Source organism: Ovis canadensis, chromosome 1 (assembly GCF_042477335.2).
Source record: "Ovis canadensis isolate MfBH-ARS-UI-01 breed Bighorn chromosome 1, ARS-UI_OviCan_v2, whole genome shotgun sequence".
Lineage (NCBI taxonomy): Eukaryota > Metazoa > Chordata > Mammalia > Artiodactyla > Bovidae > Ovis > Ovis canadensis.
The window spans coordinates 163476204-163620382 of NC_091245.1; positions in this window are offsets into that span (position 1 = coordinate 163476204).

A 144179-nucleotide genomic window follows, 5' to 3' on the forward strand; every position below is an offset into this window, starting at 1 on the left:
TATGGAAAGACAAAGGGACTGCCACACACAGACCAATATTGAAAAATAAAAGAGAGAACTCTTACTATCTTATTATACAGGAGAACTCTACCTGATTTTGAAGTGTAAATAAAGCTACAGTAATCAAGAGAATGTGATGTTCATGTAAAGGTGGACAGAGAGATCAGGAGAAAAGATTAGAAAGTCAAGAAATAGATTTATAGACTTTGTCTTAGTTCATTCAGACTGCTGCAATAGGATAGACTGGATGACTTTAAACAACAGAAGTGCTTTTTATCATAGTTCTGCTGGCTGGGGAATCGAAGATCAAAGTGCCAGCAGATTCAATGTCTAGTGAGAGCTCAGTTCCTGGTAAGTAGATACCCTGTGTCTTATATGGGAAGGGGAAGGGAGTCCCTGGGATCTCTTTTATAATGTCTGTAATTAAATTCATGAGGGGTCTGCTCTCAAGACCTAGTCACCTACCAAGGGCCACACCACTTCATGCTATCTCATTTGGAATTAGATTTTCCACTACTGTATAATTTGCCATCATTAGAAACCATCATGGAGAAGGAAATGGCAACATACTCCCTGGAGAATCTCAGGGATAGAGGAGCCCGGTGGGCTGCCGTCTATGGGGTCGCACAGAGACAGACATGACTGAAGTGACTTAGCAGCAGCAGTAGCAGCAGCAGAAATCATCATGGAGAAAGAAATGGCAACACACTCCAGTATTCTTGCCTGGAGAATCCCAGGGACAGAAGACCCTGGTGGGCTGCCATCTATGGGGTCGCACAGAGTTAGACATGACTGAAGTGACTTAGCAGCAGCAGCAGCAGCAGAAACCATCAAAATTGCAAGGCTTTGTTATTCTATAGTTATTAAGAGAATTCCATGTAGCATACAAAAGCAGGTAAAAAAAAAACAGTATGAGAGTCCAAGCCCAATAAATGAATTATATGAAAATGTAGGTATGTGCTAAAAATTCCAAAATATGTTCCAAAATGTTAACCTCGGTTATTTTATAGTTATGAAACTTTAAATGATCTTTGTACTCTTATTTATACTTTTCTTTTTGAATTTTTAAAAAGTGGTAATGTATTATATTTAAACAAGGTTTAAATAAAAGGTTTATATAAAGACAAGGTTTCTGAACTGGACATTTTCATATTAAACACTCTATTACCTAGATTTGTACAGAAAAAAATTTCTTAGACATATAGAATAGCCTCATAGCAAGGAATTTTTAATATTTAAGATGCTCTCTAAAGTCATAGTAATTGCTACATACCACATATTTCAAAATCACCATCTTCATAATATTAGAATTATATTCTCAAATTGAAGTTCGATAGACTTATGACCTGATTCATTTAGCAAAATATTCATACCTATGAAATGTGAATCTTTCTGGTGGAAGCTTTAGGAACCAGAGAGGAGTCACCATGCTTTCTCATTCTCTGCAATGATTCAAATCTTGGGTATCCCATTAATCCACATAATGGAGATGGGCGACCACAGATTGAACCTGCTAACCAAACCACAAAGGATATGTAGAGTGAGGAACTTTCCGTTTGTGTTTTTAGCATTTCATCTCCTTCCTCCTACACCAAATATAAATGGATACTCCCTAAAGAGATTTGCATATTTCTACTCAATACCTGTGATTCAGTAGATCACTTTATTATGAACTGTAGGAGTCACTAGAAAAGAATATCCATACTAACCTTCAAACAACTTTGAAAATTTAGTTTGGAATACTTCAATTTCAAGAGGTTTTTATTATGTTGTTGTTTGTTTTTTGGTCAGGCCTTGCAGAATGCGGGACTGATGAGGGATGGAAGCCATGCTCCCTGAAGTGAAAGCTTGGAGGCTTAACCAGTGAACTTCAGAGAAAGTCCTCTTGAAGAGGTTTTTTTTTTTTTTTTAAGAATGAACACACCCTGGAGAAGGAAATGTCAATCCACTCCAATATTACTGCTTGGAAAATCCCATGGACAGAGGAGCCTGGTAGGCTACAGTCCATGGGGTCGCAAAAATTTAAAAATATTAAAAAAAAAGGAAAAAGAATGAACACAGCATTAATATATATATATATATATATATAGTTTTCATGATTTAAATAGCTTATTTTGTTGTTATTTTTGTAATATAATGTGAAAACTTGAAAAATGAATCAAAGAAAAAGATATTGAGACTATGTGGGATATGAAAGAATTTTCTAGCAGTAACTGGAATTATATAGTATGTATCAACAAAGGAAATGAAAGAGTTTCCAGAATTTACATTAAGGAGATGATACAAAAATTGTTTTAAAAAAAGTATGAATAAGTGAACCGTGAACTTCCTGATGTTCAAGCTGGTTTTAGAAAAGGCAGAGGAACCAGAGATCAAATTGCCAACATCTGCTGGATCATGGGAAAAGCAAGAGAGTTCCAGAAAAACATCCACTTCTGCTTTATTGACTATGCCACACCCTTTGACTGTGTGGATCATAATAAACTTTGGAAAATTCTGAGAGAGATGCAAATACCAGGCCACCTGACCTGCCTCTTGAGAAATCTGTATGCAGGTCAGGAAGCAACAGTTAGAACTGGACATGGAACAACAGACTGGTTTCAAATAGGAAAAGGAGTGCGTCAAGGCTGTATATTGTCACCCTGCTTATTCAACTTATATGCAGAGTACATCATGAAAAACGCTGGACTGGAAGAAACACAAGCTGGAATCAAGATTGCCAGGAGAAATATCAATAACCTCAAATATGCAGTTGATACCACCCTTACGGCAGAACTAAAAAGCCTCTTAATGAAAGTGAAAGAGATGAGTGAAAAAGTAGGCTTGAAGCTCAACTTTCAGAAAATGATCATGGCATCTTGTTCCATCACTTCATGGGAAATAGATAGGGAAACAGTGGAAACAGTGTCAGATTTTATTTTTGGGGGGCTCCAAAATCCCTGCAGATGGTGACTGCAGCCATGAAATTAAAAGACACTCCTTGGAAGAAAAGTTATGACCAACCTAGACAGGATATTCAAAAGCAGACACATTACTTTGCCGACTAAGGTCCATCTAGTCAAGTCTATGGTTTTTCAGTAGTCATGTATGGATGTGAGAGTTGGACTGTGAAGAAGGCTGGTCACCAAAGAATTGATGCTTTTTAACTGTGGTGTTGGAGAAGACTTGAGAGTCCCTTGGACTGCAAGGAGTTCCAACCAGTCCATTCTGAAGATCAACCCTGGGATTTCTTTGGAAAGAATGATGCTAAAGCTAAAGCTCCAGTGCTTTGGACACCTCATGCGAAGAGTTGACTCATTGGAAAAGATACTGATGCCGGGACGGATTGAGGGCAGGAGGAGAAGGGCACGACAGAGGATGAGATGGCTAGATGGCATCACTGACTCGATGGACGTGAGTCTGAGTGAACTCCGGGAGTTGGTGATGGCAGGGAGGCCTGGTGTGCTGAGATTCATGGGGTCCCAAAGAGTTGGACACGACTGAGAGACTGAACTGAAATGACTGATGAAGAGAATGGGTTTACCTAGTGGCTCAGTTGGAGAAGGAAATGGCAACGCACTTCAGTGTTCTTACCTGTAGAATCCCAGGGATGGCGGAACCTGGTGGGCTGCCATCTCTGGGTCGCACAGGGTCGGACACGTCTGAAGCGACTTAGCAGCAGCAGCAGCAGTGACTCAGTAGTAAAGAATCGGCCTGCCAAGCAAGTGATGCAAATTTGACTCTTGGGTCAAGAAGATTCCCTGGAGAAGGAAATGGCAACTCACTTCAGTATTCTAGACTGGGGAATATCATGGACAGAAGAACCTAGTGCTCTATAGTCTGTGGAGTTGCAAAAGTCAGAGGTGACTAAACAACAATACAAAGAGAAACAGCTGTGTTAATGAACTTGAAGAAAAAGTTCTTCCTCAAAAGTAGCCAAGGAAAAAATAACATGTTTAGAAAGGGGAGTTTGAGAAGATGTTATTAAAATAAAAAAAATACAAATAAGCAAATGATTTTTGATTTTAATGAAAAGGAATTACCCAAAAAAGTTAGTAGGTGCAATCAAATCTTAAGTGAAGATATAACTGTTGTCTGTTTTTCATTTTTGTCTCCCTGAGATTGTCATCTTTAGCTTCTCTTGTCCCGTTTCCTTCTTCATTATAATCAGATATATTGTATTTGGACATTCCTTACTAGGCAAAACCTTGAAATGTTAAAATCTGCTGTTTCTATTACTGTTTTAGGTTCTTTAATTATCAGTATTCTCCATTATAAATCATTAGAGACTTTTTTTTTCATTTTTTTGTGGATGGTAGCTCTGTATATTTGAGAAAAATATACAATACATAATTTTTTTTACATCCTAATAACCACTTTATTTTTAAACTTTGTAAGGGAAATTGCTTTATTATTCTTTAGCTTTCTAACTATTCTTCTTTTACTTGTTTTTCCCTCATATGCTGCCTCCTTTTCTTCTTCTCTCGTTTTGGAAATAAAAGAGGTGAAAAATGAAAGAGAAGAAAATGATATGATCCAAAGTAATATAAAATTCAAAAAATGTAGGAATACATTACCAAGTTGATTAAAAGTGCAGGAAAAAATCATTAAAAATTTTACATAGGATAATTAAAAATTTCATTATATGCTCAGTCAAAATAATCCCCTAAGCAACTATGAGAATATAGAAAAACATATTATTGTAAATATTGTGACAGCTTTTTGCTTTGCATTCATCTTGGTCCACTGAGTAATCATTATTCTTTTCATCTAAGAGCTGTAAGACCTTGATGAGTTTGGATCAAATCAAAAGACTGCAAGGATTACAACTTAAACTCTGCAGAAGAATGCTTGCAACAATATGCTGGGCTGTCAAAACACACACACACAGTCGATTATGCCATTGGATAATAGATCTTTTGTGTTCAGGTAACTAAATAAGCTATTCATTTAAAATATTTATTAAGCCCCTTTGTTTTCATTCACATTCAAGGATTTCAAAGAAAATGACAATGTTAATGCTTTTTCTAAATTATCTTCTTCTTTATGAGTTATTATAAAGCTCTGTTTTACTCATCTGCTTATGATAATCATAATGCTGGTTTCTCTGAGGGTAGTAAAAGGAAATTATATGAGACTTACTCTCATTCCCTTGTGATAATTCTTTTCTCTAGTCTGCAACATTCAGCCTGAGGAAATGAAACCCAGTGCTTATTTTTATGCTGTGACTACTATCATAGTAATTTTAATGTAAACACATTATTTACCATCTGTTCTTTGTTTAGCCAAAATTGATTTTATATATACTTCATTTGGACATTTGAGACAAATAAGCTATTTATTTGTGTCAGTTTAATGTCTTAGTTACTAGAGTTTTAGAAAGAAAATATTTTTCAAAAACCAGTATGTTTCAAATACTCTCTATTGCAATATATTTTTGAATTAGCACATTTGGTTTTATAGCTTCTTAAAAGGGGTATTATGTGTGTGCTTTATTATTTTTAAGAACTTATAATAAAAATGGCAATTCATTGATTTAAAATAAACGTTTTGGTTTTTTTTAGGGCAAATTAAAAATAGACAATTATTCTATGCAGCTCATTTCTAATGGCTGGAATCTGACTGACATCACATGAGCTTTCCCCAAGTGGTTAATTCTGTTGCTATTATTGTTTTTGTTGTTATTCAGTCACTCAGTCATGTCTGGCTCTTTGTGACTCCATGGACTGCAGTACTCCAGGTTTCCCTGTCCTTCACCTTCTCTTGGAGCTTACTCAAACTCATTTCAGTTGAGCCGGTGATGCCATCCAACCATCTTGTCCTCTGTCATCTCCTTCTCCTCCTGCCTTCAATCTTTCCCAGCATCAGTATCTTTTCAAATGAGTCAGCTCTTCGTATCAGGTGGCTGAAGTATTGGAAATTCAGCCTCAGCGTCAGTCCCTCCAATGAATATTCAGGGATGATTTCCATTAGGATTGACTGGTTTGACCTCTTTGCTGTCCAAGGCACTCTCAAGAGTCTTCTCAAACACCACATTTCAAAAGCATTAATTCTTTGGCACTAAGCCTTCTTTATGGTCCAACTCTCATACCCATACATGACTGCTGGAAAAACCATAGCTTTGACTATACAGACCTTTGGCAGCAAAATAATGTCTCTGTTTTTTAATGAATTTTGTCGTTACATAACACTAATTTGAGAAAAGCATAAAATTTACTTAATTATTTTTAAATTGGCCTAAGTTTGATACAGCATAATGCACAATAAATTATTTATCAGTGCTGTACTGCTTGGCTAAAGATCACTAGGAACACATGTTTAACAAAACACAGTTGGGTTTATTACTTTCCACAACAAAAAGGAAGGTGTTCACATTATGGAGAACAGGGAGAAATCTCTGTGAGACAGCATTTCATGCTGCTCTATAAAGGAATTAAACCTGTGGTATGAGATTTTGAAGACAGTTCAAGAAAGAGGTGATTTTTTCTGGAATTGAGTGTTTTTAACAGGTAAGAATAATTATATAATCAAGTATCTTAATTTAACTTAGCAGCTGGGAGAAATGAATGAGTTAAAGCTGTAACTAGTAAAGAAATAACAATCAAGTCAACTAGATAAATAAGTTGTTTGGTCACCTCTGTAATTCACAAAACCTTCTTGTTTTTGTGTGTGAGCAGACATACTTATAGAATAACCTTGTGTTCTCATCTGTTGCTCCATGAAATTTCTATGCTCAACCCCATGTTCTAGTTGTTAGTGCCAGATCAACTGGCAGCTTTCAGAGTTGACCACTCTTCACTTTCTTATCTGTATGTTACAGTACTGATTGTTGTAGACAAAATGTTTACATCTCTCCAAATTCATATGTTGAAACCCTAACTCCCAGTGTAATAGTATAAGAAGGTGGGGCCCTTGGAAGGTAATTAGGTTTAGAGGAAGTTACAAGGGTAGATTCCTTCCTCTCTCTACACCATGTGGAGACACAACAAGAAGGAGGCCATTTATCAGCCAGTAAGACTGTAAACCTGCTGACATCTTGATCCTCCCAGACTCCATACCTGTGAAAAATAAGTGTCTGTTGTTTAAGCCACCCATTCTATGACATTTTGTTATAGCAAGCTGAGCTAATACAATAATCAAATGTTTCTTACATTTTGAATTATTATAAAAATATATAACCTATGTATGATATTATGATTTTTTGTTGACCTTTTCCATAATATGTTTGATGTAATTAATGACACCATCAACAAGTTGCCTGTCTGGGACATTTTGTGGTATCATATGAACATCAAAATGGAGTAGCAAGTGGGGAATCAATTTTTAACCTGTAATCAACATATAACTCTTCTAGCCAAAGAATATTTAAAAAATCACTCCCAGATCCTACAAGACATGGGAGAATATAGGTATAGAAGATAACAGAGAATAAAGAACACACAAGAATAAAGTCTACAGGTTAAGAGGACACAGCTACAGAATCACATTCATTTTGATTAAACAGTGGACCAAATTTCAAAATACCACAAAGAAAAATAGATTCTATAAATATCAGTAAATACTAAGTAATTTAATAGAGTAATTAAATATTAAATAATTTACTATTGTTCTGAGTAAGTATTTAAGCTAAACACAGCATAATTTAGATTAAGAGCCTCAAATAATGAATAAATGGCATACTTCTGATGATGAGGGCAAAAATGAATCAGGCAACTGTGCTTACAGATTATCACTAGGCTTCTTCCAAGAGAAACAGAGGTTTATATCTGAATTCAATATATATTTATAATTACATAAAATGTAATTTATCACTGTATGGATGTTTTCAGTCTTTTTCAACAGTTCCTTTAGGGATAGAAACAAATCCCAAGATCAAAAGCCCTTTGAGTGACAATTCATTATATCCACTAGCCCAAGAGGGCCATATATTCTAGCAAAGATTTCAGTACACAGGAAGGAGATAAGTTGAAGCAAGAGTCTTTACATAAATTATCAATTTAACTTGTTTCAGCCTATTTATGCTACAGATTATGAAAGTGCCACCCATAATTAAATACCAACATGGATAAAATACATTGTGTATGTGTGTGCTTAACATGAAGAGAATGCAGTTATCAGTCAACAGGGAGGAAAATTGGTGGCGTTTTGGTCTATTTGATAGTTACATTTGCTATTATAAGTACAATCACTGGTATTCTAGTTTCTGGAGTCTCTCATAAGTTTGATTTGTGCAAAGCCATTTCCATTTCTCTGTCTGGCTTATTTCATTTAGCATAATACCTCAGGGTTCATCCATATTGTTGAAAATGGCTGAAGTATTTTCTTTTTATGGATAAATAATATTATATTTCACTGTTTTATATGTGTGTGTGTGTGTGTGTGTGTGTACCACATCTTCTTTATCCATTTATCTATCTGTGGACACTTAGGTTGTTTCCAAGTCTTGGCTATTCTGAATAATTATGCAGTGAAAAAGGGATGGAGATGTCTTTTCAATCTAGTAATTTCATTTTCTTCAGACATATATCCAGAAAAGTGAAATTGCTGGATATTTTAGTTTGATTTTTAATATTTTTTTTGAGAGAGCTATGTACTATTTTCCATAGTTAAAACAAAGCCAAACAATATAAACAAACAAGAACACAAGGTCTATTTCACTACCTACACTTAAAAATTAACACTATGTACATAACACAAAGATAATACATTAGCTCTACTTGCATTCACTCATGTTTAGACAATGTTTTAATCCTTACTTCGCAGCACAGTAAGTAACATAATCTTGAAATAGCACTGGTTTGAGCAGTTGGTGACAAAACCCTTGGGTATTTGAAGAACTTTCATTTCTTGATCACAGAAATGGACAATGTTACCACGAATATAAGCACAAATGATTTTCAAGAAAATAAACAAAATATTCCTAGAGTTTTAAAAATTTCTTTCTTGATAAAATGAGTGAGAAAAGTGTCAGTTATAATTCTAGCTTTTAAAATTTTATACAACATGAATATCTTTTAAATTTACCTCTGAGCTCTTCAAAGATAAATCTTTAGAAATTATATCTCTTCTTGTTGATTTCCTTATAAATGAAACATATTGGTATTGTGTCCCTTTAGGATCTTTTCATTATTTCAATATTAATGGTGCTTGAATACTTTTTGAATAAAATTGTTTTCAATGATTAGCTCAAATTGATAGCAATAATAGCATAATTATATTAATGTTAAGAGTTCTGAAGCTAAAAGTATTGGTTATATATCACTCATTCAAATGAATTTTGTAGTTGTTCAATGCAATCTTACTGAAATGGTCCTAGATATAATTTTTAAACCTCTTAAACTTGACATTCAGAATATATTGATTAGTTTCAAAACATGGAGTTGTGTGTGTGTGTCTGCATATTTTTTCTTTTGTTTCTCCATATGCTTATTTTAATATGGTTGTTATCTAATTCACTATTAGATTTTGAAAACATATTCTTCAAGGTAAAAACTTACAGCAAAAGAATAACAAGTATTAGTTTATACCACTTAAAATCTTGGAAATATTAAAATTGAATAATACACAGTCTTATTCAGGGGGATTCTTTCATTACTCTCATGGTATAAATGGATGTTGTAGTCTGATATTTATATAAAGTTAAATATCACATTACTCAGGGCACTGATATACTTATTTCATTTTAGAAATCAGACACACTATTGATAATTCAGTCCCCCAAAAGGAAAACACTTGGTAACAGGGTCATGGAATGATCAAATAAAAGAGTCTACCATATCTATCTATATGTGAAAATCCCTCCAATGCTGTAAAACATAACTATAGTCAGTGGATAGAAGGTGAATTCTTATTTTTCTGTCTGTGTCTTATCGTGGCTCAGAGGATAAAGCATCTGCCGGCAAAGCAGGAGATTTGGGTTCGATCCTTGGGTTGGGAAGATCCCCTGGAGAAGGAAATGGCAACCCACTCCAGTATTCTTGCCTGGAGGATCTCATGGACAGAGGAGTCTGGCGGGTTACAGTCCATAGGGTCGCAAAGAGTCGGACACAACTGAGCGACTTCACTCACTTTCACTATCTTGAGAAAGTGACAAAATATTTAAGTGTCATGCTTCTGTTTTAAAAATAAAAGAGTATGATTATATTATTCTAAGCTTCCCTGGAGGCTTAAAAATTAGTCATAAATATAAAAACAGAAGTTCTGATATGACCACATACATATATATTTTAATAATATTGTGAAAATATTTAAATTCATTCTCAAAGTGGAAAATATCCCACTAAACATTATCTAGAGATTTGAACACAAGGAAGAGCATTTTAGACAATTTTCAGGCCAAAATATTTATCAGACAAGATATAACCAAAAAAAGCAAAGACAATACTTTGCCAACAAAGGTCCATCTAGTCAAATCTATGGTTTTTCTAGTAGTTACATATGTTTGTGAAAGCTGGACTATTAAGAAAGCTGAGCACTGAAGAACTGATGCTTTTGAAATGTGGTGTTGGAGAAAACTCTTGAGAGTCCCTTGGACTGCAAGGAGATCCAACCAGTCCATCCTAAAGGAAATCAGTCCTGAATATTCATTGGAAAGACTGATGCTGAAGCTGAAATTTCAATACTTTGGCCACCTGATGCAAAGAACTAACTCACTGGAAAAGACCCTGATGCTGGGCAAGATTGAAGGCATCAGGAGAAGGGGATGGCAGAGGATGAGATGGTTGAATGACATCACGGACTTGATGGACATGAATTTGAGAAAGCTTCAGAATTAGTAATGGACAGGGAATCCTGACATGCTGCAGAACATGGGGTCACAAAGAGTTGAACACAACTGAGCAACAGAACTGAACTGAGTCATTAAACCAATGAAAATATTTTCCGTAGAATTATTTATTCTACTGTATGATTACCTGGCCTCATGATCCATCTGCATCATTAAAAAAGTATCCTAAAGAGCTCATGTCAGTCACTTCTTATAAATATTTCATGGCATTTAATTAGCTCAACCTGTCTTTGTTGGGCCATCCAATTTCTCTCTCACCCTGCCTAGTCACCTATATTGTGACAAATACGTTCAGTTCAGTTCAGTAGCTCAGTCATGTCTGTCAATTTGTGACCCCATGAACCACAGCACGCCAGGCCTCCCTGTCCATCATCAACTCCTGGAGTCTACCCAAACCCATGTCCATTGAGTCGGTGATGCCATCCAACCATCTCATCATCTGTCATCCCCTTCTCCTGCCCTCAGTCTTTCCCAGCATCATGGTCTTTTCAAATGAGTCAGCTCTTCGTATCGCTTGGCCAAAGTTTCAGAGTTTCAGCTTCAACATCAGTCCTTTCAATGAACACCCAAGACTGATCTCCTTTAGGATGGACTGGTTGAATATCCTTGCAGTCCAAGGGACTCTCAAGAGTCTTCTCCAACACCACAGTTCAAAAGCATCAATTCTTTGGCACTCAGCTTTCTTTATAGTAACACATGATAAAGCAACTAAGAAGATAACAAAGAAACTGTTGTGTTTAAAATCTGTTTAGATGTTTTATTAGTGTAATAAAAAGAAACAAGTTATGTGATATTTTAGAGAAATTTCAAATTTGTCCAATGGTTATTCACTTGCAAAAGTAAAATAATAATTCCTGTTCTTAGTTACAGAGCATAGAGCACCATGAACAGGTAAAAAGTAATAATTATCCGAAGTAGTTTTTTGTAATAAGAAAGCAAGTATGTAGAACATAAATTAAAAATAGAAAATAAACATCTACATTTGGAAATTCATAGAGAAACTTCACTTTCACTTTTCACTTTCATGCATTGGAGAAGGAAATGGCAGCCCACTCCAGTGTTCTTCCCTGGAGAATCCCAGGGACAGGGTAGCCTGGTGAGCTGCTATCTATGGGGTCTCATAGAGTCAGACATGACTGACGTGACTTAGTAGCAGCAGCAACAGCAGTATACCCTATATGAAGATTTGTAAAATATTGTTTGTACGATAAGACAGAGGTTTTTTCCCCCTCAATATGTATGTGTGTGTACAAAATGTATTATGTGTGTGTACAAAGTTAATATTAAAATGTTATAACTTAATGAATGAATCTATTAATAAGCTTTTAAGAAAATATATTTAGCAATCTAAAGACTTTATGTGGTCCTATTAAATTACCCATGAAATTTTCCACAGAACTAGAATAAATGATACTAAAATTCATATGGAATCATGAAAGACCCAAAATTGCCAAAGCAATCCTAAGGTAAAAGAACAAAGCTGGAGGCATGACACTCCTAGACTTCAGACAATACTATGAACCTGTTGGCAACCCACTCCAGTACTTTTGCCTCAAAAATTCCATGGATGGAAGAGCCTGGTGGGCTACAGTCAATGGGGTCCCAAAGAGTCAGACATGACTAAGTGACTTCACTTCCTCTCTTGCTAACAGAAGAGTGAAAAGTCTGGCTTAACACTCACATGAAGTTATAGTAATGAAAACAGCTTGGTACTGGCACAAGAGAGTTCCAGAAAAACATCTACTTCTGCTTTATTGACTATGCCAAAGACTTTAGTGTGTGGATCACAATAAACTGTGGAAAATTCTGAGAGAGATGGGAATACCAGACCACCTGACCTGCCTCGTGAGAAACCACTATGCAGGTCAGGAAGGAACAGTTAGAACTGGACATGGAACAACAGACTGGTTCCAAATAGGAAAAGGAGTGTGTCAAGGCTGTCTATGTCACCCTGCTATTTAACTTCTATGCAGATTACATCATAAGAAATGCTGGGCTGGAAGAAGCACAGGCTGGCATCAAGATTTTGGGGAGAAATATCAATAACCTCACATACACAGAAGACATTACGCTTATGGCAGAAAGTGAAGAGGAACTAAAAAGCCTCTTGATGAGAGTGAAAGAGGAGAGTGAAAGAGTTGGCTTAAAGCTCAACATTCAGAAAATGAAGATCATGGCATCTGGTTCCATCACTTCATAGGAAATAGATGGGGAAACAGTGGAAAGTGTCAGACTTTATTTTTTTGGGCTCAAGAATTACTGCAGATAGTGACTGCAGCCATGAAATTAAAAGATGCTTAGTCCTTGGAAGGAAAGTTATGACCAAACTAGATAGCATATTCAAAAGCAGAGACACTACTTTGCCAACAAAGGTCCGTCTAGTCAAGGCTATGGTTTTTCCAGTGGTCATGCATGGATGTGAGAGCTGGACTGTGAAGAAAGCTGAGCGCTGAAGAATTGGTGCTTTTGAATTGTGGTGTTGGAGAAGCTCTTGAGAGGCCCTTGGACTGCAAGGAGATCCAACCAGTCCATTCTGAAGGAGATCAGCCCTGGGATTTCTTTGGAAGGAATGATGCTAAAGCTGACACTCCAGTACTTTTGCCACCTCATGCGACGAGTTGACTCATTGGAAAAAGCTCTGATGCTGGGAAGGATTGGGGGCAAGAGGAGAAGGGGACGACAGAGGATTAGCTGGCTGGATGGCATCACTGCCTCAATGAATCTGAGTCTGAGTGAACTCAGGGAGTTGGTGATTTACAGGGAGGCCTGGCCTGCTGCGATTCATGGGGTCACAAAAAGTCAGACACGACTGAGCGACTGAACTGAACTGAATTGAAGTGAACTGAACCATGATGGTGTGATCACTCATCTAGAGCCAGAAATTCTGGAATGTGAAGGCCAGAGGGCATCACTACGAACTTTACTGGAGGTGATTGAATACTAGTGGAGCTATTTCCAGGCCTACGAGAGGATGCTCTTAAAGTGATGAATTAAATACGCAATCAAATTTGGAAAAATAAGGACTGGAAAAATTCAGTTTTTATTCTAATACCAAAGAAGGGCAATGCCAAAGAATGTTCAAACTACTAAGTAAGCGTACTTAATTCACATTTTAGCAAAGTAATACTTGAAATTATTCAAGCTAGGCTTCATCAGTATGTAAATTGAGAACTTCCAGATGTACAAGATAGATTTAGAAAAGGCAGAGGATCCAGAGACCATATTGCCAACACCTGTTGGCCAACATCCGTCGGATCATAGAAAAAGCAAGATACTTCCAGAAAAAACATCTACTTATGCTTCATTGACTATGCTAAAGCCTTTGACTGTGGGGATCACAACATACTGTGGAAAATTCTTAATGAGATAGGAATACCTGACTACCATACCTCCCTCCTGAGAAACCTGTATGCAGGTCAAGAAGCAACAGTTAGAACCGGATATGGAACAACAGACTGGTTCTAAATTGGAAAAGGAGTATGTCACAGCTGTATATTGTCACCTGCTTCACTTCAATTCAGTTCAGTTGCTCAGTTGTGTTCAACTCTTTGCGACCCCATGGACTGCAGCACGCCAGGCTTCCCTGTCCATCACCAACTCCTGGAGCTTACTCAAACTCATGCCCATTGAGTCGATGATGCCGTCCAACCATCTCATCCTCTGTCATCCCCTTCTCCTCTCACCTTCAATCTTTGCCAGCATCAGGGTCTTTTCAAATGACTCATTTCTTGGCGTCAGGTGGCCAAACAATCGGTGTTTCAGTTTCATCATCAGTCCTTCCAATGAATATTCAGGACTGATTTCCTTTAGGATGAACTTGTTGGATCTCCTTATTCTCCAAGGGACTGTCAAGAATCTTCTCCAACACCACAGCTTAAAAGCATCAATTCTTCAGCATTCAACTTTCTTTATAGTCCAACTCTCACATCCATACACGACTACTGGAAAAACCATAGCTTTGACTAGAGAGAACTTTGTTGGCAAAGTAAGGGCTCTGCATTTTAACGTGCTGTCTAGGTCATAACTTTTCTTCAAAGGAGCAAGAGTCTTTTAATTTCATGGCTACAGGCACTATATGCAGTGATTTTGGAGCCCCTCAAAATAAAGCCCCTCACTGTTTCCATTGTCCCATCTATTTGCCATGAAATGATGGGACCAGATGCCATAATTCGTTTTCTGAATATTGAGTTTTAAGCCAACATTTTCACTCTCTTCTTTCACTTTCAAGAGGTGCTTTAGTTATTCTTCACTTTCTGCCATAAGGGTGATGTTATCTGCATATCTGAGGTTATTGGTATTTCTCCCGGCAATCTTGATTCCAGCTTGTGCTTCCTCCAGTCCCACATTTCTCATGATGTACTTTGCATATAAGTTAAATGAGCAGGGTGACAAAATACAACCTTGACAAAATGCCGGGCTCAGTGAAGTACAAGCATTAATCAAGATTTCTGTGAGAAATATCAACAACCTCAGATATGCAGATGACACCACCCTTATATGCCAGAAAGTGAAGAAGAACTAAAGAGCCTCTTGATGAAATTGAAAGAAGAGACTGAAAAAACTGGCTTAAAATTCAACATTCAGAAAACTAATATCATGGCATCTGGTCCCAGCACTTCATGGCATATAGATGGGGAAATGGAAAGAGCAACAGATTTTATTCTCTTTGGCTCTAAAATCAATGCAGATGATGACTGAAGCCTTGAAATGAAAAGACACTTGCTCCTTGGAAGAAAAGCTATGACAAGGCACAAAGACAGAAATATAGATCAATGGAACAAAATAGAAAGCCCAGAGATAAATCCACACACTTATGGACACCTTATCTTTGACAAAGGAGGCAAGAATATACAATGGAGTAAAGACAATCTCTTTCACAAGTGGTGCAGGGAAAACTGGTCAACCACTTGTAAAAGAATGAAACTAGATCACTTTCTAACACCACACATGAAAATAAACTCAAAATGGATTAAAGATCTAAATGTAAGACCAGAAACTATAAAACTCCTAGAGGAGAACATAGGCAAAACACTCTCAGACATAAATCACAGCAGGATCCTCTATGATCCACCTCCCAGAATTCTGGAAATAAAAGCAAAAATAAACAAATGGGATCTAATTAAAATTAAAAGCTTCTGCACAACAAAGGAAAATATAAGCAAGGTGAAAAGACAGCCTTCTGGATGGGAGAAAATAATAGCAAATGAAGCAACTGACAAACAACTAATCTCAAAAATATACAAGCAACTTATGCAGCTCAATTCCAGAAAAATAAACGACCCAATCAAAAAATGGGCCAAAGAACTAAATAGACATTTCTCCAAAGAAGACATACGGATGGCTAACAAACACATGAGAAGATGCTCAACATCACTCATTATTAGAGAAATGCAAATCAAAACCACAATGAGGTACCACTTCACACCAGTCAGAATGGCTGTGATCCAAAAATCTGCAAGCAATAAATGCTGGAGAGGGTGTGGAGAAAAGGGAACCCTCCTACACTGTTGGTGGAAATGCAAACTAGTACAACCACTGTGGAGAACAGTGTGGAGATTCCTTAAAAAGTTGCAAATAGAACTGCCATATGACCCAGCAATCCCACTGCTGGGCATACACACCGAGGAAACCAGAATTGAAAGAGACACATGTACCCCAATGTTCATCGCAGCACTGTTTATAATAGCCAGAACATGGAAACAACCTAGATGTCCATCAGCAGATGAATGGATACGAAAGCTGTGGTACATATACACTATGGAGTATTACTCAGCCATTAAAAAGAATTCATTTGAATCAGTTCTGATGAGATGGATGAAACTGGAGCCGATTATACAGAGTGAAGTAAGCCAGAAAGAAAAACACCAATACAGTATACTAACATATATATATGGAATTTAGAAAGATGGCAATGATGACCCTGTATGCAAGACAGCAAAAAAGACACAGATGTATATAGCGGACTTTTGGACTCAGAGGAAGAGGGAGAGGGTGGGATGATTTGGGAGAATGGCATTGAAACATGTATACTATCATGTAAGAATCGAATCACCAGTCTATGTCCGATGCAGGATACAGCATGCTTGGGGCTGGTGCACGGGGATGACCCAGAGGGATGTTGTGGGGAGGGAGGTGGGAGGGGGGTTCATGTTTGGGATCGCATGTATACCCGTGGTGGATTCATGTCAATGTATGGAAAAACCAATACAGTATTATAAAGTAAAATAAACTAAAAATAAAAAGTTAAAATAAAAGAGAAAGAAAAGCTATGACAAGCCTGAACAGCATATTCAATAACAGAGACATCACTTTGTCAACAAAGCCTGTGCAGTCAAAGCTATGGTTTTTCCAGTAATCATGTATGGATGTGAGTGTTGGACCATAAAGAAGGCCAAGCACTGAAGAATTGATGCTTTTGAATTGAGGTGTTGGAGAAGCCTCTTGAGAGTTCCTTGGACAGCAAGGAGATCCAACCAGTTAATCCTAAAGGAAATCAGTCCCGAATATTCATTGGAATGACCATTGGTGAAGCTGAAACTCCAATACTTTGGCCAGCTGATAGAAAGTGGTGATTCATTGGAAAAAACCCTGAGGCTGGGAGAGATTGAAGACAAGAGGAGAAGGGAGTGACAGAGGATGAGATGGTTGGGTGGATCTACCGAATTAAAGGATATGAGTTTGAGCCATTTCTGGGAAATGGTGGACAGGAATGCCAGCCATGTTGCTGTCCATGGGGGGACAAAAATCGGACATGACTGAACAACAACAAAGCCTTATAAAGCTATTTCTTTAGCTTCATAGATCCTACCCAGAGCATGCATTCCTGTTTTACTGACCTCGTTACAAGTTCCAACATTATGATGCCACATACCACTGCCTCTTATTAAATTGGCTTGGTCTCATCATTCATCATCCATGGGACTCTCTACCACTCTCTTTATCTGACTTACTTCATCCATCCTTTGAAGCAACCTTCTTTTTCTCAACTTTCCATATATTCTTTAAATCCTGCCTTAAATCTATAATTTGACATTGATGTCACCTTTCTTTATTCCCATCATACTGTGCAAATACCTCAATCAGAGCAGTTAAGAACTTAAAATTTAACATACTAAACATATTCTCCTCTTTCTGTATTAGTGGGTCAACTCCTGACAGGAACTTTGCATTTCAAGTCACTATTTTAAGCTAATTAGTTTATTTTAATTCGAAGATAATTAATTTACAATATTTTGATGGTTTTTGCCATACATCAACATGAATTGATCATATGCATACATGTGTTCCCCCATCCTGAAGCCGCCTCCCACCTGCCTCCTCATCCTATCTGTCTGCTGCTAAGTCGCTTCAGTCGTGTCCAACTCTGTGTGACCCTACCGAAGGCAATCCATCAGGCTCCCTTGTCCCTGGGATTCTCCAGGAAAGAACATTGAAGTGGGTTGCCATTTCCTTCTCCAATGCATGAAAGTAAAAAAAGAAAGTGAAGTCACTCAGTCGTGTCCAACTCTTCACGACCCCATGGCCTGCAGCCTACCAGGCTCCTCTGTCCATGGGATTTTCCAGGCAAGAGTACTGGAGTGGGGTACCATTGCATCCTATCCATCTAGGTTGTCCCAAAGCTCTGGTTTTGGGTGCCCTGCTTGATGCATTGAACTTACACTGGTCATCTATTTTACATGTGGTAATGCATATATTTCAATGCTGTTCTCCCAAATCATTCCACCCTTGCCTTCTCCCACTGAGTCCAAAAGCGTGTTCTTTACATCTGTGTCTCCCTTGCTGCCCTGCATTTAGGATCCTCAGTACCATCAGTCTTAATTCCATATATATACATTAATATGCAGTATTTGTCTTTCTCTTCCTGACTTACTTCACTCTGTATAATAGACTCCAGTTTCTTTCCCAGATGGTGCCAGTAGTAAGGGATCTGCCTGCCAAGGCTGGAGACCTGAGATTCGGGTTTGATCCCTGGATCAGGAAGATTCCCTGGAGTAGAGAATGGCAACCCACTACAGTGGAGTAAGGGATGACAACCCACCCAATATTCTTGCCTGGAGAATCCCATGGACAGAAGGGCTACATTCTGGTGGGCTACAGTCCATGGGGCTTCAAATAGTTGGACGTTGGACACGACTGAGAGACTGATACAGTATCTGACTATTAAAGTGCTCTACAACTATCTTTTGAATGATAAGCAAATGAATAAATAGCTTCTATGTAATATGATATCTCAATTACTATTATTTTTCTTATAGTTAGTACATAAATGTAAATGAGTCACCGATTTCTTACATAGAAGATATAGTGGAGTTAAGGATTAGAATAGCACAGCAAATGAGAAAAAAAAAAGCGAAGAAAACATGAAAAGCACTCTAAGCAAAGTCTTCTTGGTTTGTCTTCTACTCCATCAGCACTTTTATAAATATATATTTTGTAAATATATATTTTCTAAGTGCAAATTTTCTAAAAGATAGTAAGAATAATTATTTACAAACTCAGATTCACTTTTCAATCATACACACCGAGGAAACCAGAATTGAAAGAGACACATGTACCCCAATGTTCATCGCAGCACTGTTTATAATAGCCAGGACATGGAAACAACCTAGATGTCCATCAGCAGATGAATGGATAAGAAAGCTGTGGTACATATACACAATGGAGTATTACTCAGCCGTTAAAAAGAATTCATTTGAATCAGTTCTGATGAGATGGATGAAACTGGAGCCGATTATACAGAGTGAAGTAAGCCAGAAAGACAAACACCAATACAGTATACTAACACATATATATGGAATTTAGGAAGATGGCAATGACGACCCTGTATGCAAGACAGGGAAAGAGACACAGATGTGTATAACGGACTTTTGGACTCAGAGGGAGAGGGAGAGGGTGGGATGATTTGGGAGAATGACATTCTAACATGTATACTATCATGTGAATTGAATCGCCAGTCTATGTCTGACGCAGGATGCAGCATGCTTGGGGCTGGTGCATGGGGATGACCCAGAAAGATGTTCTGGGGAGGGAGGTGGGAGGGGGGTTCATGTTTGGGAATGCATGTAAGAATTAAAGATTTTAAAATTTAAAAAAAAAATAAAATAAAAAAGAAAATTTAAAAAAAAATAAAAAATAAATAAAAATAAAGCTATGAGGTCTTGCTCACCAAAAAAAAAAAAAAAAAAAAGATTCATCCTGTTTAAACCTATATGTAACTCTGTCACAGGCAAACTCTAACATGACAAAGTGACCAACATGCAACATTTTTTGGAGGGAAGGTGCTATATTTGAATTAATGCATTATTCTGATATGTACTATTTAATGCTGTCAAATGAGACAAACTTTTGTCTTTCTTCACACCTCCTGTCTCTTCTTTATGCAGAGCCTTCAGTGCACTTACCCAGGATAAGGAAACTAGAAGAAATACTCAGTAAATACATTTCATAAATAAATTTTGTAAAATAAATATTTTTAAAACCTGGAATTGCTTTAATGTAAAATCTGCTGTGCACAGGAACTTCATATTTTTAATGAAAGCATGTAAAAGAGATAAGAAATGCAATGCTAATGTGAATATAACTCTTTTCCACATCTTGTAATGAAGGTCTTTTGTTAGCTCAAAATGTATTCATTCAAATAAAAATAATTAGTCCCATCATTCAAATATTAAACACTTTTATATTAGCCTAAAATGACCCTTTCAATACTGAGCTCATGTTCTCAAGTAAAACGTTAACAAGTAACAACCAAGCATTAAATAGACATTAGTGTAAAGGGCATAAATGAACGGTTGATTTATGCAAATTCAGAGGTAATTATTTGGTCTTATTTAACTAGCCATTAGAATGACTTATACTTTTAGTCAAAATGAAACAAAGTACTGTTTTTGGTTTATATCCCTCATGAGCTCAGAGATGTATGACTTGCTTTTTTATTGAAGTATTTTGCAAATGCTAAATAGAGCCCTGGATATTTTACATTTTTCTTCAAATAATTTGAAAATAGCTTTTTCCACAAACAAGCTTTTTTCTATTAGCAACTCTTTTCTAGAAAATTCAAATGGAAAAAAGTAATTATTGTAATCTCTAATATTTCCCTGATCAAATATAAAAATACTTTTCATTATTCATTATAGCTATATTAGGGTCACAAAAGTGAAAGGCAAATATTACTTATTGCTCAAAGTATAGAACTAAAACACACTACACAAGTATCAACTACTCTTTTGGGACACAAATACGTTAGCACTTCTTCACTTTTGTCACTTAATCTGTATAGATATCTTACACACGTTGAGAGTTAAAGGCTAATGTAGATCTATGTCCATGAATCTGTGCTTAGTTTCACAAAATTTGGGTTAACATTAAAATTGAGACCAAGTTGTGTTACACAGAAAGTCCAAATTTTAAAAGAAAGTATGAGTCTGATATATCAATATATGTTAAATGTGTCATATTTCCTTCTAAAATTCCTGGAAAGTCCTTTACTCTTAATATTCCATGAAGATAGTCTGGAGTGAAGCCATCACATATGATTCTGTGAATGGTATCTCTTGGAGTTACATCAGCTGCTAGGCTGTAGTTGGCAGCCCTTGTCTGAAAGCATTTATACTCTTTATTACCATTTATTAGGACCTTCACAATAGGATAAGGGCTAGATTTCATATTTTTAAATGTTTCTTGAATATTGCAAAATATATATGGCCATGAAATATCCTAAGTAGCCTTTGGAACATTTTAAAAGTGAGATGACAATTCAGGGTATTTTGTTAAGTGATAGCTTAAACTTTATTTCATTAAGAACTAGAAATTGCTTATATTAACCAAAAGACAAACATCAGAACTTTCCCTTTTTGAGTGTGTGTGTGTATCTATCTATCTATCTATCTATCTATATACATACATACATACATATACATAGATATGTAAAATTTTAATAACTGCAATTTTTAGATCTAAGAATTGTTATAGTAAGATAGTTTGGAAGATAAAATAGCATGTTAATAAATAACAAAACTCAAAAATAGTTGAGTTTTGAGTTAATAAATAACAAAACTCAAAACTCAAAAACTCAAAAACTCAAAAAAAACCCTCATGGGTTTTTTACAACATGCTGCTAATAATACTCTTTAAGATTCCATGAGTTAGACTGTCTCCATATTCTTTTTTAACTGATTTATGAAACATGTCTATAAGGAATGGATTCCCAATACTGACAGTAATCATTAAGGGCAACTGCAATTATTGCCCATTATTAAATTTCTTAGAAAACAAAATAAGCATAATAAGTATGCTTATAAAGTAATACTTTATACTAGTAAAGTAATGCTCAAAATTCTCCAAGCCAGGCTTCAGCAATATGTGAACCATGAACTTCCAGATGTTCAAGCCAGTTTTAGAAAAGGCAGAGGAACCAGAAATCAAATTGCCAGCATCCGCTGGATCATAGAAAAAGCAAGAGAGTTCCAGAAAAACATCTATTTCTACTTTATTGACTATGCCAAAGCCTATGACTGTGTGGATCACAATAAACTGTGGAAAATTCTGAAGGAGGTGGGAATACCAGACCACATGACCTGCCCCTTGAAAAATCTGTATGCAGGTCAGGAAGCAACAGTTAGAACTGGACATGGAACAACAGACTGGTTCCAAATAGGAAAAGGAGTATGTCAGGGCTGTATATTGTCACCCAGCTTATTTAACTTATATGCAGAGTACATCATGAGAAACACTGGGCTGCAGGAAGCACAAGCTGGAATCAAGATTGCTGGGAGAAATATCAATAACCTCAGGTATGCAGATGATACCACGCTTATGGCAGAAAGTGAAGAATTAAAAAGCCTCTTGATGAAAGTAAAAGAGGAGAGTGAAAAAGTTGGCTTAAAGTTCAACATTCAGAAAATGAAGATCATGGCATTCGGTCCCATTACTTCATGGCAAATAGATGGGGAAACAATGGAAACAGTGGCTGACTTTATTTTTCTGGGCTCCAAAATCATTGCAGATGGTAATTGCAGCCATGAAATTAAAAGACGCTTGCTCCTTGGAAGGAAAGTTATGACCAACCTAGACAGCATATTAAAAAGCAGAGACATTACTTTATCAACAATGGTCCATCTAGTCAAGGCTACGGTTTTTTCAGTAGTCATGTATGGATGTGAGGGTTGGGCTCTAAAGAAGGCTGAGCACCGAAGAATTGATGCTTTTGAACTGTGGTGTTGGAGAAGACTCTTGAGAGTCCCTTGGACTGCAAGGAGATCCAACCAGTCTATCCTAAAGAAGATCAGTCCTGGGTGTTCATTGTAAGGACTGATGTTGAAGCTGAAACTCCAATACTTTGGCCACCTGATGTGAAGTGCTGAATCATTTTAAAAGTCCCTGATGCTGGGAAAGATTGAGGGCAGGAGGAGAAGGGGACGACAGAGGATGAGATGGTAGCATGGCATCACCGACTCAATGGACATGGGTTTGGGTGGAATCCAGGAGTTGGTGATGGGCAGGGAGGCCTGGCATGCTGCGGTTCATGGGGTTGCAAAGAGTTGGACACGACTGAGCAACTGAACTGAACTGAAGTTTTACCTATTTGTCACAACAAAGAGTACCTTAGTGAGGCTCATATTTCTACTCTGTATCTGACCGTCTTATAGCCTTTCCTTTTCATCTCTTGCATACATTATTTCAATATTTTCCTAATTCTTTTTCTGCTACTGTTGTGTATGCTTTCCTTTTTCCAATAATTATTTGAACTTTCATAATATATATGTTTATATTCTCTTATACAGTTTATATTAGATTATACTGTAGCCCTTTTTCTTTAGAGTATAAGATTCCTATAAATATATATTTATGTCTGACTGCTTGGGACCCCATGGACTGAGTCCACTGGGCTCTGTCTTTGGGATTTTCCAAGAAAGAATACTGGAGCAGTTTGCCATTCCCTTCTTCAAGGATTTATATATACAGTGTTTGGACTGTAGTAAAGAGAGTCACGCAGTCTAGTATTTTAAAGCTTAGGCTCTGGAATTTGAATAGAAAGTTCTTTCTCCTGTCCTCACCTATAACTGTGAGCAACACATTTAGCTTTTATAATGTTGTCATTTCATCAAATGCTAAATGCATTCTCCATTTTAGTATGTGATACAGAAAGTTTTTTCTGAAGAATAAATGAAATCACAAATTTATTACCTAGGTTCCCAATATGAAATGGTTACTCAATAACTGTTGGTCATATTATTTTTAGTTCTTGACTAATTAATGTTTGAAGGTCTCTTAGTATTAATAATTTGGAGAAATACTTATAAATTCAGATGTTTAAAATATGTAAGTCGCATAGAACAGATCGCAACCTGGAAATAATAGAAAGTTTTATCAGCTACATCTAAGAACACCTCTTGCTCTTTACAGGATAAAGAAACAGAGAAGAAAGCTATTGCTCATTTTCTTGGGTCAACATCTTTGCTTTCATTAAAACTGGCTAACACCTTTAGAACTTAGATTTATGGAGTTCATGCCATTTATATGTGAAGGGGATAGGTCCATCTGGCATAAATCAATTCAGTCAGTCACCTTTGCTGATTGACTTATTATAAATATCACCACAAGTCAAAGGTACATGACAGAGAATAAATGAAAAGCATTTATGAAAGCAGGCATGGAATAAAGAAACTGATTCAAAAAGCTGAAGAGTGCTATATTCCTAAATGTTTATAAATGCATCTAAAAGTGTGATCAGAAAATGTCACATGTAATGTAATGCTTTACATTATAGATTTTCATTAAGGGATAAGGGTCTCCAGCCAATGAATGATAAAAATTCTCTTTTGGGCTATAAATTCCATCTTTATTGTGAATCACCCACTTCATAAATAATTAATACTGAGGTATAGCAAAAAATATACTAACTTCCACAAATGTAAAACCTTTTCCAGTCACCTACTGGTGCAAGTTTTTAACCCTTCATTTAAAGTCCAGATAGTAAGATAGCTTATAAACAGACATACATGAATGTTTCATTTTAAAATCAGAATCCTAGTACATGCAGAGTACAGTACAATTTTTATTAAAATTAACTGAGGTAATGAGACTTAGGTTTTGATGCAGGTCTCTCCATTAAAAGCTTGCATAAACTAAAAGAAGTCACTAGTTCATTATACACATCTATTTGATGCCTAAAACGTATCATGTTTTGCACCACACATAGTGATTAAAAAATAAAAGTGCAGTCTCTCATAAGGACATAAACGTCAATGAACAAATACAATATATTTTAATAAGTACTGCTGCTGCTGCTGCTAAGTCACTTCAGCCGTGTCCAACTCTGTGTGACCCCATAGATGGCAGCCCACCAGGTTTCCCCGTCTCTGGGATTCTCCAGGCAAGAACACTGGAGTGATTTGCCATTTCCTTCTCCAATGCATGAAAGTAAAAATTGAAAATGAAGTTACTCAGTCATGTCCAACTCTTAGCGACCACATAGACTCAGCTTACCAGGCTCCTCTGTCCATGAGATTTTCCAGACAAGAGTATTGGAGTGGGGAGCCATTGCCTTCTCCATAATAAGTACTAGGAAGAAGCATACTCATGATATAACACTGCAGCCTAAGCACTTCTGCATTTCCACACATCCCCCTCTCTATCTGCGTTGCTACTACCTGTTAACTATGTTTTAAGATACATCTCAAGATCCATTCTCTCCATAACTCTTGTGATTTTTCAAGATATAACTAAATGCTCCACTCTTTATGAACTTACTGTTATCTCTAGAACCATCAGTCAGGGGGTGAGTATGCATGCTAAGTTGCTTCAGTCATGTCTGACTCCTTGTAACATTATGAACTGTAACCTGCTAGGCTCCATGGGATTCTCCAGGCAAGAATACTGGCGTGGGTTGCCTGTGCCTTCTTCCAGGGGCTCTTCCCAACCCAGGAATAGAAGCTGCATCACATATATCTCTTGCATTGGCAGGTGGGTTCTTTACCACCAAGCCACCTGGAAAGCCCCTCTCTAACACTATATTGCAATTAACTCTTTATAGATATAATGTCCACAATACATTAAACCTATGAGTATGAGGAATTTTATTTCTTTATCTCCTACATAAGACATGTCTGAAAGTAATTTATCCTTATTGGATAAAAAAAAATAAATGAATGAATGATGTCTAACCCAGTCTGATCATAAAGGACAAACAACTATACTTTAAAGTCAACAGCTATCTGAGTATTGAATATTATGGTTGGATATAAAACTTAGCATAAAAAAAAACTAAGGTAATGGCAGCTGTCATTCAGCTCAGTTCAGTCGCTCAGTCATGTCTGACTCTTTGTGACCCCATGAATCACAGCACACCAAGCCTCCCTGTCCATCACCAACTCCCGGAGTTCACTCAGACTCACGTCCATCGAGTCAGTGATGCCATCTAGCCATCTCATCTCTGTCGTTCCCTTTTCCTCCTGCTCCCAATCCCTCCCAGCATCAGAGTCTTTTCCAGTGAGTCAACACTTCGCATGAGCTGGCCAAAGTACTGGAGTTTCAGCTGTAGCATCATTCCTTCCAAAGAATACCCAGGGCTGATCTCCTTCAGAATGGACTGGATGGATCTCCTTGCAGTCCAAGGAACTCTCAAGAGTCTTCTCCAACACCACAGTTCAAAAGCATCAATTCTTTGGTGCTCAGCTTTCTTCACAGTCCAACTCTCACATCCATACATGGTCACTGGAAAAACCATAGCCTTGAATAGATGGACCTTTTTTGGAAAGCAATGTCTCTGCTTTAAATATGTTATCTAGGTTGGTCATAACACCTGTCATTACTTCATGGCAAATAGAAGGGGGAAAATGGAAGCGTGGCAGATTTTATTTTCTTGGGCTCCAAAGTCACTGCATGACTGCAGCCATGAAATAGAAAGATGTGCTCTCCTTGGAAGGAAAGCTATGACAAAGCCAGACAGCATATTAAAAATCAGAGACATTACTTTGCTGACAAAAGTCTGTATAGTCAAAGCTATACTTTTTCCAGTAGTCATGTATGGATGTGAGAGTTGCACCATTTAGAAGGCTGCACACTTAAACCTCAACATTCAGAAAACTAAGATCATGGCATTTGGTCCGATCACTTCATGGAAAATAGATGGGGAAACAGTGGAAACAGTGTCAGACTTTATTTTGGGGGGGCTCCAAAATCACTGCAGATGGTGATTGCAGCCATGAAATTAAAAGACACTTACTCCTTCAAAGGAAAGTTATGACCAACCTAGATAGAATATTCAAAAGCAGAGACATTACTTTGGCAACAAAGGTCCGTCTAGTCAAGGCTATGGTTTTTCCAGTGGTCATGTATGGATGTGAAAGCTGGACTGTGAAGAAAGCAGAGCGCTGAAGAATTGATGCTTTTGAAATGTGGTGTTGGAGAAGACTCTTCAGAGTCGCTTGGACTACAAGGAGATCCAACCAGTCCATTCTAAATGAGATCAGCCCTGGGTGTTCTTTGGAAGGAATGATGCTAAAGCTGAAACTCCAGTACTTTGGCCACCTCATGCGAAGAGTTGACTCATTGGAAAAGACTCTGATTCTTGGAGGGATTGGGGGCAAGAGGGAAAGGAGATGACAGAGGATGAGATGGCTGGATGGCATCACCAACTCGATGGACAAGAGTTTGGGTGAACTCCGGGAGTTGGTGATGGACAGGGAGGCCTGGTGTGCTGCAGTTCATGGGGTAGCAGAGTCGGAAATGACTGTGCAACTGTACTGAACTGAACACTGAAGAATTGCTTTTTAACTGTTGTGCTGGTGAAGCCTCTCTAGAGTCACTTCTACTGCAAGGAGATCGAATGAATCAATCCTAATGGAAATCAACCCTGAATATTCTTTGGAAGGACTGATGCTAAAGCTGAAGTGCCAATATTTTGGCCACCTAATGTGAAGAACCGACTCAATGGAAAAGACCTTGATGATAGGAAAGATTGAAGACAAAAGGAGAAGGTGGCAGCAGAGGATGAAATGGTTGGATAGCATCACTGAGTCAATGGATATGAGTTTGAGCAAACTCTCGGAGATAATGAGGAACATGGGAGACTGGTGTGCTGCAGTCCACGGGGTAGCAAAGAGTCCGATATGGCTAGTGAATGAATAGCAACAACATATGATCCTAGAAATCAGAAGAGATGCTTGTGCTTAGCATTAGCAAATAGCTCATTTTTGAAACCTTGAAATCAAATGAATTTGATTTGAGAAGGATAAGAAGAGACTGTGAAGCAGTCAAAAGAGTATGGAAATGTAAGATTAAGAAGTGAAAATTATATTTCATAAAGAAGTTGAGGACTTGGGAATTTGTTAATAATATAGATGGATGTGGTGGTGGCAGAGAGCATAATGGAAGCACAGTTAGAAGATGGCCTTATTGAAAGGACTGTCTTTGTTTAACAGAAGCAATAGAAATGTCAGTGGGTGATTTCTTTTAAGCAAAGACAATATAGAGACAATCAAGGATACAGACATAAAGAGAGTCTTCTTTAGGGCATTAATCAAGATGTCAGAGATGGAAAGTCTGGTGAGATTAGATTTTACTAGGCTAGACATTTAATCACTTTGGGATGCTCTAGGTGGAAATAACCTAAATTATTTTAAAATATTTAGAGTCAACTGAATAGTGTCTAGAGACATTCTTTGTTGTATGATGCCCAGAAAATTCTCAAGAGAAAACTTGAATTCTGATAACTGTTGGAGATAAGCTATACTCTGGCATGCCTAGAGAACTGTCTCAACACTCTTTATTCAAGCTATCCATCTGCCTGCCACTAAGGTACAGGAATTCTGTTTGAAGAAAGAAATGTGATGAATAAAATTCCTCCCTCCACCAATCTCTTGTTGCCTCCTACAGTCACTCCTTACTTCTAAACTATCAGGACACCAGAAGAGGAAAATACGTTCCTATGAGCCAGTGAGAGAGACAAGCAGAAAACCCTAACAATTGTAGAAATATCCAGTGAGGAATTTGTTGAAGAGATGATATGCATTATTAATTTAACTGCTGAAGGCAGACATATGCTACCATGTTAGTGATCTACCCTAGAGATGGACAGGAAATAGCAAAAGAGCTAAAGCAGAAAGAAGCCTGAGTAGCAAAATTTGTTTGAAATTTTTTTCTGACCTATGCTTTTTAGAGAACTCCTAGGAGAGTGGTTCTCAAAAACAACACCCATAGCCAGAAACTCTAAGCTTGCTAAAAATTCATATTCCTCCTGAGTTTCTGATTCAGTACATACAGCATGAAGCCTAGATATTTACTTTTTATTGCAAAATGGTAAGTCTGGCCCAGGCTCTTAGCTGACTATTTTTAGAGAAACATTGTTATAAAATGTTGGGTAAAAACTGTCTTCAAAGTAGTTCTTTGCCCTTTTAACCATGTTGATATTTGCCTTATGAGGCATGAACAATGGTGAGTTAATTAATGGTACCTTGGGACAAATCAAAGTTTGGACACTAGAAATGCTTAGTAGTCACTGTAGATTTTAATATCGTAATTTCAAAGTTAAAACAAAAGAAAAAACTTGAGTATCTTTTATGAAGTAGCAAAACCATTCATTTTATTAAGTATTAACCTGAGTAACCTATTTTTAACACTATTTGAAAAAACAAGAAATAAAACTAAAACACTTCTATTGTATTACAAAATGTTTGTCTAGAGTAAAAAGAACTTGTTTGGTGATTTATGTTCCCTACTGAACTAGTCTTTTTTCTTTTTTTTTTTTTTCAATAAAATACTATTTACACTTGAAACAATGAGTGATAAGCAAGCAAAATTTTAGCCTCATATTGTACAGATAGTTTTTCTGGAAAAATGACTAAGATAAAACTGTTGTTTTTAAAAATATGACAGCATTTGCTGTCAGTGATAAACTTGGACCTTTCAGATGAAAATTAGATATTTGGAAAACTTCTATCTATCAACATTAGATTGAAAATCATACTTAAAAGCTTTTTTATAAAGTTATTTTTGATAGTTTTTAAAATATGATTTTTATATCATATCATGAATATGTAATATGTGGCAGATCTATATAATTCTATGAATCAGTGTTTTCTGAAAGACCTTTGCATAATATTACAAAATAATGCATGGTAAATAATCCACTTGAAGTTATAGAGACCAATATATTTTAATGTAGCAATGTAGGAAGATTTTATTCATGTAGCTTCAGATTAGCTTTTGTAACTAACCTTCAAAAAACTGCCATTATTATTATTATTTTTTTAATGTTTTCTGTAGTATCAAAGAATTCTAACAGCCAGGTGAAAATATTCAAATACAACACTCTTTCCCAACTATATATCTGCATGAATTGGATTTTCTCCTTATATTTAACCAATTAATATATCAAAATAAATTGAGTGCAGAAGGAAATGAAATAAAATTATTTGCAACCATAGTCTGAATAAAGGGATCATACCAAAGTATATATTAAAACTCATACAGCTCAATAGCAAAAAAATAAAAATAAAAAATCCTAACAATTAGATTTAAAATGAGTGGAAGATCTGGATAGACATTTTTCTAATGCAGACATACAGATAGTCAGTAAGTACATGAAAATATGCTCAATATCACTAACTTTCAGAGAAAGGCAAGTCAAAATGACAACAAGATGTCCCCTTCATTAGAATGGTTATAATCAAAGGGACAAGAAATACCAAGAATTCAAGAGAATGAGGAGCAAAGGGAATACTGTGCACTGTTGTTCAGTTCAGTTGCTCAGTTTTGTCTGCTTCTTTGCAACCCCATGGATTCCAGCACATCAAGCTTCCCTGTGCGTTACCAGCTCCTGAAGCTTGCTCAAACTCATGTCCATCAAATCAGCGATACGATCTCATTCTTTGTCATTCCCTTCTCTTCCTGCCTTCAATCTTACCCAGCATCAGGGTCTTTTCTAATGAGTCAGTTCACATCAGGTGACCATAGCACTGGAGTTTCAGCTTCAGCATCAGTCCTTTCAATGAACATGCAGGACTGATTTCCCTTAGGACTGACTGGTTGGATCGCCTTGCAGTCCAAGGGACTCTCAAGAGTCTTTTCCAACACCACAGTTTAAAAGCATCAATTCTTTGGTCCTCAGCTTTCTTTATAGTCCCACTCTCACATCCATACATGACCACTGGAAAAACCATAGCTTTGACTGAACGGACCTTTGGCACAAAGCAATGTCTCTGCTTTTTAATATGGTATCTAGGTTGGTCATAATTTTATTTCCAAGGAGCAAGTGTCTTTTCATTTTCAGGGCTGCAGTCACCACCCGCAATGATTTTGGAGCCCAAGAAAATAAAGTCTGTCACTGTTTCCATTGTTTCCCCATCTATTTCCCATAAAGTGATGGGACCAGATGCCATGATCTCAGTTTCCTGAATGTTGAGTTTTAAGCCAACTTTTTCACTCTCCTCTTTCATTTTCAATGAGCTCTTTAGTTCTTCCTCAATTTCTGCCATGTGTGGTGTCATCTGAATATCTAAGGTTATTGATATTTCTCCTGGCAATTTTGATTCCAGCTTGTGCTTCATCCAGCCTGGCATTTCTCATGATGTACTTTGCATATAAGTTAAAGAAGCAGGGTGACATACTTAAATAAGGTAAATAAATGAGTTAAATAAGAGGGTGATGTACTCCTTTCCCAATTTGGAACCAGTCTGTTGTTCCATGTTGTTCCATGTTCCATGTTCTAACTGTTCCTTCTTGACCTGCATACAGACTTCTCAGGAGGCAGGTCAGGTGGCCTGGTATTCCCATCTCTTTAAGAATTTTCCACAGTTTGTTGTGATCCACAGAGTCATAGGCTTTGCACTGTTGATGAAATGTAAATTGGTTCAGTCACCACAGAAAACAGTACGGAGATTTCACAAATAATTAAAATTGAAGCTACCATAAGATCCAAAAATTCCACTTCCATGTATTTACCCAAGCACTAAACCAAAAACATATATGCACAGCCATGTTTATTAAAGCATTATTTATAATATCTAAGAAATAAAAACAACCTTAAATTGACCATCAGTCAGTGATGAATAAATGGATAAAGAAAATATATGTGTGAGTGTTTGTGTGAGGATTTCCAGCTCTTTGTGTTGGATTGCAGACTGCCAAGCTCCTCTCTCCATGGGATTCTCCAGGCAAGAATTATGGAATGGGTTGCCATTTCCTCCAACAGCGTTTCTTCCCAACCCAGGGATTAAACCCATGTCTCTTATGTGTCCTGCACTAGTAGCTGGATTCTTTACCACTGTGCCAGCTGGGAAGGCCAGTGGAATAAATACATGAATTAAAAACAGATATACGTATGGGTTTACCAGATGGTGCAGGGGTAAAGAAGCTGCCTGCCAATGCAGGAGAAGTAAGAGACGTGGTTTAATCCCTGGATCGGGAAGAGCTGCTGGAGAAGGAAATGGCAATCTACTCAGTATTATTGCCAGGAGAATCCCATGAACAGAGGAGCTTGGAGGGCTATAGTCCATGGGGTCACAAAAAGTTGGACACAACTGAGTGACTGAGCACACATTTATTCCATATTAAAATCAATCATAATTTAAAGCCATAACATTTTTAAACGGTAAAGGATTATTTATGTCACAGCTGCATTAATAAAATAGACGTTGGTCTAAAGTGCAACACTTAATGTATTCTCTGTCCCATGGTGGAATAAATGCATATATATATATATGTATATATATATGCATATGCATTTATACATATATGTGTGTACATTTCAGTCATATATAAAGAATAAAATATTTCCATTGCCACTTGTGACATGTTTGAAACTTGAAGGTGTTGTGCTAAATGAAAGAAACTTATAGATACAGAAAAAAGATTGGTGAATACTAGAGGAAGAAAGGTGGATGTGATGGGTAAAGGTCATAAGGTACAATCTTCGAGTTGTAAAATAAATAAGTCGTGGGGATGTAATGAACAGCATGATGAACGCGGTTAATATTGTATCAAATATTCGAAAGTTTCTGAGAGTAAATCTTAAAAGTTCTCATTATGAGAAAAACTTTTTGTTACTATATATGGTGATGGATGTTAACTAGACTCACCGTGATAATTATTGCACAATATATACAAATACTGAATCAATATGTTGTACCCCAAATTAATAAATGCTATATGTCCAAATATTATATATTAAATATTATATTAATATGTCAGTTCAGTTCATTCACTCAGTTGTGTCCGACTCTTTGTGACCCCATGAATCGCAGCACGCCAGGGCTCCCTGTCCATCACCAACTCCCTGAGTTCACTCAGACTCACGTGCATTGAGTCGGTGATTCCATCCAGCCATCTTATCCTCGGTCGTCCCCTTCTTCTTCTGCCCCCAATCCCTCCTAGCATCAGAGTCTTTTCCAATGAGTCAACTCGTCACATGAGGGGGCCAAAGTACTGGAGTTTCAGCTTTAGCATCATTCCTTCCAAAGAAATCCAAGGGCTGATCTCCTTCAGAATGGACTGGCTGGATCTCCTTGCAGTCCAAGGGACTCTCAAGAGTCTTCTCCAACACCACAGTTCAAAAGCATCAATGCTTCAGCACTCAGCCCTCTTCACAGTCCAACTCTCACATCCATACATGACCACAGGAAAAACCATAGCCTTGACTAGACTGCCCTTAGTCAGCAAAGTAATGTCTCTGTTTTTGAATATGCTATCTAGGTTGGTCATAACTTTTCTTCCAAGGAGTAAGCGTCTTTTAATTTTATGGCTGCAATCACCATCTGCAGTGATTTTGGAGTCCAAAAAAATAAAGTCTGACACTGTTTCCACTGTTTCCCCATCTATTTCCCATGAAGTGATGGGACCAGATGCCATGGTCTTCATTTTCTGAATGTTGAGCTTTGAGCCAACTTTTTCACTCTCCACTTTCACTTTCAAGAGGCTTTTTAGTTCCTCTTCACTTTCTGCCATAGTGTATATTAATAATATAATTATATATTATAATATGTAATATAATTATATTATATATGTATATAATAATTATAATATATAATAATATATAATATAATTATATTCAATTTTAATTATAAATATATAATATATACAACATTTAGTGTCTATTAATAATATAATTATATTATTAATAAATGCTAAATATTAATATAATATTTAATATATAATATTTGAATATGTAGCATTATATTAGTTTTAGGTACAACATATTGATTCAGTATTTGTATATATTGTGCAATAATTATCACAGTAAGTCTAGTTAACATCCATCACCATATATAGAAATAAAAAGTTTTTCTCATAATGAGAACTTTTAAGATTTACTCTCAGAAACTTTCAAATATTTGATACAATATTAACCGCTTTCATCATGCTGTTCATTACATCCTCATGACTTATTTATTTTACAACTCAAAGATTGTACCTTGTTATATTAATATAATATACTATATATTAAAACATGTCTTAAATATAAAGCAACATATATTATATATTCCTGGTATAAAATCACAGAATTTATTAAACATTTGTATTGTAATGACAAATAGAAGCCACCATTACTATTCCTTCCCTTCTTGCTCAATGTGTGTAAGCTAGCTTCTTAAAATGTATTAGAATGGAGAAACCTATAGAATACTTCACAGAATTTCCTGCTCTTGCTTGGATTTCGTGAATGGGATTCCATTACAAAGTCTTTGCAAGTTTTCTTTCCTTATCTGAAATAGTCTTCTCATAACTAAACATATGACCCCCTTGCTCCCCTTAAGCTTTTGGCTCAAATAGTACATCAGTAAGAACTTTCCTATCACATTTAAAATAGCTACCAATCCTTCCCATACCTGAATCCAACCTCCTTCTCTGCTTTAGTTTTTTTCCATTCTATTCATCACAGTTCCACATACTTTCTATTTTATTTATTTATGTTGCTACTGTCTTTCTAACTCTGCTACAACTTAAATTCTATGAGGGGTAGAATTCTTGTTCCATTTACTCACTGCAGTATTCCAATAAGTACAGTATTTGGCATATCAAAGTTTTAAATAAATACTTGTTGAAGCTTTCCAAAGACAGTCATATATCAAGAAAAGAAAGAAAAATGAAAAGAGGTTGCATGGTTCTTTGCTCACCTTGACTCTGCAGGTAATTCATTCCATCTCTTTGGAAAAGCTAAGGTGGCCAGGCAAAATCCCAAAATGTTTAGAGAAAATCCCTCTTCACAGAAGCCAGTTGAGTTTGAAGAAGCATTCCTTTTACATTCTCCAAGTCTTTATTTTCTTAACCCATTAAGCTTAGTGATTAATATCTTAGACAACCTGGGATTTTCACCCTCAGAATCTGGTGAAAAATTAAACTGTAGAATAACAACTTATATATGAAACTCAGATTTCCAGCAAATCCTCTAACTGAAATAGAGATGTAAACCTACTTTTTAATTTCCTCAAATATTCAAAATGTATCACTAATTACATCCTACAAGAATCGCTTTTTCAAAAGTGAGACCCGACCTCACAATGTCATTTATAGCTGATAACTTTATATGACTATGGTAAAAACATTGATGCATTTTCCCAATCCAGAGAAAATTAGAAGCAGAACAGTTGAAGGAGTAAGAATAGCTAGTACAGATCAATAAACACATTAAACTTAACAATAAATTGCTCCTTCCTTTGTGTTTCTATACTGTACCTTGAAATTATTTCTCTTACAACAGTTATCATATTTGCTACATAGTTGTTCTCTGCATTAGACTGCGAGTTCCTTCAGTGCAAAGATGTATCTTAAACATCTGGCCATAGTATTTCTAGTGTTTAGCTAGGTGCCTGTCAAATGGTGTGTAATATATATCATTAAGTAAATTTTAAGTCAATTGAGCACCTGTAAACTGTTCGTTGATAATTGCCTCTGCACAAAGACAATCTGATTTACCTGACCTAGAAAGTGAAGAAGAACTAAAAAGCCTCTTGATGAAAGTGAAAGAGGAGAGTGAAAAAGTTGGCTTAAAGTTCAACATTCAGAAAACGAAGATCATGGCATCCGGTCCCATCAGTTCATGGGAAATAGATGGGGAAACAGTGGAAACAGTGGCTGACTTTATTTTTTTGGGCTCCAAAATCACTGCAGATGGTGACTGTAGCCATGAAATTAAAAGACGCTTACTCCTTGGAAGAAAAGTTATGACCAACCTAGATAGCATATTCAAAAGCAGAGACATTACTTTGCTAACTAAGGGTCGTCTAGTCAAGGCTATGGTTTTTCCAGTGGTCATGTATGGATGTGAGAGTTGGACTGTGAAGAAGGCTGAGCACCAAAGAATTGATGCTTTTGAACTGTGGTGTTGGAGAAGACTCTTGAGAGTCCCTTGGACTGCAAGGAGATCCAACCAGTCCATTCTGAAGGAGATCAACCCTGGGATTTCTTTGGAAGGAATGATGCTAAAGCTGAAACTCCAGTACTTTGGCCACCTCATGCGAAGAGTTGACTCATTGGAAAAGACTCTGATGATGGGAGGGATTGGGGATAGGAGGAGAAGGGGACGACAGAGGATGAGATGGCTGGATGGCATCACGGACTCGATGGACGTGAGTCTGAGTGGACTCTGGGAGTTGGTGATGGACAGGGAGGCCTGGCGTGCAGCAATTATGGGGTCACAAAGAGTCGGACACGACTGAGCAACTGAACTGAACTGAATACGAATTACCTCATCAGAGCTGCTAACAAATGGATCTGCTGTTGGTTCATTTCAGGAGAACCAAAGGACCTTGAAAAGTTGCTCCAAGGGACAGACAGGAAAGAAGTTATCATCTCCCATTGGGGGAATAGCTTGTGCCCATATTCTTACATGTTAAGTACTTTCTCTATATTTTTCCCTTTTTTTTCTCAATATTTTCTTCTATATAAACAAGTATGTCACATACTGTATGGCCTAATTCCCATTTTGAATGTATGAAACAGAAGAAAAGCATTGACAGTCATCTCATTCTCTGTGTGCTAAACATGTGGGTCTTTTTATAAGAAACACTGATTGGCATTTGGTGTAAAGGTTATTATTAAGGATTGAAAAGTGAGGAATTGATCTAGAAATAGAATTAAGGAGATTCTGCTTCAAGTTGTGAGGGTGTCTATGAAGCAAACTCTAGCTAAACAACAGGGTGCCCTGGGGTAAACATTCATATATAAAAATAGCTAATTTGGAAGTGTCCAAGGATTTCTCACCCTGTTTTGATCATTGTTTGCCATGGACCATTCTAAGGAGGACCTGGCTTAAGTAGGGTGGTTCTCTATACCTACAGTAAAAAAAAAAAAAAAAAAAGTGAAGGAGTTTATTACTCCAAGCAAGTAAGGAGGTAAAAATCTCATATACAAATCTTATTATACTAGAGCCCTATAGAGAAACACACACACACACACACACATAAATTTGATATAAAAAACATTTCCTTGCCAGAGAAAACTTCTCTATCTATTGAATTACACACACATACACATATACAAATTGACTAGAATTACTCATTCATTCCTGAGTGCAATCCTGGTTGATGTGAAATTGAGAGCAACCTGCCTCCAATTATATATTTAAAAAGCCAAATGATACCTTAAGTTTCAATTATTATTTTATTCCAAAGGAGAAGTTGATAAGAGCTATTTATTAGTGTTTGTTTTAAATTTTTATGGCAGTACAAATACTAAATATAGCTCCAATTTTTTTAAATGCCAAATATAGTACAGTAATTTTCTTGTAACCTCTGTTTCTTTCCAGCCCTTTAGAAATTGTTGGTAATCTTTTGCTTTATAATATTAGAGAAATTTAATGAATATGTATAGCTGCAGATGTTAGAAAATTACTGCTGCAGTAAGAATCAGATGCATTAGACAGACTAATTTGCTTTTTTATTGTCAACTGGAAATGCTATTATTTCACAAAATGATGTTACTATATAAATTCAGTTAATGACTTCTTTTTTAAAAAGAAAAACAAACTTCTGTGATTGATAAGAAGGAAAGGAACTTCAACAAGAAAATAGAATGGTTTATGTGGGATGTAAAAAGTTAATTCATATCTATTAAATTTTTCACTTTAATCACTGAAATAAATTATGCAGTGTAATTAGAAACAAAATGCCTATTTATATGTATTGAAATTAAGCTCAAACTTTTAATTTTGTAGTTATTTATATAAGTTGGGGGCTTCTGTGGTGGCTCAGACAGTAAAAGAATCTGCCTGCATTGGAGAAGATCAAGTTCGATCTCTGAGTCTGGAAGATCCCCTGGAGGAGGAAATGGCAACCCACTCCAGTGGCTCAGCTGTTGAAGAATCTGCCTGCAATGCGAGAGACCTGGATTCCATCCCTTGGTTGGGAAGATCCCTGAAGAAGGGAAAGGCTACCCACTCCAGTATTCTGGTCTGAATAATTCCATGGACTATACAGTTCATGGGGTTGCAAAGAGTCAGACATGACTGAGTGACTCTCACTTCACCAGCATTCTTACCTGAAGAATCCTATGGACAGAGGAGCCTGGTGGGCTACAGTCCATACAGTCACACACAGTCAGATATAACTGAGCAGTAACACTTCCACTTTAGTGTATAACTTGGATGAGGTATAGTTAATCTTAATGAGTCAAATTACAACTTAATGTGATGCTGAGAATCACTAGAAACTGGTATGGCATACTAGCTGGCATCCATTCTGAGTGGTCTATGCACATACTACAAGTTACAATCTATAAAGAATGTCACGTGATTTACAGAACTTGCTGAAAATATTCTTGTGGTTCTTCCATACTGAATTCCTTCTGTGCCTGCTATACATTGCAATAATATTAATATTGATTAAATATGTACCAAAATATATGACTTTTAGGTAAATGCATTGAATATGATATTATGACATAGAGAATAAAAATTTTAGGCTTCTTAATTTATGTGAATTCTAAAAATGATTTTATATCTATCAGACCTTCATGTACTATCAAAATGAATAATTTCCCCAGATTACACGCCATGCTTTCTTGTCTCTTTTTTTTTTTTTTTCATTTATTTTGTGTGCACTGATCTGTTTCAGTATCTGCTTTTTCTCTGCATTTCCAATCTTAATTATTCTTCAAAGGCCAGGAGAAATGCTATTTATTTTATAAAGATTTTCTGAGCATTCAGCTGATCTCCTCTTATATCTTTGAACATCCAACCCACTTGGCACTTTTGTACTGACTACTGTATACTACATCAGTTCAGTTCAGTTCAGTCACTCAGTCCTGTCCAGTGCTTTGAGACTCCATGGATTGCAGCACTCCAGGCTTCCCTACCCAACACCAAATCCCAAAACTTACTTAAACTCATGTTATAGGGTCAGTGATACCATCCAACCATATCATTCTCGGTTGTCCTCTTCTCCTCCTATCTGCAATCTTTCCCAGCATCACAGTCTTTTACAATGAGTCAGTTCTTCAAAACAGGTGGCAAAAGTATTGGAGTTTCAGCTTCAGCATCAGCATCATCCTGCCACAAAATATTCAGAACTGATTTCCTTTAGGATGGACTGGTTGTATCTGTCTGCAGTTCAAGGGACTCAAGAGTCTTCTCCAGCACCACAGTTCAAAAGCATCAATTCTTTGGTGCTCAGACTTCTTAAGAGTCAACACTTACATTCATACATGTCTATGGAAAAAAACATAGCTTTGACTAGAGACTTTTGTTGGTAAGGTAATATCTCTGCTTTTCAATAAGCTGTCTAGGTTGATCATAACTTTTCTTCTAAGACTTTTAATTTCATTGCTGCAGTCACCATCTGCAGTGATTTCAGAGGCCAAGAAAATAAAGTCTGTCACTGTTTCTATTGTTTTTCCATCTATTTGTTATGAAATGATGGGACAAGATACCGTGATCTTAGTGTTGCAGAAGTTGAGCTAACTTTTTTAAGCCAAATTTTTCTTCCTCCTCTTTCACTTTCATCAAGAGGCTCTTTATTTCTTCTTTGCCTTCTGCCATAAGCGTGGTGTCACCTGCATATCTGAGGTTATTGATATTTCTCCCAGCAATCTTGATTCCAGCTTGTGCTTCCTCCAGCCCAGCATTTCTCATGATGTACTCTGCTTATAAGTTAAATCAGCAGAGTGACAATACACAACCTTGACGTACTCCTTTCCGGATTTGGAACCACTCTTTTCTTCCATGTCCAGTTCTAACTGTTGCTTCTTGACCCGCATACAGATTTCTCAGAAGGCAGGTCAGGTGGTCTGGTATTGCACAAGAACCTTAAATGTTAGGTCCATAGATCAATGTTAATTGTAAATGGTCAAACAGGAGATGGCAAGATTGATCATTGACATTTTAGGAATCAGTGATCTAAAATGGATTAGAATGGGTGAATTCAACTCAGATGACCAATATATCTACTACTGTGGGCAAAAATGCCTTAGAAGAAATGGAGTAGCCACCATAGTCAACAAAAGAGTCTGAAATGCAGTACTTGGAGGCAATCTCAAAAATGAAAGAATGATCTCTTCATTTCCAAGGCAAGCCATTCAATATCACTGTAATCCAAGTCTACGCCCAGACCAGTAATGCTGAAGAAGCTGAAGTTGAATGGTTCTATGAAGACCTGCAAAGCCTTTTAGAAATAACACCCCAAAAAGATGTCCTTTTAATTAAAAGGTACTGGAATGTACAAGTAGGAAGTCAAGAGATACCTTCAGTAACAGGCAAATTTGGCCTTGGAGTACAAAACGAAGTAGGGCAAAGGCTAAAAATGTTTTGCCAAGAGAACACATTGGTCATAACAAACACTCTCTTTCAGCAACACAAAATAACACTCTACACATGGACATCACCAAAAGGTCAATAATGAAATCAGATTGATTATATTCTTTGCAGCCAAAGATGGAGAAGCTCTATACAGTCAGCAAAAACAAGAATGGGAGCTGACTGTGGCTCAGAACATGAACTCCTTATTGTCAAATTCAGACTTAAATGTAAGAAATTAGGGAAACCACTAGACTGTTCAGGTATGAACTAAATCAAATCCCTTAATATGATACAGTGGAAGTGACAAATAAGTTCAAGGGGATTAGATCTGATAGACAGAGTGCCTGATGAACTATGGACGGAGGTTCATGACATTGTATGGGAGGCAGTGATCAAGACCATCCCCAAGAAAAAGAAATGGAAAAAGGCAAAATGGTCACCTGAGGAGGGCTTACGCTAGCTAAGAAAAGATACAAAAGGTAAAGGAGAAAAAGAAAAATATACCCATCTGAATGCAGAGTTCCAAAGAATAGCAAGGAGAGATAAGAATGCTTTCTTCAGTGATCAATGCAAAGAAAAAGAGGAAAACAACAGAATTGGGAAGACTAGAGATCTCTTACAGAAAATTAGGGATACCAAGGGAAATTTTTGTGCAAAGATGGACACAATAAAGTACAGAAGTGGTATGGACTTAACAGAAGCAAAAGATATTAAGTAGAGATGGCAAGAATACACAGAAGAACTATACAGAAAAGATCTTAATGACCCAGATAACCACAATGGAGTGATCACTCACCTACAGCCAGACATCCTGGAAAGCAAAGTCTAGTGGGCTTTAGGAAGCATCTCTACGGACAAAGCTAGTGGAGCTGATGGAATTCTATTTGAGCTATTTCAAATCCTAAAAGATGACAATTTTAAAGTGCTGCACTCAATATGCCAGCAAATTTGGAAAACTCAGCAGTGGTCACAGGACTGGAAAAGGTCAGTTTTCATTTCAATCGCAAAGAAAGGCAATGCCAAAGAATGCTCAAACTACTGCACAAATTATACTACATACGTTTTTTGAAAGTCACTTTTCTTTCTAGAATATAAGCCCCATATTGACATGAACAGTTTTTTTTTTCTGACTTTGTTTCCTACATAACAATAGCACAAGGTGATTATAAGCATCTAATGAATATTTATTGGAGTAGTATACTTATTACCCATTCTGATTGGATGATATTATGATATAACACTTGAAACTTAAATTCATATTCATTTTTATATAGCTTTACAGTCTAAACTCATTCATGTATATACAGTCTTATTATTTGTATACAGCCTAATCTTGTGTAAACTTACCATTGTTCAGACTTCATGTAAAAGAGAGAGCTAATATGTGCATCTACATACATATCGCACATGCAATAGGTGCATATACAATCATAGTGTCTGTTAGTGTTCTTACATTTAGGGTTCTTTATAATTAAGTAACCCAATGAACAGCTCACAAATATCTATAACCCAGTTAATACTATGCATATAAGTAAATGAAAGCACTATTGTCTTGAAACCATCACATTTTTAATTTTTGACACTGATATATAAAACTAAAATGTATTACATATTTTAACCTCAGGTAAAGTAGAATATACTTTATGTAACTTCTGCACCATAAGATATAACATTATAGTTATTGTGAACTAATAAAAGTGAAGATTAGTACAATTGTGAACAATGTATAGAAAGTTTGCAATCAATGGAAAAATGAACTGTATTGACAACACAAGCTATAGTAAGAGTTCCTTCTGTATCTGGGGATGCAGAGGCATTTCATAGACTTTCATGTGCAATATTAATATTTTGATTTACAGAACTCATCTCTATCCCAGGCCTCTAAATACATGTAGTACAAGAACACCAATTTAATTAAGAGAACATTTGAAATTCAAGAGCCAGGTTTATCCTTGTTACATTAATAATTTCTCTTTAAATAGATGTTATATATCAATGTCTGAAGGTTAAGAATTATAAATGAATTGCAAATAACTAGGCCCAGGGTGAAAAACATCATTGTTTTAAGGTGCTTCCAAATATTTTCATGAAGGAAGATTTTGCCTTCTCTCAAATGAGATGTATCAGAATCTTAACATCTATAATAAAACTGCATAGCCAAGGTCATCAATAATAAAGAATGCTTGATTGTATAATAATGATTAAATTATTTATTTACCCCTGGATTTAGCAGCAAAATATCATAGTTCATGCATACATGCTAAGTGCTTCAGTCATATCTGACTCCTTGCAACCCTATGAATTGTAGCCCACCAGGTTCCTCTGTTCGTGGGAGTCTCCCGGTAATAATACTGGAGTGAGTTGCAATGCCATCCTACAGACAATCTTCCCAACCTAGGGACTTAACCAGCATCTCTTATGTCTCCTGCATTGGCAGGTGGGTTCTTTACCAATAGTGCTACCTGGGAAGCCCAATTTATGCATAATTTATTACGTATTTTGTTCAGAATATCAATTCAGTTCAGTTGAGTTCAGTCCCTCACTAGTGCCCTACTCTTTGTGACCCCATGAACTGCAGCAGGCCAGGCCTCCCTGTCCATCACCAACTCCTGGAATTTACCCAAACTCCTGTCCAATGAGTCTGTGATGTTATCCAACATCTCATCCTCCATCATCCCCTTCTTCTCCCCCCTTCAATTTTTCCCAGCATCAGGGTCTTTTTAAATTAATCAGCTCCTCGCATCAGGTGGCCAAAATATTGGCATTTCAGCTTCAACATCAGTCCTTCCAATGAACACCCAGGACTGATTTCCTTTAGGATGGACTGGTTGGATCTCCTTGCAGTCCAAGGGACTCTCAAGAGTCTTCTCCATCACCACAGTTCAAAAGCATCAATTTTGTGCTCAGCTTTCTTTATAGTCCAACTCTCACATCCATACTTCACTACTGGAATAACTGTAGTCTTGACTAGGTGGACGTTTGTTGGCAAAGTAATATCTCTGCTTTTTAATATTCTATCTAGGTTGGTCACAAATTTCTTTCCAAGGAGTAAGTGTCTTTTAATTTCATGGCTGCAATTACCATCTACAGTGATTTTGGAGCCCCAAGAAATAAAGTCAGCCACTGTTCCACTGTTTCCTCACCTATTTGCCAGGAAGTGATGGGACTGGATGCCATGATCTTCATTTTCTGATTGTTGAGCTTTAAGCCAACTTTTTCACTCTCCTCTTTCACTTTCATCAAGAGGCTCTTTAGTTCTTCTTCACTTTCTGCCATAAGGGTGGTGTCATCTGCATATCTGAGATTATTGATATTTCTCCTGGCAGTCTTGATTCTAGCTTGTGCTTCTTCCAGCCCAGCATTTCTCATGATGTACTCTGCATATAAGTTAAATAATCTGGGTGACAGTATACAGCCTTGACGTACTCCTTTTCCTATTTTAAACCAGTCTGTTGTTCCATGTTCAGTTCTAACTGTTGCTTTCTGACCTGCATATAGGTTTCTCAAGAGGCAGGTCAGGTGGTCTGGTATTCCCATCTCTCAGAATTTTCCAGTTTATTGTGATCCACACACTAAAGTCTTTGGCATAGTCAATAAAGCAGAAATAGATGTTTTTACAGAACTCTCTTGCTTTATCAATGATCCATGAATGTTGGCAATTTGATCTCTAGTTCCTCTGCCTTTTCTAAAACCAGCTTGAACATCTGAAAATTCACAGTTCATGTATTGCTGAAGCCTGTCTTGGAGAATTTTGAGCATTGCTTTACTAGCATGTGAGATGAGTACAATTGTGCAGCACTTTGAGCATTCTTTGACATTGCCTTTTTTTGGCATTGGAATGAAAACTGACCTTTTCCAGTCCTATGGTCACTGCTGAGTTTTCCAAATTTGCTGATACATTGAGTGCAGCACTTTCACAGCATCATCTTTTAGGATTTGAAATAGCTCATTAGTGTTCATTAAATTATTTTAGATTCAAGAACCATTATTTTACAGAAAATTGCTCTGGTAATTCTATAATGTATGAACTGGGGTTAAGAAAATTAATAATAATGGATCTTTACTTTAAAAGTTCAAATGAGATCTTCATATAATCCAGACACATAACCTATAACATGTTTTTTTGCAAAAATATATGTTAAATTATACTTGAAAATATCTCTAGGAAGTATAACCACAATATTATTAGTGAAACTCTGGTATACGTTATAGAAGATAAAATGCGAAAGTGAGGTTAGGATATTGTAGACAACACAGGATTAATTTAATGCATTTTGTTATGAGCCAAGGAAAATTTGAAGTAGGATAATCAAGAACTTGCAGAGTAGCAAACACATCATGTTAATGTAAAAAATTTTATATAAGCATTGTGTTTATATTACTAATGGAAATAAGCAGATATCTTAAAATAAAACATTTACTATATTGTGATTTCATTTACCATCAAATCTAAAATCAAACACTCATAACCTGATTCAATGCTTTATTATTAACATCCTTAATGGATAGCATTAATAAAATTCAAATATAAAATGATTTTAAATTGATAAAGGTAACAATTAGCTTACTTTATATCTTACAGAAAATTAATAGAAATACTAATGCTTTCTCTGATATATCCATGAAAGTGAAAGTGAAAGTCACTCAGTCATGTTCAACTTTGTGACCCAGTGGACTGTACCCTGTCAGGTTCCTCTGTCCATGTGGATTCTCCAGACAAGAATACTGAAGGGTTGCCATGCCCTCCTCCAGGGGATCTTCCCAATCCAAGGATGGAACCCAGGTTTCCCACATTCCTGGCAGATTCTTTACCAGTGGAGCCACCAGGGAAGCCCTTAGTATTATCTATACACTGCAATTAATTGAGCTATCAGGCCAAGTAAGGACACAGAAGAAACTGAAATACAAATTAAAGAAGCCCCATTTTAAAAGGCTAAGTTCTGGTGATTTCAACTATAAAACCACTGACCCTTTGGTTACATAGAAGCTGAGATATAGAAACAGTAAAATGGATGAATGAATGGCAGAGTTTTGGTGAGGAGGAGGGATGAATAATTAGAGTGCAATGATTTTTTTTTTTGGCCCATGAATCTATTTTGTATGCCTACAAGTGTAGATATGTGTCATCATACACTTTTTTTAATCCATAGAATGTGCAAAGATTAGAGTGAACCCTAATGTAAATTATGGACTTTGGGTGGTAACAGTATGTGTCAGTGTTGGTGCATTAGTTGTAACAAATGTTTCTCTCTGACTTGGGATGTTGTTGATAGTGGGAAGGCTATGCATGTGTGAGAGAGAGTGCATAAGGGAATTCTGTACTTTCTGCTCAATTTTCTGTGAATCTAAAACTTTTTCATAAAAATAAATTATATATTAAAATAAATAGCAAAAATATAATATGAATTAAAATGGTTTTCAAAAGACATGTAGCTGGGAAATGAAACTTACATCAGAGTTATATAATAAAATTGCATGTAAATTTATTGATTTATTTTTCTCCCAACTTTTAACATATAGACATAGGTAGGGGTGGTGAAATAGTAATAGGTAACTTGTGATTTATAGATCCTAAATTTGGTGGGGCAATATTAACTAATAAAATTTTTCTTGGTAAACCATCCAAGAAGTTTTTATTCATTAATGTTCATAAATATACACAGCAGCTTCATTAGAGATTTCAGTTTTCCTCTTCAGTTTGGAAATGGAGTATCCTATTAATTTTGAGCCTTTTGCATGTCACAACATAGGAAGCAGAGTTCATTCCTGCACTGCTACCTATGTTTATCTGCTGGAAGTAAAAGTTGGCTAAATGGAAAAGATTAGCACATATATTTTTCTGTTTTTCTTCAGAGTGCGCACAAAGTAACAAGAGTGACAGACCTGAAATTGCGATCACTAAACAAATGTACGATTGTTGTTGTCCACTTTCATTGGCAAATACTGCACACGGGACACTGTCTGTGAATTGAAAGATCATTAAAGAGGAGATGATAAAGGCTCATTTCCTTTATTAGTCTCTTTTAAATTTAGATTTTCTAAAACAACAACTAAAGATATAACATCAACATAGCCCATAACTCCAAATCTATCATCTCCCCTGTTTATCCTTATCTGAGGACAAGCTCTCTTCCTGCACTAAATTAGACAGAAGGAGCTCTTGGGCACAGTCTGTGAGCTCACATTACATGGCCTGGTACTCTGTTTCAGACATTTTAGGATCATTCAACCTTGTTACAAGAAATCGGGAAATTTGCAGAGTTTGCTGACTGCCTTCAGTGTTAGCTGCATTGGTTGTTGCTATGGATTGTGTGATTATAGTGGTGACTACTTCTTTGTGTTACCAGAATGCATTGCATGTAGTGTCCAGCTATTGCTGTGTTGCTGTTCGAGCTGTAACTGTACCTGCAGTTGTTACATCTGAGAAACAGAAGGGCTTCCCTGATGGCTAAGATAGTAAAGAATCTGCCTGCAGTGTGGGAGATCTGGGCTCCATCCCTGGGTTGGGAAGATACCCTGGAGGAGAGAATATGGCAACCATCTCCAGTATTCTTGCCTGGAGAATCTCCAGGACTAGAGGAGCCTTCCAGGCTAAAGTCCAGGGTCACAAAGAGTCAGATACAACTGAGCTACTAAACATAGCACAGAAGGGTCAACTGAATTAATCCCAGCTCTGTAGGACTGACCAAAAAACTGTAGTGGTATAAATAAGGCCTTAACTCCATATATTTATCTTCAGTTAAGGTTATGACAAATTATACATTCCTTATAATTTGGGAGGAAATTCATGCAATTTTAAATCTACATGACTTTAGCCTAGGAAAGATTTGTTCTCTGTTTCAGATATCCTGAAGATTTTCATCTCTGAATGAGAAGAATTTGTTGTGATGGGGAGGTATGGTCAATGGTGAAGAGGGAATTATTAGTGTAATTATTTAATCTCCAAACAGTTACATAACTCTTGTGGATTTTGAGAAACTGTACTCTGATACTTTGTACAATTAAAATGAAGATTGTGTTTCATTGATACAGTGACTTCTTCCCAATTATTTTCAAGACTTAGTAAGTGAGTCAAATTGGAACTAAAATCTGTTCTTAAATGTTTCTGTTAATTTTCTGACAAAAGCAAACTATATACATATATATAATCTTTGAAATGTGTGTGTATATGTATGTGTATATGTGTGTGTGTATGTACACATGTGTATTATCTCTTAGAGGGCATGAGTAAATAAAGATAAATTATTTGATGTCTATTGTGTAAAACCCCACATATAGATTAATATGGTTTACTGGTCATCTTAAAAATAATCATTAAAGGGCCAAATTAGCAATATCCCGGACAATCCAATTTAATAATTTTATGGTCAGCTGATAATTAGCCTTAATTGCATCTGGAAGTTTCATTTATAGCAGTTCATAGTTTAGAGTATGACTGAATAGCAATTTGAGAGGCAGAATAATGGCACTCAAAGGTGTCCATGTCCTAATCCCTAGAACCTATAAATGTGTTATCTTACATTACAAAGGGAATTTTTCAGATGTGATTAAATTAAAGATATTTAGAAGTGAGTATTATCACAGATTATCTGTGTGGGTTCATTATCATAACAAAAGTCCTTATATTTTAAAGAAAAGGCAGAGGGTCAGAATCAAAGAGAAATTGAAGATGTCACACTGCTACCTCTGAAGAAGGGGGCCACAAACCCATCAATGCAAGTGGTTTCTGGAAGCTGGAAAAGAGGAGGGAAGGACTCCTAAAATCTCCAGAAGGAAGATCAATACCTGACGGAGACTTGATTGTATATAATGAAATCAATTTCAAATTTCTTACCCACAGAACTATAAAAGTATAAACATGTTATTTTAAAAGAAACTGAATTTGTAGTGATTTGTTATAACAGAGTAGGAAACTAATGCAAACATCTTTAGAGTTCTGACTCCAGAATGAGATTTCTTGAATTAATTTCTGGTGGCCAATGATCTATTCTTTGTAGATAATCCGACATAAAACAAAGCAAAGCAAAATGAATCTGGTTATTGATATAGTAATGGCTAAATCAGTGTTCCAGGCACTTTACTCAATATAACACACAGTATCTTGTTAATTTCATATTCTTCCATTTGCATGTGAGAAAACTAAACATCAAAAAATAAGCAGATACTCAGTCACACAGCTAATAAATTAAAAAAGTAAAACAAGATTTAAACTAGATGATCTGGCTTTAAATCTAAGTAGTCTTAATCATGTAGCATAATCTCAGTTTCTCTCTTGCTTAAGACACTAACCATTTTTAGAAGTTTCTTGAGGAACTTAAAAATATGTTCTTATGTATTACACACACACATCAAAAAAAATGAAAAAGAAAAACTTGCATGTTTGCTTGTATACAAATCAGAAATTTAACACATGAAAAAAGTAAATTAACTGAAATTATTTGTATTAGTTCTGCCTTGATAGTTATCAGAAAGATACTTCTGAAAGAGATGGTAGGGCTAAAAATAATAATATAAGTCTAAATTCTGTTTAATGAATGGTTAAATAATTAAATTCCCTCCTAGGGCAGTGCAGTCCAACAACATATCTTTTTACTCCACAGGCAAAAAGTTGCTTACCCTTGTGAAGATACTAACCTAAAGGATATCAGTTTGGGACATTAACACCAACTGGTCTCAGGAGAGAAAAGCTGGGCTGGATATGCTCAGGGGTATCCACTGTCCTGTTTCCCCCCTTTCTGGATACTGACCAGTAGCACACTGACCGCTGTGGAGTAGCTATTTCCATTCAACAATTTTCTTCAGGTCCTGGTAAATTCTCTCTCCCCTTGGACATCGATTCCTAGGAAGAGTGAAAGATTTCTGCTGTTACTAACCATGGATTAGTGAGTTTTTACTTGCTTGATGTCAGTAACCCTGTCTATGATTAGAGAAATAGTCTTACAAATAACGGTTTTAATACATGAAACTTAAGCCAAAATCAGACTGTTGTGATCCTAAGAACCTTTTTAAAAGAGCTGTTAAAATCCACCAAACACAAATAGAACCACATTTAGAAGTGACTAGAAGTTTCCTATTTAGAGAAATAGATGAAGCAAGTGAAAAGATCATATCCTCAGTTATGAAAACCTTGATTTCCAGCCTTTACCATTGCAATTAAACAATCCAGTAGATAAACTCTTACTCTTGATCAAATGGATTCCATTCAGCTTTTCAGTATTTCACTTTTTAATATTATGGAAAAGTTTGTGATCAATGAGTACTAGCAAAAGAAAACAAGATTTTCTACCATAAATACAGAAACTAAAGCAAATAGAAAATTGAGGAAACAGAGAAAGTATCAAGTTACAGAATTAAAAAAAAAAACAGGAAGGAATATCCAAGAACAGGAAGGTGTTCATTAAAAATATAATAGCAAAAAAAAATAAAAATATAAAATATAATAGCAGAAGTAAAAGTGTTCATCATCTGACTGGAATAGGAAAGTAATGTAAAAAGGAAGGGATAAAATAAACATATTACTGGTCAAAGTAGAATTCTAACTGTAATAACCAAAAGCATCAAAAGTTAATATTTCAAACAAATCAGCTGTCAATTTTATATAATAATCAACAATGTGTAACAGATTTTGGTACAGGAAGTTATGGAGGGAACCTGGAGTGGCAGAATAGCATTCTCATCCTAATTCTGTAGTTTTCAAGGTTGCTCATCATTTTTAGTCATCAAAAGGGAAATGAATATAGAACTCCATGGTGAGTATCTTCCAAACAAGCAAAACCACAAGTTTAGACATTTATCTTATTTAATTTCATTAGTGAAGTATTCTGCCATGACCGTATCAAGAATCAAGGAAAACAAGAAATATGGTTTTGCTGAATAGCCAATGATTTCAGGGGAGAGGATAAATAAAAGTATCCACAAAAACAAGTAAACAAACAAGCAAACTGATATCAATATAAATGGAATTCTGAAAAAAAAGAGAGAATAGAGAAAATATAGGGAGTATATCACCAAAGAACTAATTTAATAGTTTTAAGAACTTAACTCACAACTCAAAACTAGTATGGACACAACTGTCCACACTGATATGGTCCACAGAGTATATTGTGAAACACATATATGGAAAAAGTGTGTATCATGATCATGATTTTATAAATGGCAGACATTGGATTTAGCAAATAATTATGATATGTTGATACTGGTTAGAGGTGAAGGAATATATGAAGACAGAGTCAAATGAAATACTCATTTTTTTCATTGTAGATATCCATTTTTAATTCTTTGAAATTTAGAAGTCAATAAATATCAATTCAATCAAGGTATTAAGAAGTACAGAAGTAAACAGAAGAAATAGCTAAAGGCATAGAAAATTAGCCTCTGAAGGGTATAAACTTATGGAAAATAACTCTTAGTAAACAACATTTAAATTTTGAGGCAAAGGTTACACAGAAATGTATAGGTCGGCCTGTAAAAAAACATAAACCCTAGTGTTTCACTTTAGGAAAACAGAGCATTTACCATGTAGTCAGTTTTATCCAGTATTCCTGGGCTTTCCTTGTGGCTCAGTTGGTAAAGAATCTGCCTGCAATGAAGAAAAGACAATCTCTTTAACAAGTGGTGCAGGGAAAAATGGTCAACCACTTGTAAAAGAATGAAACTAAAACACTTTCTAACACAATAACTCAAAATGGATTACAGATCTAATGGTAAGAGCAGAAACTATAAAACTCCTAGAGGAAAACATAGGCAAAATATTCTCTGACATAAATCACAACAGGATAGTCTATACCCACCTCCCAGATTAACGGAAATAAAAGCAAAAATAAACAAATGGGACCTAATTAAACTTAAAAGCTTTTGCACAATGAAGGAAACTATAAGCAATGTGAAAAGACAGCCTTCAGAATGGGAGAAAATATCAAGAGAACCAACTGACAAAAAATTAATCTCAAAAATATACAAGCAGTTCATGCAGCTCAATTCCAGAAAAATAAACAAGCCAAACAAAAAATGGGCCAAAGAACTAAACAGACATTTTTCCAAAGAAGACGTACAGATGGCTAACAAACACATGGAAAGGTGCCTAACATCACTCATCAGAGAAATGCAAATCAATACTACAATGAGGTACAATCTCATGCCAGTCAAAATGGCTGTTATCAAAAAGTCTACAAACAGTAAATGCTGGAGAGGGTGTGGAGAATAGGGAACCCTCTTACTGTTGGTGGGAATGCAAGCTAGTACAGTCACTATGGAGAAGAGTGTGGAGATTTCTTTAAAAAACTGGAAATAAAATTCCCATATGACCCAGCAATCCCACTTCTGGGCATACACACAGAGGTAACCAAAATTGAAAGAGACATGTGTACCCTAGTGTTCATCACAGCACTGTTTACAATAACTAGGACATGGAAGCAACCTAGATGTCCATTGGCAGACAAATGGATAAGAAAGCTGTGGTACATATATGCAATGGAATATTACTCAGCTATTAAAAAGAATGCATTTGAATCAGTTCTAATGAGGTGGATGAAAATGGAGCCTATTATACAGAGTAAAATAAGTTAGAAAGAAAAACACCAATACATTGTATTAATGCATATATATGGAATTTAGAAAGGTGGTAATGATGACCCTACATGTGGGACAACAGAAGAGACACAGATGTAAAAAAGAGACTTTTGAACTCTGTCAGGGAAGATGCAGGTGGGATGATTTGAGAGAATAGCATTGAAACATGAATATTACCATATGTGAAATAGATCGCCAGTTCATGTTTGATGCATGAGACAGGGGGTTCAGGATGAAGGACACATGTACACCCATGGCTGATTCATGTCATTGTATGGCAAAAACCACTACAATATTGTAAAGTAATTAGCCTTCAATTAAAATAATTATTTTTTTTAAAGAAAAATAAAAAAAAAAAAAGAAAAAGAATCCACCTGTAATGAGGGAGACCTGGGTTCAATCCCTGGGTTGGAAAGATCCCATGGAGGAGGGCTGGGCAACCCACTCCAGTATTCTTGCCTGGAGAATCCTCATGGACAGAGGAGCCTAGCAGGCTATGGTCCATGGGGTTGCTAAGAGTCAGACACAACTGAATGACTAAGCACAGCACAGCATATATAATAAATTATATGCATACAATTTCTCCCCATTTTTGAACTACTTTCTGGGTTAAAATCTACTTTGCATTTGGTTGAGTTGTCTGAGTCCCTCCATGTAAGTGACACAGGACATATGTTTAAAGGTATGCATCAATATTTTTAGAATTTCTGTTCATTTATCATGATGTTGAGAAACACAACAGTCATCAGTGTAGCTGCTAATATATGACATCAGAATCTGTAACTGCATATCTTTATATTTATATCTAGTTATAGACAGAGAATTACATATACATGTGACTCCGAGGATAAAACAATCTATTCTCAGTTACAGCTGGGTAAATTTCTGCCACAGTGTGTTACTCATTTCAGATTTGGTCCTTACGCTAAACAGAATGTGGGAGTAATTGAGGCTTAAAAATATACACTTTTCAAAATTTTCTTTCATTAAGCACTTTCCAACCTTAAAGAAGTTATTAGGTTTTCTGAATCCACTTCCCTTCACCTGTGAAATTGAAATAATAATATGATTCTTTATGGGGACTTCTTTTGCCCAAGGAAAACCTCTATTTCCAGGCACATCTCTTCAGCCTTTATGATTTAATTGTGACAGTATAACTGATTCATGGATAAGGAACATGTGGTCACTTCTGGGCAAAGTATATTATTGTTCCTGTGAAACACAACAGGGCTCTCTGTGCTCTGGCACTGGGAAAGCACTTTCTATTAAGACTTTGTGGATGAAGATAAAGCAATCAGAAACATGGAGCACAGTTGTCCTAGAGATCACCTGATGCTGTGTCCAACTTAATGTGAATAGGGAATAGATGTTTGTTTGTAGAGCCACTGTGATTAATCTATTTTCACCACTGCAAAACTTAGCCTATAGTGGCTAAACCATTATCATATTTTATAGATTTATTCTATATAATCTAAATCTAGTTTAAATATTTTACTTTGATTTCTTAAATTCTAATCAATTACATACAAATATAGAATTACAAAACATAAGTAAAATGTATTTTAACTGGTATTTAGTCCTACCTGTCTACAAAATAAGCAAACATTTTTATACAAGAGTCAATATTTTTCAATTTGGCAAAATAACCAAGTTGCAGCACAAGATAATGTTTACATTTCTATTGAGATGAGAGTCAGAGAGAGAGAGAGGCAGGAAGACAGGAGACAGAGATAAAACATGTAATATTTTAAAAGGCTGTTTCTGTAAACTGGACCTTGTAAAAATTTATCCATATATTCCTGACATTTGTAAGTTTTGGACTGACTTCTACACTTGATTTTAAGACAATAAAATGAGAAAAAAGCCTACTTTTATGTAACTTATGGAAATAAGTCACAAGTATAGGAAATGTATAGCCATGATCATGAAGATAAATTTTTCTGACAAAATTACTTGTGAATTATTACTTGGCTTATTTATACAAAGGAAGATTGAAATAACCCAATGAATAAAAAGAAAATCTGGTATAATATTTGTTGTTGAAAGTACACTAAACAATACTTGATGTAAAATATTAACACTCTAGTATAATTTCTATGTAGTCTATTTTTGTTTACAAAAAGTAAATGCAAATGTATTTTTTTTCAAAATGTTAAAGTAAGTTGCCAGAATGCACATTAAAATGAAAAGTCAAAATTAAGACATTAAAATACTTTTTTTCTTTAACTTTTTAAAAGTTAGGTTTTAAAATCTAACAATTGAGAAGCTTTGAATCAGAGGTGAAGAAACCATTGCTGGTGACCTAGATTAGTTTGAAAATACTCACTTGGATTAAAAATAAAAGTTCTGAGTATCTTTCTGAGTGATTAATTCTTTTCAGTATTATAAATATTTTCTATTAAGTAAAAAAAATTGAATGTGAATTCAGTACTTCATGTAGAAAGGGCAATGGTAATTCAAATAAGTGAGATTCTCTATAGAACAACTGGCTTAATGACAAAGAAGAGTATGAAAAATACAATTTTTTCTTTTAGAATTAAATGTAGTTGATATTATTCTTCAGATTTTATATCATAATATGAAAAAATCAAATTACATATTTCATTAGTGATTTTTGCTAAGTTCTTTTTCTATTGTAGTTCTCTGTTCAACAGTAGTCTAAGAAAGTCTTAATAGTTCTTAATGCATGGATTCTTGCACAGTTGATCAAATACTCGTAGAAATAGTCCACAGAAAATAACAACAACAACAACAAGAAAAGGAACTTTTTTTTTCAAGACCAGGAAGAGATATTTCCTTAAAGGTCACTGTTGGGAAGCATCCTGAATTATTCCAAATTCAATTCAGGCATGAAAACAAGCACTGCTTTGGACTTTAACAAAAAATAGTGAAGTGAAAGTTGTTCAGGTGCGTCTGACTCTTTGCAACCCCATGAACTGTAGCCTGCCAGGCTACTCTGTCCATGGAATTCTCCAGGCAAGAATACTGGAGTGGGTAGCCATTTTCTTGTCCAGGGGATCTTCTGACCCAGGAATAGGACCTGGGTCTCATGCAAATAATCTAAGTCCAAATGAAAATCCAGTTTCTTCTAAAACTACTATTCTATTTTTAAACAATTTTCTTAGAAACATATTTATTTGTATTCAACAAATTTTAAATGTACTACCGTGTTGTTGTGTCAAGTCATTATTTCAAAACCACTTGGAAAACTAGATACTTGAAAAGGATCATGTCTAATTTTGAAAAACTATAGTTATGGAATTCTATACAACTACCTCTTTAGTACAGTTTAGTAAGTTAAAACTTTACATTAAATATGTCATTGTGTTTAATTTTCAAAACCAATAAGTGAATAACAATTTAAAATTTTAGTAGGAGACTTTTATATCTAACTTGATTTTTAAAGTTTATGTTCACTTTTATTTTATTTTATTTATTTTTTAAATTTTAAAATCTTTAATTCTTACATGCGTTCCCAAACATGAACCCCCCTCCCACCTCCCTCCCCATAACATCTCTCTGGGTCATCCCCATGCACCAGCCCCAAGCATGCTGTATCCTGCGTCAGACATAGACTGGCGATTCAATTCTTACATGATAGTATACATGTTAGAATGCCATTCTCCCAAATCATCCCACCCTCTCCCTCTCCCTCTGATTCCAAAAGTCCATTATACCCATCTGTGTCTTTTTTCCTGTCTTGCATACAGGGTCGACATTGCCATCTTCCTAAATTCCATATATATGTGTTAGTATACTGTATTGGTGTTTTTCTTTCTGGCTTAATTCACTCTGTATAATCGGCTCCAGTTTCATCCATCTCATCAGAACTGATTCAAATGAATTCTTTTTAACGGCTGAGTAATACTCCATTGTGTATATGTACCACCGCTTTCTTATCCATTCATCTGCTGATGGACATCTAGGTTGTTTCCATGTCCTGGCTATTATAAACAGTGCTGCGATGAACATTGGAGTACATGTGTCTCTTTCCATTCTGGTTTCCTCGGTGTGTATGCCCAGCAGTGGGATTGCTGGGTCATAAGGTAGTTCTCTTTGCAATTTTTTAAGGAATCTCCACACTGTTCTCCATAGTGGCTGCACTAGTTTGCATTCCCACCAACAGTGTAGGAGGGTTCCCTTATCTCCACACCCTCTCCAGCATTTATTGCTTGCAGATTTTTGGATCATAGACATTCTGACTGGTGTGAATGATTATCTCAATAGATGCAGAGAAGGCCTTTGACAAAATTCAACATCCATTTATGATAAAAACTCTCCAGATAGCAGGAATAGAAGGAACATACCTCAACATAATAAAAGCTATCTATGACAAACCCACAGCAAACATTATCCTCAATGGTGAAAAATTGAAAGCATTTCCCCTAAAGTCAGGAACAAGACAAGGGTGTCCACTTTCACTGCTACTATTCAACATAGTTCTGGAAGTTTTGGCCACAGCAATCAGAGCAGAAAAAGAAATAAAAGGAATCCAAATTGGAAAGGAAGAAGTAAAACTCTCACTGTTTGCAGATGGCATGATCCTCTACATGGAAAACCCTAAAGACTCCACCAGAAAATTACTAGAGCGAATCAATGAATATAGTAAAGTTGCAGGATATAAAATCAACACACAGAAATCCCTTGCATTCCTATACACGAATAATGAGAAAGTAGAAAAAGAAATTAAGGAAACAATTCCATTCACCATTGCAACGAAAAGAATAAAATACTTAGGAATATATCTACCTAAAGAAACTAAAGACCTATATATAGAAAACTATAAAACACTGATGAAAGAAATCAAAGAGGACACCAATAGATGGAGAAATATACCATGTTCATGGATCGGAAGAATCAATATAGTGAAAATGAGTATACTACCCAAAGCAATTTACAAATTCAATACAAACCCTATCAAGCTACCAGCCACATTTTTCACAGAACTAGAACAAATAATTTCAAGATTTGTATGGAAATACAAAAAACCTCGAATAGCCAAAGCAATCTTGAGAAAGAAGAATGGACCTGGAGGAATCAACTTGCCTGACTTCAGGCTCTACTACAAAGCCACAGTCATCAAGACAGTATGGTACTGGCACAAAGACAGACATATAGATCAATGGAACAAAATAGAAAGCCCAGAGATAAATCCACACACATATGGACACCTTATCTTTGACAAAGGAGGTAAGAATATACAATGGAGTAAAGACAATCTCTTTCACAAGTGGTGCTGGGAAAACTGGTCAACCACTTGTAAAAGAATGAAACTAGATCACTTTCTAACACTGCACACAAAAATAAACTCAAAATGGATTAAAGATCTAAATGTAAGATCAGAAACTATAAAACTCCTAGAGGAGAACATAGGCAAAACACTCTCTGACATAAATCACAGCAGGATCCTCTATGATCCACCTCCCAGAATTCTGGAAATAAAAGCAAAAATAAACAAATGGGATCTAATTAAAATTAAAAGCTTCTGCACAACAAAGGAAAATATAAGCAAGGTGAAAAGATAGCCTTCTGAATGGGAGAAAATAATAGCAAATGAAGCAACTGACAAACAACTAATCTCAAAAATATACAAGCAACTTATGCAGCTCAATTCCAGAAAAATACACGACCCAATCAAAAAATGGGCCAAAGAACTAAATAGACATTTCTCCAAAGAAGACATACGAATGGCTAACAAACACATGAAAAGATGCTCAACATCACTCATTATGTTCACTTTTAAATACTGTGTTTTTAACTTTTAGATTTCTAGGCCAAAAATGGATTTGCTGTTTTGAACAAAATATATTAGTGAATTGCACTCATATTTTCACCAGACATTATGATATAGTATATTTCTTAATTGAAGTAAAAAAATTGCATATTTATGTTAGTTTACATAGATTGCTATAATGAAGCACCACAAAGTGAATATCTTTAACATAAATGCATTATTTCACAGTTTTACAGGATTAGAAGTCTGAGATCAAGGTGCTGACAGGCTTGGTTCCTTCTGGAGACTATGAGGGAGAATCTTTTTGTGCCTCTTGGCTAGCTTCTGGTGGTATGTTGGCCATCTTTTCCTTGGCTTACTCTCACACGTGTTCTCCCTGTGTGCATGTTTCTCTATGAAAAAATCTTTACCTTTTCATAAGGATGCAGTCATATTGAATTAGGAAGCACCCTAGCAGCCTCATCTTAGCTTGAATATATATACGTGTAGTGTGTGTGTATATATATGTATATATATATATATATACATATATATATATATATATAGTGTATGTGTGTATGTATACATGCACACATATGTGCTTTATATACAAATATATAGCTATGTGCTAAGTCACTTCCCTGGAGAAGGGAATGACAATCCATTCCAGTATTCTTGCCTGGAGAACTCCATGGACAGAGGAGTCTGGCAGGCTGTAGTCCATGAGGTCCCAAAGAGGTGGACTTGACTGAGTGAATAACACTTAAGTCACGTCAGTTGGGTTTGATTCTTTGCGACCCTATGGGCTGTGGCCTGCTACGCTCTTCTGTCCATGGGATTCTTCAAGCAAGAATACTGGAATGTGTTGCCATATCCTCCTCCAGGGAATCTTCCCTACCCAAGGACTGAACTCATTTCTCTTAGGTCTCCTGCATTGATAGGTGGCTTCTTTACTACTAGCACCACCTGGGAAGCCTATATGGTCCTATCACTTGGGTCATTCACAATCTAAGTTTGAAAGCAAAAATTATTTATGTGTAAAATGAGAAATCAGTGCATAGTGACTTGAAGTCAGTGGAAAAATAAGTTGGGTATATGAGGTGGCTGCTGTCTTCCTACCTGTTTCATCTTAGTCTTCATAAACCTGTGTTTACTTACAAATAAAATGCAAATAATGAGAGCATCAGCCTTACTGTGTTGTGGTGAAAAACCCCAACATGTTAAGCATGCAAAGTTTTTAGCAATATGCCTGAGACATAGTAAGTGAAGTGAAGTGAAGTGAAAGTCGCTCAGCCATGTCCAACTCTTTGTGACACAATGGACGGTGAAGTCCATGGAATTCTCCAGGCCAGAATACTCGAGTGGGTGGCCTTTCCATTCTCCAGGGGATCATCCCAACATAGTAAAGGGTCTACTAAATAATAATAATAACCTAAGCTCTGAGTCATTCAGTTGTGTCTGACTTTTTGCAGCCCCGTGTACTGTAACCCACCAGGCTCATCTGCCCATGGAATTTTCCAGGCAAAAAATAGTGGAGTGGGTTGTCATTTCCTTCTCCAGGAAATCTTCCTGACCTAGGGATCGAACCTGTGTCTCTTATGTCTCCTGCATTGGCAGGTGGATTCTTTACTACTAGTGTCATCTGGGATGTCGTTAAATAATCATAATCATAATAATAATTAGCAATAATAATAATATTAATAATTAGTATTCAATCAAGAGCAACAAACTTTAGCTGTTTAAGACAATAAATATGTCATCATTGTGCAGTGGCATATTTCATAACAATTTCATAGTAAAAAGAGTTAGGAAATTAATGGTATTGATAGTTACTAAAACCAATACAGAGCCAGAATTCAGTCTACTTCATTCTTCTCACAGGCTCTGCTTTGCTTTTCAGTCAGCAACCTATGAATCATTCTCACAAGTTAACAAGGTTTTCTGATAAATCATTGAGGGCATATTCCCCTTGAAATACTGCCGCTCATATATGCAGCTAGTTTATTTGGACCATATAAATTCTTTGGTCTAATTGGATAAAGGGTGAAATATTACTCAAAATGAGAAGGAAAATGATTTTTTCTGCATCAAAGAACAAAATTCAATGTGGTGTTCAATATAATGTTTAAACTACCTTTACTGATAATTTGAAGAATATTAAATGTACTATAGGTGAAAAGCAGATTTATCCATCAGGGGTTTTTTTTCAGAGCAATATTATAATTTTTCATCCATTTTAATCTGTGTCTTTTACCCAGACATATTCTCTAATTAGCTAACAACTAAACCCTGGTTTGTGGTCTCTAGAAGTACAAAGCTTAAGTAACTCAAGTTCAGTTGTAAAACTGCAATAGGCCAGAGTAGATTTTAAATTTGAAATTCAATTTCAACCTGGTCAGACTATAATAGAGAGCATAATGGAAGGGCTGTGCCACCAGAGATGTTTTATTATTTATCATGGAATGTAAATGATGTGCCACACACCATCAACATAAGCAATTCACAAAACTATATTATTGGCATGGAGTCATTCATTAGAGTAGGTGTTTGGCTTGCATTGGAGGGTGACAGTTTGTGCTGCTCTATGACATTTTATTTATTTATTTATTTATTCATTTCCACCAAGGTCATTTCAAATATTCACTGTTTTCAAATGATCTGTCAGTATATAATATAAGTACTTCACTGAAAATTCATTTTTTTTTCATGCCTTTCCTTTGTATACATCCCTCATTTTGAAGCGTTTTCACAATGCTAGGATCATGTTTAGTGAACTAGCTCTGAATTTAGGCCACATCCCTAGAGTAAGAATAGGTACAGAACTAAGTTTGAGTGTTTTGCCAGAAGGACCAATGGACTCACTTTGAACATGACACTTCCTTTGTAGATGTATCAAATTTTGTAGTCTGGACACTGGTATTTCTATATTCTAGAGTTGATTATACTTTGGGAAGAAATATAGCAGTAGAACACAATAAGATACTAAAGGTAAATTATTTCATTTCATTTAAAAGTAAAAATAAACTTTATTTTTTTAAATTGTAATTCTTATATTATCCAAAGTGGCAATTCTTTCTACTACAATTCCAAATGGAAAACAAAATTAGTAATTAACAGAATGCTTACAATTCATCAATCTAAGGTGAGGAGAAATGACTTTGGAGAAATATTCCACCTAGGAAATTATGACACCTGTTAACATAATTCTATCCTTATCCTGAGAACACAGTGGCTCTTTAGGAAAGATTTTTCTAAATAAGTTTTTCTGACTTTACACTTTCCATTCTCTATGATTCACTCTGACAATTTCCTTTAATTACATGTTAATTTTTGAATCAAGTTTTAATAAGATAAACTAAATTTCCCATGTGATGTTTTAATTATATTCTAATTGTGCTTCCTTGAGATTAAAATTAGGTCACATTGATTAGAGTTTTGGGAATCTAACACATTAAATTTTCTTATATTTAGCCAATTGGATGGTTAACTAGATTTGAATTTTAAGTTTAAACCTCAAAAGTCACCCATTGTTTCTGTAGCAACAAAAATAATTGTGGAACCCCAGACTGAGTATAAAAAGTATTGGAATTCTAAAACCTTAAAACACAATGGAAATTTCAGTGTGTCCTAGGAAATCATAAAAATACAAAAGCTTGCCATAAGATTAAGATAAAAGTGGAAGAAAATAAAATTATTGCAGGGTAAGGCAACACAACTTCTGTGACAGTGTTGGCTCAAATATCCAGCAGTTTATGACTGACAATGTAAAGAAAACAATTTTAATTTCTGAAAATATTTCATAATGGAAATATTTATTCAATTATTTCTAATTAGGAATAAAGAGATCTCAAACATACATCCAAGCATTAATAAATTATTATTTTGGGGGATAGTATATATTCAATTTATGAGTTTTTAGATCTGCCATAGTCTTTAGGATAGATTAATAAATATAAATTTTTACTGCATTAGATAAAAACAACAGCTTAAATATTTTAATTTAAAACCATATTTTTCATCATTCTTCTGAGCACTTCTTTAGCATTTGGGACAGAAAGATTTCCTACACTCATTATGTGCTTTCTCTTGTAAAATAGATGACTATTATTTTAATATTTAATATTATTATTCAATACATAAATCAATCATATATAAATAAATTAGTATTTAATAAATAGTATTAAATGTCAAAATTATCTCACATCTTTATTTTAAATATTAGATCACATGTCCTGTATGTACATACTTATCTACATATCCAACACAAATTGGTAATATTTGACATATCAATTCAGTTCAGTTGCTCAGTCGTGTCTGACTCTTTGCGACCCCATGAACCTCAGCACATCAGGCGTCCCTGTCCATCACCAACTTCCAGAGTCTACCCAAACTCATATCCATTGAGTCGGTGATGCCGTCTAACCATCTCATCCTCTGTCGTCCCCTTCTCCTTCCCTCAATCTTTCCCAGCATCTGGGTCTTTTCCAATGAGTTAGTTCTTCACATCAGGTAGCCAAAGTATTGAAGTTTCAGCTTCTACATCATTCCTTCCAATGGACACCCAGGACTGATCTCCTTTAGGATGGACTGGTTGGACCTCCCTGAAGTTCAAGGGACTCTCAGGAGTCTTCTCTGACAGCACAATTCAAAAGCATCAATTCTTCAGTGCTCAGCTTTCTTTATAGTCTAACTCTCACATCCATACATGATTATTGGAAAAACTATAGCCCTGACTATATAATCTTTCAATGAATATTGTGTGTTCTTTATTGAAAAGTTATATGTCAAATACATGGAAGTGTGTTTTAAGCCATAATTATATTTTATATAATCATAGTATTCTACTTTGAAGAAAACAAAGGGTACTATCTTAAGACATTATATTTATCATTTATAAATAATGACAAATTCAGAGTTGCTGAGGCTTTAAAAACTAAATTGTTTAAGTAAATTTCTCAAGAAAGTACTTCAATCAAGCTTCCCCCTTTCTCTGTATGTGCTGTGCTTAGTTGCTCAGTCGTCTCTGACTCTCTGTGACCCTTTGGATTGTAACCCACCAGGCTCCTCTCTCCATGGGTTTCCCAGGTAAGAGTACTGGAGTGGGTTGCCATTTCCTTCTCTAGTAGATCTTCTCAACCCAGAGATTGAATCTGTGTCTCCTGCCTTGCAGGCAGATACTTTACCTGTTGAACCATTGGAGAAGCCTTTTCTTTTTATATACAGCATAAATAATATAGATATATGTATTTTCTGTAGATATAGATATGTTTCTATGTCATATATATTCACAGATCTTATGGTAAATACATGACATAGAAATATAAAATGTGTGTATTTATATATAAATTAGAAAATATCTACAACAAATATATGACATAGAAATATATGATGTATGTATATATATAGCATAGAAACATATCTATACATGTTCTATGATCATACATATATCTATATGTTAAATATAGTTTATTAACTGAACATTAGTAGCAAATTGTAGATTGATTTAAGCAGTTCCATTTCCTCACCTTCAACTCTATGAAGTTTACAGTTTATACTAAAGAAAACTTAAAAATAAATGCAACACAGAAATAATCTTTATTACTTTGGTACATCACATATCAAGTAGGATTAATAGGCTATTAGCCTTTGTATTTATTATAATGCTCTGACACTTAATCTATCACATTTTAATTTCATCAGAAAGGTGAAAACAGTACATCTCCTTCAATTTATCTTGTGATACATTATAAGATGTCAAGTTGCTATTTTGTTCATTAACTTATGAAAGAGTTAAAATTTCTATAAATAGAAACTGTAATGAATGTCCAAAATCATTTTCATGCTGAAATGAATTTGCATTCCAATAAGTGCTTCACCTCCAGATATTAGTAAAGCTTTCAGGTTCAATAAGGAAAGACATTTGATTAAAAGTTTTTTAAAAAATATTTTGTTCCCAGGTTAGGGGGGTACCTATTAAATAACAGCTATGTGCCATGCCCTGTATGAAATAAAATTGAGTTAAATTTAAAAGAAGATGATTTATCTGGTTTTCATTTCATTACCTAAAATATATTTTAAAAAATTCACTGTATTCAGAATTCACAGAGAATTGCTTAATGCAAACAACCTACTGATTCAGGGATTCTAGTAAAGCTTATAAATAATCTTACCATTAACACAAAAAAATTAAAATCAGATAAAAGCAGTAAGCAATGAAATTTGCTTCATTCTTAAACTAGCACAGTGAAAAATCTGCTTTTGTGTCTGCTTTCCAAAAGATATAATTTCTTATAAAATTATAAAACATGCAGGGCAACCATTATATCATTCTCTTTAAAATCCTTTAGGGCTCTGGATTATAGGCATTCTTCCTCCAATTTCACAATCTCATTTCACATGCTCTCACACGATTTTATAAGCATATTCAAAATATCAATGTCTTCAAGAAAAAATATTATGAGGAACACAACTGTATTTGAATAAAGCCAGATTTGCTAACTTGTTTAGTGAGGGTGTATGCTCACCATTGAAATCAATGGGTGAATAAAAAAAGAAATCGAAGGGTGTCTCAGTAACAGATAGACAGTAACAGTAACTCAGTAACAGTGTTTGGTTATGTAGTGTTTCTTTCTTTTTTTTTTTTGAAGGGCAATTGCTTTACAGAATTTTGTTGTTTGTCAAACCTCAACATGAATCAGCCATGAGTTCAGTTTAGTTCAGTTCAGTCACTCAGTTGTGTCTGACTCTTTGCGACCACATGAATCACAGCATGCCAGGCCTCCCTGTCCATCACCAAATCCCAGAGTTCACTCAAACTCACGTCCATCGAATTGGTGATGCCATACAGCCATCTCAACCTCTGTCATCCCCTTCTCCTCCTGCCCCCGATCCCTCCCAGCATCAGGGTCTTTTCCAATGAGTCAACTCTTCGCATGAGGTGGCCCAAGTACTGGAGTTTCAGCTTTAGCATCATTCCTTCCAAAGTACACCCAGGGCTGAACTCCTTTAGAATGGACTGGTTGGACCTCACTGCAGTCCAAGGGACTCTCAAGAGTCTTCTCCATCACAACAGTTCAAAATCATCAATTTCTTCACAGTCCAACTCTTGCATCCATACATGACTACTGGAAAAACCATAGCCTTGAGTAGATGGAACTTTATTGGCAAAGGAATGTCTCTGCTTTTCACTATGCTATCTAGGTTGGTCATAACTTTTCTTTCAAGGAGTAAGCATCTTTTAATTTCATGGCTACAGTCACCATCTGCAGTGATTTTGGAGCCCAAGAAAATAAAGTCTGACACTGTTTCCACTGTTTCCCTATCTATTACCCATGAAATGATGGGACCAGATGCCATGATCTTCGTCTTCTGAATGTTGAGCTTTAAGCCAACTTTTTCACTCTCCTCTTTCACTTTCATCAAGAGGCTCTTTAGTTCCTCTCACTTTCTGCCATAAGGGTGGTGTCATCTGCATATCTGAGTTTATTGATATTTCTCCCGACAATCTTGATTCCAGCTTGGGCTTCCTCCATCCCAGCGTTTCCCATGCTGTACCCTGCATATAAGTTAAATAAGCAAGGTGACAATATACAGCCCTGACGTACTCCTTTTCCTATTTAGAACCAGTCTGTTGATCCATGTCCAGTTCTAATTGTTTCTTTCTGACCTGCATATAGGTTTCTCAAGAGGCAGGTCAGGTGGTCTGGTATTCCCATCTCTGTCATAATTTTCCACAGTTTATTGTGATCCACACAGTCAAAGGCTTTGGCATAGTCAATAAAGCAGAAATCGATGTTTTTCTGGAACTCTCTTATTTTTTCAATGATCCAGTGGATGTTGGCAATTTGATCCAGCCATAGGTATACATATATCCCGTCTCTTTTGTAGTAATGTTTTATATGTTGAGAATTTCCTGAGGATTTATGGAAGTGTGCCATTGTCCTAGATTAGATACCATCAGAAAGTGGGAATAATGTTGTAATTTAATATTTTAATATTTCTTATCTAGAAGATAGAGCAGTATGAGAAAAAAGTCATCAATAAAGAAGCAGCAGTGATTTTCATCAGCTAGATAGGAGAATATTTGGTTATTTCAGTACTTTGGGCAACATTACTGTTTTCTCTAAAGTTGTGCATGGATATGGATTGGTCTTGTTTTGAACTGAACCACTCAGTTTCCAGAGGAGTCTTGTCTGATGTTAATGTTAAATTGTTATGGACAAGAGCACCATGGGCATAGTTGTGGGCACCATACAAGTTCTTATGAACAGCGAAGACTTAATGAAAGTGTAAAACCAGCTACTGACTGTCAGAGACTACTTTTCTATTCCTTTAATGTACTTCTCAGGTCTGGAAAATGAAACTTCATTAGTTTTATGGGAACCCTCAACAATTCTTCTTTCTTATTATCTAAAAGTGGCTATTCAAGATTCATGTCAAATGTTTAAATTATTGAGAAAGATATCTGAACTTGGATATTTCTTTGAGGGAAGCCTTTTAATTACGGTTTTCTTTGTAAATTAGTTTTGAGAATTCAGATTTTCTATGATTTTTCTTTCAGTTTTTAAAGCTTATGCTTTTTAGAATCTGTCAATTTTACCTAAATTTTCAATATGAACATTAAAAGATAGGTATTCTGTCATTGTCAGTTGCAGTGTTTTCTATATGTCTAATAGTTTGTTAGGTTGGACTGTGAAGAATGCTGAGCGCTGAAGAATTGATGCTTTTGAACTGTGGTGTTGGAGAAGACTCTTGAGGGTCGCTTGGACTGCAAGGAGATCCAACCAGTCCATTCTGAAGGAGATCAACTCCGGGATTTCTTTGGAAGGAATGATGCTAAAGCTGAAACTCCAGTACTTTGGCCACCTCATGCGAAGAGTTGACTCTTTGGAAAAGACTCTGATGCTAGGAGGGATTGGGGGCAGGAGGAGAAGGGGACGACCAAGGATGAGATGGCTGGATGGCATCACTGACTCGATGGACGCGAGTCTGAGTGAACTCCGGGAGTCGGTGATGGACAGCGAGGCCTGGCGTGCTGCGATTCATGGGGTCACAAAGAGTCAGACACGACTGAGCAACTGAACTGAGCTGAACTGAACTGAATAGTTTGTTGTTATGTGGAACTGCTGCACTTTGCTGATTTTTTTCCTGGGTTTTTCTGTCTCCTTTTACTACCTTTATTTTTATTGATTTTTGTTTAAATATTTTGAGATTGTGTTAATACGTGTGCATGATTTAAAAATACTATTTTTCAGATTATTGATTCTTTTACCATCAAGTATTATCTCTTTCTCCTTCATGCCATCAAGTGGTCTCTTTCTTGAATTGTGTTGTGCCTTAAAGTCTATTTCACCAGCTTATCTGCAGATAGTGACTTAATGAAAAGCATTTCTCTGTCCTTTTATTTTTAGCCAACTTTATGTGTAACCTGTGCATTTTTAAGCATCATGTATTTTTTAAACCAGTGAAAATATTAATCTTATAATAGGAGTTATTTGTACATTTACACTTAAAGCAATGACATATATGTTAAAGATTTATATCTACCAAGTTAGTATTGATTTTTATTTGTATTACTATTCCATTTCAAGTTTGTTATTTTTCTTGATGTATTTTTGATTAAATAAGTATTTGTTATTGTTTGGTCACTAAGTCAGTCTGACTCTTTGTGACTCTGAGGACTGCTGCATGCTGGGCTTCCCTGCCCCTAACTATCTCTCTGAATTTCCCTAGGTTCACATACATAGAGTCAGTGATACTATTCAATTATCTCATTCTCTGCTGCCCTCTTCTCCTTTTATCTTCCATCTTTCTCAACATCAGAGTCTTTTCCAGTGTGTTGGCTTTTCACACCAAGTGGCCAAATTATTCCAACGAATATTCAGGGATGATTTCCTTTAGGGTTGACTAGTCTGATCTATTGAAGGGACTCTAAATAGTCTTTTCCAGCACCACAATTCGAATGCATCAATTCTCTCATGCTTAGCCTTTTTTTCTGGTGCAGCTCTCACATCCATACATGACCACTGGAAAGACCATAGCTTTGACTATTTGGATTTTTGTCAGCAAAATGATGTTTTTGCTTTTTAACATGCTGTCTAGGTTTATAATTCTGAAACATAAGTGTCTTCTAACTTCATGGCTGCAGTCACCTTCTCCAGTGATTTTGGAGCACAAAAGAAAAAAACTGTCACTTCTTCTACTTTTCCCTGTTTGTTTGCTATGAAGTGACAGAATTGGTTACCATGGTCTTAGGTTTTTGAATGTTGAGTTTTAAGAAAATTTTTTCACTCTCCTCTTTCATATTCATCAAGAGGCTCTTTAGTTCCTCTTTAATTTCTGCCATTAGCGTGGTCCCATCTTCATTTCAAGTGAAGAGAGTGAAAAAGCCGGCTTAAAACTCAACATTCAAAAAACAAATCATGGCATCCAGTCCCATAACTTCAAGGCAAATAGATGGTGAAACAATGGAAACAGTGACAGACTATTTTGGGGTGGCCTCCAAAATCACTGCAGCCATGAAATTAAAAGACACTTGCTCCCTGGAAGAAAAGCTATGACCAACTTAGACAGCATATTAAAAAGCAGAGACATTACTTTGTTGACAAAGGTCTGTCTAGTCAAGGCTATGGTTTTTCCAGTAGTCATGTGTGGATGTGAGAGTTGAACTATAAAGAAAGCTGAGCACTGAAGAAGTGGTGCTTTTGAACTGTGTTGTTGGAAGAGACTTTTGAGAGTCCTTTGGACTGCAAGGAGATCAAATGAGTCAATCCTAAAGGAAATAAATCTTGAATATTCATTAGAAGGACTGATGCTGAAGCTCCAATCCTTTGGCCACCTGATGCGAAGAGCTGACTCATTGGAAAAGAAAACCCTGATGCTAGGAAAGATTGAAGGCAGGAGGAGACAGGGATGAAAGAGGATGAGATGGTTGGGTGGCATCACTGACTCGATGGACATGAGTTTGAGCAAGCTCCAGGTGTTTGTATTAGGCAGAGAAGCCTGGTGTGCTGCAGTTCATGGGGTCACAAAGTATTGGACACAACTGAGCCACAGAATTGAATCTGCATATCTGAGGTTGTTGATATTTTCCCCGGCAATCTTGATTCTACTTTGTAACTCATCCAGCCCCGTATTTTGCATGATGTACTTTGCATATAATTTAAACAAACAGGGTGACAATATACACCCTTGTAGTACTTTCCCAATTTAGAAGCAGTCTGTTCCATGTTGGGTTCTAACTGTTACTTGTTGATCTGCATGCAGGTTTCTCAGGAGACATTTAAGGTGATCTGGTATTGCCATCTCTTTAAGAGTTTTCCAGTTTGTTGTGATCCACACAGTCAAAGGCTTTGGTATAATCAGTGATGCAGAAGTAGACGATTTTTTGGAACTCCTTTGCCTTCCCTATGAGCCAATGAATGTTGGCCATTTGATTTCTGGTTCCTCTGCCTCTTCTAAACCCAGTATGTATATCTGGAAGTTCTCAAACCTAGTTTGAAGGATTTTGAGCATAACCTTATTGCATCGGAAATCAATGCAATTTTTTTGGTAGTTTGAATATTCTTCAGCACTGCCCTTTTTTGGTATTGAGATGAAAACTGACCTTTTCTAGTCCTGTGGCAACTGCCAGGGTTTTGAAATTTGCTGACATATTGAGTGCAGCACTTTAACAACATCTTCTTTTAGGAGTGGAAATAGCTCAGCTGGAATTCCATCACCTCTACTAGCTTTGTACATATTAATGCTTCCTAAGGCTCTTTTGACTTTACACTACAGGATGTCTGCTCTAGGTGAGTGGCCGCACTATCATGGTTACTTGGGTCAAAAAGAACAGTTCTTTGGTGTATTCTTAAGCTCTTCTGCCTCTGTTAGGTCCTTGCAATTCCTATCCTTTATCATGCCCATCCTTGCATTAAATGTTCATTTGATATCTCTAATTTTCTTGACAGTATCTCTAGTCTTTCCCATCCTATTATTTTTCTCTATTTCTTTGCATTGTTCATTGAATAAAGCTTTCTTATCTCTCCTTGCTATTCACTGGAACTCTGTATTCAGTTGAGTATATCTTTCCCTTTCTCCCATCATTTTTGCTTCTCTTTTTTCCTCAGTTATTTGTAAAGACTCCTCAGACAACCACTAGACCTTCTTGCATTTCTTTTTCTTTGGAATAGTTTTGGTCACTGCCTCCTGTACAATATATGAATCTCTGTCAATACTTCTTCAAGCACTCTGTCTGCCAGATCTAACCCCATGAATCTATTTGCCACTTTCACTGTATAATCATAAAGGACCTAAATCAAATACCGGTGGTTTTCCCCACTTTCCTCAGTTGAAACCTGAATTTTTCAATATGGAGCTGATGATCTGAACCATAGGCAGCTCCTGGTCTTGTTTTTGCTGACTATATAGAGCTTCTCCTTCTTTGGCTGAAGAGAATATAATCAATCAGATTTCAGTATAGACCATTTGGTGATATCCATGTGTAGGATCATCTCTAATGTTGAAAAAAAGGTATTTGATATTGATCAGTACATTCTCTTGGCAAAACTCTGTTAATCTTTACCCTGCTTCATTTTATACCCCAAGGCCAAATTTACCTGTTACTTCAGATATCTCTTGATTTCCTACTTTTGCATTCCAGTCCCCTATGATTAATAGGATATCTTTTTTGGTGTTAGAGCTAGAAAATATTGTAGGTCTTCATAGAAATGGTTGACTTCAGTTTCTAAGGCATCAGTGTTTGAGGCATATCCTTGGATTATTGTGTTGTTAAATGGTTTGCCTTGGAAACAAACAGAGATCATACTGTCATTTTTGAGATTGTGGCCAAGTACTGTATTTCAAACTCTTTGTTGACTATGAGGGCTACTCCATTGCTTCTATGAGATTTTTGCCCACATTTGAATTAAATTGCCCATTCCTGCCCATTTTAGTTAACTGATTCCTAAGATTTTGATGTTTATCTGCTTCATTGACTATGTCAAAGCCTTTGACTGTGTGGATCACAATAAACTGTGGAAAATTCTGAAAGAGATGGGAATACCAGACCACCTGACCTGCCTCTTGAGAAATCTGTATGCATGTCAGGACGCAACAGTTAGAACTGGACATGAACAACAGACTGGTTCCAAATAGGAAAAGGAGTACGTCAAGGCTGTATATTGTCACCCTGCTTATTTAACTTCTATGCAGAGTACAGCATGGAAAACGCTGGGCTGGAGAAAGCATAAGCTGGAATCAAGATTGCTGGGAGAAATATCAATACCCTCAGATATGCAGATGATACCCCTTATGGCAGAAAGTGAAGAAGAACTAAAGAACCTCTTGATGAAAGTGAAAGAGGAGAGTGAAAAAGTTGGCTTAAAGCTCAACATTCAGAAAGCTAAGATCATGGCTTGTGCTCCCATCACTTCATGCGAAATAGATGGGGAAAGAGTGGAAACAATGGCTGACTTTATTTTGGGGGGCTCCAAAATCACTGCAGATGGTGATTGCAGCCATTAAATTAAAAAACACTTACTCCTTGGAAGGAAAGTTATGACCAATCTAGATAGCATATTGAAAAGCAGAGACATTACTTTGCCAGCCAAGGCCCATCTAGTCAAGGCTATGATTTTTCTAGTGGTCATATATGTATGCAAGAGTTGGACTGTGAAGAAAGCTGAGCACTGAAGAATTGACACTTTTGAACTGTGGTGTTGGAGAAGACTGTTGAGAGTCCCTTGGACTGCAAGGAGATCCAACCAGTCCATCCTAAAGGAGATCAGTCCTGGGTGTTCATTGAAAGGACTGATGTTGAAGCTGAAACTTCAATACTTTGGCCACCTGATGCAGAGAGATGACTCATTTGAAAAGACCCTGATGCTGGGAAAGATTGAAGGCAGGAGGAGAAAGGGACGACAGAGGATAAGATGGTTGGGTGTCATCACTGACACAATGAACATGGGTTTGGGTGGACTCTATGTGTTGGCGATGAACAGGGAGTCCTGGTGTGCTGCAATTCAAAGGATCACAAAGAGTCCATCACTACTGAGCAACTGAACTGGACTGTACTCTTGCCATATCCTGCTTGACCAGGTCCAGTTTACTTTGTTCAGTCACCTAATTTTCCAGGTTCCTATTAATACTATTATTTAAAGCATTGGATTTTACTTTCACCACCAGACACATCTACAGCTGAGTGTCATTTCAGCTTTGGCCCAGTTTCTTCATTCTTTCTGGAGATGTTAGTTATTGCCTTGTGCTCTTCCCCAATAGAATATTAGACAATCTATCTATATTTTTTAAAATTTATCAAATAATGTTTGATTTGTCAAAATATGATGGCATGGTAGATTGTGGTTGATAGAATACACAACTGACCCTTATAAATTCCTTTTCTTCTCTTGCCCCTATGTCATTCCACACATCTAGATGTGAGTTTAGTCTGTCTTTGTGACTTAACTTAACTATACAATAACAGAAATGATAGAGCAGCTTCAGATTTAGCTCCCTCAATTACTGTGGGACTATTATTTCTTCCTCTTAGATCCAGAACACCAACATCAAATATTGATGAGGATGTGAAGCAATAGTAACTCTCATTCATTGCTGGTGAGAATGCAAAATGACACAGTCACTTTGGAAAACAGTTTGATATTTTCCTACAAAACTAAATATACACTTTTTGTTATGATTTAGCAATCCTCTCTGGTATTTTTCAGGCGTGGGGGATAGACAAGATGACTAGGCAGAGTGCAGGAGATTTTTAGGGCAGTAGAAATACTCTATATAATATTTTAATTCCCATTCTTGTCATTTACATTTGTTCCAAGTCATAGAATGTACATTACCAAGAGTAAACCCTCAAATAAACTATGCATGTGTGGGGCAAGGGGTATAGGGGAAATACATGTATTTTCCCCTCAAGTTTGCTTTGAACCTAAAACTGTTCTAAAAAATAATGTATTAAATTGCAATTATCTAAAGTAGAACAAATGACTGAAAATTGGATTTTTTTTTTTTTTTGGTGTACTAGCTAAAACAGTGCAAATGTAGAAATGTCCACCCCATTAGGGGAATCTAATCCTCTGAATATCTTCAGTCAGATACTAGAGGGACATCACCTTGAGGTACTGAAAATGAACCCTACATTCAGTGACAGAATAGAACCAGGAAAATTCTTATAGGCACAAACAGAACTTGCTAATAATGAATTATCTTTATATAACTAATAAGTAATGTAATTCTCTGAGCTACAGTTTTTAATTCTGTCAGGAAGAGATTGGTGAGTAAATAAGAAACCATACAAAACACAGAATCATTTCTATAAGTGCATCACTGATATTTTTAACTGTGACATTTTCATTAATCTATGATATAAATTAAGCAAAGGTAAGGTATAATGAATTTTATACAACATGATGAAGTACCTGAATTCAGGATTAAATTCATAAGTTAGACTAATAATTTAATAACTGCTAATATAGCTTCAAAAGAAAAAACCTTAAATAGGACTTGCAATTTTAACAGCATACAATTCCAAAGCAAGAATGCATCTTAGCACATTAATGTTTTCTTTGTGACAGTTCTAAACAGTCAGTAATATATGTTTTCCCCATAATATACTGTAATTATATTGGTTAATTTTATATTTAATTGGTTATTTCATGTTCTCATCAAATATGTAGTCAAAATATAATATAAAATGAACACTAGTAATTGCTATTATCATATAATATTAATTGAAAGAAAAATGTGCTCATAGTGTTTTATCAACTATCTACACTCAGCTTAATCTGAAGGGAGAGTTTCACATTCTGGTTTTATATATATATATATATATATATATATATATATATATATATATATAAATTTTTTTAGCATCAAAACTATTTTGTATTGGCATATAGCCAATTAACAGTGCTATGGTAGTTTCAGGTGAACAGCAGAGGGACTCAGCCATACATATGCATGTAATCCATTCTTCCCCAAACCTGCCCTCCCATCCAGGCTGCCACATAACATTGAGAAGAGTTTCATATGCTCTGCAATAGGTCTTTGTTGGTTATACATTTTAAATATAGCAGTGTGTACATGACTCGCCCAAAATCCCTAACAATCTCTTCCCTCCAGCAACCATAGTTCATTTTCTAAGCCTGTGAGTCTCTAAGTAAGTTCATTTGTATCTTTTCTTTTTAGATTCCACATATAAGGGAGCAACATGGATGGATGGACCTATAGAGTGTCATACTGAATGAAATAAGTCAGACAGAGAAAGAGAAATATCATATCCACCCTTATGTGTGAAATCTATAAAGGTTTCTATTTTTAATCATGCTTTATATTTAACAAATAGAAAATCTTAATTCACAATTTTGACTCACTGGAAAAGACAGAACAAGAAATCTTTGACACGATCAGAGAATGCTTAATCTTCAAATCAAAACTGATAATGATATTACATAAATATATTCTTAGTTCATCAAATAATCAATATTTGGTATAACCAGTATGATCTAAGTTTAAATGTGTTAAGTTGGGCAAAAGTGACAAACGGATTTCTAATTAATTTTGAGGGGGTATCTAGAAAATATTTATTTATTCCTTGTTATGGAAATAGAATGATTTTGAACATGTTTAATAACAAATTTTGGAGTATATATATATATATTGGGTCTTTATAGTTTTGGATTTTTAAACTCATATCCAGTTAACAAACAGTCTTGTGAAAATCATGTGTTGTATTTTGGCTCTATATCTAGTCTTTTTGTTTGTTTGTTTTTAATTCAAGCATCTTATTCTAACATCATTGTGTCTTGCCCCATACATGAGAAGTTCAAGTTTTTGAGATAATGAATATATTCCTGAGATGAAACTCTTGAACCAAATTGTTTGGAATCATATCACATGTATAATTTTTTCAGTCACATATTCTGATGTTAAAAAAAGTAATTTTGTTTTTCTCTCTGCCTTAGTCTAGTTTTCTATCTGGAACTCATACTCTCCTTAGTTGGATATGTACATGAGTCATTTTCAGAAAAAAATAATCTGATTTCTGTGATTGCTCAGTCGTATCAGGTTTATGACTGAGTCATCTATATTCATGCGCAAAGCTCACTTAGGTTTTTTTTTTTAATTTTCTTCTCTCTTCATGTCAATACATAGCGAAATACACTCACACAGACACATGCACACACAAGTTTTGTTTTGTTTTGTTTTTTTTCTGCAAATAATTTGGAGCACCTACTCATGTTTTAGACACTTAACACTCAGATGTTAAAAAGACAGTCACAGACCTTAATTTCATAAGACATTATTTGGAAAAAGAAAAAAAAAAACAAATATGTAACTAGATGTGTAAGTAAGATAAATTTAATAGTACTCTGTAAGTGCTATAAAAATGAAGATCTTAAAAATAGAATGGGATGCATTTTGGAGATGGATAAAATGGGACTGTGTTCTGACAAGATATAATGAATGTTATCAACTATATTTTTCTAGCAGTTTAATGGTTAGCTCTTGAGACTGGAAAAAGTGAAAGAGAAATTGTAGATTGGTCTCAGAGGAGAATCAGTCTGTTTATAAAGCTTAACTGTCATTTTAGGATTTAATTTTGTTTTGTACTATAAAGACATACTATCATAGAATTAACAGCACCACAGATCCTATTTGACTTAGAGATTATTGAGAGAATAAAACAAAAAGTCGAAAATTTTCTACATTTTAATATTAAGGAGAATGTAGAGAGAGAAAGATTATGGAGGTGTTGAATAATTGAGTAGCTTAGGTAAGCTTCTGTAGTTGCTTGGCTGCTAATAAGAGAAAACTGAAAAAGGTAATTTAATTAGGACAGGAGTATATTTTCCCCTCAAATAAATGAAGTCAGGAGGTAGGCAATATAGGTATCCTGGCATTTTCATGATATCAGCAGGGATCCAATTTCCTTTGGATTTCCTGCTTCACAATTCTTTCTGTGACCTTCCATACCCAAAGGGCCTCCTCCTAGATGAAATACACTCATAGTTTTTGTACTGCAGGCAGGAAGAAGAGAAATGCAGAGGGGGTGCAAAAATATATAAATAAGTAGACCTCATTTTAAAAGAGATCTCTTGGAAACCATACCTGGCAATATCTGCTACATAGTATTGACCAAAACTTGAGATCAAGGGTAACCACATATTATCAAAAAATAGAGAATCAAGATTTTCCAGTAAGATACACTGCTGCCACTAATGAAACTGGTTCTGCTACTCTAAACATTGCCCAAGAATATCATTATTTAGATCCATCCGCCTATTTGGCACTTCGTTCCAGGGCAAGAGATGCAGGAGACACGGGTTCAATCCCTGGGTCAGTAAGATCCTCCAGTGTAGAAAATGGCAACCCACTCCAGTATTTTCTTGTCTGAAAAATTCCATGGACAGAGAAGTCTGGCAAGCTGCAGTCCATGGTGTCACAAAGAGTTGGACACGATTGAATGATTGAGCATACATGCACCTCCAATTTCTACCTTCTGTCAGTTAGACTTCATTAAATATCCGGATTCCAAACACTTTTTTGACCTCCAAAGCTAATACTCTTGTAAAAACTGCACCTGGATTTTACACTAGGAGTCTAACAGGTCTTCAGGCTTTCATTCTTAATTTTCTTTATTTATTATAAGTAGAACAGACTGAACTGAGTTATTCTCTAAGAATAAAGTCAGATTATTTCATTCTATCTTTGCTTTTGTTTTATCTCTGACTACCTTCCTCTCAATTATCCTGCTCACAAATTTCTGTCCCCCTTAGAATTTCTTCAATTGTACCTTTGGCCAAAGGTCTATATATTGCCTAATCCCACTACTTAAAATTGTATTTTCTCACCCTACAATTTCCTCCCCATATGCCTTAAGAACTGACTCAAAATTTAATCATCCAGTGAGTCCTTTCCCTGACAACACTTCTACAATTATAAGATAACTTGGCATCCCTTTGAATGGAATTCCAATTTCTTTTCTTTTATTCATTTCACTTCACATCACTGTTTTATATACCAAAGTTGAGTTAGTTATCCAGTTTGTGTATGTGCATCATATTGGAAAATAAGCTCAATGACAAAAGAAGTTTTGTGTGCTAGAACTTTAGTTTCTAGAAGAGTAGTTAGCTCATAATAGGTGTTAATTAGGTAGGGAGTAGATGGATGAATAACTGAAAAGTGAATAAATATGTAAGAAAGGAATACTAGATCTTGCATAACAGCTACCATTCAAAGCCAAAGTTAGAAAATCTATTTGCCAGGCAGACATAAAGACACTAAGGGTGAAAATATAGGGCTAAAGCATAAGGGAAAATTTGGAGTTGGAATATTTTAGTGTATACCTGGTGTTCAAAGAAATTGATAATTAGTAAATGCATACAAAACAAGAAAATTTACTTTAAAGATTCAAAATGTGTACAGGAGTCCTGAGCATCTTAATTAAAATATATCTATGTAGAAGCTTGAATCTGATTATAAGCAAATTCCCTTTCAAGTCTACAAGTCTATATCTCCAACAAAGACAAATTATCTTCTATCACTTGATACTGAGTCAGTTCTAATCTCTTAGAGACATGCTTTAAATAATTATTATTAACATTAGAAGAATATTTCCTTGAGTCTTTTCCAAATCTATAATTTTGTAGATATAAAGCCAAAGCATTTCAATAGTGGATGTGTTAACTTTCAAATACATTAATCTAAGAATCAATATAAAACCAAATTAATTATTTTTAAATTTAAGCTTCTGAAAGAGTAGTCACATTTTCTAAGAAAGTCTTTAGTATTAGAGGTTTCATAGCCTACATGATTATAGGATCAATGATAATTATTAAAAGTACCTTCAATTAGTAGAAAATATAGCATTTACTCTGACCAATAGGCAATTTTTATTTAAAAAAATCAAATACAGAACCATCATTGGGATTTCTGGCCTCTGTTAGAATTTCTTTACTGATTTTAGTAAAACTTTTCTTTTCCATTCACCTCAAGAATATAGCCTGATGAACATTATATATTGCTCTGTGTTTGATTTGGTTAAGGCTGCCTAGTCATTTGGATACCACAATCAATGTTGCAGGTGCATATATGGCTGATTAAAAGGGTAAATTTTCCTCATTTATGGTGCTTGTTCATCCAATCCTCAGGGCAATTTACACTGATGGCTTTGCTTAATGAAGTCCTTTACTATTTCATTCATGCTAGTATTAAAGTTATTTCTCATTAGACATTCACAGTGGTGCTATAGTAATTTTCATAGTACTCTGAATAACAGTCTCCCAAATATAACTAAAGAAATCCAGAATCAGGATCTTTGTTAGATTCCTGTATTTCAGATTTCTTAGCTAATGAAAAATCATCTGGATCTATAATTCTAAAGCTGGGAGTGTTGCATACTTTTTTAAGTAATACCAATCATTTTGAAAACTTAGACTTTTCAGATGTATTATAAGCTAGTGGCTCAGTGGTAAAGAATCTGCCTGCCAGTGCAGGAGACATGGGTTTGATCCTTGGGTCTGGGAGATCCCCTGGAGAAGGAAATGGCAAGCAACTCCAGCATTCTTACCAGGGAAATCCCATGGACCGAGGAGTCTGGTGGGCTACAGCCCATGGGGCCCACAAAAAGCTGATTATGACTTAGTGACTAAACAACAACATATTTGTTAGACCACAAATAACACAGATAAGTATTATTTTAAATGCATAATGTTGAGAAGGATGGAAAACTTGTGATTTATTCCATTATAAAATTGAATATGGACGTCATTCCCATAATATTTCAGACACTTTAGCCATTTAGCTTTTCTTTTTTTTCCGTTTTCTGTCATGAGAATCAGATGGTACCAATAGACTTTAAGCTATGAGAAGTTGTTGAAAAGTGGAGCACGTTTACCAGGCTAAAAATATAAGTATGTTCGGAATACTAATGGGAATAAAAATATAAGTGCCTTGAGGATTCAAGCTATTTTCCACTTACTCAGGTCTCCCAGGAAGTCATTTAATTACTTTAAAATGAATCATGCCTTTTTTCTACACATTTGCATTTAGTGCTGACACTTGATGTGTCATATTTTTCTATGCAAATTTAGCCTTGATTCTTATGTATGTTCATGTTATTATTTTTGCGTAAATATAGAATATTTAATCTCCAAATTTAGAGTCACTTGGACTGCAAGGAGATTCAACCAGTCCGTCCTAAAGGAAATCAGTCCTGGTGTTGATTGGAAGGACTGATGTTGAAGCTGAAACTCCAGTACTTTGGCCACCTAATGAGAAGATCTGACTCATTTGAAAAGACCCTGATGCTGCAAAAGATTGAGGGCAGGAAGAGAAGGGGATGACAGAGGATGAGATGGCTGGATGGCATCACCAGCTCAATGGACATGGGTTTGGGTAGCCTCTGGGTGTTGGTGATGGACAAGGGTGCCTGGCGTGCTGCGTTTCATGGGGTCATAAATTGAACTAAACCAAAATTCCACCATTATCACTAGCTTTTTCATTTGTTTAGTACATGATATATATGTTTCAATAAATTTCATGTACATTTTTATTAATACTATACCCTTATTGTTAAATTTATAATTTTTATCACTACTTGGAATGTAATTTATTTCTATTTCAAGTTGGTTATCGTTATTATCGTACAAAATGGAATATTAATCTATGTGTATTTGCCTGACATTCAACCACTTTGCCAGATCCCTTTACTTTAATAATTTTTTTAAAAGTCTCTTGAGTTTTCTGTATAATTTTTCATCTCATTAACGCATAGAGATGTTTGTATTTGCTTGTGTGTAATTTTAGTATCTAAATTCTTGGGAATTCAACATTGAACCCCATTTTTATGTTGAAAACATGATAAGTGAACATATCAACACATATTTCCTATATTCTTTAAGATGGTTTCATAATTCACTGTTATAATCATGTTTGATGTTGCTCCTGCATATAGTCTCTTATAATCTGATAACCATTTTTAATTTAATTTAGAATTTTTATAGAATGGCTGTGGAAATTATTCAATTTACATTTTAAGTATTTACTACAAAAATCATAGTTTTTGTTTAATGTGTTAGTATAATGAATTTCACTTCTATATGTTCTAATACTGAAATGTTTTCTCATGAAAAATGCCAATTTGGCCACAGTGTCACATTTTAACACATAAAACTATGTTTGATGCATATTTAACTGTGCCTAAAAATATTCCATAATAGTTTTTAAATAAATCATTATTAAATTAATTGATATTCAGGGAATTGAGAAAAAACTGAAATTCATTTAGTTCAAAATAAAGATCGCCTGTTATTTCCTGAAGTCCTTTCAGTTAACAATAGTGATGTTTGTGTAAATAGTCCAACCTAACTGTATGATTCTACATGTGAAACCATATATTTCTTGTGATTTCTTGTATAGGTTTAGACATATAAATCTAAACACATAGAGCTAAACTTGTTTTCTAGTGAAGTTTTAGCTGAGCATTTATATATTGAAATATATTATTAATTACATGTATTCTTTATTTACAGTTCAGATAGTATGCTGATGTTGACTGTGTATGTGAAAATTGAAAGTCACTCAGTTGTGTCCAGCTCTTTGTTACCCCCATGGACTGTAGTCCCCAAAATTCTCCAGGCCAGAATACTGGAGTGGGTAGCCTTTCCCTTCTCCAAGGTATCTTCCCAACCCAAGGATTACACCCAGGTCTCCTGCACTGCAGGCAGATTCTTTACCAGCTGAGTCACCAGGCTGTGAGTAGGAATAGGTAATCAATCTTTGAATTTTACTCCACAATAGTAGAAAAAGAATTTCAGAATATGTGTTATAAAGAGTGTTTGAAAGAAGTTTCGGGGAAGAAGGAGATTGAATGCATACACATAAACTCGAAATATGATTATTGTTTATGGTCATGAAATTAATAATTCTGATGTATAAAATTAATTGGGTAAGTTTTCATTATTATATGTTCTTAAATAGAAAGTGTGAAAGTGAAAGTGTTAGTCTCTCAGTTATGCCCGACTCTTTGTGGCCCCATGGACTGTAGCCTGCAAGACTCCACTGTCTATGGAAATCTCTAGGCAAGAATACTGGAGTGGGTTGCCACATCCTTCTCCAGGGGATCTTCCCAACCCAGGAACTGAATGTGCGTCTCTTGCATTGCAGGCAGATTCTCTACCATTGGAGCCACCAGAGAAGCCCATACTCTAAAATAGTTTAAATAATTTAGGGAAACATCTTTGACTGTTGTTCCTAGTGTCCTTGTTTCAATAATTAATCTTTAATTGACTTTCCGATCTCTTTGTGTCATTTAGATGTTAAAATTTCTGTTTCTTTTGGCATAAATTTTGGTGATCCATATTTTGCTTTTAAGTTATTTATTTTATTTATCTTTTAAAAGATTTTCCTTGATATTATATATAGTATTTTCTTATAATATTTTTAGGGAATCTTTTTATTTTTTAAATTATGAAATTATTTTTAAAATTATAATATATTCACAGGATACTTGGAAAACACAGATACTTTTTAACATAAGTAATATCAGTGGTAATATTTAATCTCTTTTTAGAAATCTTATTTATCATTTATCTTTCACTTATCTTCTCAAACATCTTCTGAATCATTTTCTTATTACAACATTAGTTCAAAAGTAATACACAGAAGGAAACTTGAAGAAACAGAAATATCTACAATGTTACACTAATAATTTTATTACTATTCTAGTGAAAGGCTGTTTAACTTTACTTCCACTTCTTTGTTCAGTGGTTAATCCTTTTTCTTTTATCTTCCTTCCCTGGAATTTTTTATTTTACATTCTTAGTTCTCAAGGGAACCTTCTTGAGATAACAAAAAATTATAAACTCTAAAGAACTGACCACTATGTCTTTTGTTTTGTTGCTCTAAGTTTCTATTTTGTTCCTGTTCCTCAAGGTGCAGAATAGATTTTTATGTGTATACATGCATGTATTTACGTGTGTTTCTTATCTTGGACATTAATTCTCATGTTTCACAGTGAGATGCCATAGAATTCAATATCAATTAAAAGGTGATAAGATGCTTACTTTGGTGTCCACACATTTCATTCCATGCAATTTCAGAAACTGTTATCAATCATTATATTCAGATATCAGATGGAAAAGATGTTGCAATAATTTTATATTTAGATGTAAATTTGTCTTGGAAAACAGGGTCATAGTTAAAAGTGCCAAATGATTTTAATTTTTTTTTTTATTTTAGTTTTTTATTTTTTAAATTTTAAAATCTTTAATTCTTACATGCATTCCCAAACATGAACCCCCCTCCCACCTCCCTCCCCATAACATCTTTCTGGGTCATCCCCATGCACCAGCCCCAAGCATGCTGCATCCTGCGTCAGACATAGACTGGCGATTCAATTCACATGATAGTATACATGTTAGAATGTCATTCTCCCAAATCATCCCACCCTCTCCCTCTCCCTCTGAGTCCAAAAGTCCATTATACACATCTGTGTCTCTTTCCCTGTCTTGCATACAGGGTCGTCATTGCCATCTTCCTAAATTCCATATATATGTGTTAGTATACTGTATTGGTGTTTTTCTTTCTGGCTTACTTCACTCTGTATAATCGGCTCCAGTTTCATCCATCTCATCAGAACTGATTCAAATGAATTCTTTTTAACAGCTGAGTAATACTCCATTGTGTATATGTACCACCGCTTTCTTATCCATTCATCTGCTGATGGACATCTAGGTTGTTTCCATGTCCTGGCTATTATAAACAGTGCTGCGATGAACATTGGGGTACATGTGTCTCTTTCCATTCTGGTTTCCTCGGTGTAATTTTAATATATGTTTTTACTTTTGTCGACATAACTTGTACCTTATGTTGGCTTCTTGTAATCAGTGAGGTTCAGTGAAACGGTATGTTGTTGTTGTTGTTCACTTGTTTTCAGTTGCTAAGTCATGTCCAACTCTGCGACCTCATGGACTTCAGCATGCCAAGCTCCTCTGCCCTCCACTATCTCACAGAATTTTCTCAAACTCATGTTTATCAAGACAGTGATGCTATCAAACCATCTCATCCTCTGACACTCCCTTCTCCTTTTGCCTTCAAGCTTTCCCAGCATCCGTCTTTTCCAATGAGTCAGCTCTTCATATCAGGTAGCCAAAGTATTGGAGCTTCAGCTTTAGCAACAGTTCTTCCAGTGAATATTGAGAGTTGATTTCCTTTATTATTTACTGGAGTCTTCTCCAGCACCACAGTTCAAAAACATTAATTCTTCTGGGCTCAGCCTTCCTTATGGTCCAACTCTCACATCCATAATCATAGCTTTGACTATACAGACCTTTGTCAGAGGAAAGTGATGTCTCTACTTTTTAAGACACTGTCTAGGTTTGTCAAAGCTTTCCTTCCAAGGAGCAAGCATCTTTTAATTTAATGGCTGCAGTCACTGTCTGAAGTGATTTTAGAGCGCAAGAAAATAAAATCTGTCACTGCTTCTACTTTCTCCCCTTCTGTTTGCCATGAAGTGCTGGGGCCAGATGCTATGATCTTCATTTTTGGAATATTGAAGCATAAGTTGATTTTTTTTTTCTGGAATTTCATTGCTTTCTCTATGACCCAGCAAATGTTGGCAATTTGATCTCTGGTTCCTTTGCCTCTTCTAACACCAGTTTGTACATGTAAAGGCCTTGGTTCATGTATAGCTGAAGCCTAGAGTGATTAATTTTGAGTATAATCTTACTAGTATATGAAATGAACACAACTGTATGGTCATTAAATGGTATAGGCTCATTAAAATGGTATAAATGAATGTTAATCATCAGTTTTGTAAAAAAAAAAGTGGTTGAGTACATTGGAAACCAATACAATTCTCCATGATAGGTATTTTGGATATTTCAAATGTGGGCAAGGTAATTACATTGAATGCAAAAATAAACATGTCTTCACCTGAAACATTCACGTGAAATAATTGTTTGTAAACAAATTAGGTCCCTAGAGGAAAAATTTTAGCTAACATTTGCAGTGAAGTGGTATTCAATATTTTAGAGTTAACTTTTTTGGCAATAACCCTATAATATTCTGGGTTATAATACTATACTTAAAATAATGAAAAATTATTGTATGTAAATGAAAGAAGTTTAAAATAATTACTAAGGTATTCTAAAGTCCATGTATTTTTAAAGCAGATAATGCAGCTATTGATACATTTTTAACTTTGTTAATTAAAGATTACATGTTAATATTTCAAAAAATACACTATAGGATCAAAAGCATACTGTTTGTCTTTTAGATCAATGATAGGAAAATAAAGTTCAAAAACATAATGGAAAGAAGACAGTAAGTAAGTTGAAAATAAAGCAGGGGTATAAAAAATTTTGGCAGACATGTATTCATGCATATGTATAATAAAAATATGCAAATGAAATAAATTACCTAGTGACAAGTAGATTTTATCATAGTAGAAATGATATGATATGATATCATAGTAGAAATGACTCTAATCCTGCCATATGATATAGAAAAGACATACTAATAATAATATAAAAAATAAAAATAAATGTTACCACAATACAGCTACAAAAAAGAATGAAGTGGAAAAGATCACTTAATTTACAGCAGTCATATGCATTGTTGAGAGATGGGGATCTTTCTCCATAAATAACTTTTTGAAAAATATCATCAGTTTTGTAGGTTGTAACAACTCTTCTGTTACAACTTCTCAACTGTGCTATTGTAGGATGAAAACAGGAATGGACAATAATTAAAGGAATAAGAGCCTGTGATCCAATAAACTTTACACAAGGGAGAAAACTATTGCTCAAATTAGAAGATCTGAATGACCCTTACTACTGAAACAACTAAACTGCTGAATTGAAAAGAATGTTGAGCAATGGCAATAGTATGGAATTATAAAATATCAGCTCCCAAGGAATCCTGGGGACAAATGAATGCTAACCCAGGCTTTGTCTCTGAGAATTTCTAAAAAAATAAAAAAATACTATTATCCTAACACCCTCCCTGGATCATCAGTCCTTTTTTTAAAAAAAAAAAAAAAAAACTATTTTGTTTCCTATCTTCTAGACTATTTTCTTAATCATCCTTATATACTAACTATCCTCATATTCTCTTCTTAAAATATTTCAAGAAAGTTTTTTTTCTTTTCATTATAATTAATCATCTCTTATTAAAGACACAAATAACTTTAATATTGCAAAATATAAAGTTCATTTCTCTGTTTTGTTTGACTCCCCAGATCCGCAGTCTTTGGCCTCAGTGTTCATGTCATTCTGATTAAAACACTTGCTAATTCTGTTAAAACTTTACTTAATATTTGAAAGAATCTGCCAGCTTTACAAAAAGTAGAACAAAAATTTTTTCACAGTAAAAGTTTAAATGAAACTATCTCGCAAAGACAGTATATGCAGATGCCATAGCTTTGATGAAAAATAAAGTAGAATTTTTATAAATAAGAAGAATAAATATCATAAAAGTATACTTCTTAATATACACTATGGAAAGACAAACATAAACCTTTTTAAATGAATTTTCCCCAGCACTTCTAAATCACTTTATTCCCAAGGATTTCTCAAACATATGTTGAATGTTTACTATGTTCAAGAAAGAGGACCAAGATCAAAGTAAATAACAATTTAATATGGGATAGAAATGAGCAGAGAAAATACATGTTGATAAAAATTTGAACTTAAAGAAAAGTTAGGAGGAGAGAGGGGGGTTCAGGATGGGGAACACGTGTATACCTATGGCGGACTCATGTTGATGTATGGCAAAACCAATACAATATTGTAAAGTAATTAACCTCCAATTAAAATAAATAAATTTATATTAAAAATATTTTCAAATTAAGCTCAAAATAATAAAACTACTTTGGACAAAAAAAGAAAAGTTGCAGGAGTAATGTAAGAAACTCATGAATACTCTTTAAGCACATTCACTTTTTGTTTATATTTGGCTACAATTGTCATCAAAATATAGAATAAATACATACATGACATAAATAGCTCCTGTTGTTGAATCCCATGCAGACCCTTAGAATTTGGAGGGAAATTCTGGCCATCCTCTGGGGATAACTACTCTCCTTTTCAAAAATAGTTTTTGGCCTCTGGCCTTTAGCACAGAATAAATGATTCACCACAGGTGTTAAGTTACCAAGTGATCTAAGCTGTCCATCATAAATTAGGTATATTCTGATAAAAGCACAATAAAGTTGGACATGCACAGCAGCACCTCATCATCAGATGCAAGTGGTATGTGTAAGACTGAGATACAGAAATTTCTGAAGATACAAAGCAGTTATATGAGGGAGTGGGCCAAATGCTCTTGGTAAAAATTCCGGCCACATTGCTTTCTCTCCCCAAGCCTGCATCAAGGGGAGTTCCCTACAATCAGATGACTGAGGAAAAGACAACTTGGGATGGTTTACAGACAGTTCTATGTGATATGTAGGCACAATCAAGAAGTGAAGAGCTGAAACACTCAAGCTCTTTCCTGTGATATCCCTGAAGGACAATGATGAAGGGAAATCTTCCTAGCACAGAACTTCAAGTAGTGCAACTGGTTTTTCATTTTGCTGGCAATGAGAAACAGCCAGATGTGCAACTGTATACCATTACTTGTGTTCTGGTCAAGTGATTTGGCTGGATGGCCAGGGAATTGAAAGAAAATAATTGGAAAGTTGATTATGGATTGGAGAAAGAGGAATGTGGAAATATTTCTCAGAACGGGTCAGAATTTGTGAAGATATTTGTCTATGTCTTATCAGAGTACAACCTCAGCGGAGGAGGATTTTAATAATCAAGCAAATAGGGTGACTTGTTCTATGGCTGTCAGTCGACCTCTTTCCCCAGCCACTCCTGTTATTCCAATGGGCTCAGGAACAAAACAGTCATGGTGGGAGGTGATGCATGGTCTCAGCAATATGGACTTCCATTCATCAAGGCTGAACTGACTATAGCCACTGCTGAATGCCCAACCAGGCAGCAGCAGAAAACAACATTGAGTAACTGTTATGACACCATTCCCCAGGGGAATGAGCTGGCTACCAAATTTGCAGGTTGAATATCTTGGATTGCTTCCATCATGGAAGAGATAATCTTACTGGAATAGACATGTACTCTGGGTACAGATTTGCCTTCCCTATATACAGCACTTCTGCAAATTCTGCCGCTCATTTACACATAGAATGCACTGTATTATCCACTGCTTTCCACAGATAATTGTTTCAGATCAAAGAACACACATCACAGCAAAAGAAATGTGGCAATTGGCCCATGTTAGTGTGATTCGCTGTTCTTATCAAGTTGCTCATCATCCTGAAGCACGAAGATTGATGGCCTGTTGGGATGCCTTTGAAATCTCAAGGTTAACATTCCTAGACACCTGCAAAAATGCAGAAAACATAAAGGCCTATATACAGGGGTTACTGATCCATTTTACATAATTCCTGCCTGAATTTCCAGCCTATTGGCTTTCTCTACAGATTTTAGCCTAATAGTCTTCACAGTAACATCATATAAGCCGTGTGTTGTGTGTGTGTGTGTGCAGCTGTTCTTATAGACCTCTAAGGTCCTTGAGTTCTAATACTTCCCTGACTTTAAGCACATATAACACGTTCCCTTGCTCCCTTGTTAAATACACTTAACCATTCTTGTAATTTGAAAACATGCTAGGCCTGTCTTTGCCTTGAGATTTTGCACTTGTTTCCTGTGCTAGTACTTCTCCTCCACATACATCTGCAAAGCCCTACAACCTTACTTCCTCAGGTGTTATGAAAAAGTTTGTCTTCTCATGGAGACTCCTTGAAAAACACCCTTCTACTCTGTTTCCCTTCCTTGCTTTATCTTTTTTTTTTTCACACTATGTCTATTTAACTAATATGTGCTGTGCTGTGCTGTGCTTAGTCACTTCAGTTGTGTCCGACTCTTTGCGAACCCATGGACTGTAGCCCATCAGGCTCCTCTGCCCATGGGAATTATCCAGGCAAGAATACTGGAGTGGGTTACCATGGTCCTCCGGGGGATCTTTCCAACCCAGGGATCGAACTCAGGTCTCCCTCACTGGAGGTGGGTTCTTTACCATCTGAACCACCAGGAGAGCGCAAGAATTCTGAAGCGGATAGCTTAACTCTTCTCCAGGGGATCTTCCCAACCCAGGAATTGAACTGGGGTCTCCTGCATTGCAGGCAGATTCTTTACAAGCTGAGCTACCAGGGAAGCCCTTGACTATCATAACAATTCCTAATTTTTCTCACTGACTATGTGTCTCCCTCATTAGACTATAATCAGGGATATTTGTTTATTTTGTTATTTTGTGTCTCCCAAGAGCCTTGAAAGGTACTTAACACATAAGAATTGATCAAGAATCTTAATTAAATTATACCTTTTTACAGTTCCCTGTTATGTACATATGGACAACAAAAATGGTTGGATACATCCTGAGTGGGTGATTTACAAGCAAATGTAACAAAAGAAAAGGAAATTAAGGGGGATAAAGTTAGTTGTAGTGAAATTATTAAGCTGACAAATCATGGAATCTGTAATAAATAAGAAGTAAAATGTACATAGGGAGATGCTGAAAGAATGTCATAGAATTGATTCTCTATGAAATTTTTAATTTTATATATGAGGAAATCCCAAATTGCATTTATACTATCTTTCTACAATTTAAGCACATAGTGAGAGACATGGTAAAATACTAACTTTTCTATTTTGACTCGTAAAATGTGCAACATGGAGGAAGAGAGGGAGGGAAAGAGAGAGCAAGTGAGAGAGTGAAAACAAATGAAAAAGAAAGCCATGTGGAATTGTATTTCTAAAATTTAAGAAAAAAAATGTGTTGCCATTAAGTGGGATTAAAATATCAATAGATGTTTTTGTATTAACTTTAAATTGGCATTAGCTCTTCAGTGATAATGTCCATATGTTTTTATTGATTTTAGTTTACAAGACTAAGAATATAGCATTATTTCATGTCATCACATAAAAACAAACTGTAGAATTTTCTTTCCTTTTGCCTGCTTAGGGAGATATAATATGATGTGTGTATACTTCACCTTCACTGAGTCTGTGTATTCTACATGCAATAAAATTTTCTTAAGAAAGCAAAATGCAGGGTTTTAGAAACTGAAGAGTAAATTTTTACCTTATGTGCCCTCATTAAAAAAAAAAAAATTCTTGTCATATCTTAGCTGCTCTGAAACAGAATCCTCTGTGTGTGTGTGTGCGGGGGGTGAGTGGGTGGGTGTATGTGTTGCAGGAGTTAGAGGTCATTTATCATATCTTGGGTTTCTGTCTTCACTAGAAGGCCATATTTTTCTTGAGCAATAAACAAAGAACATTTTGTACAACTTCTGCTTTGTTTTTAAACCTTTTCGTATACTCTAAAAAGTAGTGTGAGAAAATCATGTTTTGACACAAAAATTCTTTTAAAATGGACAAATCTGGCTAAAAAAAATGCTGGTTTATTGGTATAATACTGGCTCTTTCATGTTCTCTTATACTGTATATTAACATGAAATATTGTTTATTAAAGTGTCAGTTCAGTCTCCTAAACTTCCTTAATAAATCCTATGACCACCAGTGCCTAAGCAACTTGTGGTAGTAACTCAATCTCCAAAACACAAATGGTTTCATTGTGTATGAAAAGAGTTAAGACATCTTCTCAACTGAGTTACTTACTCCCATAGAGTAACTTATGGTGTCTATTAACTTCAACAAGATTACAAATGAACAAAAGGAATTGACCTGCCTTGTTTGAAAAATAACCTAATCTGTTCCATTCAAGTGGGAAGCATGAAATAGATTTGTACCTAATTTATAGATTCCAAATTATCCTCATTTGATCAATAGTTCTTGAGCACCTACTGTGTGAACTACATGAGACAGTCACTTTGGAGAATAGCACTGCGTAAAACATACTCTCAAGATTACACAGTTGGGTTTTCTCAATAATGTCTGAGATTTAATACATGAGAAAGGTGTAAGAAAACATTAATTTCAAAAGAAAATGGAAGAAAAATATAGCCCCTTCTAAAAACACTTAACTAAGTATCTTGGTGAACAAAAATATATGTAATACATTTAAATGTTCTGAAAATATCATGCTATGTTGATAACTCTGAAATATTTATAATTATTCAGTATTGTTTAACCATACTTAAAGTATTGAATTATATGCATTGTCCTAACATATGAAAAGATATAGATAATTTATTGAATTTAATGAAATTTTGTTTTCTCTCAAATTATAAGAATAGAAAATAAACATTAAGTGAATTCACAACTATCATTCCTAGAGTCTCAAATTTCAAGATTAAGATGCCAGCAAGGATGGTTCCAGTATGACCTTTCTATCTTGCAAATGACAACCTTCTCACTTTGTCTTTACATGGCCTTTCCTCTGTTTCAGAATATGGAGAGAAAGAGATCTCCATTGTCTCTTCTTCTTGTAAGCACACCAGTCCTATCAGATTAGGGTCCTATCCCCATGACTTAATTTATCTTTAACTTTAGTTTTAACCTCCTTAAAAGCCCTATATCCAAACACAGTCACATTTGGAGTTAAGACTTTGATATATACATCTGAATGAGATACGATTCAGTCTATGACAATAGTGAAAGAAAAAATCTCAAAGGCATATGATCTTCGTATGATATGCTTTTAAGGAAAAATAGACATGGTAGGGATGATGATAATGATGATAGAAACTTTTACTAATTATGCCCATAAGATGAAGGCATTAAAAAGTATAATTTGTTTGCTGTACAGTCAGGGAAGCTGTTTACAATGTTGATATAGGGTGAGCTGTGTGAAAGGGAAAATAAGTAAGTAACCAGTCATTATGAAGAATACCAATAATTTAAGTCAAAGCAAGGCTATTTATTTGTGTTGGTACTAGCATTATTTGTGAATGTATTTTATATATATTTCTTAACTTAAAAATATTTTATGTGCTTTTCATGTGTAGAAACAGAAGTGACCCTTGTATTTACATACTGGTATGCTATGAAAATTATATTTTGATACAAACAAATTCAGATTGGAAATGAAATACTTTAAGATTTTTTTCCTGTTTAACATCTATTATTATATATCAGAGTTTATGTTCATATTTTACCATTTAAGGAATAAATGTTAATATTTACTAGCTAATCATATTTGACTTATACTAATATCCTTTGTTAAGTGCAAGTGAAACAGTATGACTGGCAGTAAAGGAAGGGGGAGAGAAAGAATTGTCTAAATTCTTTTAGATGAGAAGAAAGGAAGAGTTTGCAAAGGTGATTGTAATAAGATTCCCATCCTGGTTGAAAAATAATCAAAGATATGTTTTTCATGTTTTCTAATTTTGGTAAGTTTCTCTTCATTATTCTCCTTTTATTTACTTTTCAAATGCAAATAATACTTCATAAGCTAGACGTGATATCTCCTTTCTGGTTAACTCCCTCAATTTATTGTGCTTGCTTGATTTTCATAAGAACTACAGCCTCTTTCCAAATCAGGGTATACATTACCATTGTTGCTTTCTGCGAAAATGCAGGTAGAATTTATCCTTCTGTTGTAAGTCATGTTACAAGTAATTCAACTTGAACACTTACAACTCAGTAGCTGAAACTTATGTTAATGCTTTAGTTGCTCTGTGTCCAATTTCTGTTACTTCTTACTTAAGCCTTTGATGCCAGGGATGTGGTCATTGCAAAAAAAATAATAATAATTTCAGTTAAAAGTATTGTGAACTTAGCATGGACACCTGATAAATAAGTAACTAGTTTTTGTTTTGTGTTTTAATATACTTTTCCAGAAGACTGGCTTCTCTAGGGGTAACTGGCATAATCAAAGTGAGTTAATTCATATAGAAAAGTAACTGAGCATTTAATTAAATTAAATATCTGTTGTTGTACTTCCACAATAGAAAATGAAATTGAAGTCACTCAGTCGTGTCCGATTCTTTGTGACCTGTGGACTGTAGCCCACCAAGCTCCTCCATCCATGGGATTCTCCAGGCCAGAATATTGGAGTGGGTTGCCATTTCTTTCTCCAGGGAATCTTTCCAACCCAGGGATCGAACCCAGGTCTCCCACATTGCAGGCAGACACTTTAACTTCTGCACCACCAAGGAAGCCCTTAAATACAAGAATACAGTCTCTCAGAAAACCTCCTATAGAGACACAAAACTTCAGATCCAAGTACTAACAATAAAGATTCCAAGGGAGGAAAGGAAGCCAAGTTGAAAGAAGAAGGGGGAGGAGGCAGGAGAGGAGGGGTGAAAGGGGTGGCCTTACAGATGTCTCCTGCCACCTACAGATACCCAGGTGTTATGGGACTTTTCCCTGGGCCTCCAGAGAAGGGAGGACTGGAACTCGGCCCTACCAGAAATCAGACCAGACCAGAATCAGAATTCAAGTTCTCTGTCAAGAGGAGGTGATCAGTCTCCAATCTTCAGCTAAGGCTGAGGGCCCTTCAACCAGATTCCTGTGTCCAGGACCGGGGGACTAGAAACACAGGGAAGGATAGGAAGAGTTAAGGAGAGGAAAGAGAGAGGGAAGGGGAGAGAGGTCAGTAAAGTCTCTTGTTCCTTACCAGTCGGGGCACTCTGGCCAGTTGTCCACGTCTGGAGGAGACCAGGGACAAAAGGGACCCAGTTGCAGCCGCTGGGTCTGGTCCATTAGCAGGCAAGCTGGCCCCTGAGTACCCCGAGTGGTCAGGATGTCAGTCTCAGTGAAGAAGAGTCCCCACCAGAGTCACCATTTATTGCAGGAAGGCAGACCCCTTCCAGGGCCCGAAACTGGGCTCTTGTCTAACACTCAGAAATGAATTGTCTGAGGAGACACATGTGCTGACAAAGCAAGAGATTTTATTGGGAAAGGGCACCCGGGTGGAGAGCAGTAGGGTAAGGAAACCCAGGAGAACTGCCACAATAGAAAGGGACACTACAATGCCTTACATGTGGTTTAGTCACTATATCGTGTCCAACTCTTGCTTCCCCACCAGGCTGCTCTGTCCATGGGATTTTCCAGGCAAGAATACTGGATATGGGTTGCCATTTCCTTCTCCAGGGTATCTTCCCAACCCAGGAACTGAACCCGGATCTCCTACCCTGCAGGCAGATTCTTTACCAACTGAGCTATCAGGGAGTTCGCTAGATTAAGGGAGGCAAAGTGAGCTTCTGGTACTGCACTAGTACCAACAAGCCACTCATCATTTCTTTGTTCAAGTAAAAGCTCAAATGTCACTTAAGAAGTTCATGTCAGGAATTTTGTGACCAAAAGATGTCATATATTTAAAGAAATTATTTTTTGGCTGATATTAATAGTTCCAAATGCAAAGATGCCAGCATCTTTGAAGAAGAGGTACCAGTTTGTGAAGTTCTGTTGGAATGTTCGTCTCACCATTAAAACTGAGTTTTCACTAGGGTGAAAATTGTGAGTCACTCAGTCATGTCTAACTCTTTGTGACCCCATGAACTGAAGACTACCAGGTTCCTCTTTCCTTGGGATTCTCCAGGCAAGAATACTGGAATGGATAGCCAATCTCTTCTCCAGGGGATCTTCCTGACCCAGCGATCAAACCCGGGCCTCCTCCATTGCAGGCAGATTCTTTACCAGCTGAGCTACCAGGGAAGCAGTACTGCTCCAAGCAAATCATTTTATCTCTGTATCTCTGAAAAAAATGTTTCTTGTTTTAATTTTTAGTACACTTTAATATATGAGACATAACCTTAAATAATTTCAGATTCTCTATTCATTCTAGGTATTTAATATCTGCATGCTATCTTCCTTGTTTCCCTAAAGTCAAACTAAGTACATCAGGTCACGTTGAAATGTACAAAAGTGGTTAATTTGAAAGACTTTTTATTCTAGAAATTTGAGGATCAATAATATCACTAATAGTTATTACAATTAGTTTAGACATTTATTTCAGAATACAATGTTAATAAAAGTCAGCTTTTTAAACTGTGGGAACTATGAAAATATTTAAATATACAAAAAAAAGTTATAAGCCAAAAACTGCAAACTACTAACATTTTTGAAAGACTTTCATTCCAAGTCTTTTAAAAAGTTTTATTTTTATTAGGACATTTAAGAACAGCACTGAGTTGTTTTTTTTTTTTTTAATATCATTTGATCATTTGATCTTTAGTCAGTAACATGTTACTTCATAACCACTTTAAATCAATATTCAGCATATAATTTATTAAAAGGACATTAGATTTTATCATTTATGTAAGAACCAAGTCAAAGATTACTGCTTTCATCAATATTATATAACATTTGTTTCTAGGTTTGTGATTTAAGAAGACTATTAAATTCTTCCTCTTCAATTTGGAAATTACTTATTTAGAAATAAATCCATAGAAAGTAATCAGAGATGTGCACAAAACTGATTTATCAGTATATAATAATAGCTCAATCTAGATGGATTGTCAAAAGAATTTGCTTATTCAAACTATATAACAATCAAGAAATGATAGTTATACCATTCTAAGAGACTTGAGTCTCAGTTTAATACATCAATATATTCATGTTGATCCATATAAAATAATGTGACTTTCAAGATTATCAAATATAATAAAAGTAAAATTTTATTTTAATATGGACTCAAACATAGCTTGATAAAGACAATAGCTTACTATCTTAAGATATTTTTAGAGATGATACATTAGAATGAGCTAGCTATTACTACATGGAGAATGTAATTACAGCATGTATGTTTCGAATAGTCACAGTGCATTTCTGCTTCAAATAGGTTAGCCTTTGACACTCCATGCTCAGTCTCTTGGCATATTGACAGGAATGGCAAGTCACGCTACAAAAGGTAGTGTAGGGAATAAAGTCTATTACACTAATGCACATATGCTTTAGTAACATTTTGGAGAAAAACTGTACTAGTCAGGTATGTGTTATTAATGTTTCTTAGTTTTGAGGAATTTTTTCTCACATTTAATATGAAGTGGAATGTGTGTGGTTACTTTTTAAAAACTATGTTATTTTATAATCCTACTGTTTTCAGGAAATTAGTTTTAGAGGGATAAATTTAGCTTCTCATATACATCTGTTGTTTTACTTTATGGGTTTTGTAGAAATAGTTAATATTTTCTTTATGGTCTTTATTAATTGTTTATTTTAGAATTTATTTGGTTTGATTTTTGCACAAAATAAAAATATGAATTTTTCTGAGCTAATAGTTAAGATTTTCAATTTACATTCACTGGGTTTCATTTTTCTCAGATAATTTCCATTATACATTAATTGTAGTTATGCTTCTTTATTGATGAATACTCAGTACAGGTATTCAAGTAACTCATTCTTATCCTTCTTCTATATTATACTTTGCCTATTTTAATCTCCATGTTTTATCTGTTTATTCCGGGAGGGGTTTATTTTCTGAGAATTTTCCTCAGCCTCCATAGTGTACTTTATTCAGACAGTGTATTTTATTCCCATATAGCATTTTTGCTATCTTATTTATCCTGTTTTTAAAATTTCATCTCTGCTTTGTTCAGACATGAACACCTAACTCTTGTACTATTCAAATTATAATTTTCTAGAGCTTCAGTTGCACAGTTAGCATGCAGTACTTTTACAAATTATAATTTTCTAACATTATGTCAAAGTCTGAATGATTTTCCCCACTATTTGCTGATAATATGTTTTGAAATCTTATCATTTCTGACTCATCCTGTGTTTTCTAGGAATGCCCTTTCTTGCCAGAGAACTATCTCCAAAGTCTCCATTCTGCCGCTCACCATAGAGAGCAGAGTCCCAGCTGCACTCCACTGCTCTCTCCATAGAACCTACAATAACAGCTTTTGGGGGCTGAAATCTTCATTTTCTAACTAGTTATGAACTTTTTCTATGTATTCTCCAACATTTTGGATATATTCTCAAAAATATGCTAAAATATTTGCATTTATGTAGACAAAATATTTTGCAGGTTTAAAAACATTTTTATCTTCAAATCTACAAATAAGCTTGATTTAATAAATGTATAGGTTGAAATAGGTTTTCTCCATATTTAAAAAAATAGAATGGAAAGAAAAAGAATCCTCCCAAAAACAAAATTATATATTTTTAAAAGTGTTACGTGTACTAAGAAACAAAAGCTTTTATTAAAACAGTGGAATATGTTTTAAACAGTATGAAAGAGAATGAGAATCACAAAGGCAAATGAGAATAATCAACTAAAATAACTGTGAACATTGACGTTTTCTTATAACCAGATATCAGTTGAATTGTGTACTGAGTGCTGAAGTTAGAGGCAGAATTTGCATCCCAGTCACAGAAATTTATTAAGTACATTCTATCTTTATAATTTTAAAGAAGATTCACATTAACTTCCATATATAGTTCACATCGTACACAGCTGAGTCTGTATGAAGCCCTGTGTAGATTTAAGAAATAAGAATATTCACAAACCCTCTCCTAAACTCTTGGCATTATTTATTTCTCTCTGTAATTCACTTTTCCAATTTAACATCCTTCATACCTCCTTTAGCCAAGTCCTCTGACCCTTCACTTGGATAATCATAGTCTTTATACTGAAAAAAAAAATTTATTTTAAACCTGAATGCTTTCATTGACCCTACGATAGTTATCAGTCTTTCCCAAGCTGGTCTCATTTCCTCTAACATATTTTAAATCACAAGAAAATAAGCATTTAATTCAGAAAATAAAACCAGTAGTAACCGACAAACTTGCATAAATTCTAAACACAGCCATGGAATTAAGTAAAGGCACAGCCACTAAAATATGTTGTATGAATTTAGCTCAAGTTTCAAAAACTCTTTCTGTAATTTCTTTAGTATCATTGATGTTTTTGTTATGTGACATTTATCTTCTTTTATTCTTAGAGTAAATAATTCACTGAGCTTCCCTGGTGGCTCAGATGGTAAAGAATCTGCCTGAAGGTGGGAGACCTGGGTGTAATCCATGGGTTGGGAAGATCCCCTGGAGGAGCACATGGCAACCCACTCCTGTATTCTTGCCTGGAGAATCTCCATAGCCCTGTGCGGGCTACCATCCATGGGGTCACAAAGGAGTCAGACACAACTAGCACAGCACAGATAATCTGTCGACTAAAGAGTTAACAAAACCATTTCTGTCAAGTGATCAGTCACTTTAAAGACCTGCTTTTGAGTAACTATATGGGAAATATTTTAATTGCAATTGTTTAAGTACTTTAATAATCTTTTCTCTGTGCAAAGTACAGACAAGAATGCTCTGTTGAATACACTTTTTATTGAACATTCATCAATTTTGCAAATAAGAATTTAAAGGTTTTCCCTCCTTGAAATGTTTGATGATATAGAAACTCAAGAAAAAGCATACCTTTTAAAATAATTTGCAATATTTTGGGAAAAGAAAATATACCACTTACCTGAAATAGTTATCTGAAATCTTGTAATTCAGTTACATCTTACACCATCCCTTCTTTTACTTTTTACTTCCTGATTATTTCTTTTCTCTTCACTTTATTCACAAACCAATTAAATGAAGCTTTTCATCATAAACTTGGGAAACTCAATTTAGAACTTTTTATATAATATCATTCAAGTTCCTAAGCCTTCAGTTTGTAGCTTATAATTATCTGTCTATTCAGAGAGCATTAACTAACATCAGATTCAAAGTCATATACATCACACATGATTGTCACTCTATCACATTAGACTGTTGTATATATAAGCTTAATTTTTGTTGACAGGACTAAATTGGAATTTAACTTGTAGCTGTAGCAGCAGTACATTTAAATGTAAATTTACTTCTTCAATGATAAATTTTCAGAACTTAGCCTGAGAATGTGAATCTAATCAAGGTATTTGCATGCACAAATTCCTGCACAAAAAAACCATGGGACTAATTTAGCAAACATACCATGCTATCAAGTTGTGAACTTCCCTAATCCTATGTCAATTGTGTTAAAAACTATCTGAAGTAAAGTTTGAATTGAAAAAAAAGAGACAGAAACAAATGGATATACAATGCAAATATTCTGAAAGAAAAAATATTTGAATAATTATTCATATATATCATACCAAATTATATGAGGCCACCATCAAAATTCTGTAGCAACTTAAAGAAAAATGCCTGCATTAATAAATAGCATTTTCCAAAAATAGTATTAATTTTGGTGGTTGGAAACACCAAGACAATATAAACTTAGATACCAGTAATGACTATATATTTAATACATCCTCTGATAATTTGTCTTTCAAATTTCAGCATACAAATTATTCAAAATTACAAACTGTAAGAGAAAATATGACACTAGTCAATATGTTTTCATCCAACCCCAGAAGATTACACTATACAAATTTATAAATATAATATTGAACATATTATGTATCATTCTGTCTTTTGAATATATGTAATAAATAACTTGGAAAGAATATACATATATAATTATTAATTCCAGTTTTACACAGAACTTACACTCTGTATTTCTATTTAATTTGAATATGGATTGTTGAGCTTAGTTTAGAACAAAAAACTAGCAATTTATTCAATTAATTAAAATATACTAAAGAAACTACAAATCTCATGATTTGAAGTCATAATAATCCTTCCAAAATGTTGACTAAACATTTCTTTAATTTTTAAACATGTGATTTTTATGACAAAATAATTCAAATTTTTTTCACTAAAATATGTTTGATAGGTAGATTATATTTTACCGATTTTTATATAATTCTATTATAAAATGGTAAAATTATCTCTAACAGTGTTCATTAGTTTTCTATAGTTTTATATGATTAAAATTTAAACTTTGCACAAATTGTGACAGAAAAAGTTACAGAAAATCATAAAAAAAAATCTTACCTCTTATCAAGCGTCAGAAAAGGATAAAGATTGTTAAGTACTCAATTTCTTCCACAGATTTCAGAGAAGAATTTGTCAATGATCATGGTCAATATATAAACACAACAATTAATTTTGAATCACCTTAGAAGGAAAATGTGTTTAATAGACATTTATTTTTTGTTGGCTGATATATGTTTTCTGCTCTGCTCTGCTAAGTCGCTTGAGTTGTGTCTGACTGTGGGATCCCAGAGATGACAGCCCACCAGGCTCCTCCATCTCTGGGATACTCCAGGCAAGAACACTGGAGTGGGTTGCCATTTCCTTCTCCAATGTACGAAAGTGAAAAGTGAAAGTGAAGCCACTCAGTCCTGCCCAACTCTTCGTGAACCCATGGACTGCAGCCTTCCAGGCACCTCCATCCATGGGATTTTCCAGTCAAGAGTACAGAAGTGGGCTGCCATTGCCTTCTCCAGATGTGTGTTTTAGTTTCCATGAATCAACTAGTTTCTGTGTTAAGTCAAATATTGCTTGAGGAAATATATCACTCAGTGTTACAAGGTAACTATTAAATTTATCCTCATTGTTTATTTGTTTTTAATGTTTCCAGTTGTAGATGTGACTGGTGTTAGAAGCAAGATCCGATGCTGTAAAGAGCAATATTGCATAGGAACCTGGAATGTCACATCCATGAATCAGGGCAAATTGGAAGTCGTCAAACAAGAGATGGCAAGGGTGAACGTCAACATTCTAGGAATCAGCGAAGTAAACTGGACTGGAATGGGTGAATTTAACTCAGATGACCATTATATCTACTACTGCGGGCAGGAATCTCTCAGAAGAAATGGAGTAGCCATCATGATCAACAAAAGAGTCTGAAATGCAATACTTGGATGTAATCTCAAAAACGACAGAATGATCTCTGTTCGTCTCCAAGGCAAACCATTCGATATCAGAGTTATCCAAGTCTATGCCCCAACCAGTAACGCTGAAGAAGCTGAAGTTGAATGGTTTTATGAAGACCTACAAGATCTCTTAGAACTAACACCCCAAAAAGATGTCCTTTTCATTATAGGGGACTGGAATGCAAAAATAGGAAGTCAAGAAATACCTGGAGTAACAGGCACATTTGGCCTTGGAATGCAGAATGAAGCAGATAAAGACTAATTGAGTTTTGGCAAGAAAATGCACTGGTCATAGCAAACACCCTCTTCCAACAACACAAGAGAAGACTCTACACATGGACATCACCAGATGGTCAACACCGAAAACAGATTGATTATATTCTTTGCAGACAAAGATGGAGAAGCTCTATACACTCAGCAAAAACAAGACCGGGAGCTGACTGAGGCTCAGATCATGAGCTCCTTATTGCCAAATTCAGATTTACATTGAAGAAAGTAGGGAAAACAGCTAGACCATTCAGGTATGACCTAAATCAAATACCTTATGATTATACAGTGGAAGTCAGAAATAGATTTAAGGGTCTAGATCTGATAGATAGAGTGCCTGATGAACTATGGAATGAGGTTCGTGACATTGTACAGGAGACAGGGATCAAGACCATCCCCATGGAAAAGAAATGCAAAAAAGCAAAATGGCTGTCTGGGGAGGCCTTACAAATAGCTGTGAAAAGAAGAGAGGCAAAAAAGCAAAGGGGGAAAGGAAGGATATAAGCATCTGAATGCAGACTTCCAAAGAATAGCAAGAAGAGATAAGACAGCCTTCTTCGGCGATCAATGCACAGAAATAGAGGAAAAGAACAGAATGGGAGAGACTAGAGACCTCTTCAAGAAAATTGGAGATACCAAGGGAACATTTCATGCAAAGATGGGCTCAATAAAGGACAGAAATGGTATGGACCTAATAGAAGAAGAAGATATTAAGAAGAGGTGGCAAGAATACACAGAAGAACTGTACAAAAAAGATCTTCACGACCCAGATAAGCATGATGATGGGGTCACTAACCAAGAACCAGACATCTTGGAATATGAAGTCAAGTGGGCCTTAGAAAGCATCACTATGAACAAAGATAGTGGAGGTGATGGAATTCCAGTTGAGCTGTTTCAAATCCTGAAAGATGATGCTGTGAAAGTGCTGCACTCAATATGCCAGCAAGTCTGGAAAACTCAGCAGTGGCCACAGGACTGGAAAAGGTCAGTTTTCATTCCAATCCCAAAGAAAGGCAATACCAAAGAATGCTCAAACTACCGCACAATTGCACTCATCTCACATGCTAGTAAAGTAATGCTCAAAATTCTCCACGCCACGCTTCAGCAATACATGAACTGTGAACTTCCAGATGTTCAAGCTGGATTTAGAAAAGGCAGAGGAACCAGAGATCAAATTGCCAACATCTGCTGGATCATGGAAAAAGCAAGAGAGTTCCAGAAAAACATCTATTTCTGCTTTATTGACTATGCCAAAGCCTTTGACTATGTGGATCACAATAAACTGAGGAAAATTCTGAAAGAGATTGGAATACCAGACCACCTAACCTGACTCTTGAGAAATCTGTATGCAGTTCAGGAAGCAACAGTTAGAACTGGACATGGAACAACAGACTGGTTCCAAATAAGAAAAGGAGTATGTCAAGGCTGTATATTGTCACCCTGCTTATTTAACTTATATGCAGAGTACATCATGAGAAACACTGGACGGAAAGAAACACAAGATGGAATCAAGATTGTCGGGAGAAATATCATTAACCTCAGATATGCAGATGACACCAACCTTATGGCAGAAATTGAAGAGGAGCTAAAAAGCCTCTTGATGAAAGTGAAAGAGGAGAGTGAAAAAGTTGGCTTAAAGCTCAACATTCAGAAAACGAAGATCATGGCATCTGGTCCCATCACTTCCTGAGAAATAGATGGGGAAACAGTAGAAACAGTGCCAGACTTTATTTTTGGGGGCTGAAAATCACTGTAGATGGTGACTGCATCCATGAAATTAAAAGAGGCTTACTCCTTGGGAGAAAAGTTATGACCTACCTAGATAGTATATTCAAAAGCAGAGACATTACTTTGCCGACTAAGGTGTGCCTAGTAAGGCTATGGTTTTTCCAGTAGTCATGTATGGATGTGAGAGTTGGACTGTGAAGAAAGCTGAGTGCCGAAGAATTGATGCTTTTGAACTGTGGTGTTGGAAAAGACTCTTGAGGGTCCCTTTGACTGCAAGGAGATCCAACCAGTCCATTCTGAAGGAGATCAACCCTGGGATTTCTTTGGAGGGAATGATGCTAAAGCTGAAGCTCCAGTACTTTGGCCACCTCATGCGAAGAGTTGACTCATTGGAAAAGACTCTGATCCTGGGAGGGATTGGGGGCAGGAGGAGAAGGGGATGACCCAGGATGAGATGGCTGGATGGTATCATGGACTCGATGGATGTGAGTCTGAGTAAACTCCCGGAGATGGTGATGGACAGGGAGGCCTGGCCTGCTGTGATCCATGAGGTCGCAAAGAGTCGGACACGACTGAGCGACTGAAATGAACTCAATAGAGATTAAGATTAAGTAAGATTAATTAAGTTCCCAGTGTATGATAATGGCCATAAAGGTAAGTGTGGAGAAATAACTGCAGAAAGGATGAAGGGATAGATCCAAAGCAAATACAATACTCAATTGTGGATGTGACTGGTGATAGAACCAAGGACTGATGGGGTAAAAAGCAATATTTCATAGGAACCTGGAATGTTAAATTCATGAATCAAGGCAGATTCATTTCAGTTCAGTTCAGTCGCTGAGTCGTGTCCTACTCTTTGCAACCCCATGAATCACAGCACTCCAGGCCTCCCTGTCCATCACCAACTCCCAGAGTTCTCTCATACTTATGTCCATCTAGTCAGTGATGCCATCCATCCATCTCATCCTCTGTTGTCCCGTTCTCCTCCTGCCCCCAATCCCTCCCAGCATCAGAGTCTTTTCCAATGAGTCAACTCTTCGCATGAGGTGGCCAAAGTACTGGAGTTTCAGCTTTAGCATCATTCCTTCCAAAGAAATCCAAGGGCTGATCTCCTTCAGAATGGGCCGGTTGGATCTCCTTGCAGTCTAAGGGACTCTCAAGAGTCTTCTCCAACACCACAGTTCAAAAGCATCAATTCTTCAGTGCTCAGCCTTCTTCACAGTCCAATTCTCACATATATACATGACTACTGGAAAAACTATAGCCTTGATTAGACAGACCTTTATTGACAAAGTAATGTCTCTGCTTTTGAATATGCTATCTAGGTTGGTCATAACTTTTCTTCCAAGGAGTAAGCGTCTTTTAATTTCATGGCTGCAGTCAGCATCTGCAGTGATTTTGGAGCCCCCAAAATAAAGTCTGACACTGTTTCCACTGTTTCCCCATTTGTTTCCCATGAAGTGATGGGACTGGATACCATGACTTTCCTTTTCTGAATGTGGTCAAACAGGAGATTGCCAGTGTGAATGTCAACATCATAGGAATCAGCTATCTAAAATGGACTGGAATGGGTGAATTTAAGTCAGATGACCATTATATCTGTGACTGTGGGCCGGAAACACTTAGAAGAAATGGAGTAGTCATCATAGTCACAAAAGAGTCTGAAATGCAATATTTGGATGCAATCTCAAAAACAACAAAATGATCTCTGTTCATTTCCAAGGCAAACCATTCAATAGCACAGTAATCCAAGTCTATGCCCCAACCAGTAATGCTGAAGAAGCTGAAGTTGAACGATTCTATGAAGACCTACAATATCTTTTAGAACTAATACCCAAAAAAGATGTCCTTTTCATTATAGGGGACTGGAATGCAAATGTAGGAAGTCAAGAAACACCTGGAGTAACAGGCAAACTTGACCTTGGAGTATGGAATGAATAAGGGCAAAGGCTAATAAAGTTCTGCCAAGAGAATACACTGGTCATAGCCAACACCCTCTTCCAACAACACAAGAAAATACTCTACATATGGACAACACCAGATGGTCAACACCAAAATCAGATTGATTATATTCTTTGCAGCCAAAGATGGAGAAGCTCTATACACTCAGCAAGAACAAGACCAGGACAAGACTGTGGCTCAGATCATGAACCTCTTTTGGCCAAATTCAGACTTAAATTGAAAAAAGTAAGGAAACCACTAGACCATTCAGGTATGACCTAAATTAGTGGAAGTGAGAAATAGATTTAAGGGACTAGATCTGGTAGAGTGCCTGATGAACTATGGAATGAGGTTTGTGACATTGTGCAGGAGACAGGTATCAAGACCATCCCCATGGGAAAGAAATGCAAAAAAAAAAAAAAAGGCTGTCTGAGGAGTTCTTACAAATAGCTGTGAAAAAAAAAGAGAAGTGAAAAGCAAAGGAGAAAAGGAAAGATATAAGCATCTGCATGCAAAGTTTCAAAGAATAGCAAGGAGAAATAAGAAAGTCTTCCTCAGTGATCAATGCAAAGAAATAGAGGAAAACAACAGAATGGGAGAGACTAGAGATCTCTTCCAGAAAATTGGAGATACCAAGGGGACATTTCATGCAAAGATGGGCTAAATAAAGGACAGAAATGATATGGATGTAACAGAAGCCAAAGATATTAAGAGGTTGCAAGAATACACAGAAGAACTGTACAAAAAAAGATCTTCACGACCAAGATAAACACTAAGGTGTGATCACTCACCTAGAGTCAGACATCCTGGAATGTGAAGTCAAGTGGGCCTTAGAAAGCATCACTATGAACAAAACTAATGGACGTGATGGAATTCCAGTTGAGCTATATCAAATCCTGAAAGATGATGCTGTGAAAGTGTTGCACTAAATATCCAGCAAATTTGGAAAACTCAGCAGTAGCCACAGAACTGGAAAAGGTCAGATTTCATTCCAATCCCAAAGAAAGACAATGCCAAAGAATGCTCAAACTACTGCACAATTGCACTCGTCTCACACGCTAGTAAAGTAATGCTCAAAATTTTCCAAGCCAGGTTTCAGCAATACGTGAACTGTGAACTTTCAGATGTTCAAGCTGGTTTTAGAAAAGGCAGAGGAATCAGGTATCAAATTGCCAACATCCTTTGGATCATTGAAAAAGCAAGAGAGTTCAAAAAAAATATTTATTTCTGCTTTATTGACTATGCCAAAGCCTTTGACTGTGTGGATCACAATGAACTGTGGAAAATTCTTCAAAAGGTAAGAAAAGCAGACCACATGACCTACCTGTTGAGAAACCTATATGCAGCTCAAGAAGCAACAGTTAGAACTGGACATGGAACAACAGACTGGTTCCAAATAGGAAAAGGAGTGCGTCAAGGCTGTATATTGTCACCCTGCTTATTTAACTTATATGCAGAGTACACCATGAAAAACGCTGGGCTAGAAGAAGCACAAGATTGCTGGTATCAAGATTACTGGGAGAAATATCAATAACCTCAGATAGGCAGATGACACTACCCTTATGGCAGAAAGTGAGGAAGAATTAGAGCCTCTTGATGAAAGTGATAGAGGAGAGTTAAAAGTTGGTTAAAGCTCAACATTCAGAAAACGAAGATCATGGCATCTGGTCCCATCACTTCATGGGAAATAGATGGGGAAACAGTGGAAACAGTGACAGACTATTTTGGGGGGGCTTCAAAATCACTGCCAATGGTGATTGCTGCCATGAAATTAAAAGGCACTTACTCTTTGGAAGGAAAGTTATGATCAACCTAGACAGCATATTAAAAGGCAAAGACTTCACTTTGCCAACAAATGTCAGTCTAGTTAAGGTTCTGGTTTTCCAGTAGCCATGTAGGGATGTGAGAGTTGGACTATAAAGAATGCTGAGTGCCAAAGAATTGGTGCCCTTGAACTGTGGTGTTGGAGAAGACTCATGAGAGTTCCTTGGACAGCAGAGGGAGCCAACAAGTCCACCCTAAACGAAATCAGCTCTGAATATTCATTGGGAGGACTGATATTGAAGCTGAATTTCTAACATTTTGGCCTCCTGATGTGAAGAGCTGACCCATTTGAAAAGACCCTAATGCTGGGAAAGATTGAGGGCAGGAGGAGAAGTCGATGACAGAGGATGAGATGGCTGGATGGCATCACCGACTCAATGGACCATGAGTTCGAGTAGACTGTGGAAGTTGATGATGGACAGAGAGGCCTGGCATGCTGCAGTCCACGGTGTCCTAAAGTGTCGGACGTGACTGAGTGACTGAACTGAACTGAACTGAACTGAATGGGCACTAAACTCCATAGCCTCCTCAATACATCCTCAATATATCATCATCTTCTGGTGCACTCTTTCAAAATAACTACTGTCTTTTTAACTAAATGTTGATGCATCTATGTCTTCTGACTTTCATGAGATTAGTCATCTCACTCACTATGGTATTCAATAGCAAATATTGGTATTATAGGTAAATATGTGCATTTGTCTTAAATCACTCAAGTCCTGTCCAATTCTGTGCGACCCTGGGGATTGTAACCCGCCAAGCTCCTCTATCTGTGGGATTCTCCAGGCAAGAATACTAGAGCGGGTTACTATATTCTTTCACAGAGGGTCTTCCAACTCAGGGATTGAACTCAAGTCTCTTAAGTCCCAGCATTGTCGAGCAGGTTCTTCACTGGTAGTGCCACATAAGCCCAATACAGACAAGTACTGGCAGACATATTGCTGCAAGTTACACATTGACCAACAACTTTGTTGAGCAATGAAATTCAGTTCTTTGTATTGGAATAAATATACATTTCTCTTGATAAATTCACTAGTAACAAATTGCAGATTACAAAATGAAAGAGTGAGCAAACAAGGAAATAAACAAGAAAATAAAGGCACATACCTAAACTAGATAACTGTCAAACCAAATGGACAGAAAAGAAAGTAATGCTTTTGTTAAATTTTTCATGGCCTGGAAGGAGTTTATGGTCCTTATTTGAGTGTATTTTGTGTCACCAGTGAGATCTATGCATGAAGGGCTGAGGGAAATGTCTGTTATGATGTATCTGAAAAGTTAGAGAAATGGATTATTCCAGTTCTTCCCATGTTAATCACGTGATAAACTGAGAACTTCCTGCTCATTACATCTACATTTCATATACTATTGAAAAGACAGTAATAAATGTAAGAATAAAAATGGAGGTTTATGTAGCTGATAACTTCCCTAATAGCTCAATTGCTAAAGAATCCACCTGACATGCAGGATACCCCAGTTCGATTGCTGGGTTAGGAAAATCCACTGGAGAAGGGAACGGCTACCCACATCAGTATTGTGGCCTGGAGAATTCCATGGACTATATAGTCCATTGGGTTTCAAAGAGCCAGACAAGATTGAGCGACTTGCACTTCATGTAACCTACATCTATTTTATTTTTTTAATTTTTATTTTTACTTTATTTTACTTTACAATACTATATTGGTTTTGCTGTACATTGACATGAATCTGCCACGGTGTACATGAGCTCCCAATCCTGAAACCCCCTCCCACCTCCCACCTCATATGATCTCTCTGGATCATCCCCGTGCACCAGCCCCAAGCATCCTGCATCCCACATCAAACATAGACTGGCAATTCGTTTCTTACATGATAGTATACATGTTTCAGTGTCATTCTCCCAAATCATCCCACCCTCTCCCTCTCCCTCAGAGTCCAAAAGTCCGTTCTATACATCTGTGGCTCTTTTGCTGTCTCCCATACAGGGTTATCATTACCATCTTTCTAAATTCCATATATATGTGTTAGTATACTGTATTGGTGCTTTAATTTCTGGCTTACTTCACTCTGTATAATTGGCTCCAGTTTCATCCACCTCATTAGAACTGATTCAAATGTATTCTTTTCAATGGCTGAGTAATACTCCATTGTGTATAGGTACCATGGCTTTCTTATCCATTCATCTGCTAATGGACATCTAGGTTGTTTCCATGTCCTGGCTATTATAAACAGTGCTGCAATGAACGTTGGGATACACGTGTCTCTTTCAATTCTGGTTTCCTCGGTGTGTATGCCCAGCAGTGGGATTGCTGGGTCATATGGCAGTCGTATTTGCAATTTTTTAAGGAATCTCCACACTGTTCTCCATAGTGGCAGTACTAGTTTGCATTCCCACGAACAGTGTTAAGAGGGTTCCCTTTACTCCCCACCCTCTCCAGCATTTATTGCTTTTAGACTTTTGGATCACTGCCATTCTGACTGGTGTGAAATGGTACCTCACTGTGGTCTTGATTTGCATTTCTCTGATAATGAGTGATGTTGAGCATCTTTTCATGTGTTTGTTAGCCATCTGTATGTCTTCTTAGGAGAAATGTCTATTTAGTTCTTTGGCCATTTTTTGATTGGGTCATTTATTTTTCTGGAATTGAGCTGCATGAGTTGCTTGTATATTTTTGAGATTAGTTGTTTGTCAGTTGCTTCATTTGCTATTTTTTCTCCCATTCCGAAGGCTGTCTTTTCACCTTGCTTATAGTTTCCTTTGTTGTGCAGAAGCTTTTAATTTTAAATACATCCCATTTGTTTATTTTAGCTTTTATTTCCAGAATTCTGGGAGGTGGATAATAGAGGATCCTGCTGTGATTTATGTCGGAGAGTGTTTTGCCTATGTTCTCCTATAAGAGTTTTATTTTTTCTGGTCTTATGTTTAGATCTTTAATCCATTTGAGTTTGTTTTTGTGTGTGGTGTTAGAAAGTGATCTAATTTCATTCTTTTACAAGTGGTTGACCAGTTTTCCCAGCACCACTTGTTAAAGAGATTGTCTTTACTCCATTGTATATTCTTTCCACCTTTGTCGAAGATAAGGTGTCCATAGGTGTGTGGCTTTATCTCTGGGCTTTCTATTTTGTTCCATTGATCTATATTTCTGTCTTTGTGCCAGTATCATACTGTCTTGATGACAGGCTTTGTAGTAGAACCTGAAGTCAGGCAAGTTGATTCCTCCAGGTCCATTCTTCTTTCTCAAGATTGCTTTGGCTATTCGAGGTTTTTTGTATTTCCATACAAATCTTGAAAGTATTTGTTCTAGTTCTGTGAAAAATACCGCTGGTAGCTTGATAGGGATTTCATTGAATCTGTAGATTGCTTTGGGTAGTATACTCATTTTCACTATATTGATTCTTCTGATCCATGAACATGGTATATTTCTCCATCTATTGGTGTCCTCTTTGATTTCTTTCATCAGTGTTTTATAGTTTTCTATATATAGGTCTTTAGTTTCTTTAGGTAGATATATTCCTAAGTATTTTATTCTTTTCGTTGCAATGGTGAATGGAATTGTTTCCTTAATTTCTTGTTCTACTTTCTCATTATTAGTGTATAGGAATGCAAGGGATTTCTGTGTGTTGATTTTATATCCTTCAACTTTACTATATTCATTGATTAGCTCCAGTAATGTTCTTGTGAAGTCTTTAGGGTTTTCTATGTAGAGTATCATGTCATCTGCAAACAGTGAGAGTTTTACTTCTTCTTTTTCAATTCGGATTCCTTTTATTTCTTTTTCTGCTCTGATTGCTGTGGCCAAAACTTCCAGAACTATGTTGAATAGTAGCGGTGAAAGTGGGCACCCTTGTCTTGTTCCTGACTTTAGGGGAAATGCTTTCAATTTTTCACCATTGAGGATAATGTTTGCTGTGGGTTTGTCATAGATAGCTTTTATTATGTTGAGGTATGGTCCTTCTATTCCTGCTTTCTGGAGAGTTTTTATCATAAATGGATGTGGAATTTTGTCAAACGCCTTCTCTGCATCTGTTGAGATAATCATATGGCTTTTATCTTTCAATTTGTTAACGTGGTGAATTACATTGATTGATTTGTGGATATTGAAGAATCCTTGCATCCCTGGGATAAAGCCCACTTGGTCATGGTGTATGATCTTTTTAATGTGTTGTTGGATTCTGATTGCTAGAATTTTGTTGAGGATTTTTACATCTATGTTCATCAGGGATATTGCCCTGTAGTTTTCTTTTTTTGTGGCATCTTTGTCAGGTTTTGGTATTAGGGTGATGGTGGCCTCATAGAATGAATTTGGAAGTTTACGTTCCTCTGCAATTTTCTGGAAGAGTTTGAGTAGGATAGATGTTAGCTCGTCTCTAAATTTTTGGTAGCATTCATCTGTGAAGCCGTCTGGACCTGGGCTTTTGTTTGCTGGAAAATTTCTGATTATAGTTTCAATTTCCATGCTTGCGATGGATCTGTTAAGATTTTCTATGTCTTCTTGGTTCAGTTTTGGAAAGTTGTACTTTTCTAAGAATTTGTCCATTTCTTCCACGTTGTCCATTTTATTGGCATATAATTGCTGATAGTATTCTCTTATGATCCTTTGTATTTCTGTATTGTCTGTTGTGATCTATCGTAAAAGCAGCAAGGGAAAAACAACAAATAACACACAAGGGGATTCCCATAAGGATAACTGTAGATCTTTCAATAGAAACTCTTCAGGCCAGGAGGGAAAGGCATGACATACTTAAAGTGATGAAAGAAAATAACCTACAGCCCAGATTACTGTACCCAGCAAGGATCTCATTCAAATATGAAGGAGAAATCAAAAACTTTACAGACAAGCAAAAGCTGAGAGAATTCAGCACCACCAAACCAGCTGTCCAACAAATGCTAAAGGATATTCTCTAGACAGGAAACACAAAAAGGGTGTATAAACCTGAACCCAAAACAGTAAAGTAAATGGCAACAGGATCATACTTATCAATAATTACCTTAAATATAAATGGGTTGAATGCCCCAACCAACAGGCAAAGAATGGCTGAATGAATACAAAAACAATACCCCTATATATGCTCCCTCAAGAGACCCACGTCAAAACAAGGGACACATACAGACTGAAAGTGAAGGCCTGGAAAAAGATATTCCACACAAATAGAGACCAAAAGAAAGCAGGAGTAGCAATACTCATATCCAATAAAATAGCCTTTAAAACAAAGGCTGTGGAAAGAGACAATGAAGGACACTACTTATGATCAAAGGATCAACCCAAGAAGAAGATATACCAATTATAAATATATATGCACCCAACATAGGAGCACCACAGTATGTAAGACAAATGTTAACAAGTAAGAAAGAGGAAATTAACAGTAACACAATAATAGTGGGAGACTTTAAAAAATAATAATAATAGTGGGAGGCTTTAATACCCCATCACACCTATGGACAGATCAATTAAACAGAAAATTAACAAAAAAATGCAAACTTTAAATGATACAATAGACTAGTTAGACCTAATTGATATCTATAGGACATTTCACCCCCAAACAATGAATTCCACCTTTTTCTCAAGTGCACACGGAACATTCTCCAGGATAGATCACGTCCTGGGCCATAAATCTAACCTTGATAAGTTCAAAAAAATCAAAATCATTCCAAGCATCTTTTCTGACCATAATGCATTAAGATTAGATCTCAATTACAGGAGAAAAACTATTAAAAATTCCAACATATGGAGGCTGAACAACATGCTTCTGAATAAGCAACAAATCACAGAAGAAATAAAAAAAGAAATCAAAATATGCATAGAAACAAATGAAAATGAAAATACAACAACCCAAAACCTATGGGACACTATAAAAGCAGTGCTAAGAGGAAAGTTCATAGCAATACAGGCATACCTCAAGAAACAAGAAAAAAGTCAAATAAATCTGCATCTATTTTAAAGCAACGCTTAGTAATAATACTAATAGTAACAATAATAATTAATTAAAAATGAAAAATCTTTAAATTTTGACATTTGAGACAACAAGGCAAGACTGGCACTCTCATTAACAACTAGAGAAATATGGACATCTTTTAATAAATAATGCTGTATTTCTGCCTATTGCAAATGGATTCTTTGCCATAAAATCCAATAATTTTAAGAGTTTATTTCTTTGTATATGTCATTCTAAATTGATTTTCACTGAAAAGCACTTGCCCTTCAAATATTTCTAAAGTTTGTTTTAAATTTTTTAAAAAATTCTGGTATAACATATAAGTATAACATAAGTATTTGTTCTCTTTCACTTAATATTTTCTTCTTTGGGAAACAACTGTATGGATGTTGGATCAACTTTTCAGGTACATACACTTGTTTTTCAATATTTATTTTTGCTTTGCTTTTTATTACTCTTCCGTTTCAATGTTTTTTTTAATATTTCTTTTATTATGCTTTCATTAGTACCTATCTTTCCATATATCTATCCTTTCAAATGTTTTCTTTACTTTTACAATATTTTAATTATTTCATCCACATCTTTTCTGCACTCTGCTAATACATGTCATCCATATGCCTTTTTCTTTTACCTTATATCTCTTAAGTTTTAAATATAAAAAAATAGATACCAGTTACTTTCATTGGCTCATTTGGCAAGACATTAGGGTAGTTCTTTAGTATTTGTATTTTCAGCTGTGTTAATTTTTTCTTTATATTCATGTGTATATATATATATATATATATATATATATATATATATATATATATATATATATATTTCATGATTTTCTTTAATTTCTTCTAAGAAATGGTCATTTTGTTTCCTGGAAGAATGATATAGACTAAGTTTATTCTATAGGGAAGACACAGAATAGTGTTCAAAGCTATGTAAATATTCTCCAAAGCTCACTTTTTTTTTTTCCAATTGAACTTGTCTAACTGTACTGTCTCACTATCACATGGAAAAAGAAACCATGAGTTTTTCACAGCAAAAATTTCTTTCCTGCACGATAGCCACTGAGAAACATTAATTCATGCAAATGTGCCTTGATACATGTGTAATTCCATCTGGATCGAGGGAAGAACCAATATTGATCTCAACTTTCCTTTCTTGCTCTTACAAATAAGTAATTTAGATTTTGCATCTATAGGTATAATATTTAGCCTTAATTTGTACGTGTTTTGCTATTTTATGATCTGAATTTGTGGAATTTTCTTTCTCTCCACACTTTTGGCACCTTTAGCTTTCACTGCTCTCAGAAACTTTTTTGTGTTTCTATTTTATGTTCATTGTTTTTGTTTTCTTTTAGTTTCATGAAATAAAATTTGTGCTTTTTTTTCCCATTATCACAATGTTTTATATTCATAAGTGGAATGGAAAATTCTGACATTACTCCACAAACTTCTAATTTGTATACATTTTTCTTGTTTCTTTGTGCATATGTTTGCTTACCAAAATTATTATTGTTATATAATTTTTCAAAATACATGTTAAATAGGATATTAACTTGTGATCAGTTAAGAAATTTATGATTAAACTACTTTTTACATACAAAATTCAAAGGGTAATTATCAAATATAGATCAAATGTGGAAAATATTTAAGCTTAAAATGAAGTAAATTTACTATATCATTATGTGCAGCAAGCTTAAAAATGAATTTTCAAAAACCATTTCTTACATCTTTTATCCTGACAGGCAGTCATATTATAGGATGATTTACAGTTTTACTAATTTTAACACAGTACAAACACTGGATTTGCACCTGAATAGAGAGATGAACTAAAAAATTATCAATGAAATATTCATAGATTTTCCACTCCACACTTAAGTTAAAAATTTTCTACACATGAAAAAGAATGACAGGCAAAATGTTATTTAATCAGAGCCTATGTTATACCCAATAAATATTCTACTATAACATCAAAAAGTATGGTATTCTATTCTTAAAAATACTAAGACTAACACATGAATCATTTCTCATTGGAAATTAACAAAGAAATAAACATTCACAGTTACATTTGACCATCCCTGTCTCCCCCGAACACCTGGTAGAACAGAATTATTTCTTAAAATGTCCCTTAGCCCTACATAGCAAAGATTGCTGGGAGAAACATCAATAACCTCAGACATGCAGATGACACCACACTTATGGCAGAAAGTGAAGAAGACCTTAAAAGCCTCTTGATGAAAGTGAAAGAGGAAAATGAAAATGTTGGCTTAAAACTCAACATTCAGAAAACTAAGATCACCGTATCTGGTCCCAACATTGTATGGCAAATAGATGGCAAAACATTGGAAACCGTGACAGACTTTGTTTCCTTGGGCTCCACAATCACTGCAGATGGTGACTGCAGCCATGAAATTAAAAGACACTTGCTCCTTGGAAAAGAAGCTTATGACCAACCTACACAGCATATTAAAAAGCAGAAACAGTACCTTGCCAACAAAGGTCCATCTAGTCAAAGCTATGATTTTTCCAGTACTCATGTAGGGATGTGAGAGTTGGACTTTAAAGAAAGCTGAGCACTGAAGAATTGGTGCTTTTGAACTGTGATGTTGGAGAAGACTCTTGAGAGTCCCTTGGACTGCAAGGAGATCCAACCAGTCCATCCCAAAGGAAATCAATCCTGACTATTTATTGGAAGGACTGATGCCGCAGCTGAAACTCCAATACTTTGGCCACCAAATGCAAAGAACTGACTCATTTGAAAACATCCTGATGATGGGAAAAATTGAAGGCCAGAGGAGAAAGGGGCGACAGAGGATGAGATGGCTGGATGGCATCACTGACTCGATAGACATGTTTGAGTGAACTCCGGGAGTTGGTGATGGACAGGGAGGCCTGGCATGCTGCGGTCCATGGGGTTGCAAAGAGTCAGACACGACTGAGTGACTGAACTGAATTGAACTGAACTAAAATGTAAGATACTTAATCTAATTCTCAGTTAAACTTATATAGTTAAAGTGAAAATTCTGGCACAAAATTCTGCATATTGAAATCTTTAATAGGTGAGTTTTCTAATGCTGAATTGATACTAAAATTGTAGAAATAGTGATGATGAGTTTTGTTATAAAATCTTACCCAACAATTGTACATGCAGTATTGGTTGTTAATTGATACATAATTGATATTTAAATTAATTATTTAAAATACAACCAGTACTCAAAAAGTTTAGAATCATCCTTTCCTGAAGTTATCCACTGGCAAAACTCCTTATAGCTTTGATTTTTGTTTGGCTATTAACTCATGAATAGTTAGCTATGCTACACACAAAAAGTAAACAATGCAGCTTGAGAAGTCTCACAATTGATAATTGAGACATGTCTCATATTGATTCAGGAAGTACTCTGGCTTATAATTTAGCATTTTCAGCTTGATGTAACAAAATAAGCATTCAATAAACTGTTCACCTACACAGAGAACCATACTACTTCAATTACACTCAAGTTGATTGAGGCCAATTTAATGGTAATTAGTAATTTACAAGGTCAAGAAGCTCACACTTCTATAACTCCATGCTGATTAAATGGTCACAGCTCACATGTGGATAAGAATACCAAGTGAAGTAAACATATGAAAACCGTGTTTTAAAAGAGTTAGTATTTTATGTATCTAAGTAAATAATCCCCAAATTGAAATCAACTATTTTTCATAACATTCAAGGATTTGGTTTTGCTATTAACACATTTTATAATAATTTCTAAACATAAATACAAAATACATGTAATTTATTTCCATATGTTCTGTTCACTTTCAGTCCTTACATAGCTCTGCTCTTAGATTTGAAACCAAGTTTCTCTTTTAAGAGCAATGATGTCATGTGACTTTTTCTTATACAGATGTTTCCTAATTATAAAAATCTCATCTTGTTTTTAACTTCATCACTAAATTACAAAAAGGCCAAATGTATTTACACACAAACACATTTCAAAGTATTACTCACAACTTAGATATCTTAAAAATGAATGAATGTCATAAAATAAAATAAATATCTAGGAAAATTAAGTTGTCCAAGGTCACACAAGAAGCAACAAAACTAGAAACAGAATTTAACTTTAATTTTTTATAATAAATGTTAAATATGTAGTATATTATTATAAAACCAAATATATTCTATCTCTGTTATTCTCTCATGTATAGTGTACATATATACTATACACACATATATAGGTCAACTCTCATATTAGAAGTCATTCAATATGTCATTAAAATTATATATATATATATATATATATATATATACACACACACATATATATATATATATATATATATATATCATCCAGCATATATTTTAATGACAAAATGGGCACTTATTTCAATTTTATTGACAAAATATTTTGGATTACATTAGCAAAATATTGATGGTGAGGTAAAAATATTTTTCATTTGGACGAACGGAACAAAATGCTTGAACATAAAACTTTCCTTTGGATGGTAAACACATTTTAGGTGCCTTCTAAGTTATTTCTGAAGGATTAAGTAGTTTGAATTTTTCCATAGCTTTGGACAACATTTGAGGCTGATTTGGCTAATTAGACATTTAAATGTCTTTACATGTCTCATAAAAATTTCTTAATATAAAGACTGACTCTGATATGAATGATTTTTATAAATGCAAAACATTTAGATATTTTCTTGGCCAATGCTAAATTTATAAGTCATTTTTAAATTCATAATACCTTAAGATCAAAATGAGCATAGCCTTGTTAATACTTAGGAAAAACAGTTTAAGTTGTTTAATTCATTTCAATCAAAAGATTAAATTTTAATCAGAATTTCAATGAGCATGAGATAGTTATTTGAATTCTGATCTGCTGTCTTTTTCTTCACAAACTTGAAGAAATCCTGGGAAGGAGATTCAGATGTGAATAGAAAATACAATTGTAAAAAGGCAAATATTCAAGCTTTATATAGGAAATACTGAAATATTTCAAGCTGTTGCCACAAGCATTTTATTTGAATATTCTTTTCCAGGAGAAAGAAAGGTATTCTAATCAGTCAAGTAAGAAATAAAGAGAAGGTTTGAAAAAAATGTGTATTTTCTACCTTAGCATATTCTTATCAAAGAAAAACCAAACAAATACAAACTTCACAAAAGAGTAAATATTCCACACCTGCTTTTCTGATTTCTTTATTCTGTAGAAAACAAATGTCTATAATAGTACTTTAGTTCTTAGAAATAAAGACAGTATTCCAAAAGAACAAACTGTTCTTTAATATTTTCCTGTGATTCAACATGAACAGAGAAAAAAGAAGTTAGAAAATATCTCAAAATAGTAAGACAGAACAAAAGCATTCTTCTAAATTGACTTTTACACATTTTTCCTTTGCATTTTTTATGATTAAGCATTGAGAGACAGCTTTAATTTTTTTGTTGTTTGTTTTAACAGCTCTAGCGGATAAAAGTGTGCATTGAACTGTTTTCTTCTATTTTCTCCCTAAACCCAAAGACTTTAGCAGTTCAGATTTTCAATGGCTGTTACTTCAATTTAATTTGAAGAATTTTTCATACCAGCATGTATAATAAAGTATATAGAAACTAATTTAAATGAGTATTTGATGAAATAATGAACTTTAAAAGAGCAATAATCACTACACACCATCTTTAGAAACTGTCTTTAGGTAACGAATCATTCTTAAAGAGGAGAATATGTTACCCAATGGCTGGCTGTTAGTTTGAATATACTATAAGTTACAACATGTAGTGTATTATGAATGATGAACTGAAAGCAGTAAAATCTAATTATATCCATTAGCTTAATTTGTGTGTGTTGTAAGAATTCTCAATCACATGATACAATGTGACAATTGAAACAGGAATGCTGTGAGTTTGAACACATCATATCATAAAAGTGTATCACTAACAAAGGGAATGACACTGTCAAGAGAATGAAAGGACAAACTACAGACTGGGAGCAAATATTTGCAAAACACGACCTATTGAAAGACCTGTGTGGAGAACATATAAGAACTTTTTAACTCTATTAAGAAGAAATGAAATAAATAAACTTGGAAAATATTTAAATACATATTTCACACAAAAAATTAATTCTTATTACATACATAACTCAACATGGATGTATTACAAAGAATCATGGTGCATAAAAAATGGCAAACAAAATCTTACTTATTATATGATTTCATTAATATTCAACTCTTTAAGATGAAAATTAATTTTTATTGCCAGAAATTTAACCAGTGGTTGTTCAGAGAAGAAGCTATTACAAAGAGGCATGAAGAATCTTTTGGAGGAAGAAGAGTCATGTACATTATCTTGATTATGATGTTAGTTTTACAGGTATAAACTTATTTCTAGATTTTTGGAACAAATCATTTAATTATTTGCAATTTTATTTTATGTAATTGTATGTTAGTAAACATGAAATAATGTTTTGAAAATAAAATTTAAAATTTAACAAGATTTTCCTTTGTGGGAAGTTTCAGAATTTATGTTTTAGAAATGCTATATATTTTTAGATTTTATATGTATCAATATAAGGCAGATGACTATTATATAGATTCTTTTCAAAACAATATTGAAATTAATTTTTATTCATGAAATATTTCACAGGACAGTATTCTCAAAACCTCAGAAAACACTATAGAACAATGGTACTAAGTAATACTAGTTGGTCTTCTAGTGCCATATAATGGTTAAAATGGACACCAAGAGATAATCAACTTTGCACCAGAACCCATGCAACAATACAGTGGAAAGGGAACAATTGACTGGATTGAGATTACATTTATAGTTCCTTTGGCATCTAGTTTGCATCTGGTTGGTGTCATGGTACAAATTATTAAAACTGCTGTCTAAGCAGAAGTGATATGTATCTTACCCACGAAAAAGTGGTTAATATATATCCTTTCTCCATATTTTCTTTCTCTTTCAATTGACTGAAAGGGAAGCCCTCTGAAAATTCTAGAATATGACAATAACTTGATGTCTGAAATTTAAGTATTATCTTGAGTGAGAAATAAATTCTCTAAAACTCTGGAGTTAGTTACAGCCATCACTATTACCATAAACAATACAAATATTTAGTCAATGAAATTATGTAGTGCTCATTGTTCATCTCTCATTGATTTCCTTATTTTCTTGAGAATTTTATAAAGGCTTTATTACCAAATACTTCTGGCAAGATATTTTTCACTCTACATACTTTGTGTACATTATTTTCCTCAGCATGCAACATCAGAGTTTAAAAGTTAACAACAACAACAACAACAAAAAAGAATATGATGTGCATCCTCTGATAGGCTTTACTAGCTTAAACCCAAATCAAATAATTCCTTTCAATATAGCCATGATGAAAAGATAAATTGAACTCAATCCAGCTTGATATGTTATTATTATATTTGACATTGATTTTATAACATTCATCTAATGCCTTTCAAAACTGTCTAGACTAAGATGTATCTTTAAACAGTTATATATTGTGCAAGGCACACATTACAGTAATATTTCAATTCAGTTCAGTTCAGTGGCTCAGTCGTGTCCGACTCTTTGAGACCCCATGAATCGCAGCATGCCAGGCCTCCCTGTCCATCACCATCTCTCAGAGTTCACTCAGACTCATGTCCATCGAGTGCGTGATGCCATACAGCCATACCATCCTTGGTTGTCCCCTTCTCCTACTGCCCCCAATCCCTCCCAGCATCAGAGACTTTTCCAATGAGTCAACCCTTCGTGTGAGGTGGCCAAAGTACTGGAGTTTCAGCTTTAGCATCAGTCCTTCCAATGAACACCCAGGACTGATTTCTTTTAGAATGGACTGGTTGGATCTCCTTGCAGTCCAAGGGACTCTCAAGACTCTTCTCCAACACCACAGTTCAAAAGCATCAATTCTTCTGTGCTAAGCCTTTTTCACAGTCCAACTCTCACATCCATACATGACCACAGGAAAAAACATAGCCTTGACTAGATGGATCTTAGTCGGCAAAGTAATGTCCCTGCTTTTGAATATACTATCTAGGTTGGTCATAACTTTTCTTCCAAGGAGTAAGTGTCTTTTAATTTCACGGCAGCAGTCACCATCTGCAGTGCTTTTGGAGCCCCAAAAAATAAAATCTGATACTGTTTCCACTGTTTCCCCATCAGTTTCCCATGAAGTGATGGGACCAGATGCCATGATCTTCGTTTTCTGAATGTTGAGTTTTAAGCCAACTTTTTCACTCTCCTCTTTCACTTTCATCAAGAGGCTTTTTAGTTCCTCTTCACTTTCTGCCATAAGGGTGGTGTCATCTGCATAGCTGAAGTTAATGATATTTTTCCTGGCAATCTTGATTCCAGCTTGTGTTTCTTCCAGTCCATCATTTCTCATGATGTATTCTGCATAGAAGTTAAATAAGCAGGGTGACAATATACAGCCTTGACATACTCCTTTTCTTATTTGGAACCAGTCTGTTGTTCCATGTCCAGTTCTAACTGTTGCTTCCTGAACTGCATACAGATTTCTCAAGAGGCAGGTTAGGTGGTCTGGTATTCCCATCTCTTTCAGAATTTCCCACAGTTTATTGTGATCCACATAGTCAAAGGCTTTGGCATAGTCAATAAAGCAGAAATAGATGTTTTTTTCTGGAACTCTCTTGCTTTTTCCATGATCCAACGGATGTTGGCAATTTGATATCTGGTTCTTCTGCCTTTTCTAAATCCAGCTTGAACATCTGGAAGTTCACGGTTGACGTATTGCTGAAGCCTGGCTTGGAGAATTTTAAGAATTACTTTACTAGCATGTCAGATGAGTGCAAGTGTGTGGTAGTTTGAGCATTCTTTGGCATGGCCTTTCTTTGGGATTGGAATGAAAACTGACCTTTTCCAGTCCTGTGGCCACTGCTGAGTTTTCCAGACTTGCTGGCATATTGAGTGCAGCACTTTCAGAGCATCATTTTTCAGGATTTGAAATAGCTCCACTGGAATTCCATCACCTCCAGTAGCTTTGTTCATAGTGATGCTTTCTAATGCCCACTTGATTTCACATTCCAGGATGTCTGGCTCTAGATGAGTGATCACATCATCATGATTATCTGGGTCATGAAGATCTGTTTTGTACAGTTCTTCCGCGTATTCTTGCCACCTCTTAATATCTTCTGTTTCTGTTAGGTCCAGACCATTTCCGTCCTTTATTGAGCCCATCTCTGCATGAAATGTTCCCTTGGTATCTCTAATTTTCTTGAAGAGATCTCTAGTATTTCCCATTCTGTAGTTTTTCTCGATTCTTTGCATTGATCACTGAAGAAGGCTTTCTTATCTCTTCTTGCTCTTCTTTGGAACTCTGCATTCAGATGCTTATATCTTTCCTTTTCCCCTTTGCTTTTTGCCTCTCTCCTTTTCACGGCTATTTGTAAGAACTCCCCAGGCAGCCATTTTGCTTTTTTGCATTTCTTTTCCATGGGGATGGTCTTGATCCCTATCTCCTGTACAATGTCACAAACCTCATTCCATAGTTCATTAGGCACTCTATCTATCAGATCTAGACCATTAAATCTATTTCTGACTTCCACTGTATAATCATAAGGGATTTGATTTAGGTCATACCTGAGTGGTCTAGCCGTTTTCCTTACTTTCTTCAATTTAAATCTGAATTTGGTAATAAGGAGTTCATGATCTGAGCCACAGTCAGCACCTGGTCTTGTTTTTGTTGACTGTATAGAGCTTCTCCATCTTTGGCTGCAGAGAATATAATCAATCTGATTTCGGTGTTGACCATCTGGTGATGTCCATGTGTAGGGTCTTCTCTTGTGTTGTTGGAAGAGGGTGTTTGCTATGACCAGTGCATTTTCTTGGCAAAACTCTGTTAGCCTTTTACCTGCTTCATTCCACATTCCAAGGCCAAATTTTCCTGTTACTCCAGGTATTTCTTGACTTCCTGCTTTTGCATTCCAGTCCCCTATAATGAAAAGGACATCTTTTGGGGGTGTTAGTTCTAAAAGGTCTTGTAGGTCTTCATAAAACCGTTCAACTTCAGCTTCTTCAGCATTACTGGTTGGGGCATAGACTTGGATAACTGTGATATTGAATGGTTTGCCTTGGAGACGAACAGAGATCATTCTGTCGTTTTTGAGATTGCATCCAAGTACTGCATTTTGGACTCTTTTGTTGACCATGATGGCTACTCCATTTCTTCTGAGAGATTCCTTCCTGCAGTAGTAGATATAATGGCCATCTGAGTTAAATTCACCCATTCCAGTCCATTTTAGTTCGCTGATTCCTAGAATGTCGACGTTCACCCTTGCCATCTGTTGTTTGACCACTTCCAATTTGCCTTGATTCATGGACCTGACATTCCAGGTTCCTATGCAATATTGCTCTTTATAGCATCGGATCTTGCTTCTATCACCAGTCACATGCACAACTGGGTATTGTTTTTGTTTTGGCTCCATCCCTTCATTCTCTCTGGAGTTACTTCTCCATTGATCTCCAGTAGCATATTGGGCACCTAATGACCTGGGGAGTTCCTCTTTTGGTATCCTATCATTTTGCTTTTTTATGCGGTTCATGGGGTTCTCAAGGCAAGAATATTTCAATTAGCAATATGTTAATCTATGTTTCAATATGGTCCTGAATATTTTTCAGAAAAAAAGGGGTTTTTACCTTGTATCATGGAATAACTCAGTCCATGAATAATGACAGTTTAACAATTGTTGATTCAATATTTGCCTCTATTATTATTATGAGACAATGCTCATAATAAAATTGTAGGAATTACATATTGGTAAATATAAATAAATGTGCCATTAGTAAATTTGAAATTTTATCCTCCAAGTTTTCACCATACCATATAATTTTAACTCTATGGTTGAATTTTTATTGATTTTCAAATTAAACTCATTTTAATTTTACTTTTTATACATGTAATATTGTAAGTGTATATTCTGAAGCCCAAATTAAAACCCACACATACAGAAATGCTATTCCTTTTAAAAATTCAGCCTTGCTTTAAAGATTTCTGAATTCAATTGCTAAAGGAGACATACAGGAGCTAAAATAACATCATCTTAAAAATCTGATGTTGCTGAAAGAAAAAGCCACATGGTAATAAAACCAAAGTCTTCCTCAAAGCAAAGGATTCTGGGGCTGCAATTAGATCCAATAACTTTCCATGGGTAAGGGCTGTGCCTGGATAAGATTTACCTTTCGGATTGGAAACCACTACCAAAAAGGCATGCACGAAACTCCTCTGAGTGAAGAAGCCCAATATGGATGTTAATTCTCTCAAGGATCTCCATGTACATTGTTTTCAGATCTTGCCTTTTATTTCAATCCAATGAAAATTCCAAAAGGCACACCCCGTATAAACTACAATTGAAAGCAGAGAACTTTAACAGATCTCTCTTAACGGTACAAATATTATGTGCACATATTGTTACAGGAAAACCAAATTAATAATGGACTTAAATATTTGACTTTCTCGAGGAGTAAATTCTATTCTTTTTTTTTTTTTAAATTTAAATTTATTTTAGAGGAGGCAGTCCTAAGATGGTGGAGGAATAGAATGGAGAGACCAATTTCTCCCTCACAAATTCATCAAAAGAACATTTCAATGCCGAGTAAATTCCACAAAACAACTTCTGAATTTGGCAGAGGATATCAGGCACCCAGAAAAGCAGATCATTGTCTTCAAAAACAGGTAGGAAAAACATAAAAGACGAAAAAGAAGACAAAGGAGGTAGGGAGGGAGCTCTGTCCCAGGAAGGGAATCAAGAAGAGAGGTTTCCAAACACCAGGAAACACTCTTGCTGCCAAGTCTGTGGCGAGCCTTGGAAGCACAGAGGGCAACATAACAGGAAGGAAAAATAAATAATTAAAACCAACAGACTACGAGCCCAACAATAACTCCCCCAGTGGAGAAGCAGCCCAGACGCCTGCATCCACCACTAGCAAGTGGGGACTGAGCAGGGAGGCGTGGGAGGCACGGGCTGCAGTGCTTTGTTAGATTCAGGCTGGAACACCCTGCGCGTAACCAGAGCGAACTAACTTGGGCTAGCAAACCAGACTGTAGGATAGCTTCCACGGGAAAAGCTCGAACAGAAGACACTGCCAGGACTGCACACAGAACAAAGGACAGAACAGAAATAGCCGGCTGCAGACCATCCCCCTCTGGTGACAGGTAGCCAGAGCCGTAAGGGCTGGAAGGGGGCAATCGCAGCCCAAGAGACATTACCTACCAAAATGCAAGCAGGCTTCTTTGCTAACTAAGACTTCTGGGGGTTCTGGACAGTCATCAGCCACCAGAGAAGGGATGCCAGCGATACACCCAGAAAACTGAGCAGCAGAGACGGGAAAGGAGATAAGTCACAGCAACTGTGCTTGCCAAACACCTGAGCTACTCCAACCTGGGAAGGGCACAATACACAGGCCCAACCAAATCTGTGCTTCTGAGGGCTACCTGAGTGCCAAGCCTGAGCAGCTTAGACCGGGGAGGTGCATGCAGGCTAGGGCTGGACTCAGGTGCCTCTGAGGACTACCTGAGTGCCAACCCTGAGTGGCTTAGACCAGGGAGGTGCATGCAGCCTAGGGCCTGCCTCAGAGGGTTCCCAGTGGAGCAACTTAGGGCCTGAGTGGTGTGCACCATGAGCAGGGGCAGGCCCAGCGGAGCTGAGAAACTGCAAGCACAGGCCAGTGTTACTCCTTTGCAGCATCCCTCCCTCTGCACTGCGTGACTGAACAAGTGAGTCTTAAAAAAAAAAAAAAAGTGTCCTCCACTGCCCCCCCACCCCACCCCGTGACAGGGCAGAAATCAGACACTGAAGAGACCAGCAAACAGAAGAAGTTAAACAGAGGGAACGGCCTTGGAAGTGACACCACACTGCCCACAACACCAAAGAAAGGGCCAGGTATATCTTTACTATTTTTACGATCATTCTTTTTTTGTGTGTTGTTGATATTATTGTGTGATTGTTTTTTCTTTTCTTTTTCCTCTTCTTTTTTTTTAACCTTTTAAAATTTGTAAGTCCTCTATTTCTGCTTTAATTTTTATTTTTATAACCTACTATTACTTTTCAAAAAGAAAAGACCCTATTTTTAAAGCAAATGCCATATGTACTCTTTTTGTGGTTGTTGTTGTTGTTTTTTAATAATTCTTGTGGCATTTTTTTTCTTTCTTCTCCTTCTTCTTCTTTTCTTTAATATTGTATTTTTGAAAACCCAATCTCTACTCTAGATTTTTAATCTTTGCTTTTTGGCATTTGTTGTCAATCTTGTACATTTAAAAACCCAATCTTCAGTACCCAATTTTACCTGAGAGCGAGATTACTGGTTTGACCACTCTATTCTCCTTTGGACTCTCCTTTTTCTCCACCAGGTGGCCTCTGTCTCTTCCCTCCCCCTTCTCTTCTCTACCCAACTCTGTGAATCTCTGTGTGTTCCAGACGTTGGAGAACACTTAGGACACTGGTTACTGGCTGGATCTGTCTCTCTCTTTTTCATCTCCCTCTTCTATCCTCCTGGCCACCTCTGTCTACTTCCTCACTTTCCTCTTCCCTGTATAACTCCATGAACACCTCTGAGCAGTTCAGACTAAGGAGTGCACATAAGGAAGTGACTACTGACTAGCTTGCTCTCTCCTCTTTTGATCCCACCTCATCTCATTCCAGTCACCTCTAACTACCTCCTCCCTCTTCTCTTCTCCATGTAACTCAATGAACCTCTCTGGGTGTCCCTCAATGAGGAGAAACTTTTCATCTTTAACCTATATGTTTTATCATCAGTGCTGTATAGATGGAGAAGTCTGGAGGCTACTGTAAAAATAAAACTGAAAACCAGAAGCAGGAGGCTTAAGTCCAAATCCTGAGAACATCAGAGAACTCCTGAATTCAGGGAACATTAATCGATAAGAGCTCATCAAATGCTTCCACAACTACACTGAAACCAAGCACCACCCAAGGGCCAACAAGTTCCAGAGCAAGACATACCATGCAAATTCTCCAGCAACACAGAAACACACCCCTGAGCTTCAATATACAGGCAGCTCAAAGTTACTCCAAAACCACTGACATTTCATAATCCATTACTGGTCACTTCATTGCACTCCAGAGAGAAGAATCAAGCTCCACCCACTAGAACTCCAACACAAGCCTTCCTAACCAAGAAACCTTTACAAGCCACTGATACAACACCACCCACAGTTAGGAAACTCCATAATAAAGAGAACTCCACAAATTCCTAGAATATAGAAAAGCCACACCAAACGCAGCAATATAACCAAGATGAAGAGACAGAGGAATACTCAGCAGGTAAAGGGACAGGAGAAATGCCCACCAAACCAAACAAAGGAGGAAGAGATAGAAAGTCTACCTGAGAAAGAATTCCAAATATTGATAGTATAAATGATCCAAAATCTTGAAATCAAACTAGAATCACAGATAAATAGCCTGGAGACAAGGATTGAGAAGATGCAAGAAAGGTTTAACAAGGACCTAGAAGAAATAAAAAAGAGTCAATATATAATGAATAATGCAATAAATGAGATCAGAAACACTCTGGAGGCAACAAATAGTAGAATAACGAGGGCAGAAGATAGGATTAGTGAAATAGAAGATAGAATGGTAGAAATAAATGAATCAGAAAGGAGAAAAAGAAAAACGAATTAAAAGAAATGAGGACAATCTAAGAGACATCCAGGACAATATGAAACACTCCAACATTCGAATTATAGGAGTCCCAGAAGAAGAAGACAAAAAGAAAGACCATGAGAAAATCCTTGAGGAGATAATAGTTGAAAACTTCCCTAAAATGGGGAAGGAAATAATAACCCAAGTCCAAGAAACCCAGAGAGTTCCAAATAGGAAAAACCCAAGGCGAAACACCCCAAGACACATATTAATCAAATTAACAAAGATCAAACACAAAGAACAAATATTAAAAGCAGCAAGGGAAAAAAAAAAAAAAAAACAACACCAAATACCACACAAGGGGATTCCCATAAGGATAACTGCAGATCTTTCAATAGAAACTCTTCAGGCCAGGAGGGAATGGCAAGGCATACTTAAAGTGATGAAAGAAAATAACCTACAGCCCAGATTACTGTACCCAGCAAGGATCTCATTCAAATATGAAGGAGAAATCAAAAACTTTACAGACAAGCAAAAGCTGAGAGAATTCAGCACCACCAAACCAGCTGTCCAACAAATGCTAAAGGATATTCTCTAGACAGGAAACACAAAAAGGGTGTATAACCCAGAACCCAAAACAGTAAAGTAAATGGCAATGGGATCATACTTATCAATAATTACCTTAAATGTAAATGGGTTGAATGCCCCAACCAAAAGGCAAAGACTGGATGAATGGATACAAAAACAAGATCCTTATATATGCTGCCTACAAGAGACCCACCTGAGGAGTAGCAATACTCATATCAGATAAAATAGACTTTAAAACAAAGGCTGTGAAAAGAGACAAAGAAGGCCACTACATAATGATCAAAGGATCAATCCAAGAAGAAGATATACCAATTATAAATATATATGCACCCAATATAGGAGCACCGCAATATGTAAGACAAATGCTAACAAGTATGAAAGGGGAAATTAACAATAACACAATAATAGCGGGAGACTTTAATACTCTATTCATACCCATGGACAGATCAACTGAACAAAAATTAACAAAGAAATGCAAACTTTAAATGATACAATAGACCAGTTAGACCTAATTGATATCTATAGGACATTTCACCCCAAAACAACGAATTCCACCTTTCTCTCGATTGAGCATGGAACATTCTCCAGGATAGATCACATCCTGGGCCATAAATCTAACCCTGATAAATTCAAAAAAATCGAAATCATTCCAAGCATCTTTTCTGACTATAATGCATTGATTAGATCTCAATTACAGGAGAAAAACTATTAAAAATTCCAACATATGGAGGCTGAACAACATGCTTCTGAATAACAAACAAATCACAGAAGAAATCAAAATATGCATAGAAACAAATGAAAATGAAAACACAACAACCCAAAACCTATGGGACACTATAAAAGCAGTACTAAGAGGAAAGTTCATGGCAATACAGGCATACCTCAAGAAATAAGAAAAAAGTCAAATAAATAACATAACTCTACACCTAAAGCAACTAGAAAAGGAAAAAAATGGAGAACCGCAGAGTTAATAGAAGGGAAATCTTAAAAATTAGGGCAGAAATAAATGCAAAAGAAACAAAAGAGACCATAGCAAAAAATCAACAAAGCCAAAATGTGTTCTTTGAAAGGATAAATAAAATTGACAAACCATTAGCCTGACTCATCAAGAAACAAAGAGAGAGAAATCAATAAAATTAGAAACGAAAATGGAGAGATCACAACAGACAACACAGAAATACAAAGGATCATAAGAGACTACCATCAGCAATTATATGCCAACAAAATGGACAACATGGAAGAAATGGACAAATTCTTAGAAAAGTACAACTTTCCAAAACTGAACCAAGAAGACATAGAAAATCTTAACAGACCCATCACAAGCACGGAAATTGAAACTGTAATCAGAAATCTTCCAGCAAACAAAAGCCCAGGTCCAGACAGCTTCACAGCTGAATTCTACCAAAAATTTAGAGAAGAGCTAACACCTATCCTACTCAAACTCTTCCAGAAAATTGCAGAGGAACGTAAACTTCCAAATTCATTCTATGAGGCCACCATCACCCTAATACCAAAACCTGACAAAGATGCCACAAAAAAAGAAAACTACAGGGCAATATCCCTGATGAACATAGATGTAAAAATCCTCAACAAAATTCTAGCAATCAGAATCCAACAACACATTAAAAAGATCATACACCATGACCAAGTGGGCTTTATCCCAGGGATGCAAGGATTCTTCAATATCCACAAATCAATCAATGTAATTCACCACGTTAACAAATTGAAAGATAAAAGCCATATGATTATCTCAACAGATGCAGAGAAGGCCTTTGACAAAATTCCACATCCATTTATGATAAAAACTCTCCAGATAACAGGAATAGAAGGAACATACCTCAACATAATAAGAGCTATCTATGACAAACCCACAGCAAACATTATCCTCAATGGTGAAAAATTGAAAGCATTTCCCCTAAAGTCAGGAACAAGACAAGGGTGCCCACTTTCACCGCTACTATTCAACACAGTTCTGGAAGTTTTGGCCACAGCAATCAGAGCAGAAAAAGAAATAAAAGGAATCCGAATTGAAAAGGAAGAAGTAAAACTCTCACTGTTTGCAGATGACATGATCTTCTACATAGAAAACCCTAAAGACTTCACAAGAACATTACTGGAGCTAATCAATGAATATAGTAAAGTTGAAGGATATAAAATCAACACACAGAAATCCCTTGCATTCCTATACACTAATAATGAGAAAGCAGAACAAGAAATTAAGGAAACAATTCCATTCACCATTGCAACGAAAAGGAAAAAAAAAGGAATATATCTACCTAAAGAAACTAAAGACCTATATATAGAAAACTATAAAACACTGATGAAAGAAATCAAAGAGGACACCAATAGATGGAGAAATATACCATGTTCATGGATTGGAAGAATCAATATAGTGAAAATGAGTATACTACGCAAAGCAATCTGCAGATTCAATGAAATCCCTATCAAGCTACCAGCGGTATTTTTCACAGAACTAGAACAAATACTTTCAAGATTTGTATGGAAATACAAAAAACCTCGAACAGCCAAAGCAATCTTGAGACAGAAGAATGGAACTGGAAGAATCAACTTGCCTGACTTCAGGCTCTACTACAAAGCCATAGTCATCAAGACAGTATGATACTGGCACAAAGGCAGAAATATAGATCAATGGAACATAATAGAAAGCCCAGAGATAAAGCCACACACCTATGGACACCTTATCTTCGACAAAGGTGGCAAGACTATGCAATGGAGTAAAGACAATCTCTTTAACAAGTGGTGCTGGGAAAACTGGTCAACCACTTGTAAAGGAATGAAATTACATCACTTTCTAACACCACACACAAAAATAAACTCAAAATGGATTAAAGATCTAAACATAAGACCAGAAACTATAAAACTCTTATAGGAGAACATAGGCAAAACACTCTCTGTGGTAAATCATAGCAGGATCCTCTATGATCCACCTCCCAGAATTCTACAAATAAAAGCAAAAATAAACAAATGGGATGTATTTAAAATTAAAAGCTTCTGCACAACAAAGGAAACTGTAAGCAAGGTGAAAAGACAGCATTCTGAATGGGAGAAAAAATAGCAAATGAAGCAACTGACAAACAACTAATCTCAAAAATATACAAGCAACTCATGCAGCTCAATTCCAGAAAAATAAAAGACCCAATCAAAAAATGGGCCAAAGAACTAAATAGACATTTCTCCAAAGGAGACATATGGATGGCTAACAAACACATGAAAAGATGCTCAACATCACTCATTATCAGAGAAATGCAAATCAAGTACACAATGAGGTACCATTTCACACCAGTCAGAATGGCTGCGATCCAAAAGTCTACAAGCAGTAAATGCTGGAGAGGGTGTGGAGAAAGGGAACCCTCTTACACTGTTGGAGGGAATCCAAACTAGTATAGCCACTATGGAGAACAGTGTGGAGATTCCTTAAAAACCTGGAAATAGAACTGCCATATGACCCAGCAATCCCCCTGCTAGGCATACACACCAAAGGAACCAGAATTGAAAGAGACACATGTATCCCAATGTTCATTGCAGCACTGTTGATAATTTTCAGGACATGGAAACAACCTAGATGTCCATCAGCAGATGAATGGATAAGAAAGCCATGGTACCTATGCACCATGGAGTATTACTCAGCCACTGAAATTAATGCATTTGAATAAGTTCTAATGAGATGGATGAAACTGGAGCCGATTATACAGAGTGAAGTAAGCCAGAAAGAAAAAACATCAATAAGTGTACAAACACATATATATGGAATTTAGAAAGATGGTAATGATAACCCTGTATGGGAGACAGCAAAAGAGACACAGATGTATAGAACGGACTTTTGGACTCTGAGGGAGAGGGAGAGGGTGGGATGATTTGGGAGAATGGCACTGAAACATGTATACTATCATGTAAGAAACAAATTGCCAGTCTATGTTTGATGTGGGATTGCAGGATGCTTGGGGCTGGTGCACGGGGATGATCCAGAGAGATGATACAGGTGGGAGGTGGGAGGTGTGAGGGGGGTTGAGGAATGGGAGCTCATGTACACCGTGGCAGATTCATGTCAATGTATAGCAAAACCAATATAGTATTGTAAAGTAAAATAAAGTAAAAATTAAAATTAAAATAAATAAATAAATAAAATGTAGAAAACAATTTATTTTAATTGAAGGCTAATTACTTTATTCTTTAAATTGGCAAACCAGACCCTTCACAATCTGCATTCATGGATTATTATATCTGTAGTTCAGTTGTAAAAAAAAAATTGCTCTTCATATGGAATACACCAAAGACTGTTCAGCTCATGGACTCCTACTCACTTTTAAATCAGTTCAATTCAGTCACTCAGTCACATCCAATCTTTGCGACCCTATGGACAGCAGCATGCCAGGCTTCCCTGGCATGTTCCATCACAAACTCCCAGAGGTTGTTCAAACTCATGCCCTTTGAGTCAGTGATGCCATCCAACAATCTCATCATCTGTCATGCCCTTCTCCTCCTGCCTTCAATCTTTTCCAGCATCAGGGTGTTTTCCAATGAGTCAGTTATTCACATTATGTGGCCAAAATATTAGAGCTTCAGCTTCAGTATCAGTCCTTCCAATGAATATTCAGGACTGATTTCCTTTATGATTGACTGGTTTGATCTCCTTGCAGTCCAAGGGACTCTCAAGAGTCATTTAAATGGGCACATCTAACGTCATCACCTTTAATTCCTCATTAAGTGTCCTACATTTCTAGAAAGATTGGAATGCAATCATTATAAACATCAACACAGTGAGATCACAAATCTTATTAAGGTAGTACTATAAGAAGTTCATGATTCACCTGACCTACATTAGGACTTAAAAATATTCATTTTAAGCACATACTCTGAGATTCTTGCAGATTTAGAACAAAAAAAGCTTAAAATCTGTATGGAATCATAAAGGACTCCAAACAGCCAAATCCATCTTAAGTAAGAACAATGGAGCTGAAGGAACTGGGCACCCTGACTTCAGAATATACTATTAAGCTATATTAATCAAAACATTATGCAACTGGCACAAAGATAGAATTATAGACCAGTGGAGCAGAATAGAAAATCCATAAATAAACCACACACCTATGGTCAATTAATCTATGACAAAAAAGACAAGAATAGACAATGGAGAAAAGACAGTCTCTCCAATAAGTGGTGCTAAGAAAACTGAACAGCTACATGTAAAAGAATGAAATCAGCACACTCCCTAACACCATAAACAAAAATAAACTCAAAACCTATTAAAGACTTAAATGTAATGCTGGATACTATAAAGCTGTTTGAGGAGAACATAGAACACTGACATAAATATCAGCAAAAGTTTTTTGGATACAACTCCCAGAGTAATGAAAATTAAAGTAAAAACAAATAAATGAGACCTGATTAAATTTAAAAGCTTCTACACACACACACACACACACACACACACACACACACACACAAGGAAATAAAAAATAAATGAAACAGACAGCCCAGAGAATGGGAGAAATTATTTGCGAACGATGAAACTGACAAGGGGTTAATCTCCAAAATATACAAACAGCTCATGCAGCTCAATATCAAAAAACAGAGAATCCAATGAAAAAATGGGCAGACATAAATAGACATTTCTTCAAAGAAGACATATGGCTAGTCAAAAAGCACAAGAAAAGATGTTCACCATTGTCATTAAATAAATACAAATTGAAACTACAATGGGATATCAGCTCGCACTGATGAGAATCAGTTCAGTTCAGTTAAGTCACTCAGTCATGTCTGACTCTTTGCAACCCCATAAACTGAGGCACGCCAGGCCTTCCTGTCCATCACCAACTCCTGGAGTCTACCCAAACTCATGTCCATTGAGTTGGTGATGCCATCCAACCATTTCATCCTCTGTCGTCCCCTTCTCCTCCTGCCCTCAATCTTTCCCAGCACCAGGGTCTTTTCAAATGAGTTAATTCTTCACATCATGGGGCCAAAGTTTTGGGAGTTCCAGCTTCAACATCAGTCTTTCCAATGAACACCCAGGACTGATCTCCTTTAGGATGTACTGGTTGGATCTCCTTGCAGTCCAAGGGACTTTCAAAAGTCTTCTCCAACACCACAGTTCAAAAGCATCAATTCTTCAGTGCTCAGCTTTCATTATAGTACAACTCTCACATCCATAGATGACTACTGGAAAAACCATAGCCTTGACTAGATGGATCTTTGTTGACAAAGGAATCTCTCTGCTTTTTAATATGCTGTGTAGTTTGGTCATAACTGATGAGAATGGCCATTATCAAAAAGTAGACCAACAATATATGCTGGTGAGAGTGTAGAGAAAAATGAAACTCCTATACTATTTGTGGGAATATAAACTGGTATAGCCACGATGGAGAATAGTGTGGAAGTTTCTAAAAAACTAAAAAAAAATAAAGGTACTATATGATCCATCAATCCCATTTCAGGACATATATCTGGAGGAAAACATACTTCAAAAAATACATGCACTCTTATATGCATAACAGCATTTTTTTTTACAATAGCCAAGACATTGAATGAATCTAAATTCCCATCAACACATGAATTGATAAAGATATGGCACATATACACAGTAGAATATTACCCTGCCATAAAAAATGAATGAAATAATTCAATTTGCTGTAACAAGGATGTAACTAAAGATGATCATACTAAGTCAGAGAAAAGCAACTATCAAAAATTATATAAATGAACTTGTTCACAAAGCAGAAATAGATTCACAGTCTTAGAAAACAAACATGTTTACTAAAAGGGAAAACTTGAGATTAACATTTACACTATACTATATACAAAATAGGAAATCAATAGGACCTATTTACTATATAGAACAGAGAACTGTATTCAACATTCTATAAGAACATATATGGGAAGCAAATATGTATATGGATAACTGAATCACTTTGTGATATACTTGAAACTAAACATTTTAAATCAACTATGCTTTAACATAAAAAATTTTAGAAACATATTTCTGTCACTTTGTTTTGATTTTTGAGCTTTTTGCTGATTACTTTGGAAACATTGTTCTAAGAAATTTTGCTTAAGAAATAGTATTTGGAAACTAAAGCCTTAATGGGAAACTTTCAATAAGTGTTCACATATTCCAGGAAATTAACTAAAATGACATATATAAGAAACTTGAATTAGTAATTCCAGAAAGATTATTAATATATTAGGTGTGCATTGTTTTTGTTGCTAATAGATACTTTATAATTCACTATTAATTTACTTATGAAGGCTGGAGCAGCAGCTGCACAGAAAACTAACCAAACTGATCACATGGACCACAGCCTAGTCTAACTCAATGAAACAATGAGCCATGACATGTAGGGCCACCCAACACGGATGGGTAATGGTGGAGAGTTCTGAAAAAACGTGGTTCACTGGAGAAGGGAATGGCAAACCACTTCAGTATTCTTGCCTCAAGAAACCCATGAACAGTATGAAAAGGCAAAAAGATAGAACACTGAAAAAGGAACTCCCCAGGTCAGTAGGTCCCCAATATGCTACTGGAAATCAGTGGAAAAATAACTCCAGAATGAATGAAGGGATGGAGACAAAGCAAAAACAACACCCAGCTGTGGATGTGATTGGTGATGGAAGTAAAGTCTGATGCTGTAAAGAGCAATATTGCATAGGAACCTGGAATGTTAGGTCCATGACTCAAGGCAAATTGGAAGTGGTCAAACAGGAGATGGCAAGAGCGAAAGTCCACATTTTAGGAATCAATGAACTAAAATTAACTAGAATGGGTGAGTTTAACTCAGATGGCCATTATACCTACTACTGTGGGCAAGAATCCTTCAGAAGAAGTGGAGTAGCCATCATAGTGAACAAAAGAGTCTGAAATGCAGTACTTGGATGCAATCTCAAAAACGACAGAATGATCTCTGTTCATTTCCAAGGCAAACCATTCAATATCACAATAATTCAAGTCTATGCCCCAACCAATAATGCTGAAGAAGTTGAAGTTTAACAGTTCTGTGAAGACCTACAAGACCTTTTAGAACTAACACGCAAAAAAGATGTCCTTTTCACTATACAGGACTGAAATGCAAAAGTAGGAAGTCAAACGATACCTGGAGTAATGGGCAAATTTAGCTTTGGAGTGCAGAATGAAGCAGTGCAGGAGCAAACAGATGTTTGGAAAGAGAACACACCAATGATAGAAAACACCCTTTTACAACAACACAAGAGAAGACTCTGCACATGGACATCACCAGATGGTAAATACCAAAATCAGACTAATTATATTCTTTGCACCCAAGGATGGAGAAGCTCTACACAGTCAGAAAAAAAAAAAAAAAGAGCTGTCTGTGGCTCAGATCATGAACTCCTTACTGCCAATTCAGACTTAAATTAAAGAAAGTAAGGAAAACCACTAGACCATTCAGGTATGACCTAAATCAAACCTCTTACGATATATGGAGTGAAAGTGAGAAATAGATTCAAGGGATTAGATCTGATAGACAGAGTACCTGAAGAACTATGAATGGAGGCTCATGATATTGTACAGGAGGCAGTGGTCAAGACCATTCCTAAGAAAAATAAAAAAAGCAAAATGGTTGTCTGAGGAGGCCATAAAAATAGCTATGAAAAGAAGAAAAGTGAAAGGTAAAGGAGAAAAGGAAATATATACTCATTTGAATGCAGAGTTCCGAAGAATAGCAAGGACCGATAAGAAAGCCTTCCTCAGTGATCAATGCCTAGAAATAGAGGAAAACAATAGAATGGGAAAGACTACAGATCCCTTCAAGAAAATTAGAAATAACAAGGGAACATTTCATTCAAAGATGGGCACAGTAAAGGAAAGAAATTGTATGGATCTAGCAGAAGAAGAACATATAAAAAGAAATGGCAAGGATACACAGAAGAACTATGGAAAAAGGCCTCACAACCCAGATAATCACGATGGTGTGATCACTCACCTGGAGCCAGACATCCTGGAATGTGAAGTCAGCTGGGCCTTAGGAAGCATAACTATGAACAAAACTAGTGGAGGTGATGGAATTTCAGTTGAGCTATCTCAAATCCTAAAAGATGATGCTGTGAAAGTGTGGAACTCAATATGCCGACAAATTTGAAAAACTCAGCCATGGCCACAGGACTGGAAAAGGTCAGTTTTCATTCTGACACCAAAAGAAGGCAATGCCAAAGAATGTCCAAACTACCGCACGATTACACTCATCTCACATGCTAGCAAAGTAATGCTCAAAATTTTCCAAGCCAGACTTCAACAGTACATGAACTGTGAAATTTCAGATGTTCCAACTGGATTTACAAAAAGCAGAGGAACCATAAATCAAATTGCCAACATCTGTTAGATTATCGAAAAAGCAAGAGACTTCCAGAAAAACATCTACCTCTATTTATTGATTATGTCAAAGCCTCTGACTATGTGGATCACAACAAACTGTGGAAAATGCTTCAAGAGATAAGAATTCCGGAGGACCTGACCTGTCTCTTGAGAAATCTGTGTGCAGGTCAGGAAGCAACAGTTAGAACTGGACATGGAACAACAGACTGGTTCCAAATAGAAAAAGGAGTACATCAAGGTTGTATATTGTCACGCTGCTTATTTAATTTATATGTGCAGTACATCATGAGGAATGTTGGATTAGATGAGGCACAAGCTGGAATCAAAACTGTGGGGAGAAATGTCAATAACCTCAGATATGCAGATGACACCAACCTTACGGCAGTAAGTGAAGAAAAACTAAAGAGCCTCTTGATGAAAGTGAAAGAGGAGAGTGAACAAGCTGTTTTAAAACTCAACATTTAGGAAAATAAGATCATGTCATCTGGTCCCCTTACTTCATGGCAAATAGATGGGGAAACAGTGGAAACAGTGACAGACTTAATTCTTTTGGCCTCCAAAATAACTGCAGGTAGTGACTTCAGCCATGAAATTAAAAGATGCTTGTTCCTTGGAAGAAAAGTTATGACCAAACTAGACAGCATATTAAAAAGCAGAGAAATTACTTTGCCAACAAAGGTCCATCTATTCAAAGCTATGGTTTTCCCAATAGTCATGTATGGATGTTAGAGTTGGACAATAAAGCAAGCTGAGCACTGAAGAATTGATGCTTTTGAACTGTGGTGTTGGAGAAGACTCTTGTGAATCCCTTGGACTGCAAGGAGATCCAACCAGTCCATCCTAAAGGAAATCAGTCCTGAATATTCATTGGAAGGACTGATGTTGAAGCTGAAATTCTAATAATTTGGCCACCTGATGCAAATAACTGACTCATTGGAAAAGACCCTGATGCTGGGAATGATTGAAGGCAGGATGAGAAGGGGAAGACAGAGGATGAGATGGTTAGATGGCATCACTGACTCAATGGACATGAGTCTGAGTCAACTCTGGGATTTGGTGATGGACAGGGAGGGCTCGTGTGCTGCAGTCCATGGGACCTTAAAGAGTTGGACATGACTGAGCTCTGACCTGAACTGACTTATGAAAATAATATTGAATAAAGAATTAGCTATGTTGAATATTCACTGGCACTCATATCAAATTCCATGATGCTAAGAAGTTCTAAATTTGGCTAGACTTCTCACCTAGTTCAATATGAATATATCTTCTTGTATTTCGTCTAGATGTGATGATCCTGTCCTGTATGAGACACTCTTTTGTATTATCTCTCAATGCTGCATAAGTTATTTACTGTTTTCTGTTTCAATCCCAATTTTGTTTGCAGTTTAGTCAAAATGATTAAACCTAGCTCATGTGCATGAACAAATTTAAAATAAAATAACTATGAAGTGATTATCCGATTTATATAAGAATATACCAGACTTTTTTTTTGGTTCAAAAATTCAATTTCTGACTTCTCACTCTTCATCTGTGTATTGTTTGATTATGCTTTCATTGTTCAAAGCTCATATTTAATTAAAATTAGTCTGATACAGGCAAATTTACACTGTTTGAGAACTCATGAAAAATTTCACTTTGACATTCAGTATCTTAAATGGAAATAGTAACATACACAGTTTTGAGAGAGAGACACAAACAGATAGGCACAGATATACACAGAGAAGAGACATCAAGCTGATCAGTCACTTGTCTTGATATTTTAAGTAACACATTACTCTCCAATTTCCAGAAATACCACTCTGTACTGAACACTAAATGTCAGACCTCTCAACCATGACCCGCCCGTCTTGGGTTGCCCTGTAGGCATGGCTTGGTTTCATTGAGTTAGACAAGGCTGTGGTCCTAGTGTGATTAGATTGACTAATTTTCTGTGAGTGTGGTTTCAGTGTGTCTGCCCTCTGATGCCCTCTTGCAACACCTACCATCTTACTTGGGTTTTCTTACCTTGGGCATGGTGTATCTCTTCACAGCTGCTCCAGCAGAGCACAGCTGCTGCTCCTTACCTTGGACAAGGAGTATCTCCTTACCGCCTCCCTTCCTGACCTTCAACGTGGGATAGCTCCTCTAGGCCCTCCTGCACCCACGCAGCCACAGCTCCTCAGATTGGTCCTTCTGGCCGCCGCCTCTGGCCTTAGGTGTGGGGTGGCTCCTCAGGGCCACTGCCCCTGGCCTCAGGTGTGAGGTGGCTTCTCCTGGCCTCCCCTGACCTCAGACGCAGGGTAGCTCTTCTCGGCCGTTCCTGTGCTTTTCTCAGCCTGGCATTCTTGGCTGCTGCCCCTGACCTCAGACGTGGGGTAACTCCTGTAGGCCACGCTTAGTGCGCCAGGTCGCAGCCACCCACACTTAGTGTGCCCAGTTGCAGCCACCCGCGCTTAGTGCTTTTATTTAAATTTCTAGACTTTGTTAGCATTTGACTTTGGATTCAAGTCAAATGCTAACAAAGCCTGGAAATTTAAATAAAAGTATGCTGCCGCTGCTGCTAAGTTGCTTCAGTCGACCCCATAGATGGAAACCCACGAGGCAACCCCAATGCCTGGGATTCTCCAGGCAAGAACACAGGAGTGGGTTGCCTTTTCCTTCTCCAATGCATGAAAGTGCAAAGTGAAAGTGAAGACACTCAGTCGTGTCTGACTCTTCACGACCCCATGGACTGCAGCCTACCAGGCTTCTCCGTCCATGGGATTTTCAAGGAAAGAGTCCTGAAGTGGGTTGCAATTGCCTTCTAGAGTTACACTATTACAATCATTGATCATACATCCAACTATGCATTTGATCAACTGCTTCAAGTCTGGTCATCCTTTCCTTTGAAGGCTCAGTCATGTATTTGGTAATACAAGAAATAATGATCTTGTGAAACAAGCAAAATACAAATGGTATAGTTAATAACATTCAGTTCAGTTCAGTTCATTTCATTCGCTCAGTCATGTCCGACTTTGCAACCCCATTAATCGCAGTATGCCAGGCCTCCCTGTCCACTCCCGGAGTTCACTCAGACACGTCCATCGAGTCAATGATGCCATCCAGCATCTCATCCTGTATCCTCTATCATCCCCTTCTCCTCCTGCCCTCAATCCCTCCCAGCATGAAAGTCTTTTCCAATGAGTCAACACTTTGCATGAGGTGGCCAAAGTACTGGAGCTTCAGCTTTAACATCATTCCTTCCAAAGAAAGCCCAGGGCTGATCTCCTTCAGAATGGATTGGTTGGATCTCTTTGCTGTCCAAGGGACTCTCAAGAGTCTTCTCCAACACCACAGTTCAAAAGCATCTATTCTTTGGCTCTCAGCCTTCTTCACAGTCCAACTCTCATATCCATACATGACCAATGAAAAACCATAGCCTTGACTAGGCGCACCTTAGTCGGCAAAGTAATGTCTCTGCTTTTGAATATGCTATCTAGGTTGGTCAAAACTTTTCTTCCAAGGAGTAAGCGACTTTTAATTTCATGGCTGCAGTCACCATCTGCAGTGATTTTGGAGCCCAAAAAATAAAGTCTGATACTGTTTCCACTGTTTCCCCAAATATTTCTCAGGAAGTGATGGGACTGGATGCCATGATCTTCGTTTTCTGAATGCTGAGCTTTAAGTCAACTTCTTCACTCTCCTCTTCCACTTTCATCAAGAGGCTTTTCATTTCCTCTTCACTTTCTGCCATAAGGGTGGTGTCTTCTGCATATCTGAGGTTATTGATATTTCTCCTGGCAATCTTGATTCCAGCTTGTGTTTCTTCCAGTCCAGCATTTCTCATGATGTACTCTGCATAAAAGTTAAATAAGCTGGATGACAATATACAGCCTTGAAGCACTCCTTTTCCTATTTGGAACCAGTCTGTTGTTCCATGTCCAGTTTTAACTGTTGCTTCCTGACATGCATACAGATTTCTGAAGAAGCAGATCAGGTGGTCTGGTATGCCCATCTCTTGAAGAATTTTCCACAGTTTATTGTGATCCACACAGTAAAAGGCTTTGGCATAGTCAATAAAGCAGAAATAGATGTTTTTCTGGAACTCTCTTGCTTTTTCCATGATCCAGCAGATGTTGGCAATTTGATCTCTGGTTCCTCTGCCTTTTCTAAATCCAGCTTGAACATCAGGAAGTTCACAGTTCATGTATTGCTGAAGCGTGGCGTGGAGAATTTTGAGCATGACTTTACTAGCATGTGAGATGAGTGCAATTGTGCTGTAGTTTGAGCATTCTTTGGCATTGCCTTTCTTTGGGATTGGAATGAAAACTAACCTTTTCCAGTCCTGTGGCCACTGCTGAGATTTCCAAATTTGCTGGCATATTGAGTGCAGCACTTTGACAACATCATCTTTCAGGATTTGAAACAGCTCTACTGAAATTCCCTCACCTCCACTAGCTTTGTTCATAGTGATGCTTTCTAAGGCCCACTTAACTTCACATTCCAGGTTGTCTGGCTCTAGATGAGTGATCAAACCATCATGATTATCTGGGTCATGAAGATCTTTTTTGTACAGTTCTTCTGTGTATTCTTGCCACCTCTTCTTAATATCTTCTGCTTCTCTTAGGTCTAGGTCATTTCTGTCCTTTATTGAGCCCATCTTTGCATGAAATATTCCCTTGGTATCTCTAATTTTCTTGAAGAGATCTCTAGTCTTTCCCATTTTGTTCTTTCCCTCTATTTCTTTGCATTGATCGCTGAAGAAGGCTTTCTTATCTCTTCTTGCTATTCTGTGGAACTCTGCATTCAGATGCTTATATCTTTCCTTTCCCCTTTGCTTTTTGCCTCTCTCCTTTTCACGGCTATTTGTAAGGCCACCCCAGACAGCCTTTTTGCTTTTTTGCATTTCTTTTCCATGGGGATGATCTTGATCCCTGTGTCCTGTACAATGTCATGAACCTCATTCCATAGTTCATCAGGCACTCTATCTATCAGATCTAGGCCCTTAAGTCTATTTCTCACTTTCACTGTATAATCATAAGGGATTTGATTTAGGTCATACCTGAATGGTCTAGCGGTTTTTCCTACTTTCTTCATTTTGAGTATGAATTTGGTAATAAGGAGGTCATACATTAGTGGAATTAAAAGTAAATATTTTAGCCATGAGCCTCCCACACCAGTTTTTTTTTTTTTTCCTATTGTCAAGACTAGGTGATGAGTCACTTAGAACAGATATCTGATTTTTCATGTGGTTCATATATGTTACATTAAAGGATTTACCAGGTACAAAAATACAGCATTCAATTTGAATTATAGCACAGATATCTCGCTGAGATGCTGTAAGGTGTCAAGGGTCTTGCAGTTGTGTAGCATTGCCTTTCTCATCATAGAGATCTCAGAATTCAATAGGCTAATAGCCCGGTTACTATCATTTAAAACTTATAAAAGTTGTCAAGGCTTAGATATGGTCAATTACATCCTCCAATACCATTGAAGGCACACACACACGCACACACACAACTGATAAATGTTCATACCAGTAGAATACAGATCTTTGACCCATTGGGATCATACCAATGTTAGATTGGTTGGGGTTACTTGTAATTTATTAACATGTATGACCTTAAATTCATGGGAATCCCAGGTTACACTTTCGTATCATCCCTGTAGATATCAAGGCTATAAATTAGTGCCACAAATCCACTGATTTCCATACCAATCACTCTCTCTAAGGGTAAGAAAAGGCATAGTTCATAAAGCACCCAGCTTTGACTCATAATAACCAGGTTGATCATTTTTAGTATGACTTAACTGTTCCCAACATAGAGGAGCCTTCAAAATTAAATGACCATAGCCTGGTTTTAATCATGTAGATCCTCCCCATAATTGTAGAAGAGTTTTCTTTTTAATAGATGAGAAGTTAATTTTTTATTGAGACTTAGCTCATCACTGTGATTGAGTTTAAATGACCCTTAAAGAAAACTTAAATCTATGGCCAGCCTCAGAACAGGTATTTTTAATTGGCCAGGTGAGAGGATCCCATCTATAATTATTATGAATAGATAGAACAGGACTGAACACTCATCTATAACAAATTCCCTAGGGAGTATCCAATCAGAGCCCTAAAGAACAGAAATCCACCAAGGTAACCCAGAAGTAATAGGCACAGGTAATTGGCCACAATCCAACAATTAGATTGAGTTTTATATTTTAATTTAAAAAACTGACAGATAAGCAATTTATTACTGTATCAACAACAATTTAAGTTGTAGCCCTTAAACAACTGTTATATCCTTTAGTTAGACCTAAGTATTTTACTAAAGGGAAGTGTTATTTAACGTAAGATACTGATATGACAAATTAAAGCTGCCTGTTATAGATCACATTTAAATTTAAGTATACATTAACTTCTTGAAAACTTCCTTGGTGGCTCAGACGGTAAAAGCATCTGCCTACAATGCGGGAGAAACAGGTTCGATCCCTGGGTTGGGAAGATGCCCTGGAGAAAGAAATGGTAATCCACTCCAGTACTCTTGCATGGAAAATCCCATGGAAGAAGGAGCCTGGTAGGCTACAGTCCATGGGGTCGCAAAGAGTTGGACATGACTGACCAACTTCACTTTCATACTTAATTTCTTGAAACATAATTATTTTGTGCAAATGGAGTAAAACAGGTCTTTGGTGAACTACTTTATTAAATTAAATCAAAGCAAAATGTTAAGGATCACTGCAGATGGTGATTGCAGCCATGAAATTAAAAGACACTTACTCCTTGGAAGGAAAGTTATGACCAACCTAGATAGCATATTGAAAAGCAGAGATATTGCTTTGCCAACAAAGGTCCGTCTAGTCAAGGTTATGGTTTTTCTAGTAGTCATGTATGGATGTGAGAGTTGGACTGTGAAGAAAGCTGAGTGTGAAAAAATTGATGCTTTTGAACTGTGGTGTTGGAGAAGACTCTTGAGAGTCCCTTGGACTGCAAGGAGATCCAACCAGTCCTTTCTAAAGATCAGTCCTGGGTGTTCTTTGGAAGGACTGATGCTGAAGCTGAAACTCCAGTACTTTGGCCACCTCATGCGAAGACTTGACTCACTGGAAAAGACCCTGATGCTGGGAAAGATTGAGGGCAGGAGGAGAAGGGGATGACAGAGGAGGAGAAGGGGACGACAGAGGATGAGATGGCTGGATGGCATCACCAACTCGATGGACAAGAGTTTGGGTGAACTCCGGGAGTTGGTGATGGACAGGGAGGCCTGGCGTGCTGTAATTCAAGGGGTCACAAAGAGTCGGAAATGACTGTGCGACTGAACTGAACCGAACTGAACTGAACTGAAGATGTTAAGGGTGTCAGAAAAATGCTAACTTCTTGAATTAAGTGTTTAGAAACTATGTACTAATCTAATACTATCATAAATTAAAGGACTGTAAACAATACTGTTTTTTTCTGACCAAATACATCTGATACTGAGGCTTTGATGTAAATTATCCAAAAATAATGTACAAAATCTTATCCAGTGTGTGTAGCACTACTTTTTTTGTAACAGAATACATGACAGAGTTAGTTAGGACATATTTCTATAACTTGGAAAAAATACTTTTTAAATGCAACATTCATAATAGAAAAATAGAAGAGAACAGTAATGTATTGTAAACCTTTCTGAAAAGACCTTACTCATAACATATTTCTTCAAATAAGGAGTGAAATTGAGGCACTGACAGAGGCATTTAGAGGCTATATAATCCATGTGTGTGTGCTAAATCCTTTCAATCATGCCTGACCCCTTGTGACCACGTGGACCACAGCCCATCAGGCCACTCTTTCCAGGGAGTTTTCTAGGCAAGAATCTTGGAGTGGGTTGTCATGCCCTCTTCTATGGGACCTTTCCAACTCAGGGAGCCAACCCAAGTCTCATGTCTCCTGCATCAGTAGGTGAGTTCTTTACCAGTAGCACCACCTGGAAAACCTCCTATATAAGCCATACAAAAATATAAAAATGATGAAGATTCTACATCAGAAAGAATATATGTTTAAATTATGGTTAAAATCATTCTTAAAATGTTTTTCAACTTCACATAATTCTAAATGATGTATGTAAATAAGTTATCAGGTGAGTCCTGAACTATTGAAATAAAGGTAAATCAATGATCTGGAATTGAAACCTGAATTTTCTCATGCTACTTTAGATAAAATATCCCCCAGTAATTCCATTTTTAGCAACTTTTATCATCTTTTAGAGTAGTTGGAAATATGCAAGCTATCTTTATGATGTCTATAGCATGCATATTTTAAATTAAGAGCACAGAAATGTTGAAAATAAAAAATATGGGAAAACATATTCTTCGAATACACAGACTAAGGAATACAAGAGAAAGATATGAAAACAAATTCTTAGAAGAAATAGAAAAAAGGCATCATGAAATAGTAAAAGGATAAATTCACTGAAATGATATAATACACTAATATGTATATTAGTATATTGATATAATAGTATATTAGTATATATGATATAATTATCATAATGCCTATGGAAAATCCCCT